Source organism: Panthera leo, chromosome B3 (assembly GCF_018350215.1).
Source record: "Panthera leo isolate Ple1 chromosome B3, P.leo_Ple1_pat1.1, whole genome shotgun sequence".
NCBI classification, from domain to species: Eukaryota; Metazoa; Chordata; class Mammalia; order Carnivora; family Felidae; genus Panthera; species Panthera leo.
The window spans coordinates 77,531,469-77,675,647 of NC_056684.1; positions in this window are offsets into that span (position 1 = coordinate 77,531,469).

A 144,179-nucleotide genomic window follows, 5' to 3' on the forward strand; every position below is an offset into this window, starting at 1 on the left:
TTTCCTTGCCTTATTTTTTGTTTTTTCTTTAGAGTACCCATAAGTACAGTCTTCTTCTAAGTGGTGAGAATACAGTAGAGAACAAACAAAAGCAAACTCCTGCGCAAATGAGCTTTCATTCAAAGGAATGGAGTCAAGTTCAAAGAGACCATTGCCAACTCTTTCAAAGCCACTTTGGAGACTGCCAGGCAGGGTGTTACAAATAGGTGAAACTCAACCCAGTTTGAAAATGAGGGAATAATGACAGGTGAAGATAAACTGTCTGAACCCTGAACATTCTTTTCTAAGCCTTGAACCACACACACTGAGAGTGAGGCTGGTGATTACAACAGAGGGAGACAACTCTGGGAAAAAAAGCAGTGCCTAGGATGCAAACAAATATCAAATTTCAGAATGGAATTGTTATGGGGAAAGAAAGCAAAGTAGAATCCAGCTAGTTTCCTAAAGTGTCTCTCATTCTAAACTCACTATGAAGGAGCCAAGCTTGGTCCTGCTTTGGTTCCCTCTGCCATGTTGCCGTTGCTATCTCAGCCTAATAAAGCTCACAAAAAAGAGAGACCTCATAAGATTTCAAAGACATTAAAAGAAAGTGTATAACAAAGACAGCCAGATAAATGTAGCCAAGATGACAGCAAATGAAATATGTATATCAAATATTCTCAAAGACATAAAGGAGGATACAGGCATACCTTGGACATATTGTGGGTTCAGTTCCAGACCACTGCGGTAAAGTGAATATTGCAATAGAAGAAGTCAAATGAGTTTGGTTTTTTTTGATTCCCAGTGCATATAAAACTTATGTTTACATTGTACTGGAGTCTATTAAGTGTGCAACAGCATTGTGTCTAAAAAAACAATGTACATGCCTTAATTAAACAGTACTTTAGTGTGGATGGCTCAGTCAGTTAAGCATCTGACTCTTGATTTCGACAAATCCAATAATAATAAAGTTTGAAATAGTGCAAGAGTTATCAAAATGTGATGCAAAGACACTTAGTGAGCAAATGCTGTTAGAAAAATGGTGCCAATAGACTTGAGCACTGCAGGGTTGCCACAAACCTTCAATTTGTATGTAGTCCTCACAAAGTACAGTAAAGTGAAGTGCAATAATACGAGGTATGCCTGTATTTGAAATCTGAAAAAGAAATAAACAGTCATAAGATGCATATCAAATATGTAAACCCTATCTGTTACAATGAAGGATGAAATGTATGGTGGAAATAGCAGAAGAGATCAATTTGAGGGGCACATTATAAGACAAAAGGTGAAATTCAGATAGTAGCTAATATGAAAGACAATGTCAGGAAACTGGAATGCGTGTATACTGCTGATGGGAGCAGACTGGCACAGATATCCTGGAAAGCAATCTGGAAGTACTTAGTGAAATAAAACCTAAAACTATGAAATAGCAATCCTACTGATCTACATGCCAATGAAACTCCCACCTAAATCTTTAAAATGACATGGTGGTGTGCATTAAAGATTTATGTGTTGTGAAGGGTGCAAGGGACCAGAGAATTCAACACTATGAGAACTTTATATATATGGAATACTGTGTAGCCTAAAAAACTGATGGAGATTTACACAAAAACAAGGATAGATCTCAATAATATAGTATTGAATGAAAAAAAGTAAAAAAACAATCCTCCAAACTTTGCAAAATACGTACATACATCTTGAAGGGCCTGAGTGTAACTGGAGAGGGAGGGAGAGGTGGAGGGAGACCAGAATAGAGATGAGATATTAGGGCAAGAAGACCAATGAGAAGAAACGAATACAGAAATATACATGTTACACACCAGAATAAGACTGTACTTTAAGAAATGTATGACTAAGTCAACTCTTGAATGAATAATTGAATGAATGAATTAATGAAGATCAATAAAACTTCATTTGTTACTTCCATGATATATTTCAGGCTTTGTCCAACCACCTTAATCTCCCAATTAATCCATTTCCTTTATACTTCCTTTATGGCACATGCACTCATTTCTGTTTCAAGTCCATTATAACCATTGGTGGAGAGTTCCCTCATATACCCATAGTTCTCCCCATTTCACATTTCCCAATATTTGGTTCTCATCCATCATTGAATTTTCAAGAGCCCCATTATCTAAACTAAACTTTCTACCAGAACTTTATTTTTTTTTTAATTTTTTTTTAACGTTTATTTTTTTTTGAGACAGAGAGAGACAGAGCATGAACGGGGGAGGGTCAGAGAGAGGGACACACAGAATCTGAAACAGGCTCTAGGCTCTGAGCCGTCAGCACAGAGCCCCACGCGGGGCTCGAACTCACGGACCGCGAGATGGTGACCTGAGCTGAAGTCGGACGCTTAACCGACTGAGCCACCCAGGCGCCCCTCTACCAGAACTTTAAATCCAATCTCCTTCTTTCATATCTAGAATCACATCTTTGTTTAGAAACTTTAAGCTGTTAAAAATCATTGCAGAAGGTAGGAAAAAGTGAGTGAAGTGTTATTTTCTGGCCCTAAGTAGTGTGGCTTATTTTAAAGTAGCACACAGAGTGTTATACAAGTAAACCTCGCCACCAAGTAAAAATTATATACAGGAAAATCCTCATATTGAAGTTGGAGAATTTTCCAATTCCTTACTGGCATGTGCATAAAGCAATGCTGTTCACTGATGTGTTTCAGTAACTAGCCTATTATTTTCATTAACATGTATGTATATTACCATGCAAACTTTTCACTTTCTACTTTTTTTAAGTTTCTGTCTTTTTATCTTATGTCAGTTTAATTTTGATATTTTACTCAACTGTCTAATACTCCTGTCATTCATCATATTTATTCTCCCACCCTTGCACTTGACTATAGTACCCTCAAAAAGAGTGAGTTATCAGAAAAGCAAGAGGTAAAGTTTATTCTAAGAAAGTACATATATACTATATATTATATATAAGAAGTTGTATGTAATAAATTATATATATTAAATTGTGTGTGTGTGTGTGTGTGTGTGTGTGTGTATATCTAGAGAGAGAGAGAGAGAGAAAGGGAGAGAGAGAGAAACCATGAACAATGAACTTAGGGGAAAGTATAACTATATTTAGTATACAAGGTAAATACATATGTTAATACTTTAAATATTTCTATAATAGTACTTCTGTGTGTGTGTATATATATATATATATATACACACATATGTATATATATACATATACATACATATACATATATATATGTAAAATTTATAAATTCAAATTGCAAAGTCACAGTAAAGTTGAACACATAGTCATTTGTAAAATTGTACAGGATATTGTTAAAAATAGTCCATTTAGAGTAGCTTATTTTAATCCCCTCAAAATCAAGGAAACAAAATATATAAAGTACCAGCCTTACAGGCTATCTTCTTTAATGTTTTTTAAAAAATAATATGTGTAACTTAACATCGTTGGGTAATGAAGCCCATGGTAGAGAATATTTAAGACTCAGTAATAACCTTGGGGCACCTGGGTGGCTCAATTGGTTAAGCATCCCACTTTGGCTCAGGTCATGGTCTCATAGTTTGTGGGTCAAGCCCTGCAATGGGCCCTGTGCTGACAGCTCAGACCCTGGAGCCTGCTTCAGATTCTGTTTCTCCCTCTCTCTCTCCGCCCCTCCTCCACTTGTGCTCTCTCTCTCTCTCTCTCTCTCAAAAATAAACATTCAATGAATGAATGAATAAATAAATAAATAAATAAATAAATAAATAAATAAATAAATACAAATTCTAAAAGGCATTCAATGAATGTGTTTGTTTGCTTTAAAAAAAAATCTGTAATAACCTGCAGTGACATTATGATTATTGTTATTTTTATTTCAGCATACCCATTGTATGCTGAAATAAAAATAACAATAATCATTAGCAATTATTTAAATAGTTAAATATGGTGTATTCAATAGACACTCAATAGCTGTGAAGGTGTAAAGCACCTTTTTAAAGTGTTTTAGGAAAAGCAGTCAAAAATCACTATAAGATCAGTAAGATAATTCTTTTTCTCTTTTTTAATATATGAAATTTATTGTCAAATTGGTTTCCATACAACACCCAGTGCTCATCCCAAAAGGTGCCCTCCTCAATACCCATCACCCACCCTCCCCTCCCTCCCACCCCCCATCAACCCTCAGTTTGTTCTCAGTTTTTAACAGTCTCTTAAGCTTTGGTTCTCTCCCACTCTAACCTCTTTTTTTTTTCCTTCCCCTCCCCCATGGGTTTCTGTTAAGTTTCTCAGGATCCACATATGAGTGAAACCATATGGTATCTGTCTTTCTCTGTATGGCTTATTTCACTTAGCATCACACTCTCCAGTTCCATCCACGTTGCTACAAAAGGCCATATTTCATTCTTTCTCATTGCCACGTAGTATTCCATTGTGTATATAAACCACAATTTCTTTATCCATTCATCAGTTGATGGAAGAGAATTCTTTTATCTCCATTGAAGAATTGGCATCATCAGTATCAGAAATATATGATTTAGCCTATATTATTTGGACAAGAAAAGTTTTACTTGCAGACTTCTGATCATTGTGGTATTGCTACCCCAGTAACATATTTAGAATCCTTTCACATGAGAGGGACCTGGGTGGCTAAGTCATTTAAGCATCTGACTCTTGATTTTGGCTCAGGTCATGATCTGACAGTTTGTGAGTTCAACACCCGTGTAGGGCTATGCACTGGCAGCATAGGGAGACATACAGTGATATACTTTTTGTGTATGAACATGACCAAACACTGCAAATTAGTTAACAATTTGTTTTCTATAGTGAGGGGCCAACACCACAAGATTTATGTTAGCTTCAATATCTTTGAACTGTAAATTTGAGTGATTTTCTGGGAACATTTCAAAGTCTGACCATTTTGGAATTTAGTTGGGAATAAAACATTGCAAATTGGGCACAAAGTCTCTTTTTTTAATTTTTTAATTTTATTTATTTATTTATTTATTTTTATTTTTTATTTTTTTAATATGAAATTTATTGTCAAGTTGGTTTCCATACAACACCCAGTGCTCATCCCAAAAGGTGCCCTCCTCAATACCCATCACCCACCCTCCCCTCCCTCCCACCCCCCATCAACCCTCAGTTTGTTCTCAGTTTTTAAGAGTCTCTTATGCTTTGGATAAAGAAATTGTGGTTTATATACACAATGGAATACTACGTGACAATGAGAAAGAATGAAATATGGCCCTTTGTAGCAATGTGGATGGAACTGGAGAGTGTTATGTTAAGTGAAATAAGTCATACAGAGAAAGACAGATACCATATGTTTTCATTCTTATGTGGATCCTGAGAAACTTAACAGAAGTCTATGGAGGAGGGGAAGAAAAAACAGAGGTTAGAGAGACAAAGCACAAAGTCTCTTTAGAAGGGACATACAAATCATGAAAATATTTTATTAAAAAGAAGGATTCCATTGGAACTGAAATATAGATGAAAAGATTCAAAGCAAATTCTGCAGCTGTACTGAACAATTCTACAGATATAATAAAAGCAATTTTCTAAATTTTTCCACATTCTTGGAGTAGCAGATAGTGTGGTAACATTATCTAATAAGTGTTAGCTAATGAGCAGTAGCTAAAATAAATATTCTTTATTACAAGTGAATACATTTCTTACCTTTTCATTAAAGAGAATAACCATCTCCTTGTGAGAAGAACAGCAGAAATGGATCCATTTTTACTTGAAACTTTTATGTAAATAAAGATTCTAAAAAATAATTTTGTACCTATAATGGGTCTAGTATTTTTACTTAGGTTCATAAAGACATTTACTGAGAAGAAAGAGCAATCAGTATTAGAGAGGAGTAAGAAATTCATGGCAGAGTTGCAGTTGAAGTGTATCTAGCTAAAACTCACTCTGTGAGAGCTTTAAAAGTTTGATATTACTCTTTCTACTTTTCCCACATTTTGTTTCTTTTCATCTCTACTTTTTTCCTGTAGCTGATGATAATCAATTATAGTCTTAATGTTTGAATGGGTTAGGATGAAAGAACATTCATTTATATTCCAGAAAGAGGGTAATTTCCTAGATTGAGAACTCTCGGGTTACTTGGAGTCATGAATGTAAAACTTTTCAGAGATGACTGTCTTTCTAAAATATCTAACATAAACTATATTACTTCCCATGATCTTTCAGCATTGTACTTAGTCAGTTACAAACCTGAATTCTTTCATGGATACCTCACTTATTTTATAAGCACAATATCTTATTTTTTGTATCATTCTATCTTCCATATGTAACTATTTGTTTACTGATCATATTTCTATTAAACTTTTTGTTAACTGTCAATACTGAAATATAGATTTACAGAAAGTTGCGCTATTGTACAGAGGCCCCTCATACCCTTCATCCAGTTTCCCCAATAGTTACAGTTTTAGTAATTATAGAATAAGGTAAAAAACAGGAAATCGACATTAATAAATGTGTGCATATAGCTCTATGTCATTTTGTCACATGTGTAGGTTCCTATAGCAACTGCTGCTATCAAAATACTGAATACTAGTGAAGTATTTCAAAGTCTCTTTATGCACCCCTGTTTATAATTTTTAAAAATATTTCCTTTAGATAGAGAACCACATCAGACAATATTACTTTTTTTTTGCTTCAAGTCAAACAAAAAACTTAGAAAATGTATAAAAAGAGGAAAAATCTATTGTATTTACTCATATTTTTGCTCTTCTGGTGCATTCTTTCTTCCTGAGGATTTAAGATACCTTCTTTTATCATTGTACTTCTGTTTCAAGAACTTCCTTTAGCCATTCTTTTGGTGACAGGCCAGATGATGACAAATTCTGTTTTCCCTCTTCTGAGAATGTCTTTCCTTTTCCTTATTCCCAAAGGACAGTTTTGCTCAATATAGAATTTGGGGTTGACTGTTTCTGCCTTTCAACACTTGAAAAATTGGTCACTTACTTCTGGCCTTCATGGTTTCTGATGAGAAATCCAGTCATTCAAATAGATTTTCCCCTATAGAGGAAGTGTTGTTTTACTTTCACTGCTTTCAAGAATTTTTTTTCTGCTATATTTTCTACAGTTGTATGTTTGTATTCTATTTTGGTGTGGATGTCTTTTGTTGTGTCCTTTTGGAGTTTGCTCAGTTCTTGAATCTATAGGCTGATGTCTTTAGCCAAACTTGAAAATTTTCCAGTTATTTGTTTAAATATGTTTCCAGCCTCAACCTCTTTCTCCTTTCTTTCTCAGACTCTGAGGACACAAATAATAGACTTTTTTGTTATCGTCCCACAGGTCCTTGGAGTTCTGTTTTTGTTATTGCTTCTTGGTAGTCTGTCTCTCTTCTGTTCTTCAGATTAGGTAATATATCTTGTTCCATTTTCAAGTTCACTTATTCTTTTCTCTTCTATCTTCATTCTGTTGTTGAGCCTACCAAGATTTTTAAAATTTTAGTTATTGTCATTTTCAATTCCAACATTTCTTTTTCCTTTGTATCTTCTGTAACTTTGTAAAGCTTTCCATTTGTTCAAGCATGCTCATAATTGCTCATTAAAACATTTTATGCTGGTGACTTTATGTGTCACCTGCATGCTCCATGTTGCCATTTGTTATCTTCTCATTGAAGATGTGAATTTTCTACTTCGAGATATGCCACATAATTTTCAACGTAGCCAGGACGTTTTGAATATTATGAGACTGTGTCTTATTTAAAATTTAGTTAGTAAATCTCTTCTGACATGATACAGGGTGAAAGTGGGGGCTGCCTTGTTGTTGCCAGATAGTGTTGAAATTCCTGGGTCCCCTCCTTTGGAGAGTGGGCTTCTGAATTTTGCTCCTATATGGCCTTCACTGAAGGGAGGGCAAGTATCAGGAAGCTTTGGACCTTGTTCCCACTGGATGGTGGTGAAAGTTCAGTTTCTCACTTGGTCTCCTATGGCATTACCCTGGTGAGAAAGGAGAGGGCACGTCATTACCATTCAGTGGGAAGGAAAGTCCTGTATTCCCACTAGGTCTTCTCTGATACCACCAAGGCAGAGGTATACTAATTGTGTGTATGTGTGTGTTGGGGGAGGGGGAGTTTGTTTTTTAAGTGTGCATTACCAGATAGAATAGCATTGCATAATTATATGCTAAACTAAAAAGACCCCACTGAAGTTATGTAATTAAAGTTATGGTGGATATTTATATGTCATTTTTACAGATGCATTGTGTGTGGTTAAAAAAAGAAAGTAAAAGTTTAGTTTTAGCCATCATTCTAGAAGAATTTAAAATGCATAAAATGGTATCATCAAAAACTAGGAAGTTCTGTTTAAGATCTCAAGTATTTTTCATTGTATAACATGAATTTTAGTCATCTGTTGCTTTTCAGTAAATAGTCTTTTTCCAAGTGTGAATATATATTGCAGTTACCATTTTCATTAATTCCAGTAGCATTGGTACTTTTGATATTGCATTTACATTATGAGAACATAAATGTCAAACAATCATTTATTTTTCATTTCTTCAAAATCTGTCAAAACAGTGTATTGTGTAAAGGAAAGTTATTCTACTGTGTTAAAGCAGCATATAAAATGCAATGTCCAAATTGGACAAAATACATACAAAAACAGGAGAAAATCTTTCTCGGCAAGTCTACTGATAAAGAGGAGATACAATCTCTCCTCTTGATTGAGTGGATTCACTAAGGGTCAGTGCATGTACTGGTCAATGGAATAAAAACCAATAAAAATACGATAAATGAATAGAATGAAAAGTATCCAAGGGTCAAGTGGCAGATCTTTTCTTCTTATTCTGGTGGGTATGTATTTTTTAACACATAGGAAGACATTCTGCTAAAGACTCACACATATATCAGACATGATAGCTTTCATTTGAAATTTTCATTTTATTTGTACTTTTAGTTTTTCCATTCCTGTCCAGCTTTTTTCTTGTTGGTCGTCTAACCATTTTTTGCTATGTGCTGAATTCTGCCTTCACCAGTGTTTAACATATATACATATATACACTTAAAAATATATTAATGTGATTACTTGTCCTCCTTGAAAACCATATAACATATAAAAGGTAAATTAAGTATTTTGTGTCACGTTTATTCGTAGCTTTGTCCACGGCTTATTTTAACCTTTAAGTTTATTACAGAAAACTAGTATCAAATAGTGCCATGCATTTACCTGTTTATTGTGGCATGAGCACAAGAGAGCCAGTGAAACTTTGTGAAGCCTATACTCCATCCAAGGTATCTATGCGGATCATTACATATTCCTCACGAGAGGCCAGTTGCTTAGTGACCAGAGAAGCAGAGAACTACTAATTGAAAGTATTCAGTATTGCTGGCAATGCTTGATGCAGGACATTGAACTTAGAAATAGCAGAGACTTTGTTAGATAAAAATGTAGCAGGGGATGAAAGAAGACCAGTTGCAATATTTATTCTCTGTTTAGAAGTAGATCATTTGCTTATATATATAATTAATTTTGTCTGAAAAATGTTTTTCTCTGTTTCCTGCTCATGAAAAGTATCATTAAAATAGATTTTTATCCTTGTGTCATCTACACAATAAGAGTAAAAATCAGAGTTGTAGCATTTACTAAAAAAAACCAAAAACCAGAAGACAAAAGAGAAATAGAAAAAGAAGAAAAAGGAGAAGAAGCAGAAATAGCACTGAGTTAGACTCAGCTTCCTTGAGATAAGTAACAATATCTGTATGGACTTTTCTGTTTGTATATTGTATTTTATAATGGAAAACAGAGGAGTAAGAAAAGGAAGAAGAACAATGAACAAAGAAGAAGAAAAGAAATAATGCCAAATATGTAGGGGAAATAAAACGGAAAGGAAAAAAATGAATGCAAAAGTAACAACACTATATATGCATTTTTTCAAACATTACATAATCACAGAAAATAGATGAGTAGTCATTGTGTGTCCACTTTCATTTAATAGAAAAGATTAGGACAGAGGACCAAGACTAAGTGACCAAGTTAGCTCAGTTCTCTTGTTAGCTTATTTGCTACAAGATTTCTTATGTAATTCTGTATTTATGGGCTCTATCTCAGTGTCCACAGTCATACATGGATAAGCATGTGTGTGTGTGTGTGTGATTTGAATAATTTTCACAAGAATTCGCTTGTTGCAATAATCAGTTGTCAACTGCATCTTTAAATGGATTATATCTAATATGGTTGAAAACAGGACACATGAATTCTATATCTGATCACCTGCTGGTTAACTATACATCACACGTGGCTTGCAAATATTAAAAGAGAAAAAAACAAACCCAGCACGTAGCTAAATGTTTAAAACCACAACTGATCAGAATGTAATTTTTAATATCCAGATGCCATTTCAACTTCTGCAGGGTTATTATGAATAGAAGTTGTCTCCAGTGATTGAAGATAAAGGTGGTAACATAAAAGATGGTCTTAGTCTATGCTGTACCTATGATACAAACTTTTAAAATAAATCCTGGAGATTAGTCATTTGTTCATTTCACATAAAAGGTGAGTATAGAACATACTAAAAATCCAGTTCAGCTTTTTGTATTCTGACTATGCTTATGCATAATTTATTTATTTATTTATTTTTTAATGTTTTTTTAACATTTATTTATTTTTGAGACAGAGAGAGACAGAGCATGAACGGGGGAGGGTCAGAGAGAGAGGGAGACACAGAATCTGAAACAGGCTCCAGGCTCTGAGCAGTCAGCACAGAGCCCGACGCAGGGCTCGAACTCACATACTGTGAGATCGTGACCTGAGCCGAAGTCGGTCGCTTAACCGACTGAGCCACCCAGGCGCCCCCATAATTTAAATATAACTCATGATTTGGGTGTTCATGAACAGTAGTTTCTTTTTACATACAGATGGCTTGAAGTTTTTTCTCAAAATTTCAAAGTTAATGAAAGACAGGAAAGTTGATCGAAATCCTGAATAGTTGAACAGAAGAAGTTCAATATACCTTTGCTATAGCAGAGCAAATGACATTTTATTCATAATCTGTTTTGTTTACCCTTTTTTTAAAAAAATAAATACTAAAAAATAGTACTAGATGATTACAGTTTTCTATTGCTACATAACCAACCACTCCAAAACAAAAAAGCTGAAAACAACTAAGCCACAAGCATTTAGCTGCTCACAGTTCTACAATCTGAGTTGAACTCATCTGTATGGCTTGCTTTTCCTCCAGATGGTATGAGTGAGGTTCTCCCACGTGTGTGTATTTAGCAAGCACCTTCACTGGAACTGTGGATCCAAGATGGCCCCATTCATATGCTGGGATGGAATGACTGGGTGCGGATCAGGCTTTCCTCTCTGCCATCTTGGTCTTTAATTCTCCTGGGCCTTTTCCACCTTGGGGCCTCTCATTCTCAAGGAAGCTAACCTGGATATCTTTGTACAGTGGCTCAGGGCTAAGAGGGAATACATGGAAGCTACAGAGCCTTCTTTAGACCTAGGACAGGAACTTGTACGGTGTCACTTCTGTTGCTTTCTCTTGGATCAAGTAACTCATTAGGCTAACCTATGTTTGGATTGGGATGTCACTGCAAGGACGTGAATTCAAGAGACATCATGATCCAATGGGTACAATTTGGTAATCTGTGTTCAGGTAGAAGTTTGTTGAACTGTAACCTGCATATAAAACCAGTATAGCCTCATATTTGGTTCCTACTGTTGTCATAACAACACAAACTCAGTGGCTTGAAATAATAGAAATTCATTCTCTTGAAGTTCTAGGAAGCAGAGATCTGAAGTCTACGTGTTTGTGATATTAATTCTTTACAGGAGGCTCTGAGAGAGAACCCATTCCATGCTGTCAGCAATTCTTGGTGGTGTTTGGTTTATAGACATAGCATTTCAGTCCTTGCCTCTGTTGTCACCTGACCTTCTCCTTCTGTCTCTGTCTTTCTATGTCTTATAAGAACATTCATTATTGGATTTAGGTCTCATTGTAATTCAGATTAACTTAGATCCTTACCTCAGTAGGAGGTAAGATCAAGATCCTTATTCCAAATAAGGTCACATTGTGAAGTTCCAGTTGGGCATACCTTTTGGGAGAATACCATTCAACCTACTACAATTCTCTGTCAGACTTTATAATGCCCACCCTCACACTTTTTTTGGAAATTTCTACAAAGAACTTGAATTGGGAAAATCTCATACCCACACATATTTAGAGCAGCATTTCTCAAAACAAATTCCTCAGGAAGCTACTGCCGAAAGTTGTATGTGTAAAGGGTTTCATGGTCATAGATTTTAGAAAGCACTGCTGGCTATTAACACTTCCTAGAGATTCATATTGTACCTTAATTGATTAAAGAGAAACCATGCAGGAAAAAATTAAAATTTTTATGAAGCATATGTTTTTTGTAAACACATACAGACCTTGAACACCTCCATTTCTGTTCAAGTAATGCCTATAAACCTCATACAACCCGGGTTATATGTGTCAAAGATTCTGATATGAACTGTGGTGTACACTACATGATATTAGCTTCAAAATGTAAAACAAAATCAACCTGTATGTTATTGAACATTTTAATAATCTGCTTCCTGGCCCCTCAACAACATCTTGTGATTGCTAGAATATTTTCTCCTTTTTCTGGTTAACGCCTACTTGTCCTTTAGAACTCTGATTAGAGTTTATTTTTGAAAGACAACTTTTTTTTCTTTAATTTTTTTAATATATGAAATTTATTGTCAAATTGGTTTCCATACAACACCCAGTGCTCATCCCAAAAGATGCCCTCTTCAATACCCATCACCTACCCTCCCGTCCCTCCCACCCCCCATCAACCCTCAGTTTGTTCTCAGTTTTTAAGAGTCTCTTATGCTTTGGCTGTCTCCCACTCTAACCCCCTTTTTTTTCCTTCCCCTCCCCCATGGGTTTCTGTTAAGTTTCTCAGGATCCACATAAGAGTGAACACATATGGTATCTGTCTTTCTCTGTATGGCTTATTTCACTTAGCATCACACTCTCCAGTTCCATCCATGTTGCTACACAGGGCCATATTTCACTCTTTCTCATTGCCACGTAGTACTCCATTGTGTATATAAACCACAATTTCTTTATCCATTCATCAGTTGATGGACATTTAGGCTCTTTCCATAATTTGGCTATTGTTGAGAGTGTTGCTGTAAACATTGGGGTACAAGTGCCCCTATGCATCAGTACTCCTGTATCCCTTGGATAAATTCCTAGCAGTGCTACTGCTGGGTCATAGGATAGGTCTATTTTTAATTTTTTGAGGAACCTCCACACTGTTTTCCAGAGTGGCTGCACCAGTTCGCGTTCCCACCAACAGTGCAAGAGGGTTCCCGTTTCTCCACATCCTCACCAGCATCTAAGGTCTCCTGATTTGTTCATTTTGGCCACTCTGACTGGTGTGAGGTGATATCTGAGTGTGGTTTTGATTTGTATTTCCCTGATGAGGAGCGATGTTGAGCATCTTTTCATGTGCCTGTTGGCCATCTGGATGTCTTCTTTAGAGAAGTGTCTATTCATGTTTTCTGCCCATTTCTTCACTGGATTATTTGTTTTTTGGGTGTGGAGTTTGGTGAGCTCTTTATAGATTTTGCATACTAGCTGTTTGTTGAAGGACAACTTTTATTAACTCCCCAAAGATTTAGTTAGAGGTTCTTCCAGTGTTGTTGTTTTTTTTTTCCCTCCCTGTTCCTAACACTAACATATCACTGAAACATTTTACTGTATTTGCCTTGGTTTGTGTTCTTTATTTAGACTCCAGCAATATGCCTGTTGAGGGTAAGAATCTTATCTGTCATTGATTCCTCAGACAAAACATGTATTCAGTGTTAGTTGGATGGACAAGAAAATTTGACATTGGGTAGAAATAGATCAGCATAGCTCAGTGGTATACATAATCCTAAAAAAGCATTCGGTTATAGAATATTTTGTATGGATTATCACTTTATGCTTTCAAAATAATGTCATCTAAAGTCTTTTTTCCCGTAGTTTGCAACAGTTATCCTCAGAACTTAATTCTTTGTGTTGTGAATGCCCCACAGTAAACAGTGGGCCAGTGGAGTTGTTATAAAAAGACATCAAGTAGATCACATAAGCTACTGGGTAGAATAATTAAAAAAAAATTAAATTCCTTTCATTGAATTAATCAAGACTAAATCTATTAATGTTACAAGATATTTAGGGTTCTCCATGAAATAGTGCTAAATTTGAATGGTCAAGCTATGCATTAAAATTAAACAAATATTTCTCTTTTGGGGCACCTGGGTGACCTACTTGGTTAAGTGTCTGACTCTTGATCTTGGCTCAGGTCATGATCTCACAGTTGTGAGTTTGAGCCCTGCATCAGGCTGTGCACTGATAGCATGCAGCCTGCTTGGGATGCTATCTCTCCTTCTCTCTGTGCCTTCCCCACTTGTGGTCTCTCTCTCTCTCTCTCTCTCTCTCTCAAAATAAATAAATAAACATTAAAAAAAACAAAAAAAACAAGTGTTTCTCTTTTAAAAAAGCCTCTTTACAAATAAGTTTATACCCTTTATATAGACTTCTTTAGAAACAAAACTGCTGTTTTCTATACTCATTCAGAATTACCCAAACATGTAAACCATTAAGCAACAAAGTTATGGCAGCCCAATTTATTGAATCAACAAGAGAAGTAAATTTTACACGGTGAGTATATCATCCTACTAGTGAGATATTTGCTTCCAGCCTTTCTGTCCCTACATATCATTAGAGAAAACTTATTTAATTATGTATAACTAATTGAGAACTTTATGTTCAAAGGTTTCCAGAATTTAATATCTAAATACTTCTGTCAATATAAGATTTCACAGCATGAGGACAAGTTGGCACAGGGCTCATTCTCTTTTACATGGCTTGAAAATAAGTCTTAATGACAGTAATTTCTAGTAAATAATACTGAACCATAGAATAAAAATCATTTTTTATACCATCTTCTTGATGTAAATATTTCATCCAAATGAGTATATTACCCCTGAAATCTACGTTTCAATTACAGATTTATCAGTTCACTGAATATTACTTCACGAAAAAAGAGAATTATTTATATTTCAAAAAAGTAATTGATTTACCTGGTTTATCCCAAGATTTATACTACCAATTTTCTTTTTTAAAAAAAGTTTATGTATTTATTTTGAGAGAGAGAGAGAGAGAGAGAGGAGGGAGAATCCCAAGCAGGCTCTGCGTTGAGCCCTACACTTTTAATTTTCTTGATTATAAGTTAAGGACTGGAATATATAGTAAGTTCCTAAAATTGTGCCAAATGTTATTTGTACTGAGTAGAATTAAAGTAAATCATTGTGTTAACTTTTTAAATTCCTATTTAAAGTCTTTTTTTCCATTTATTCTTCTCCTAGTTTGGATATAATAGCAAAACTAAATGTATATCCCTAGTTGCCCTCTTGTCAATTACAGTTAGGTTGCGCTTTCCTAAATAGTATTTTATAATAAATGCAAGGTAAGAAAATTAGTGTTTAACTCTCGGCCCTACACAGAATAGAATTTTGGAGCACTTATCCCTCAGAAGGAAAATATTTTTAGCATTTTGTTTATGCTATTGTTCTTCAGACGTACAACTGTGAAAGCCTACCTAAATGGAATCACAGGCCATATTTCAGTATAGATTTCTTCAGTTCATGGGAACATTTTCTTTTTTTAATTTGCCAGAAGAGACCTGACCTCTGAAACGCCAGGTACTGTTTTATGAGGTGAGGAAACATGTTCATGAGACTCTTCATATCTCCTTGTCATAATTACTTACATGCCATCCCAATAGAATGCTATAAAATCAATCATATGAAAAATAAATGGTTAACATCATACCCATAATGGAAAACCTCACAACTTGTAGCTGTATTGTGGCCCTGGAACTCATCACTTGGTAGCTTGTACAACCTAAAATAATCTATTGCATCTAGCAAATTTGCAATTTTTAGAATATACTTAATTTGCTTAAGCCTCTTCTGATAGTGTTCATATCTACCCTACACTGTAAAACAGTTAGTACACCCAGCAGGAAGGACTTCAAAATATTTTTGTTTCCTGTGGAAGTTTGGAAATCTATTGACTCCCTAGATGTTCTGTTTGTAAGTCTTTCATGCATTGTTTTCCCCTACTTATTCCTCCTTATATGCATGCAAGCTATTTGCTTGCCTATTGTGTATACTTGGCAGATTTTCTGGGCACAGTGCCCAGTTGGTTTAATGTGTGCTTATTATTATCTATAGCGTCCTTGATTTTGTTTTGGAGATGGGCATTCTATAAATTATTAATGATTATTATTGTACTTTAGATTTCACTTTCCTTTTGGAATTTAGAAACAAAGAATGAGCATTAAACCCAATGGGCAACAACCAAGAATATCAAAGCTATACCCAATGCTCAACTGTAAGAGAGGAGAATAAAGAATGGTTTGGAGAGATTAAAACAGGATTATTCCTTTAAACAGTTAAAATAACCAGATGTCAACATAAAGGACTAAATTTATTTACCGACAAAGTCCTCATAATATTATCTATTCACATTTCACCATCCAAACATCACCAATAAGTTTATGATCATTGTTTCCATGGGTACACACATTCTTTAAATATATAAAGTTGAGGAGGTCCTAACTTTCTTCTCCAATTCACAAGAATTTGTACACTTGATGTAATAAGTATGACATACTATCAAACACTTAATAAGACATTGCTAAATTCTGAATTTTGTCAGATAATAAAAGCAATTTGAATTTAGTTATTTTAAAGAAAAATTGTCACATTTATAAATAATTTATACACACACACATTTTTAAAGGAGTGAATACCAAAGGAAAAAAAAACAGAAAAATATGTGTGGAAAAAGTCTCTGGAGGTACAAAATAAGAAAATGAAAGCTTTGATTGGCGGTGAAATATAACTACTAATCTGCAAAAGAAGTGAACTTTGGGTCTTTATCTTGTAGCTGTAACGATTCACATTTTGAAATTAGAGTTTAATTAAAGGACAATACAGCCCTAATAAAGTGGAGTTGAGATGTCACTTAAGAATTGTGAAATAAGTACTATCTTATTATTTTTATAGTGGAAGTGTACTGATTCTCAATTATTTTTATCCTAATGTCAAAAATACTGAAATAACATTTTATTTTCTAGAATCATCCTTCTCTCAGTCATATAACTTTTTTTTTCTTTTTTCTTTCTTTTCTCTCTCTCCCTCTCTCTCTCAAGCCTTGTAAATATTTTTTAATCCATTTCCCTGAAATTGGATCTGGATCTAGTGTTTTGGTATACTTTGCTATAAATCTTTGTTTCCCTAGATTATTTTTTTTTCTACATTTTCATTATTCTTATATTGATTCAGCTTTAGGGTTAATTTATATGCAAAGCAAATAATTTACCCAAACTTGTAAGGGATATGCATTATCAGAACACAACACCTGCAGGACAAAAGAGAGGTTAATTTCATTGTTGCTCCGAAGCAAAAGGAGATCATTATAGAGCCTGCAGTAACCAAGCTCTGTGAAATAGCTGCATTAGTCATTAACTTTCCAGCACTAAATTTCATATCAAACTCAATTAACTACTACATAGCTTTTAATGACAATATTTTTTCAGATGCAGCTCTTGTTTACTAATAAGATTTCACATCACGACTATCTGTTCCATTACTTTCTCCATGTTAATATTCAAGTCTTGATTTTCTCCAAAGAAAATGGGGCAATGAAAATTGCATTTGCTAGTAGTTCTCTTTGAATTATGTTTCAACATTTCAAGTGTGTTAATGTAATGCTTTAGAAGCTAAAGGGAACGATTATATAGGAAGCCAAAGTCCTCTATGTCTATCCCCAGGATTGATTAAGTTTGCTGTTTATGCATATTTCCCCACAACATTGCTTCCGTGTTGGAATTTATCAGGATCAGAACCATCTAAATTGGAAATGTCCCTTAGTATATTTTTATCACAGTGAAAGTCAAAGCCCCGAATAACAAAAAGGCACAAAATTAATGTCATCAGGAAACAATTTACGCAGCTAATTAGCATAGCATTCTCATATAAAAAGACAGATGGATTAAGGGATCAGGTCATTCATAGCCTGCAGTAAACTGCTTCAGTCTTTAATCCCCTGCTGTTACCTATCAACGGGTGCTCTTTTTATGGACTTAGATGGATCCTTGGAAAGATTTAGATTCTCCCATTAGATTGATTCACCTTGTTCCTTTAAATTTTATTGATGATATATTTCATTATTTTCTTACGAAAATAACAATAATAACTCGAATTTAGTTAACAGTTGGAGAATTGAAATAAAAAATGTATCTGAACATTTCTCATTTCTCCAACAGACACGCACGCGCACACACACACACACACACACACACACACACATTTTGCTGTGTCCTGCTAAGAAACAGACCTTGGTTTGAAGGCAATCATAAAAGAGTTATTTCCTGTGTCAAAAGATTTGGGATTATTTTGCAAGTGATACACTTAACATCTAAGACAATAAGCAGCCACTAATGGTCAATTGTGAAAAATGTCAAATTCTTTAAAGAGAACTAGTCGAACGGAATAGATTGATTTTCATGAGTCTTCTTGAAAATGTTTACAAAACTAATATCGAAGAAAAGTATCACTGAAGGTATATGATCTAGTGTATATAAAACCCAAAACAACAAATGAAAAAATATTATCTTTTTTTTTCTGCTGCAGAACATAGGGAGAGAAATTACTTCCTTTGACTATATTGCATTAATTTCCTAAGGCTAACATGACAAAGTGCCATAATGTGGGTGGCTTAAAACAATAAAAAATTATCCTCATACAGTTATAGAGAGAAGTTTGACATCAAGTGTTGACAAGGCTGATTCATTCTGGAAAACTCTGAGGGACTGCCCATTCCATCCCTCTATCCTAGTGTCTGGTGGGTGCCAGTAATCCTTGATTTTTTTATTTGTAGGTGCAGTCTGCCCCTGTAATCACGTTGGATTTTTTTTTCCTGTATGTCTGTGTCTCTTTGTATGTAAATTTCCTCTTTTTAAAAGGACTCTAGTCATTAAATTGAGGACCACACTAATCCAATATGACCTCATTTTAATTTGATTACATCTGTTAAGACCCTATTTCCAAATAAGGTCACATTCACAAGTACGGGGTTAGGATTTCAACATATCCTTTTGGAGATATAATTCAACCCAAATGTTAATTAGTTTAAAACAAGAACTACGTTATATGAATAAAATTCTTACTTCGGCATGACTGGTACATGTTTTCCCCAAAGGCACACCTGTATGGGAAAACAAAATATAGTCACATGAGAGCTGGGTATGTATTGTATCAAAAAAAAAATTAGACAACTAGAAGATTTTATGACATCAAGCTGAAATAAATGGACACATTCATTTGCATGATAGGAAGTCTTGCCAAAGGAATTGACAATTCCCCTAGCCCAGACTTTCTCCCTATTTCAGGATTTGGAATTGCACTTGAAGAGAATTCAGATTTATACCTTAGGGACTCAGCACCTCAGTTTCCAGAGGTGACTAATTCTCCTCTGATTGATAGACTTTATTTAGGTATGTTAATGAATTCAGTCGCAACAGTATACAACTTTGGGCTTTAGACTCCTTAGTTTACTTTAAAAAGCTTAAGACTCAGATGGTACTCTTCCTTCTCTTAGTTTTTGGGATTATATTTTTACAGCTCTTCTCCTTATTATCCCCATGTGCTAGGAACTTGAGGAACTTACTGCTTTCTCTACGCGCGCGCGCGCGCATGCACACACACACACACACACACACACACACACACATTCAAATTGTTACATTTGGAGAATCATGAAAGTATTCCTTTTTTCCCCCATTTCCTCTCCAACAATGAGACACAATTCTGTACTTGATTATATATTTTTGTATCTGTATATATAATATACAAGAAATATAATATATTATATATATTTAGTCACAGTTATAATTTATTGAGAACATATTACTTGCCAAAATATATATGATATACATTGCATTTATTGTCCTGTTTAATTCTTAATATCTCAGTGGGACAATTATTATCTTTTCTCTTTCAAAGATATGAAAACCAGGGCTCATATTGCTGCTCTACATTGCTCATGTTCTTCAGAGCATATATAATAGAAATTAAAATTCTATGTTTTTTCACAGTTTCAGAGGTTTTGCATCCTGCTACTTTCCCTTCAGCAACCTTTATTATTCCTAACTTTATTTACCTCATGACCTGGGAGTTTTGTATCTAAATTTCCTGTATGTAAAATATCTCATTTAAACTTATCTAACTCCTGGTTATTTTTTTATTTTTATTTTTTTAGGTAAAATGAAAATATCAACTTTTCCAGGAAGGTTTTAGAAACAAGTTAAAATTAATAACCCCCTGTTATATACTCACTTAGCCCTTTGTTTATAATAATATTTAGCATTCTCTTATCCCATGCCATTAACAGTCATTTGTGTATGTATTTATCGCTTCAATAGACTCTGAAGTCCATTAGAGACTTGCTCACTTATTTATTAATTAAATCAACAAATTTTGGAGGCAGTATCTAGAATAACTAGTATATAATTAAACACTGGATATACTACTATGAACAAAAGAGATGAAATCCCTTCCTTCATGAAATGTAAATCTTAAGGAATATGACATTTGTCAAATAAGTATACAGATAAATCAATACACTTAAAATAGAGAAGCTGGAAATACACTATATGTTTAATAGGTTTTTTATTAAGTACTTAGTTTAAAATTAAATATTATTATTAGGTAGTTGTTACTTTGGTTTTAAAATGAATATGTCTTTATATTCATTCAAAAATAAGAACTTGGGCACCCCGGTGGCTCAGTTGGTTAAGGCCCCGACTTCGGCTCAGGTCATGATCTCACAGTTTGTGAGTTCGAGCCCTAAATCAGGCTCTGTTCTGACACAGCTCAGAGCCTGGAACATGCTTTGGATTCTGTGTCTCCCTCTTTCTCTGCCCTCTCCCCACTCATACTCTGTCTGTCTGTCTCTCCCTCTCTCAAAAATAAACATTAATTTTTTTAAAAAATAAGGATTCATATTTATGTACAACTTTAAAATAATGGATATAAAATAAAATAAAATAAAATAAAATAAAATAAAATAAAATAAAATAAAATAATGGATAAGTCACTTTCTTCCAACAGTACAATATGTTTGTTATTGTTAGTACCACTTTGCCATCATCAGGCTAAAGAAAAAGAAAGCATTTTATATTGTCTTGCCATAGAAGAAAGAATTACATAAGAATCATATAAAAGAACTTCATTCTTCATGTTTTTATATCTGTGGATATAATTAAGAACAGAGTCACGTGGTATACCTTTATAATAATAATGCTTTTGTGTAATTCTTGTTTTCTACACATCGTTGAATTAAATACACATCCAAATACATTAAATACACAACCATTGTTGTGGTTCTTTAACTGGTAAATATAATAGATAACTGAAAATTATTGTCAGTGCCTAGCAATAAATATGAAATGTGCAATTTTTGGTGAATACACAACAATGATTTGATGGACAGAGCTCATCTTTTATTTTCCTTCCCATAAAGTAAATTGGAGATGAAGTTTTGGGGATTTTATAGCTGGGAAGGAACTTAGAGATCATTCAGTCTAGAGATTTTATTTTATAGATGAAACAAATGGGGCTTGTAGAAAGTTACTTAAGCAAACTTGCAGCTCCAGTAAGGGACATAGCAGTAGCTCAAACCCATATATTTTCACTTAAGTCAACAAGTAGAAAAATCAGCTCATGACTGTTCAATGAGTATAAAAATTATAGAAAGTTATGTAGATAATTATTTGCACTTTTAAAAATAACCCACTGGGGCACCTGAGTGGCTCAGTTGGTTAAGCATCTGACTTTGTCTCATGATCTGGTTCTGGAGTTTGAGCCCTGCAGCGGGTTCTGTGCTGACAGCTCAGAGCCTGGAGCCTGCTTCAGATTCTGTGTCTCCCTATCTCTCTGCCCCTTCCCCTCTCACGCTGTGTCTCTCTGTCGCGCTCTCTCTCTCTCTCTCTCTCTCTGTCTGTATCTCAAAAATAAATAAACATTAAAAAATTTTAAAAATAACTCATTAAAAGACTGTAATTCATCAGTTTTTGTTCTAAACATCCTACCAGCTTTTTGAGAAAGCACATTTTCTAAATATTATTTTCCATTTTCACTAGCAGTGATGCATTTGAAAGATATCTTGGAAGGCTAGAGTACTATTATGTTTTACATTAAACCTATGATTCTATTTGTCCTATTCCTGATCCCCTTTATATTCAATTTACTAAAAACAAAAATCTATATCTTATGTTAACCTAGGAAGATAATGTAATTTCAGAAAGAAATGTATAATTGATTTCTAGCATACATTCCAGAGATAACATTTAGCCTTATACAAAACTATTGTGTTTTTTTTTTTTAAGGCAGGTAAGATCACCCTTTGTCACAGAACAATGCAAATATTACAGACTCCTTGTGTAATGCGACCTGTCAGGTGGCTGTCTCAGTGGTGTTTCAGGCTTGTACCATGACCACATCATCAGTACCTGCTGAAACATACAACTGTACATTATGAAAAGTAGTCTGAGGCCCCCTCTTTAGACTTCACGTCCCAGCAAGCGTATCAGCTGTGTTGAGTTAGAGGACCAATAATAAAGCTAGTAAATGATTCCCCATTGACTTCCTTTGTCTCCTTTCTACAGGTGAAAATCAGAAGAGGAAAAGGGTAAATAAATCTATGTGAAGATCTACCACACGTCATATTGGCTGGGAACTGATGGACATGTATGCGTTGAGGTAGCATGGAGGCATAACATACAACATGTGAAGACTATCGGTGAACTTCCTGTGACTTTGTCCTGTGTGGGGTGGAGTTGCTTGGAGCCACAGCAATACAGAAGTAAGTAGCTTTTTTTGAGGAAAATCTTGAAGTTCAATTCTTCTGTATACCAGACTGCTATATCCCAGATTTTCAGCCTATGTTGGTATGGCAGTTTGTGCTACATTAGATTTCTTTTGGCCTTTATTGTATTTTTTTAACCAGAATTGAAAACCAAATGATAAGTTTTTTTTTTTAAGATTTTAAAATTTATTTATTTATTTATTTATTTATTTTTTAATATATGAGATTTATTGTCAAATTGGTTTCCATACAACACCCAGTGATCATCCCAAAAGATGCCCTCTTCAATGCCCATCACCTTCCCTCCCCTCCCTCCCACCCCCCATCAACCTTTAGTTTGTTCTCAGCTTTTAAGAGTCTCTTATGCTAAGTTTTAAACCAAACTGAGTATAACAGGTTTTGACCTTTGCTTGTTAGGTCTGGGCACTGTTATTTAGGCATTAAATTAGCAACCTCAAATTTAGATTCTATTTATTTTGTTTGGAATTACATTTCAGGCCAAAGAAGGAAATACATAGGTATTAGATATATTGATCATCTCCCCAGATTCCCAATAGTATCCCCTCCCTTTCTTTTTAAGTAAAAGCAGGGTATCTAGTTTGTTTATTTAATAAACTGACAATATTGTGTCTTCAAAAACCTGTACTATTATAGAAATATTGTGAAGTGGCATGTTTTATTTATGAACAGGTAAAGATAAATTTGAATTTTTCTGAAGGGGCATAAATGTATATTTTCTGGGATTGGAGTAGAGAAATAAAACTCTGAATATTTACAAATCAAGTAATAAGAAATTTATAATGTTTAGAACTCACTGTCTGTGTGGAAGGAGACACACAGGAGATTGAAAAGATACTTTATGGTCTTTACATATGGTGATCAAGCTTGAAGAACAACCTGTCTTTAAGAGACAGTTTGAGTTTGAGTCTTAACATATATGAACATGAGGAGAAGTACCTATAGCTCAGGGAATTGGGGAATTTAGGGAAAACATAGGCCCCAAACACATAGAGAAAAAGAGAGAGAGAGAAAGAGATGGAAGCATTTTGAACCAATAAGTAACATTAGACCCACAAGTGTGATAGAAAGACTTAGGAAAGATTTGGAAGGCTTAGGGAACAACAGAGAAACACCGTCTACTGCTGCAGGAAAAGACAATCAGATAGGAGCATCTCTGCTGTCATGAGAGGACATGAGTTATTCAAGATCTAAGAAGTCCAAAATCTGAGGGCAGGAAAGATTTTCAGGATCATTGGAAGTACTGATCTTCCCTGGGCATCTGTGGACACGAGTTGCCAAACTATCAATAACCTCTTTCAGTTAAAAATTTTGCAGGTGATTCTCTGTGATATATATGACAAAGACAAAGGGATTTCCTTTGAGATATGAGGGCCTTGGAATACAAAAACAGAAAGGCAAGAATTGGAATATGGGCAAAGTTAGAAGACATGGTTATAAATGTTAGTCACCCACAAGAGACAAGGGTGGTATGGCAGTAGGGACATATACCATGCTAACTAAATTCAGGACCCAAGTAAACATGGAAGACTTAATAGACACAAGGGAACTATTTGTGTCCTAAGAGGCAGTGTGGCCTTGACGTGGATCTAGCTGTTTTAAGAATCTCCAATGGCAACTTTAAGCTCATAGGAATTAGGACAATACGTCAACGAAGAGGCCTTACGAAAGTGGGTATGGATTTGCCTATGTCAATCTCCTTTACCCCAAAACAGATAGCCACACATTGGTTGACCATGGCCTTTACTATTTAGTTCAATATACTGAAAGACAGGAATTTATTTCTCCATGTTATTTCCTGATTGGAGAGGGACTTATACCTCACACTCCAGATGAAGGGTTTTTGCAATGTCCTCAATATCCTTTTTCCGCTTCATCTATGAGAAAGGAATTACTAACTTTTGGCAACCAGATTTATAAAAAACCTCTTACGTTTTGTTGAATATTTAACTGATTTAATATATTTGCATATGGAATGGCTACCTGTGTCCTGTTCCCTTGACAAGCTAGGTTTCAGGTTGTGGGCTTGACTTGTGTTTATATTTTGTATGCAGTGAACAGACCAAAGGTAGACCTTCCTCTGCAGTGCCTACCTCTGTCTTATGCTCTCCATCCCAGTTAATCAGTCTCTTAATTGGGTAGCCGAGTTGGAGACACTAGCTCTATCAATTTATGATAGGGATTTAGAGCCTGACCCTGTTGTACAGACCTTTTAAATTTATATTAGTAAGGAGTTTTTCAATAGAGCCATTAAAAAATACCTTGCACATTTGGGGTAATAGGATTGTTTTCCTTGGCCTAAGAGAGCTTACTTTTTAGTTGTCTATGGCCATTAATTCTTGATTGATTTGTGTACTGGTTTGACAAAAACCTAGATCTTGAAAGGGATTTGTTTCAGTTCTCTCTCTGCCTCCACATTTTACGTATTCTTCCTTATGCCTCTATGCTTTACAAAACTTTTCCATTTGACTTCAGGTATTTTGGGAAGAACCAGAATCTACCTAGAACTCAACCATCAGATACAAAGAGTTCCCCAGCTTGGAGAAATCATTTCTCCTTAAAAATCCTGCCAAATTTATGGAGGGATTGTAATTTTGAACATAGTCTACTGAATAAATGAGATTTTCAAAGATTTTCAGAGAAAATCTTCATTTAGTTATTTCTTAGGTTGAGTGTACTTAATAAGATATTTGCATGTATTTTCATTTGAACAAAACTTGGGGCACTTGGGTGGTTCAGTTTGTTATGCATCCAACTCTTAATTTTGGCTCAGGTCATGATCTCATGGCACATGGTTTCAAGCCCCGCGTTGGGCTCTGCACTGACAGCAAGGATCCTGCTTAGGGTTCTCTCTCTCCCTTTCTTTCTGCCCCTCATCCACTCATTCTCATTCTCTCTCTCAAAAGATAAATAAATAAACTTAGAAAAATTATTTCACTAAAAATAAAAGTCCTTAGTGTCACAATATGGTATTTATCCTTTCTTTAATAGTTCATGGTGACAACCTGACATGCATGAGAATATGGAAATATTTCTGTAGATTGATAATTTTTGGAATCATTCTTGAAAAGTGATCTTTTAATCCTTGAAACATATACTTTAACAAACATAATTAAATTGGTAAGAACCTTGGCAATTCAAAATATAGCATTGTTATTTTGCCAGTTATATAAAAAGTAACTATTATAGGTGGATAGAAATCAACATTTTAACTAATGAATACAATTCCTTTTATTGGAGAATCGTATTAGAAACCAAGGTATAGATACTAGGTTTGCTCATTGTTACTAGGTAGTTGCTGTTTCTACGCATTCTCAGTTAACAGAGAAAGGAAAGATAGCCTGTGTACACACACATAATTATAAATATTTCTATATATAACCATGGATATACCTATGAAGCCAAACATGTGTTCATACTGATATCTTCAACTTAAATACATTACTAAGTGGCTCATTCTAGCCTTCTCATCTTGTCTATAAATTCTCACACAAACAGTGAAAAATCTGGCTTCCACTATCCACCATCAATTAATTGTTCATTTGCAATGTACATATGTTGTGTTATCACAATGATTAGTCTGTTCTCCTGGGTGGGGGAATGTCATTAACTAAAATACTGTGCTTGTATACAATTCCTTTCACCTGTAAACTTATAGTCTCCTCTCATTTCCACAGTTGCTTAATTAAGCACATTTCTCCTCACTCACTTCAGTGAGCTTGTTTCATACATTTTAGTAGTTATTTTTGTGTCACATTCTGCATTCCAACATTTTGTAATGTCTCTGCTTCCTAATTGATAATTTTTAAAAGCTACAGAAATTAAGGTTTACTCTTCATGCTCAAAAATTCTCCAAATAGAGTATCTTTTGTTTCCTTCTCTTCAGTGAGACAAGATTAGACAAAGGATGCCCTCCCCCAAATGTGGTAAGGCTCTGGTAACGTCTTTTACCCTGGACTGTAAACCTTTCTTATGAAGAAGACATTTATAATTTTATAATCACTCTTTCTTTGCCCTGACACGACGGTGAAGAATCTTTCTCAGTCTTTACCATAAGAACTCAGTACTAGGGTCCTTGGAGATAAAACACATGAAAGTTTGGGGGTGTCCATAAAATTGCCTCACAGCAGCTTCTCTCACACGAATCCATCCTTAGTCTCTAGTAATTAGACAAAATTACCATATAAGTGTTTCTCCTAAGTTTGGTTCCAACACCTGCCCCAATATGTAGATCTTGGCTAATTTGTTTATCTCTCTCAATTTTGCAGTGGTATTTTCTCTTTAATCTCAGTTCTCTGGTACGTCCAAGAAAAGTCATTACTTTTTCAATTTGTTTAGCTTTTTCTCACGGTAAGGACAGGAGTGACAACTTCTAAGCACTTCGCACGTTGTAAGTAAATTCAAATGTTCTTCTGTAATATATTTCTCCTCTCATTTAAAACCTTTTTAATGTTTTAGTTTATTTTTTTTTTGAAAGAGAGAGAGAGAATGAGTGGTGGGGGGCAGAGAGAGAGGGAGACACAGAATCCGAAGCAGACTCCAGGCTCTGAGCTGTCACAACAGAGCCTGATGCAGGGCTTAAACTCATGAACCGCGAGATCATGACCTGAGCCAAAGTCAGACTCTCAACCGACTGAGCCACCCAACTGCCCCTCTTCTCTCCTTTTTAAGGCAGATGTTTGAGGCTGTGTTTTTAGGGCCTTTTTTCCCTATAGAAATGCATTAAACATGATTTTCTACCCTCATGAGAAAGACAAGTTATTCTGTACATTCAAAAGTAGCATAAATATCATTGCTTTGGGTATAGTAGGTAATGAGAGATCTTACTGCTAGTCAAAATCCAAGTATAAATTTAGAGCATAATTTTAAGTTGGTTATTCTTCAAAGCTGACATAGTTTTAATTTACAATGTAGACTCAGGTGTGAAAGAGCATTAAATAACTCATTGATCCATAAAGATAATTTCAAATTCTATAGTAGATAGTGATACTAAAATTTTCCATATTTGGATGTTTAGTTCATCAGTGTTTAAAAATATTCGCATCAATTAAGAAGTAGAGTTAGACTATTTATTTAAAAAGGGGCTTATGTGTTTTTCTCACAAGTAGGGTTTATTGTAGGCAGTGGACCCAGTGTGCTGGCTGTGAGATTGCAGCATCACCCCTGGCCATCCCATTTTTCTGCTTGGTCATGTCCAATTTTTGTTTACTTCATGATCACAAAATGGGTGATCTTCCTCAACCATTATATGTATATTCTAGGCATGAAGGAAGAGAAAGACAAAGGTTTTGGTTGTTGTCCTTCAAAGTACAGAAAGTTTATTTGATGTGAAATTCAACTACTAAAAAATACCTCGTAAAAACAGCAAATACAGGCTATATAAAAAAGAAACACAGACATCGTAAAACTCTGAAATCTATTAAGGATTTTGTGAATGTTTTGGTTTTGATTTTCTTTGCTCCCATTTTCAACCAGTCAAAATTTTGTTCAAAAGTGCATGGCTGTCTGAACGTGTAAATGCCCTAGAAGAGTGCAACTTATAAGTAAAATAATTCTCAATATTTACCTGAAATAGTTTACAAACTTCTGAAAAATTAATGCCATTAGTGTTTGTCTAATTAACACATTTCTCAATGGGAGAATTCACCATTTGGTATAAAAAAGTATTATCTGAAATTTCTCCTGGAACCTTCACAGAGGAAAATGTGTAGACATTCTAAAAAGAAGCAAAGTTTGGTAATCAGAAGTGTTAATATTTAATACCATCAAATGATTTTTGAAGGACCAAAAGACATTTTTATTTCATCAATAAATTCCAGATTATATACCTATTATATATTTATTAAGATATAAATTTGGAGCATCTGGGTGGCTCTGTCGGTTGAGCATCCAACTCTTGGTTTCCGCTCAGGTCATGATCTCATGGTTCAGTGAGATTGAGTCCCATGTGGGGCTCTGCACTGACAGCATGGAGCCTGCTTGGGATTCTCTCTCTCTGTCCTTTCTCTCTGCCCCTTCCCCACTCATGTGTGCATTTTTTTTCTCTCTCTCTCTCTCAAAATAAATAAATAAAACCTTAAAAAAAGATACAAATTATACCACATATGTATTAGAAAGCTGGTATAAAAGGACAATTCAATATTGAAAATTATAATGTGGAAAGATGGATAAAGAATTAAAAACAGCTTTTCTAAATGAGAAATTTGGTTGGCACATTTGAAATTATAGGAAAGCAAAAGTAAACAAATGCACTGCAGATTTGCTCTAGGATAAAGTGCATATGTGTGTATGTGTGGGTTTCTGTTAGGTGCAGAAGAAGGTAGCACAGAAAAATGGATTAGCTTTCACTTCCACTTGAGAATGGGAAAAGGAAGAGAAGATCAAGACAAATCTGCATAATGTTGAAGTCCTATCAGTCTATGTGACTATTTATGAGCAGCAGATACACTAAATCCTTGATACACTGGTAACCAGCAAGCAGAGCCCTTCTTAGGTTAAGGGCAAGCCATGGTAGTTTCCGGTTGCAAAAGCTGGTAGAAATGAAGGTATTCCAGGGATGAATGACCTACAGGGTAGAGAAGACATCAATGAAGCTACTGATAATGACTGGTGCCAGAGGGATTATTATATTTGGGAAACTCAAATGCAATAACAATTAGCTCAAAATAGAAATCCTCCACATCTACTCCTCCCCTAGATTTTGCTGAAAAATGGCAAGTGAAGACAGGACTGAATGGAGACAGGAAGTACAGTCTTGTCCCTTCTCATGGTTCTCGGAATCACCGAATCCAAACACAGCATTACTGCTCACCTCCTTGTTGGGTCCAGGCTTAAACACTAGCCAAAGAAGCTCGCCGCTAGACAGCTAATAGCAACAGCAGAGGCCGAGATATCACCCGGAGCAGGAGGTGTGGCATCCTTGTACAGGAGCTGGGCTAACCAAGAGTGAGCTCAGTCTTGAAGTTGTGTCTCTGTAGCATCCCTGCTCATAACGTGGTGATGTTTGAATGGTTACTTTCTCACTTTAATATCAGTGCACAGAACAGGGCTCCTTCTACTGGAAGAAAAATAGCAAAAACAAAGCAATAAAACATCCATCTATTGTTCCTGTCATTCTGTATCCACTGTGCATGTATCCACTGTGCATGATATAATAAAGATATGTGAAGAAGCAGAAAGCCAAAACCTACATTCAAGAAAAAAATGAACAGAAACCAACCCATAGAAACTTGAAATATTGGAACCATAAGATTAGGAATTTATACAGTCATTGTAAATGTATGTGGAATTATATATGAAAATGTTAAGAATTGGTAAACAAATAGTGAATCTTAGCAGCAGACTGAAACTGTAAACAGAGCATCAGAAATCCTGCATATATGTAACCACCATAGGGCTATTTAATATAACCATTTATTTTTCTCTTATTGGATCTAAGTTAGTTTTTCAAGAACTTTCTACATTTCAACTACATTATTTAATTTGTTAGAATGAATTTATTCACAGTATTTCGTTTTTAGACATTTAGTGTGCAAAGGATCAGGGGTATCATCCCTCTTTCATTCTTAATATTGGCAGTTTGTGTTTTCCTCTTTTGTTTTTTACCAGTCTTTTAAGGGGTTATCAATTTCCTTAATTTTTTAAAGGACCAACTTTTGCATATAGTGATTTTTTTCTATTGTTCTTTTCCTATTTCACTGATTTTTGCTGTTTCTTATTTCCATCTTTCTTTGGGCTAATTTGCTCTTTTTTTCATTGCTTTTTAAATAGAATGTTTTGTCTTTTGTTTTATCTTCTAATTTAAGCTGTACAATTTCTTCTTATCAGTACTCGAACTATATTCCATTTTTGTTGATCTGTTGTGTGTTTTTATCATCCAATTCAAACTTTCCTCAATTTTCTTTGCGATTCATTCTTTGATCCATTCATGAAGCATTTTATAGTTTGTAAAGTGCTTTCAATTTCAGATATTTTATTAGGTTATTTTCATTCTACTGTGGAACATAGGGAATATCTTCTTTTCTAGTTTTGTGTTTTCATCGTTTTGGAAAACATTTATAAAAACAATACATGAGGCTAAGATATCTTCACTAAAAAATTATTTGAAATGTTTAGTAAATAAATGAATGTTATTTATTTTGGAAAATTGAGGAGGGACCATTTACCAATTTACTGTGAGTCATCATAAGACTAATACCAGATATTTCCAAGAACTTATAAGAGAAGAAAATAATAAATAATCTTCACGAACGTAGATACAATTATCCCTAAGAACATATTAACATATGAAATCCAGAAAGATATAAAAATGTAAAATAATTTTGACTAAATGAAGTTATTGAAGGAATACAAGACTTAGTTTGTATTCAAAAATCAATCATTGTAATTGGACACATTGATAGAATAAAGGCAAAAAAATAATGCTCATCTCAGTAGACATACAAAAAAATTGACAATAATCAACCCTTCTTCATGTTAAAGACTCTCAGAATACTGGGGATAGAGGGAACTTACCTCGATTTGATAGAAGACATGTAAAATTCTACAGCAAACATCATACTTGATAGTAAAATATTGTGCATGTCCCACTTAAGATTATCTAATTTCAATAATAAAAGGCACATCACCCAATTTTAAAAAGAGAAAAATTATTTGGACACTTCACACACACAAATGATATACAAATAGTCAATGAGCTCATGAAAAGATGATCAATACAATGAGGTATTAGAAAAATATGGATTAGAATTAGAATGGGATTCCACTGCACTTTCAGCAGGATATCTAAAGTAAAGACAATACCAAATGATGGCTGAGATAAGAAACAATGAAATCTCTCATACATGACTGGTTGAAATGTCAATCCCACAGTTACTGTGGAAATTGTTTGGAAAACAGTTAAACATATACACGTCTCAATTCTAGTAACTGTAATTTTACACAACAAAATTAAAATATGTTTGCTAAAAGACTTGTACAAGAATGTTTATGGTAGCTTTATTCATAATGGCCTATATCTGGAAACAACCCAAATGTCCATCAACCAGAGAAGGAATAAACAAATTGTGGTTTATTTATGCAAGGAATACTTCTCTGCAATAGAAAGTAAAAGTTGTGTAGTGACGTACAAAAATGCATGGAAACATTTCGAAAACATGTTGAAGAAAAGAAATCAGACCCCAAAGAGTGCATAGTTTATACCTCCATTTATAGGAAGTTTAGGGACAGGCAAAACTACACCCTAAGAATTATAAGGTGGGTGCCTATAGTTGGGGAGGGAATGGACTAGGAAATGATGCAAGAAAACCATTTATGGTGCTGTTAATACTCTATAACTCTATTGGGTGTTGGGTATGTTGAAGAAGAAAAATAATTTCCACTCTACCTTTCTAGGTTTTTGGCTATATGCTTGTTGTATACATGCGAAAGAACTAAGAAAACCAAGTAACTCTCCAAAATGGCAGAAACTACCACCTTAGATACTATCTCCAGCTAGCAATAGAAAGATGTTGGTGTCAGGAGGGCAGAGGGAGTAGTTGTAGAAGGTTGTCAGGCAGAACACAGTAAAAGAGGGTGTAGTTATACAGATTTAAGTCCCTGCCTTCTTCATTGATAACAGTCTCTAGAGATTTAGAATCATCTTTCTCCTGCTGGTATAGAGAGGAAGACACCATTACATATGGAGATTTTCCTTGTAAGTGTAAATATCTTTTATAAAAGTGTAGCTTCTCAGTTTTCAGAGCTTTTCCTATGTCTTCCATTTGTTAAAACTAACCAGCTCAGGAGGCTCCTGGGTGGCTTACTCAGTTGAGCATCCAACTTGACTTTCGTTCAGGTCATGATCCCAGAGTCGTGGGATCAAGCCCCACATCATGCTCTGCATTGAGCTTGGAGCCTGCTTAGAATTCTCTCTCTCTCTCTCTCTCTCTCTCTCTCTCTCTCCCTCTCTCCATCTCTCTTTCTCCCCCCTTTCTGCCCCTCTCCCCAGCTCATGCTCTCTCTCTCTCTCTCTCAAAAAAAAAAAAAAAAACCTCAAAATAATCCTTATGCCGACAAGGCATATTTTTGGGTGTATATTCTGCTCTCCTTCAAGTATATAGGAATATATTTTTTAAACTTAATATTTGTGCCCTTTAATGTAGGATATTATGTCTAAATTTTTAAAATGCTCTTTCTTTTAAAATCTGTTTAAAATCAAGTGTCTTGAATTTTCTATATTTTAGTTTAGAGAGATTACTTTTATTTGTTCAATGACATTTTAATTTCTTTTTTTGCAAATTGCTCATGTCACATATTTATTATTAATTTTCCCTCCCAACTTTCTTCTAATTAGATATTCTAATATATGTAGATTTTCACAAGTTTAGAATACATAAAATGAGGGTAAAGTGTTGGTTTATTTTAAAGGCAGGTTTAGTGTTCGGTTGGTTATTTTCAAATCTGGCTCTGCTATGTGTTCTCTTCATTTTTAAAATGGAGATGATAATAAATCGGGATAAAATTGGGATAATAGTACATACTGCTATAAAGTTTTACCATTAATTTTGTACATTTATATGCACAAACATTATATATATATATGTATATATATATATATACATATATATATGTATATATATATAGATATATATATATATTTGTACTTCCTTTCCCCATAATTGGAATAGAAACATAAATAACAATTAAAAACATGCATATTCCGGGGGGCCTGGGTATCTCAGTCAGTTAAGTGTCTGACTCTTGATTTTGGCTCAGGTCACGATCTTGTGGTTTATGAGTTCAAGCCCCGCATCGGGCTCTGTGCTGACAGTGCGGAGCCTGCTCAGGATTCTCTCTGCCCCTCACCCACTGTCTCTCTCTTGCTCAAAATAAATTAATAAACTTAAAAAAAGAAACATGTATATTTCTAGGTGGAACTATTAATCATTTTACCTTGATTTCTAAAACACAGCTTTTCCTGTGCTCATTAGGGAACACCATTTCTACCATTAGGGTTTTAAGTCATTACTATGTTTGAAAAATGCAAATAATCCTGTGGCCAAATAATTTGGGGATGTGTGGGTGAAACACTGTTCAAAAGGCTTTTTTAATGAGGATATGACTGAAGCCCTAATATGATGAGGTGCATTGTACATATGCACATGGAGTATTTGGACTATACAACATTTCTGAACATTGGTTTAAAGGGGATTTGAAGTGAAATATCTTAAATATTTGAGGTTCTGAGAAGGGAACTCTAGAAAATCATGTCCCAGGTGCACAATTAGCAGAGTGGCACATAGAAATGTGTAAATCAGAGCACAGGCAATGGTGTCAAAAATAGCTCCCTCCAAAATTATCCCCGTGCAACTGTGTGCACTGGGGTAAGATACTCAGCATCTCTAACCACCGATCACACAGCAGAGTAATTAGAGCAGAGCAGTTGACTATAGTAAGCTCATGGTAAAAGCTGTCTTTATCACCAATATCATCATCAATCATCATCATCATTATTGTCTAAAAGTAATATTTGTTGAGTTTGGATTAGATATTTGTTCTGGTTCCCATTTACATTTAAGGAGGTCATTATGGAAAGCCGTTAATTAAAATAGTTGATTTGTAGTTTTCTGCAGATTCTCAGTAAACTGGAAAGTTACATCCATTACACGAATTATCAAGATTGCGCAACAAGTCACAGAATTATCTAGACTAGTTTGAGTGTAGGGAGAAACAATCTGGCGGAAATGCACATTTAAAAATGTTATCTAGTTTTGAGCATTGATAAATTGAAAGTGATGTTAAGTATGTTCACATAGATGTTAAAAAGTTACATAGACTGACATTGCATTCACTATTCTTCTTCATATCCATATTTATATAGTAATTTTATTAAAATTCCTTCTAACAGCATGATTTCTCAAAACTCTCTGCAATTCTTTAACCCCTGAATGCTTTAATTTCTGATTACTTCTTTTGAAAATGTGGAGAAGAAAGCTGCTTTCTCTCTCAAATCTCCTCGGACTGCTTGAGGGGCCGGTAGCATTATTCTGTGCTTAAATGTATATTTTATCATGTACATATTAGATTTAATAACAATAGAAACACCATATTGTAATTGCTTGCTTAAGTATCAGTTTTCCTAGTCAATAAGTTTCTTGAAGTCACAAGCATTTTTGAGTGTTTATGTTCCTAATGCATACTATACATTATAGGTACTATTCGTCTTTCCAGAAATTCGTTGTTTTTCTTCCTTGCTTTACTTAAGTATACTAATTTGATTAGTTCATAACTTTTTTACACCATATTGTTTCCCAGGTATATAAGCTTATTTGTTAGTAAAGATCAGTATATATACTTCTATCATCTTCATTTCTTTTTTTAAAGTTTATTTTATTGATTTTGAGAGAGAGAGAGAGAGAGAGAGTGCAGGGGAGGGAAAGAGAGTGAGGGAGAGAGAGAAATCCAAGTAGGTTCAGCGGATGCTGTTAGTGCAGAACTCAATAGGAGGGCTGGTCCCATGAACCGCGAGATCATGACCTGAGCCAATATCAAGAGTTAGCTGCTCAACCGACTGAGCCACCCATGCACACCATCTCCATTTCTAATTCAAGAAAGAATAGCTAAGTCAAATTTACTTGTAATTCTGAATTGTACTGTGATTGTGTTAATATTTTTATTGAAGATACACACATGCACATACACACAGATCATAAGGGTAAAACTCAATGAAGTAGAAAGAGTGAATACCTCCATGAAACCTCTCAGATCAAGAAATGGAAAATTACCAGTTATTCCCTTGGTAAATTGTCTTCTTCCAATCACAAATTCCTCTACCCTTAAGCCTTTAGTTTCACTTCAAAATGAGATAGATTGATGGATTCATTTCACCTGTCATTACATTGCATGTAGATGGAATCACATGCTACGGACTCTTTAATGACTGTCATCTGTTACTCAACATTATGTTTGTGAGATTTATTCATGATATTTGAGCAGTGATATTCTAGTCATTCTTTTATTTACAATGTTCCATAGTCATTGCATTTAGGAATACATCACCATTTATTTATCTATTAACTGTTGATTTTTTGGAGAGGCTTCTATTTTGATAGTATTAAAAGGAGTACTGCACACTTGTGCATGTCTTATGGTGCATATATGCAATCATACCTGAGAATGGAATTGCTCTGTCCGTTCAGATTTATGCTAAAGATACCACTACATGGTTTTCTCATATGGTGCACCAAGTTACATTTTCACCAGCAGCATAAAAGACCTACTTCAGACTTGGTATTATCCATCTTTATTTCCAATTTTACATGTAGATATATTATATATTTATATGTTATACCTTTTTTTAAATATGTAGATACATATTTTGTATCTCTATATACATATTTTGGACCTATATATAAAACTACAACTTCTAGGAGCATAGATCCATGCATTTTGACAAAGCTAACACATTCATATAAATAGAACTCAGCTCAAGAAGCAGAATGCTACCATTACCCCAGAAGCTCATTTGTCCCCTTCTTCACAAAATAATCAGTATTCTGAAGTCAGTATAGCTATACCAACTTTTCGTTTGGTTAATGTTCACATGGAATATTTATTCTATCTCTTAACTTCAAACTTTCTGTAACTTTATTTTTAAAATGTTTTCTATAACTGTCTACTTTTTTTTTGTCAAGAAGGGATCAGCATACCAATTTATGTTAGATTTAATATGGCAAGGTTGTATAGTAATATAAATACTGAAAGAATAGTAAAAGCATGTAGTACTACCATGTGTAGAAGTGAAAGTGAGATGAAGTAATAAAAAATAATTGACTCATTCAAAGAGATACGAAAGAGGAGAGGAAAAAAAATAGACCAATTGGGAAAAATAAGAACCACGTAATAAAATATTAAAAAATATAAAAAATATATAAAAAAATAAAAATAAAAACTCCAGATCAAAATTCTAATATTTTAATAATTACACTGAATATAAATGAACAAAACACACCAACTGGAAGACAAAAACCATTTATTCTCTAGGTTGCTGTGTTTGACTTTGTTATTTTTCATCTGGAACTTTGGTTTCTTTAAGTTGTTCTTTTCTTCAATTCTTAAAGTTCTTTCTTTTCTAGAGATGCCTTTCCTGTAACTGTAGACTCTGCATAGAATGTTCTGTTGGTTGTCACTGGTTACCTATGATTTCTACCCCCTAAAATGTCACACAACTGTTACTTCTTTTAGTAGTATGCACATTTCCGGGGCGCCTGGGTGGCTCACTCAGTTAAGCGTCCGACTTCGGCTCAGGTCATGATCTCACGGTCCATGGGTTCAAGCCCCGCGTCGGGCTCTGTGCTGACAGCTCAGAGCCTGGAGCCTATTTCAGATTCTGAGTCTCCCTCTTTCTCTGACCCTCCCTGTTCATGCTCTGTCTCTGTCTCAAAAATAAATAAATGTTAAAAAAAATTAAAAAAAAATAGTAGTATGCACATTTCCAAGAACTTCAACATATTGAAAGATTGTTCGGAGAATATTATTGTGTATTGATTAAATTTAACATTAATATAAATAATATTTTTGTAATAGATTTCATGGTTCTTACTAAGAAAACATAGCTTGCACCTTCAAGTAGAAGGCATCTCACTGTAAAAAGAAGGGTCTATGGATTTTTAATATAATATATACTTTGTATCTCCCTCTCTCATCTGTCTATCTGTCTATCCATCTACCTGTCTATATCTAACTATCCTGTGTTTTTAATAGTGGTAGATCCCATTGTGGTATTCTCTTAGAGAGGCTTTGATTACTAACCAGCAAATAAATTTAAATACACTTTGGTTCAGTAATAGAGACTGGCCAAATTCTATATTAATCATTAGCTATTTCCTAATCAACAATCCCTCTCAGCTTAAACTCTATATATATGTTATAAGAATTTTAAGGACTTTCACACATACATAACTGAATAATATATTCAGTTTTTAAATAACCATAAATCTCATCTAGACAATACATTGACAGAAATAAAAGTAATTTTAATTTTTAAATAATGCAACTTGTTCTAAAAAATGAAAATGTGATTACGCATTGATATGGCAATTCTGAATCCTGCCCTCAGGCAGCAGCTGAACATTGTGCTTTATTAGCCAGCCACAATTTGCTGTACTGTTGATGATTTAAGGACAGCAGTGTTAATGCTAATGTTCAAAGTGTCAGTCTGGAGGGAAGGCATTAATTGACCTCATGAGATTAAACTGTAAAAATGGTATCTTTTATTTTGGGTATTAAAATATTTCAGACAGATCTTCAAGTGCTCCTAGTAAAATGATTAGTAACACAATACAAAACTGTTTTCACTCAAAGTTTACCTTAGAGAAATTGTTTTCAATTAGACTTTAAAAGTGAGAAGAGAGCCGCAGGAGTAAATACAGAACGTCTTTCTCTCTCACCTTTCTCCTTCACAGGGTTTGCCCATGGACATGTACCTTGCTACATCCCCATGTATCCCTGGTGTATATCTCCTTACAGATCATTTATCTCATTTTATTAAATTTTACCTTCCATTTATAATATGAGAAGAAATACTTAAATCATCGAAAATGCATATGGACTACAATCCATGATGAACTACAATCAATCATTGATTCTACTTTTTTTTTTCTTTTTACATTTCTGAATAAGCTCTGGACAGTTTACTCCATAACTTGGTTATTCGAAAAATTCATTTTTAAAAATAGATTCCATTTCTCCTCCCTCCTTTCTAAAACAGTGGACAGTGCAGGTGGTTGTACTATGTCCGTATGCCTCTTTGGTTCCACAAAGGATATGAGAAAACATCTGTCTGTGGTTTTAAAATTTCTAAAAGTAGCCGATATAAATTATCTCATTAATTACCATAATAATTTGTGAAATAAATATTTTCATCCTAAAGTAATAGCTAAGAAATCTTATTTGCCTATAATACCTGAATCTGAAAACCTGGAAAGCTCAAGTTTAGGTAGCTAGTAGATACTAAGATGGGAGCCTCAGTCTGGTCCATCTGATTCTGTAAAGAGTTTTGCTATGAAAGTGCTACAGGCAGTAAAACATTTAATTCTGTACCTTTATATAAAAACATATTTATATCATTGAACCTCAAGCCATGCTGTTTAGCTTTCATGCTCTGTATTTCATTTCTCTTGTTATTCCTTATAATTTAGATAATAACAGATACCCAGACATACCTTAAAAGCCATTTGTTGAAGCTGAACCTAATTACACACCAAGATCTATAGAACTATTCTAGTATTAGAGAACTAATTGCTTCAGATGGTATTTTGGGGGCACATATACTGATAGTAAATAAAAAATAAATCACGCTGTAATAGAAGGGAATATCTCCCAACACAAAAGGGAAAACCCAATTTCTGAAACAGTATAAGATGGACTTTGACAAATTAAGCTTATTAAATGCAATTGATAATTGGGGAAATATTTAGAAACCCTGAAAAATGGGCTACAATGGAGTATATATATTTTTTAATATGAAATTTGTTGTCAAATTGGTTTCCATACAATACCCAGTGCTCATCCCAACAGGTGCCCTCCTCAATACCCATCACCCACCCTCCCACCTCCCACCTCCCATCAGCCCTCAGTTTGTTCTCAGTTTTTAAGAGTCTCTTATGGTTTGCCTCCCTCCCTCTCTAACCTCTTTTTTTTTCCCCGCCCCTCCATGGACTTCTGTTAAGTTTCTCAGGATCCATATAAGAGTGAAAACACATAGTATCTGTCTTTCTCTGTATGACTTATTTCACTTAACATAACACTCTCCAGTTCCCTCCACGTTGCTACAAAGGGCCATATTTCATTCTTTCTCATTACCAGGTAGTATTCCATTGTGTATATAAACCACAATTTCTTTATCCATTCATCAGTTTATGGACTTTTAGGCTCTTTCCATAATTTGGTTATTGTTGAGAGTGCTGCTATAAACATTGGGGTACATGTGCCTCTATGCATCAGTGTTCCTGTATCCCTTGGGTAAATTCCTAGCAGTGCTATTGCTGGGTCATAGGGTACATCTATTTTTAATTTTTTGAGGAACCTCCACACTGTTTTTCAGAGCAGCTGCACCGGGTTGCATTCCCACCAACAGTGCAAGAGGGTTCCCATTTCTCCACATCCTCTCCAGCATCTATGGTCTCCTGATTTGTTCATTTTAACCACTCTGACTGGTGTGAGGTAATATCTCATTTTGGTTTCAATTTGTATTTCCCTGATGAGGAATGATGTTGAGCATCTTTTCATATGCCTGTTGGCCATCTGGATGTCTTCTTTAGAGAAGTGTCTATTTCTATTCATGTTTTCTGTCCATTTCTTCACTGGATTATTTGTTTTTTTGGGTGTGGAGTTTGGTGAGCTCTTTATAGATTTTGGATACTAGCCCTTTATCCGATATGTCATTTGCAAATATCTTTTCCCATTCCGTTGGTTGCCTTTTAGTTTTGTTGATTGTTTCCTTTGCGGTGCAGAAGCTTTTTATCTTCATGATGTCCCAATAGTTCATTTTTGTTTTTAATTCCCTTGCCTTTGGGGATATTTCAAGTAAGAAATTGCTGCGGCTGAGGTCAGAGAGGTTTTTTCCTGCTTTCTCCTCAAGGGTTTTGATGGTTTCCTGTCTCACATTCAGGTCCTTTATCCATTTTGAGTTTGTTTTTGTGAATGGTGTAAGAAAGTGGTCTAGTTTCATCCTTCTGCATGTTGCCGTCCAGTTCTCCCAGCACCATTTATTAAAGAGACTGTCTTTTTTTCCATTGGATATTCTTTCCTGCTTTGTCAAAGATTAGTTGGCCATACTTTTGTGGCTCTAGTTCTGGGGTTTCTATTCTATTCTATTGGTCTCTGTGTCTGTTTTCGTGCCAATACCATGCTGTCTTGATGATGACAGCTTTGTAGTAGAGGCGAAAGTCTGGGATTGTGATGCCTCCTGCTTTGGTCTTCTTCTTCAAAATTACTTTAGCTATTCGGGGCCTTTTGTGGTTCCATATGAATTTTAGGATTGCTTGTTCTAGTTTCAAGAAGAATGCTGGTGCAATTTTCATTGGGATTGCATTGAATGTGTAGAGAGCTTTGGGTCGTACTGACATTCTGACAATATTACTCTTCCAATCCATGAGCAGGGAATGTCTTTCCATTTCTTTATATCTTCTTCAATTACCTTCATAAGCTTTCTATAGTTTTCAGCATACAGATCTTTTACATCTTTGGTTAGATTTATTCCTAGGTATTTTATGTTTCTTGGTGCAGTTGTGAATGGGATCAGTTTCTTTATTTGTCTTTCTCTTGCTTCATTGTTAGTGTATAAGAATGCAACTGATTTCTGTACATTGATTTTGTATTCTGCGACTTTGCTGAATTCAAGTTATCAGTTCTAACAGTCTTTTGGTGGAGTCTGTCGGGTTTTCCATGTATAGTATCATGTCATCTGCAAAAAGTGAAAGCTTAACTTCATCTTTGCCAATTTTGATGCCTTTGATTTCCTTTTGTTGTCTGATTGTTGATGCTAGAACTTCCAACACTATGTTAAACAACAGTGGTGAGAGTGGTCATCCCTGTAGTGTTCCTGATCTCAGGGAGAAAGCTGTTTTTCCCCATGCAATGGAGTATATTAAAGATTGTCTGCTTTGAAAAGAGAGGCACAGCAACATGATATTAGTTGCATGGCATTAGAAAGCATGTTATGTGTTGGAGCAATTGGATATTGAGATTGGCTGCTAAGATCTATGCATAAGTGTTCAGATCTTGGTTCCATTTAAAATCCAAACTTTCTATCAATTGTAGCTCTTAAAGATCATATACACTACCTCCTAAATGAAAAATGTTTTCCAACACGGAAATGTTAGGTCAAAGTCACAATTCAGGTATTGTAAACATAGTTTTAATCAATTTTCCAAGGTGCTTTTCCAACTCAAAGTGTTGTGCAAGTAACAACAACAACAACAGAAATTCTCCATTTGAATTAATTTTAACCATTTTTACTATTTTTGAGGGTTTCTTTTCATGTTTCCATTTTTGTTTTTATCTCATGGAGGGTTATTTTACCTTTTAGAGTAAAATATAAAAACAAGCTTACATTAAGACGTAATGTGGCAAATCTTCCCCCGGAAACTTCGGTAATGTTGATGTCGACGGTATTGGGAAAGACGGGTATGCAACCACAGCACGGCCTGTGTACAATATGCGTTCAGACTCTCCTATGTGTTCCGCTCCACATATTTTAAGAGAGCTTAATGTGGGTTTTCCAATTCAATCTCAGTAGAGTTCGATGTATATTATTGTTACTAAATCTCGTCTTCCTAATAGTTCCTGCGTTACGTGGTCTGTTGGAAAGCACACATTTATATCTTTAGGAGGATAAATGGTAAGTCACGGATCTAGAACAATAATCAACTTGAGCTCACGCTGCTAGCGCAGGTATGGATTTTTAATATCATCTCAGGCAGGGAAATGCTTCAGGCATGTTTTCTCAGTCGGGAGTTGAGGAGAGCATATGCACAATGGCAGACATAAGCGACTAGCCTTTGGCTGGTGAGAGAGAAACTTACTGTAAACCTGGGTTTTAAACCAAATGTTGTGCTGGATGCCATCTGGACTTACGCTTAGAATACACACTATGTTTTAGAAGGAAGGTTGACAGTTATAGAAATAAATGAGTTAGCTATCATTTTATATTATGTGTTCTTTATAATGACTGAAATTTGATATTCCAAGGACATCAGTTTACTGACCTTGAGTTGAAATTACATTTGTTTTGAGCAATTGATGAACTTACCTATGGATGTGTTTTTTAAAGATTAATAAATAAAAGAATGGAAATTATATAATAAAACTTTAGTTACTTGCTACTGATTGCTCTTTTAGTATGAAGACTAGGGGTAGAATCTTTTCCTATTTTACCTAAGAAATATGGTTGTTGTCAGCAGTGATCTATCTATCGATCTATCTACATATGTATAACCATGTAACTCTGAAAAATGTCTACATTTCTTAGATATCAGTGCTCAGACCCATGCAATTTACCCAAGAAAATAGGATTGTCTAAAAATGTGTTAAATGATCATTTAAGAGGAAAATGCCAGTTAAAAATGTTTTGTCCATCAAATAAGCATCAGTGGTAAGTTTACCTACAACATAAGCTATATATTAGTAAGCGCTTATTTTTTAAATTAGTAAAGTTATATATATATACTCTAAAATTACATATATATATGTGTACTCTTGTACTCTAAGTTTAGATGTATAAAGAGAAAGCCATTCACACTTGGCAAAGGTCAAGGTGTGAAAGATTTTCTCATAAAGTTAGACTCTATACTCATTTTCAAGGACAAGGTATGAAAACTTTGATTAAGAGCTGAACTAAAATTTTATTAGTATATTCTCATCAATATCCTTTATGTTTCTTATTTAAATTGTCCATATGCTAATTGTTATTGAAAACTGAATAATCTTTTATTTATATTAAAATTTTGTTCTAGATGTAATTTTATTCTATGAATATTTAAGTACTCACAATGTGAAAAAAAAATCAATGACAAAGACAAAATTGAGACTAATTTTATAAAATTAAGTCCCTTGAACACATCATAGAATTAACATGAGAAAATAGTTTAATCATGCCATTAATAATGTTAGAAATTTATATGTGGGAATTGGTATAAACAACATCCTGAAACACAGATTTCCTATAGTTAAATACTTTCTTCAGCGTCTATTCTAATTAGGCACAAAATGAACATACCCAGATCTGATGATGTGGGATAAGATGACAATCATAGGTCCCAGCTAATGAATGTATAAATGTAATTATCAACGTTTTTTCATATCAGTTATCTAACACTCACTGTAGTCCTAAAACGAATTTAAGGCAATGCCTAGTAAACGATAGAGCCACATAAATGTTAATGACTCAATATTGTAAGTTATAAAGTCACCATTTTCAGATAAAATAACTATGGCTGAAAGTTTTATCTGATGTAATACAGTGAGTTTGGACTCATGGTGTAGAACTGAGATGGCCCAACTTCACTTTTTTTTTTTTTTTCACTCAATCATGCATCCCTAATAATTTAGGATAATGGCTACTATTGAAAGCCCGCTTTAGTCTCCTCATACTTTAAACCTAGTTGAAGGCCAGAAGATGAGATAGAAGTAGCATACAGAACATAATGTTTCTTGTGCTTCATATTAAATTTTGTTTACAGCGCAAAGTGATAACTTTGTTTTGTGATAACTTCATGTACATAAGCCCATTGCTTGTAGCTTTGCTATGAACCTAAGGGAAGATTTTCCTGTCTGGAGCATGTATGTTTTTGACTCACATTTAGATAACTTTGGGTCAAAATGATGCTTTGGAGAAATAATATGAAATATAGGAGCTTACCTTTATCAATGTTACCTTTTTATTTTTCTAAGGAGATTAGAATTTATTTTATATGGTTGTTAAATTCCGTGTACAGTATAAAATTCTGCTTTAAAGAAATGCATTCTTAATTTTAAGATATAGGATGGTTCTCTTTTTCCTGCCTTTAACTTTTCCACAATTACAGTGACCTGTCAGAAGCAAATACACTCAAGACCACTGAAGCTTTATGAAACATTCCACAGTGATGTGATACTATAACTTACTTTGTCTGTCAGCATTATCCTTTTATTTCTCATAGACCCTTGCTCTTGGGAGAAATAAAATGGTCTGCATCATTAATTTCTATGCCCAAATAAAGAGTTTCTCAGCAGGTTGCACATGAGCTATTTAAACTGGAGTGGCGGTAAGACAGTCATTAATTATCCAGAAATGAATCTTAAGAATGTGAAAATTGCATTCGTGAGAGTACATATCCTCTGAGAGGGGCTGGCTAAAAGCTGGACAATGATGTACAGGCACCAGCCAGCAAAAAATAGAGTGTTATTTCACACAGCTAGGGAGTTTTAGGCCATAGGTTCGCCATTTAAGATGATCTTAGAGCAAGGGGTGGGAGTGGCCCATGTGTAATGCATTTTATCTCTGTCTAACCAAAAGCCATGAGTGTGTGTGTGTGTGTGTGTGTGTGTGTGTGTATATATATGTGTGTGTGTGTGTGTGTGTGTGTGTGTGTGTATGTGTATACACATACACACACACACACACACATGAGATTAAGTAATAAGATTCAAAATATACAAAACGAAAGCAAAACAAGAATACTGGTTAATTCATCTGGAATTCCTGGATTATGTATCTTTTTATCCCTTGGAATAACCAATATTTGTAGTACTTAATGTCTGGCCTTTCATTAGCACTTAGCATATATTAATTCATTTAATACTCAAAACAATGACACGAGCCAGGCATCTAAAAACATTCCCATTTAACAAGTGAGAAATTAAAGCAGAAAAAAGTTAAATTACTCATGAGAACTGAAATTTGGACCCAGGTAGTCAGGCTCCCAGAAGCTATATTCTTAATACTATGCATGGATATATCATTTGAGCTTGCTCTGTAGGCATGACTTGAGGGTCTTTTGGATCTCTGCCCCACCTTTACTCATCTTTTGTGTTCAGCAAATCATTAGTTCTAAGCAGTGAACATTATGAATCCTCTGGTAAAAATGATCATGTCAGAGACAGAGTAGTAGAAGATAATTTACCTCTAAAAAAAAGACAATTTAGCAATTTCTGGGGCTCCTTTGCTTTTTGATTCCATTTTTTCCCCTCTTCTTGTCTAATAAAAGGGGGCAGAATTTCTTTTGAAAACTTTTCTAGTTACAAGTCAAAACTCCTCTAGGTTTATAAAGTACCTTGTCAACTTGCTGCTAAATGTTTTTTTAATCATTCTTTATTTTAATTTCTCTGACAGAAGCCTTGTAAAGAATATACAGATGTAATGAATATTTCATAAAGATATGATTTATTAGGACTTCTCTGCCTTTGCTTCAAAAACTATCCATCCTTCAGAAAGCGAATATACAAAAACTACCTGCTGGTAGAGTAACTAAACCAAATCCCCTGAAGGCAAACCCAGATTTCATAATAACTTCTGGGCCTTATAGACCATGGAAAAGATAGTTAGTCAATGTTCTATTAATATTTTAGCTGGCAAAGGAATATAGTCTAAGCTACCACATGTGGCTGTCAGAACTGTCAGGTCTGACTGTAAAATTATTAATGGTTTAATTTTTTATGAGCTGCATATCTTTCTATATGAAAATAAAATTGATTTAAGGTCTTGAGGTAAAAAAAAAAAAATGCTTATAACAGTTCCTTAGGGTACCTTACCAATACCGCCAATTCCTTTCCAAATGTTCCCTTGTAACTGGTTCCTTCTCCACCCTTGGAAATTACACATATATGTATCTATCCTATTCATTTATGAATAGAGTTGCCTTCAAATGAACACATTTTACTTTTGCTACATTGTTAATATTATTTATTGCGTGCCCTCAGTTATATACAGTGAATTCGGGCATAATTTGTCACCATTATTAATTATTATTTATAGAATATCTGCTAGATAAATGCCTTAAAGGGCAACTGAAATACCTAAGGCACAAATGAAGACAAATAACTGTAATCTATCTCATTCTTCTTTTGTGTGACTCTGATTTAATATCTGATTCAATCTCAGGTTGTGGTGCACATCACTTTTAACAAAAATACACTATCGAAGACCAAATTTCAAAGTGCCTCATTGGTGCATGTAATAATTCTCTTTTCTCTTTTTCTCCATATGCAGTTGGATGTATTTATTTGTTACAAATACTTTTTTAAAAAAGTTTATTTATTTTGAGAGAGAGAGGGGGGAGAGAGAATCTCAAGCAGACTCCACGCTGTCAGCGCACAGCCCAATGTGGGGCTCCATCCCATGAACCAAACCCTAAGATCATGGCCTGAGCCGAAATCAAGAGTCAGACACACAACAGACTGACCCACCCAGCTGCTCCTGTTATAAATACTTCTTAAGGTAGTCATTTAGTTAATGCGTTGGAATACACAATTAGTGATTTTGTTCTGATAAAGGAAGAGACCTACATTTGTCACTCTTTGGACACCCAAAAATAGTTTAGAATCATCTTGATGTTGAACATTAATGATTCAAATACTGCTTATGCTTGCTATTTGAAGAATTCTACTTTGGCCTTTTAATTCATAATAATTAATTGCTATTAAGTAATAATAGTAATTTAATATTTAATTAATAATAATTACTAGTAAGTAATAATATTACTGAAAGCACATAAAGCGACATTCCTTAAAAGCACCAAAAAAGAGAAAAAAATTAGATGTAAAGCATTTGCTACATTTTGCTGAAACAAAATATGCTAAAATTATATTCCCCTTAGGCAATGGTTCTCACACTTTAGTGTGCCTGAGGATATTTTAAAATACAGACTTCTGGGCTTCACCCCCAGATGTTTAATTTCTTTCAGTCTGAGCTGTGGCCCAAGAACTTGCATCCCTAGAAATTTCCAGGTGATATTGGTACTGCTGGTCCTTGGAATATATTTCGAGCACTGGTGTCTTAAGAGACTGGATGTAAATGCCAATTGTTCTTCTATGAAGAGATAAATGTTTCCATCACAACCACAGATACTGACATTACATAAGTACCTTGACACCATAGGACAAGAAAAAAATGAAATTAGAGACTCAAATAATATTGTTCATGTCTTGAACGTCACTGGATAAGAAAAGAAATCAAGTTAAATAGGGAAAATACACACAGAGACTTAATGCATGCCATATGACTAGCATAAAATAAGGAAATTAAATGAATATGTACTAGGAAATACATTTTTTTTAAAGATACAGGCTTCACATTTAGATATTGACACTGAAGTGAGATATGCAATTACGGTTATTTTATGTTTCTTGACAGGCTTTTTTAATAAAATCAATTTGAACATAAAGGCATGAGAACAGCACTGAAACAAGGAAGATCATTTGGTACATAAGATGAGTACTGTGAAAGAAATGCCAATCTAACAATTAAACCTGCATCGTAGAGATTGGCTCCACACGTGGTAGGATTTTTCACTTAGCAAATGTGCTCCATCCATGACCTCGCTGCAAAATCTACCACCATAGGGTGTAGCTAATATAAGTACAATGTAGTTGTGAGAAAGACCACTAGTAACCACTCATGGGTGGCCAACTCATTCTCAGCCACAGCGGGTTTCTAAAAAGCTATTACTATTTCTACTGACCAAGGGATCACTTAAATTTCTAAGAAAGAGCTCTTTAATGTGTCACTTCTCCAGTTTTGTATAACACCATTTCCACTCCGACCCAATTATTCAGCATTTTTTTTTAAACTATCAAATTGGTAAGCTCTGACTTTCCTGTTACTGAGCAACACAACTTTCTATTACACCGGTCAGGGAAATTTTAATATATTAATTTTATCATTCATATATCACTCAAAGACCTGGGGAAGACAATGGCAGTTTGCCTCTAATCTGGGTCTAACCTGACTTACTCTTGTACTTATTCATACATTTATTCAATCAAGCTAAATGTGAAAAATACCTATTTCATGCCAGTCTCCAATATAAGCAGTGTGTATGCGTGGATAAATAAAGCAGGAGGACAATGTGCTTAAACCTCAATTAACAAATGGTTTCACGGGGCCACAAGGAAGATACAGTTTTACAGCCCGCTGTATTGTTAGACAGGGACATGTGACTAATTCTCACTAACAGGTAATGCTCGAAACCGAATTGGTTCATTTGAATTCAAATGTTTGCAAGACCCTTCAAAGTCCTTTCTGCATCATTAAAACAAATACTTGTATTACATTTTTGAAATAGTCAAATCAGTTCTTCTTTGATCTTTTCGCTTGAAAATTACGATTCCGAGGTCATTTTAACTTTGCAGAGTGTACTGTGAAATAGAAATCCTTGATGGCCAGTCTGTCCCACCGTAGCTGAGCCATCAAGATCTGGTTTAATACAATCATTGTGTTCTGCAAACATTAATTCAGCCCAGAACCCAACTTCTCCTAAATTTCAGACCTTGAAGTGGAAAGGGAAACCTTGGTGGGTAGAAGCTGCCTTTGCATTTAACTCTTGGACAGTCTGAAAAGCATGCCTGTGCTGGTCTTGTTGGTTCCTGTTACTGTTTTCCTTCCCTGTTCTTGTGTACAGAAAAGGTGCTTGGAGGGGTGTCCCTGCCCCCTCCCTGAAAGAAGCAGGAGCCAAATCAATTTGTAATGCTTTTCTCAGAGTCCATCGTGATATTTCTAAGAACAAGATAAAAGGAAAAATATGTCCAATAGTATATAATCCTAGCTTTCCAGAAAGAATACATTTTTCAGTAAACAAATCAAAATTTTATAATATATCATATAATTATATGATATAATTATGACTGTCATTATTTTAAAAGCAACACACAAAATATAAAGTAATAAAAATTGCTTTAAGAATGGTTAATATAGGGCCACCTGGGTGGCTCAGTTGGTTAAGTGTCTGGCTCTTGGTTTTGACTCAAGTCATGATCTCGTGGTTCATGGGATCGAGCCCCGTGTCAGGCTCTGCACTGACAGCACAGAGTCTGTGTGGGATTCTCTCTTCTCTCTCTGCCTCTCCCACACTTAAAATAAATAAATATATAAAAATGATTAATATAATGAACAAACTGGAAATGTGGCAGAAACATGAAGCTCAATTGAAGTTAGATCGTTGAACTAAAAGCACCTGTCATATCAAGTTTGTAGAAACACAAATATTGCTATCACTATTTTATTGAAAATCCTTTTATGACTTCCCATTTTGTACAATATAAGAACCAAAAGTCTGAACGTGGCTTCAGAGCACTGAATGATGCAGAAATTGCTGATATTTTCTGCCTTATCTCACAGAATTTTCCTTCCCCCTGCCTCTCTAGATATGCTGCCCTTACTTCACATTCAGAATTACTCTGCGGTTCTTCCTTTGCTGGGAATTTGCTCTTGTTACTATCTTTTTACTGGAATTCTCTTACTTTAATACTCACCATCCAATCCTTGCCTGGAGAATACAACGTAATTAAACATGTCTAATACCTACTATAATGCATGGTAACTTCTCATTAGGTATGAATTAATGAGTGTGTGTATGCATATTATATATTGATCTGGGGATATGTGCACTTATGCATAAATATATATACATACGTATGCATGTGCATGTACAATTTCAATAATCAAAAGTAACAATTAATCCTTAGGATCTTAACTTTTATATTCAAATTTCATGGGTTCGAATCAAGGTTCCATCACTTTCTAGCTATGAGGGTTTAAGCTGTTATTTATTGTATTTTTATCCCAGTTTTCTTATTGGAAAAATGAAACCAATAATATACCAATCTCATAGGTTTTAAAAACCAGGTAGTTTAATTCATACTTAGAATGATATCGAGTTCAATATTGAGAGTTCAATAAATAATAGCTATTGTATGAGGATAAAACACAATATTTATTATTCTATTACAGTGTCCTCAGAATAGCCTTCCTCATCTATACCCAGGCTTTTCTTCTTATATCATATCCAAAAATCTTATGGTTTTCCTTGAAGCATTATCAATATTTAAATAATATATTTGTGTGTCACCTGCTTACCTCACCAAACACAGCAAAAGACCCATATAAGCATTAACCTTATTTGGTTTGTTCAAAAATATATCTCTAATGCTTTATGCGGTGCCTAGTAAGTCCTCAATAGATATGTGTTATATAGCTATATTTGTTAAACTTCAAATAGCCATAAAAACTCCAAGGAGTTCATAAATCTACCTTGAGAAATTTTATCACATGTTGAAATTGCATATCTTATAATAAAGTGGATGAAAGGTACATAAGCACCTAAAAGTAATCAATTTGATGATTAATTCGGCAAAGAAAAAAGGTTGTCATACCCTGTAATTTCTTGCTTAATTCATTCTTTTCTGTTCCTGGGGTTCTATAAATGTGTGTCATAAGTAATTCTCCATTTGTTTCCTTCTGGATTGGATTATAATTTCTGGATAAAAAAAACATCCCAAAATTTATCAGCTTAAAATTACAATTATTTATTACTACTAACTAACCAGCAGGTTGGCTGGGGACAGCTTATCTTTGCTTCCTTAGCTGTAGCTGCCCTACTTTGCCCTACTCCATACATCTCTCTATACTTGGACCAACTTACTAGCCTGGTATGTATGTGTGTGTATATATGTGTATGTTAAAAACATATAAATTTGCCATTTTAGTCATTTTTAAGTACATAGTTCAGTGTTGGTAAGTATATTCACATTATTATGAAACAGATCTCCAGAGTTTTTTCATCTTGCAAATCTGAAATTCTAATACCCATTAAACAATTCACCTTTTCTCCTTTCCTCCATTGCCTGATAACCACCACTCTGTATTCCATTTCTATGGATTTGACTGTTTTGGATACCTCATAAAAGTGCAATCAGACAGTATTCGTCTTTTTGTGACTGGTTTATTATACTCAGTATAACGTCCTCAGGGATCATCCATGTGTTAGAATATGTCAACATTTCCTTCCTTTTTGAGGCTGAACAATATTTTACTTCATGAATATTTTGTTTATCCACTCGTCCATTGATGGATATATGTGTTTTTTATGTATATACCACATTTTGTTTATCCACTCATCCATTGATGGATATATGGGTTGCTTATATCCCTTTGCTATTGTGAATAGTGCTGCTATGACACAGATGTGCAAATATCTCTCTGTGACCCTACCTTCAATTATTTTGGATGTAAACCTAGAAATGAGATTGCTATAATACAAGGTAGTTCTATTCTTATTTTACAATTCCACCAACATACAAAAGTTCCAATTTCTCCACATTCTTGCCAATGGCTATTTTGTTGTTGTTGTTGTTGTTGTTGTTGTTGTTGTTGTTGTTGTTATAGGAGTCATCCTAATGGGTGTTAGGTGATATTTCATAGTGGTTTTGATTTGCGCTTTTCTAATGATTGTAATGTTGAGCATCTTTTCATATACATTTTAGTCATTTGTATATGATCTTTGGAGAAATGTCTATTTAAATCCTTTACACATTTTTAATCAGTTTATTTCATTTTTGGTTGTTGAGCTATAGGACTTCTTTATATATTCTGGATTTGAACCTCTTATCAGATACGTGATTTGCAAATATGTTCTCCAAATATGCAGGTTTCCTTTTCATTCTGTTCATGGTGCCTTTTGATGCATCAAAGATTTTAAGTTTGATGTAGCTTAGTTAGCTTATTTTTACTTTTGATGTCTGATTTTTGTGTCATGTCCAAAAAGTCATTGCTAAATTCTATGTCATGAAGATTTCTTCTATCTTTTCCTTTAGGAGTTTTATAGTTGTAGTTCTTGTGTTTAGATCATAAATCCATTTGGGGTTAATTTTTGCATATGAAGTAAGATAAAGGTCCAACTTTATTATTTTTAATTTGAATAATCAATTTATCCACCAACACCATTTGTTGAGGAAACTGTTCTTTTCTTCCATTGACTACACTTTACAACCTTGTAGAAGATCATTTGACTGTATATAAAAAAGATTCATCTCTTGGCTTTCTGTGGTGTTCTGTTGGTCTAGAGGTCTGTTTTTATGCCAGTTACACAGTGTTTTGATATTGTATATTTTTGATATGTTTTGAAATCAAGAGGTATGATTCTTCCACCTTTGTTCTTCTTTGTCAAAATTTTTTGGGGGTCCATAGATGTGAATTTACATCTAATCCAAGTCTACTCTCAAATAACACTATACTAATTATAGTTTAGTTATTCCTATCTTGGCATTGAATCCTGTGGCTGTTTTTGGTTTCCACCTATGAGTCTCTGCTCCAGTAAGCAATGACTCTTTATATTTGCCTGTCTATCTCTCTAATCTTTTGGGTGGTGGTTTGTCCTCTGTTCTCCCTTGTGGTATGGATCCAAGAAAAGTTATTGATTTTTCAGTCTGTTCAGCTTTTTCCTTGCTGTTACAATAGAGTGGTAACTTTCAAGTCCTTATATGAGGAAACAAAACAAACTCAACAGTTTTATTTTCTTTCTAAATTGTGCTTGTAAATTAGCCCATTTTTGTTGTTGTTGTTTGAGTGTACCTCCATCTTGTAGAACCTAATCATATGTGTGTAAAAGAAGCTAATTCATGGGGTACCTGGGTGACTCAGTTGGTTAAGTGTCCTACTTCGGCTCAGGTCATGATCTCACAGTTTATGCGTTTGAGCCCCGCATCGGGCTCTGTGCTGACAGCTCACATTCTGGAGCCTGCTTCAGACTCTGTGTGTCTCTTTCTCTGTATCGCAAAAATAAGTAAACATTAAAAAAATTTATAAAAAAAAAGAAGTTAATTCACGCTTTCAACATTCTGCCTGGCAACCATGTGGCTCAGTTCTTTAAGTACAATTTTAGTTTCTGTGAGTGACATAAGACAGATTTTATTTTTCAACCCTCCAGTAAGTTTTACTATGTTTTTTCCTATCTTCACTTGGTCTCACTTCTAAAGCCAATGCTACATATTTTAGGATTTTATTATGACAGCTGTCCATTTCTAGTTGCCAATTTTAGTAACGGTTGGCTGTTGATACATAACAAAACACTCCCAAATTCAACTGGAGGTTAGTTGATCCAAGATAGACTCATTCGAGATATATTGGATCCATATTTTTCTTATACTTCTTACACTAACAAGCTAGACCATGCATGATTTTTCTCAGGGTGATGGCAGAGATTCAAGAGAGAAATATCAGTAGTACATGTATTTTTAAGGCTTTGTCACTTTATATCTGCTGTATTCCACTGCCAATTGCAAACAACATGACTGATCCTAAAGATCAAGTTTTGGGATGGATCTTCTACCCAGAGATCGAGGATAGTTGAAGTAAATATTTGTGAATAGTTATCAAATCTGCAACAACTTTTTTCCATATTGGCACATATGCTTTTAAATACAATATTCATTTACTTGTCTGTCTCTATACTTTTTATTAAAATTTTTTAAGTTTATTTATTTATTTTGAGAGAGAGACAGAGAGAGTGAGCAGAGAGAGGCAGAGAGAGAGAGAGAGAGAGAGGGAGAGAGAGAATCATAAGTAGCCTCTGTGCTGTCAGTGTGGAGCCCAATGTGGGGCTCAAACTCACGAAATGTGAGATTATTACCTGAACCAAAACCAAGAGTTAGACACTTAACCAACTGAGCTACCCAGGCACCTCTGTGTCCCTCATTCAATAAACACACATACAGGCAAGCACATACACACAGAGCTATTACTAGCCCATGTGCAAATTAGAATACAGGGGTTCTTTCTTGTGAGTGGACACATTTCTAATGTGCAAGTTTTGGGGAGTGAAGTGAGTGCTAATTTTAGGTCGCTCTTACCTTCTTACTGATATGTCCTCATGGACTGAATAAGTTGCACTGCCAAATATAGATATCTTATGTGAACACAAATCTAACGACAGAAATTACAAGTGTATTCTTAACGATTCATAGCCTCCTAGACTTGTGGCATGTAAATTCCTGTGCCAGCTTCTCTAAACTACATTTTTTTTTTCATGTGAATCACCAGTAACACATTCAAAATAGGATCTTTTACATTGAGAGAACATTATGTTTTGTTACTATGGAAACTATCTGCTCTTCCTGAAAAGCTTTCATAGTTCCTCCCTCCCCAACCCCATTCTCTGCATGTTTTACCCCTCATTCTCTAGCTGTCACTTTGTGTCCGTCTTTGCTCTGACTTTGATTGAGTGGAGTTTTATGACCTTTATATTCCTAGTATAATCGTTTCTTTGATCTGAAATTGTGCTTTCTTTACCAAGAAAGGAAAAGTATAAGTAGTTATTTGTCATTTACTTCTACTTTAATTTTCAGGTAGAAAATTTTACACACGTAATCTAAATAAATCTTTTGTAGGAATAAATATTTAAGTAAATAAAATAATTGCTAGTCATTGGGCTCAGGTCATATTTTCACTTTTCATCTTTCTTTAGAATAATAAAGCATTAATCAGAGACTTTAACACAGCCAAGAAAGCTCCTGCAATCCATGATTTTCCCTACGGCATTTTTGAGTGATATAAATACTGTTAGAAATTATACCAATGGATTGCTTCAAAGATTTGAGACACTCCAAGCATTAAAACCTAAGAATACTTCAGTAGAGTGTTTTGTCTATAAAAACAGCTTACTTGGGAATAAGATGAGAGCAATATGTGCATCAACATTTTTGGAAAGAGAAAGGATCTTCCACTTTCTTGCCTTATATAATGTTTACTTGTGAAATTTTTTGTGAAATATTAGATCATACCCTGAAGTTGAATTCCATTTTCAGTTAAGAATTAGTAAAGTATGAATAATGTAATGTTGATGGGGAAAAGGTAAAGAATGTCAATTCCATATTGAAATAGAGTTGCAATATGCTTTTTAATTTTTCATACACTTTTTTTGGCCATGGTGACTTTCTGTTTGGAACACAACAGCTTGTAATGGTAAATTTCCCATGTCAACTTGGCTAGCTTATGGTGTCTAGTTGTTTAGTTAAACAGTAGTCTAGATATTTCTGTGAAGGTATTTGTACTTGTGATTAACATTTTCTTAAAAAAATTTTTTTAATGTGTATTTGTTTTTGGGAGTGAGAGAGAGACAGAGTGCAAGTGGGAGAGGGGCAGAGAGAGAGGGAGAGAGGGAGACACAGAATCCAAGGCAGGCTCCAGGCTCCTAGCTGTCAGCACAGAGCTGGATGCGGGGCTTGAACTCAAGGAGTGCGAGATCATGACCTGAGCCGAAGTCAGACACTTAAAGACTGAGCCACCCAGATGTCCCAGATGTGACTAACATTTATAATCCGTTGACTTTAAATAAAGGAGATTATCTTTAATAATGTGAGTAGGCTTCATCTAATCAGTTGAAGGCCTTCTAAGCAATAATTAAGGTTTCCAGGAGAAAAAGGAATTTTGTCTTAAAACTATAATGTAGAAAACCTGCCTAAATTTGCATTTTGTCAATCTGCCTTATAGTATTTGTATTCAACACTGCAATGTCAACCTTTGCCTGAATTTCCAGCTTGCAAGCCTGACCTTCAGATTTTTGACTTGTTAACCTTCAGAATCTTATCAGCCAATTCCTTAAAGTCTCTTTCTCTCTGTATGGTTACATATCATTGCTTCTGGGTTTGTTTTTTGTGTTTAGGGTTTTGGTTTGTTTTTTTGAGAAGTCTTAACGGAAAAAATATTCTGACACTCTTTAAAATGGAACACTTTATTTAAGACTAGTGCAATAGGGGAGAGAGCTCAGGCTCAACTCCAAATACAACCAGGACAAGTGGGAATTTATAGTCAAAGAACAGGATGAGAGGGTGAGGGACTCAATGGATGGAAAGTTATTAAGAAGAGACACATGGGCAGGTGGGTGGGTTTTTTGCTAAAGCAACTTAACAGGATCTTTCCTGAAAGCATGCTAGATGATTAGATGTGAAGCATGGTGGGGACTTTTGCTAAACTGACTTAATAAAATTCCTGCTAACACTGGATTTGTTTAAGACATAGAAGCCCAATGTTGAGGCCTAGTAGAGAAGAGGGCTAGAGGACCCTAACTAAACTGAACGATACTGATACAGTGAGTGTTTTTCTCCCCAAACATCTTTTATTATGTAACTAAAAAGCATATACACTTTTTAGCCACACTCTCTGGAAGAATATGAAGTATGACATACAATTTAAATCTTATTCAAAGAGTTTGTGTGTAGGCACTAAGGTTTGAGAATTCCAGCTGTAAATAATTGGCTAAACATAGAAATATTTGGGCATCCACGAAGATATCTACTTTCCCACAATGAGTAGAAATTTAGTATCTATGAGAGTAAATGCAGGATAATTTTACTCGTTTTTTAAGCCCTGCGTATTTTAAATATATGGACCAAGTTTTAATCTTATTGTGTAGAATGGTAAACTGTTCTCTTTCTTATTATGCCAAATAATAGCATTTATATTATTAAATATTTCTTTAAGTGGCAGCAGCTGGTTTACTGCTGGGTAAAGTGCAATCTCAGCTACATCCATTATTTTGAAATTGCTGGAATTGGAACTGAAAGTAAGAGCAGATAAAACTTTATTAGCAAATACACAAAAATGTACTCACTTAAATATAGGCACATAATTCTAAGGAATGGTTTAATGGTGTATATGAAGACCAACTCAGTAAGTGCTGAAGCTGTAAATACTCATCTCTGCACCACTATCTATAACAATGAACCATTTCTATTATCAAGATGAAGAGGTAATAATGGTGTCAAGGGATTCTATGTAAATGAATCTCATAGGCATTGTAACAGCACATAATAGAAATGACTTTCTCACCTGGTAAATGACTTTCTAAAAGGCCAGTAGTGGCACAGATTCAATTACTGCAAATCTGTGTTTCTTTCCTCTCTCCTAGTTAGTATGTCTTTTTTGTTTCCTTAATAATAGGAGAGTGTTTGTAAAGTAGTAATGGAGAAAAAATTATGGTTGGCTGATATAAGGAAGTGAGAAATGGAATATATCTCATTATATAGCAAGTTTGCCTCTCTCCTTTGAAGTGATGGAGGTTATTTCTAAGACAACAAATAACCAAGAGCCTTTGTGTGTGTTTATCATATTATGTTTAAAGAGAGTACATGAATAGATGACTTTTCTGTCAGCCTGGTACTTTCCTGTGCAGTATTTCAGATCCCAAATATTTGCTAAAAAATGACAGGACTTTGCAAGTGATATGAGATAAAGTCACCATCCACAAGTCTTAATGTATAAAGCAGATCACTGTGAAACACTCCATGGAAACAATAAACCATCTACTTTTACACTATAAATAAATGAACATTTAATATATTGATATACATTATGATTTCCAAATAAATATAACTTGAAAAATTTCAGAGGCTTTATTCTTTAACCAGAACTTCTCCTGATACAAATATCTAAAAATTTTTTTTTTGACATTTATTCATTTTTGAGAGACAGAGACAGATCGTGAGTCGGGAGAGGCAGACAGAGAAGGAGACGCAGAATCTGGAGCAGGCTCCAGGCTCTGAGCTGTTAGAGCCCACTGCGGGGCTTGAACTCACAGACCTCAAGATCATGACCCAAGCTGAAGTCAAATGCTTAACCCACTGAGCCACCCAAGTGCCGCTCATGATACAAATATGAAATAATTAAATGTTACATACTGCATTATTATAACTAATTATTGGCTTCCTTGCCTGTAAGAAGATGACTCATTCCTATTAGGAGCTATGTAAGTGGAAGAACCTACTAGTGAAAAGAAGGTATATTCTTGCCCTGCTGAATTGATCCTTAGTGATATGACTTGTTTTGTCCAGTGAAGTTTGGGTAGAAGTGATATAGGCTTAGCTGGAGGAGAAGTTTTAAGAGCCATCTAATGGTCTATGTCCCCATTTCTCTGCCAAGAGGTCATGATTGTTTGAAGTTATTCTTGTAGCCTGGATCATAGAATAACGAGGAATCTGGAACACAGCAGCAGGCAGTCCTCAAAGGGTGTGTATTATTAGAAAAATAAACTCTTGTAGATTGCTAAAATTACTAGGTTATTTGTTAACACAACATAAAATATGTTGGCTGCATGTACTTTGGGAAAAATTTATCCTAAGCCAATGTTTGTTACTACAGAGCATCGAAATTTACAAGTCTAATATTAAAAGTCTAATAATGGCATCACTATTACTACTATCATCCAAATGTATATTGACCTTATAAGTTTATCTTAATGTTTTAGGCTCTAGTTATCATACAGTGTCAAAAAGACACAATCTGGCTTTAAGTAGATTCAAAACAAATAGAGAATATAATTTTTGAACAATTGGCATAAATAAGCTCAAACTTGTATACACAATATTTTTCATATAGTATAAATATGTATAAAGTGATATCTATTAATAATAAAGATTTTGTATCAGTAGCGGAGATGGTATTATTTAACATAATTATATAGCAATAAAATTAGAAACAAATCTTCTAAAATAAATATTAATAATTAACATACCTATCATATATACAGGTACCTAAAACTTCAGTCAAGAAAGTATTACTAGGGGCACCTGGGTGGCTCATTTGGTTAAGTGTCCAACTTGGACTCAAGTCAGGATCTCAAGGTTCGTGAGTTTGAGCCCCTGCATCAGGCTCTGTGCTGACAGCTCAGAGCCTGGAGCCTGCTTCGGATTCTGTCTCCCTCTCTTTCTGCTCCTCCCCTGCTTGCACTCTGTCTCTCTCTCTGTCTGTCTCTCTCTCAAAAATAAATAAACACTAAATTTTTTTAAAGAAAGTATTACTAAATAGCTGGTCTGATGGCAACTCCATTCTCAATCTGATCCAAATATTTTTAATGCTTTCTCTTCTCTTATATTAAATCGTAGAGTCATTGGCCAGACACCTTAAGCATTAGTTTTGAACTGTTTTTCTGAATCTAATGGAAAACATTTTCTCTTGTATTACTTTTTATGACTCACATTTTTGGTCAAACTAGAGATTTTCTTGCCGATTTAAGGCTTTCTGATAAAATTCAAAATCCAATTCTTGATATCATTTTTTTAATACTTTTCCATTCTCAGGATGTCCAACACTTAATAGGATGCTTGCCATCCATTTCTCTTTGTCTCATTTTATTTTATTCTTCATGTCTCAGTAGCAATATGACCCACCCAATGAAAATTTATTTGATTCCATCAGCTAGAAGCACCAACTGCATGTGGAAAATTTTTTTTCTTAAGGACTAATAACTTTTCCCTTGTATTATAATCTTACCTACTTGCCATCTATTCTGTTATGCTACAATTTCCTTCAGGATAACAGTTACACTTTACATTGCATTCAGATACTGGGCTATAATTTATAGGATGAGTTCTATTTTCTTCATACCCTGTCTTATAATTCATGTTATGCATGACATACATATTGAATAAATGAATGAATTAGAAGTCTGCGTGCCTTGTGCAAAAATATTAATTTTATCCTTTTGTATATTGTACCACTGAAAAAGGTCTAATTTGAGAATTCACCTTACTGGAACATAGCATCTCATACTGATTCTACAATTTTATAAGTTAAAAAATGAATTTTATACATATGATGTTATAAATTATTTATTCAACGATTAGATCTTAATAGGCTTTTTATGATCTTACTATGCCTTTCCATATACTTGATGAAAACTACCAGATATAGAAAACTTCCTTTTACATAATAACTAATCATCAGCTGTGAAGGAGGAAAAATTTCCGGAGCTTTGTTTTATTCCCTTGAATGAACATAGGGAAGGTTATATATTTATCTCTGAAACATTTTTCTTTGGCTAGTAATAGTGTATAAAACATATCATTCACTTATGTGAATATGATAATTTTAGTATTTCTCTACACTTGTTTTTTTGTTCTGAAACAGAAAACCTGAACTTGCTAAATTCTGGAAAAAACATTTTTCTTGTTCAAGTACTCAAAATATCCTCAAGGGATGGCCAACAGGCACATGAAAAGATGTTCAACGTCGCTCCTTATCAGGGAAATACAAATCAAAACCACACTCAGATACCACCTCACGCCAGTCAGAGTGGCCAAAATGAAGAAATCAGGAGACTATAGATGCTGGAGAGGATGTGGAGAAACAGGAACCCTCTTGCACTGTTGGTGGGAATGCAAATTGGTGCAGCCGCTCTGGAAAGCAGTGTGGAGGTTCCTCAGAAAATTAAAAATAGACCTACCCTATGACCCAGCAATAGCACTGCTAGGAATTTATCCAAGGGATACAGGAGTACTGATGCATAGGGGCACCTGTACCCCAATGTTTATAGCGGCACTCTCAACAATAGCCAAATTATGGAAAGAGCCTAAATGTCCATCAACTGATGAATGGATAAAGAAATTGTGGTTTATATACACAATGGAATACTACGTGGCAATGAGAAAAAATGAAATATGGCCTTTTGTAGCAACATGGATGGAACTGGAGAGTGTGATGCTAAGTGAAATAAGCCATACAGAGAAAGACAGATACCATATGGTTTCACTCTTATGTGGATCCTGAGAAACATAACAGAAACCCATGGGGGAGGGGAAGGAAAAAAAAAAAAAGAGGTTAGAGTGGGAGAGAGCCAAAGCATTAGAGACTGTTAAAAACTGAGAACAAACTGAGGGTTGATGGGGGGTGGGAGGGAGGGCAGGGTGGGTGATGGGTATTGAGGAGGGCACCTTTTGGGATGAGCACTGGGTGTTGTATGGAAACCAATTTGACAGTAAATTTCATATATTAAAAAATAAAATAAAAAAAAAATAAATAAAACATATAATCAGTGAAAAAAAAAAAAAAACAAAAAAAAAACAAAATATCCTCAAGGGGAATCATTTATTTAACAATCATATAAGGCAATGAACAACAGCTTGAGTTTTATATTCCATACTTTCATTTCAATTTTCCTGTCAGGGACATCAACTCAATTTAAATGTAAGAGCACATATTGGTAATGTTCTGCCTGAGAGATACTGAATGAAAATCTAGCCATATAAAAATTAAATAAATATAGTCAAATAATATTGGTTCTCTATATTTGATAATACTATAAGAACTTATTCTGGTTATATTCCTAATATTATCAGATATAGGCACAAGAGATAAAGTGTTTTAATTTAGAGTTTATTTCTAACACATATATATTGTATCAGCCAATTGACGAGCCCACCATTAGAGTGTAAATGAACAAATTAAAAAATCTTAGCAGTGCAAACTGAAAAATGATTAAACAGTAGAGAACGGAGCAGGAGAGAAAACAAAAATCCAAATGAGTTTGACATGTTGACAGGAAGGTAGTGAGCAATACGACCAGTTAAACTATTAGTCCTTCAGAAGGGGATTTTGGAAGGATATAGGAATTTTAATAGTGAACTTATTTTGTCCATTTCTTTAAAAGCAGAAAGACAATTAGAAATACTGGAAAAATCTTCTTAGGGCTTCTTTGGAATTTGCCTATATTAGTTTTCTGTCACTGCCATACAAATTGTATGAACTTGGCAGCTAAACAACACCCACCTATTATATCACAATTCCGTAGCTTTGAAATCTGACGTGGGTCTCACCCAGCTAGAATCAAGATACTGTAGGCTTGCCTCTGTACTGAAGGTTCTGAGGAAAAACAAAATCTTTTAGGTTTTTTGCACTTATAGGGCCGATGTCCTTGTTTCCTTGCTGGCTGTCAGTCAGAGACCTTGCTTAGCTACAAGAAGCTTCTCTCCAGTCTTTGCACCTGGGTCCCTACGACTCAGACTCAGCAATGGCAGTTGGAATTCTCCTTATGCAAGGAATCATCTTGACTTTTCTTTTTGCTGTAAAGGTTTCCAAAGACTTTCATTAATTTGGAGACCAAGGAAATAACGTACCATGAATTTAATCTGAAGGGTAGTGGAAAATTCTAGTGTTCATGAGAATAAGCCCACTCTTATCTGGTTATTTAACTATGGGACACAAGTATTGCTGCAACAGCTATTTAAAAAAATCATTCCATATTCTGAACTTGGTCTCAATATTTCATTTAATAGATAAAGGAAGAGAGATTAATAAGTGCACATATGAGCAGAATAATTGATAAGCTTAATTAAGCCACATGCAGAATCTGCACCTAAGAAAAAGAAAATGCCCAGAATTGTATAAACAGAAGTATTCAACTGCTAGAATTCTTTGAAGAAAAGTAGATATTCTTCTATTTTGTGTCATTTTGTTTTGGGGGTATCTCTGTTTTGATAGTATTTTCAGAAAATTATCAACACTGACAGATTTGGATTTTTAATAAATATCAATATCTCTATTTTTTTAGTTTACTTTCATCAGTGTTTCCATCACATATCAGGGAAAAAGCAAATGTACTACTGCATCCCTAATTCTTTACCATCGAACACCAGAATCTACTATATTCCTTTACTTTAAATTAAACTTTGACCAGATAACTAATAGAAGATGAGTAAAGGAGAGAAATATTTTATGTCAGAAATGGCCATTTATAGTAAGAGTGTGACAAGAGCTTTAGAGAATATGGAGAGGACTTTTTATTTGGGGCTTTGTCTTTTGTTTTAATCACATCAGTTTTATAAGGCAGCTTTCCCCAGGAGGTAATAAATGATCTTGTTGTTTACTCCTTAGAAAAATGTACATGGTATTACAGAAGCTAAAAATGTTTATAGGGTACTCAAAGTTACTGATACTTAAAAGAAAGTTTTATTATATACATTAACCTGTGTGATCCAGATAAGTTTAAAGCACATATCAATGTGATAAAATTACAAGGTCTGAACAAGTGATAATTACAAATTTGCTAAGAATCAATGCTCCCCAAACCCACAATTCTGATGTGATTTTAATGAGGCAAGTTTCACTTTGCTTTTATTCCCTTGATTAACTATCTATAATGGATTAAAATGAAATTAAGCAAAATCATCTGTACTATTTATCATCATGGTAAAATATTTCATGAATACCCTCAAACCAAACATGCAATCATATAGAACAAATGTAGACAATTGGCTTTCACTTCAAATCTGGATTAGTTTCTCCATCTAACAAAATGGAATTAACATGGAAGTTACAAAGTACCTTTTAAAAAATTTTATAATATGATTATCACCATGAATCCTAGAATAAATCTTACTATCTAATGAGGATTAATCACTTGAAAGTTAGAAGAGTTGATTTCAGGCAGAAATGGGACAAAATTATAATCAGTATGTTATTTTAAAATATTATTTAGTAAATAATTCCTATATACTTCTTAGAAATAGTGTTATTTTTCTTGGAAAATGGTAGGAAGAAGAGAAAAAATTGAATATAGGCAGAAGTTTAGAACATGTGTATACATGGCGTGACTCATCTTCCTTTAAAATTCTCCCCTTAAGCACAACCACATATATACACAAACACACACATATATAGAAGTTATGAAACACTATATTTGTTGTTAGAATCTATTATGGGGGGTCAGATATGGCTAGCCACATTCTTCTTTTTTTAAGTTTAAAATTTTTTTTTTCTTTTTCTTTTTGAGAGAGTGCAAGTGGGGGAGGGGCAGAGAGAGAGGGGGATAGTAGATCTGAAGCAGGCTCTGCACTGACAGCGGTGAGCCCAATGTGCGGCTCGAACTCACAACAGACTGATCCACCCAGGTGCCCCTCTCCACATTCTTCATGAACACAAAACCAAGTATAAAGGAGAGAAGGAGTGAATCTAGGACATCTATATCTGACCTAGTATTTCCGGATCCATATTATTTGCCTGAAGCCCTCACGTCCACAAGTTAAAATGAAAAATCTTTCTGGAAAGAAGCTTGTCAGCTTTAGGGAATGGTAATACCACTTGCAACGGTTAGCCCAAAATGTTGGTAATCATGTGGGACTGTATTGAATTTGAAACAGGAAGTTATCTTCCTTTCATTAAAAAGGAAAACCATATCATCTTTGAAGGGGGTTTGGTTTCCAAGTACATTATGACTTTTCATGAATACATGCATACAGGGTGGTGTGTACCATAAGTGGATTTTCTAGTCTAAACCTCGTATTCAATACGTTCAATACGTTTAATTAGTTTTGTTATTATCAAGCATAATGATAAAAAAAAAATACTAGATTTCTAAGAAATCTACAGGGTTCAAATCTGAAAGACACTACACAAGAAGGCAACATTTTCAGGGCTCCCAGACTTGTGCCAATATTAACGTTAAGGGGACTAGAAGTGTCATAGACTCTAAGTCTAAAGTTCTCTCTTGTCTAGCAAAAGAGCAGACACAGGATTGAAGCGAGACATAGCTAATGTCCGGAAAAAGACAAAAGCCCCGAATGAGGGTCTTTGCTCATTTTTATTAGGATCAGAAGGCTTACAAACATGGCGATGGACATGCAAAAAGAGACAATGAATCTGTGAACATTAACTTGTGGACGTGAGGGAAAGGGGGTCTTGAAGATATTCGTGGTTAGGGGTTTGGGTTAATACAAAACAAAATCTGGGCACTAGGTAGTCAGGAGGAAGGTTGTTTACAGGGAACATGAGGTAGCACCTCTGTTTATCTTAGCCTAGGGGCTGAGACAGATAGGGGGAGTAACCTCAGGATTGATAAGACACCTTTTCTTTTGTTAATCATCTCCACTCCAGGCTGCTTTGCCTGCAGCAGTCCATAGTCCAATTCACCAATTTACCTAACCTGGCCCTATTCTCCTATGAAAGCAGCTTTCCGCTATAGTACTAAATTTGGGGTGCTCTCACCCTGAATATCTAATCTTGTTATTCCTATGTATTGGGCACTTTTGCACTGTTTCTATTTCAGGCCTTTGCCTCTCCCTCTCTATTTTGGGGGCTCTGCACCCCCTGTCTATTTTGGGGTGCCTTTGCACCTTCCTATTCCTGGCACCTTTGTGCCTCCCTAATCTCGGGGTGTCTTTGCACCCCCCCATTCTTGGGGCACCAATCTGATTTATCCAAACTCGTGTGTGAGCATTTTATGACTGTATTTCTTTATGCCTTGTCAACCCATTGGTGTAAGCCCGGGGGATTCCTAAGCTTATCCCCCACATAGAATATCACATGCAATCAGATCCTACACACACAGATTATAATAAAAAAAAAAGGAATTGTGATATCAGTTATTATTTAGAAATGGGGTATTTGTACAATGTAATTGAAAAATATAGAGCAACCCATGTGACACTTTAACCTAAGAAAATTCCTTACAGTATCATCTACATACAAAAATCATTATCAAAATATGAAATATATTGCTCATTCTTGGAGGAAAAATGAATTTTGGTGACAATTAGTAATGTTAAATAACATGCATTTAATTTGATCAAGTAGTACATTGGTTTCTTAAATAGATAATCCTCAACTATGAGTAGATTGCTCTTAAGAAAAGATTCCTCACTGGAAACAACAACAACAACAACAACAACAAAAAGAGTTCTCACTTAGGATGTAATAAACCTCCTTGGATTCACATAATACTAATATAAAATGTAAGAAACCTGAGTCCAGTAGCAAACTGAAGATTATTTGCCCTGTGTATTAAATTTATCTAATAAGGGATATGAAAGCGCAAGCAAACAAACAAAAGACATAAGAAAACTTAAATCTGAGAATGAATTTGGCCCTTACTCATTTTATCCAACCCTCTCCCAATGGGAGAATTTTCTTTACAACATCCTTAATTTTTTCCATTTGCCTTCTCTCTCCCTGATTTCTGTTCCTTAAGAGATACAGGCTTCCAGTTAGGGAATGAATAAGTCACAGGAATAAAAGATACAGCATAGAGAATATAGTCAATGGTATTATAGTAATGTTGTACAGTGCCAGATGGGAGCTACACTTGCAGTGAGCACAGCATAAGGTATAACCTTGTTGAAACACTATATTGTGCACCTGAAACAAATGTAACACTGTGTGACAAATATACTAAAAAACAAAAACAAAAACAAAAAGACCCAGCTTATACAAAACCATTTTCACAATCTTTATTTTGGTAATGCTTCTCTGTCAGTGTTTTTTAAAAATATTTAAGAAATGTAAGATATTACAAAAGGAATGAGGTGTAATCATACAGACATTTTCTGAAGGGTACAGATTTCAGTAAAGTATCACTTCATATGACACACAATACTGTTCCATTAATTGGAATAGAAAACATGCCATTTACAGCCACAACTTCCTTTTAAGCTAAATTGGTCCTGTTAAATAAAAGCCTCTTTCATTTTTCTGACACATTGAAGAGTGTGGGTATTGCAGTTTGGGGAAGAGATCTAAGCCAGAATTTCAAATTGTGAATAATAGAGGAAAAATAAGTGAAGACTCTCAAGGCATTTGGGGAAAGGGGTGTCATGGAAAAAAAAACAGGGAGGGGCGCCTGGGTGGCTCAGTCGGTTGAGCGTCCGACTTCAGCTCAGGTCATGATCTCGCGGTCCGTGAGTTCGAGCCCCGCGTTGGGCTCTGTGCTGACCGCTCAGAGCCTGGAGCCTGTTTTGGATTCTGTGTCTCCCTCTCTCTCTGACCCTCCCCCGTTCATGCTCTGTCTCTCTCTGTGTCAAAAATAAATAAATGTTAAAAAAAAAACAAAAACAGGGGAACAATTAAAAAATGACTGGTAATTTGGTGCTATATTGGGTGCAAGAAAAAGAGTAATATTTCTATTAATACTTCTAGTTTTATTTTTATAGAGAAAAGTTACTAATATATATAATAAAAGTATATGTATTTCCATCCAGCCAAATGATCAAATGACACATAATATTTAGAATTTCCATTTGTAATGACATACACACCTAGAAATAAATCTGAAAATGTTGTAAAAAATCTCTATACTGAAAACAAAATATGACTGAGAGATATTATATAACTCCCAAATAAATAGTTCATTTCACATTTGTGCATTAGAAGACTCAACATTTTGAGGTGTCACTTCTTCCTAAAGAGATGTAGAGATTTAAAGCAATACCATTCAAAATCTCAGAAGAGTCTCTCTACTTTTTATGTTTTCTTTTTTTAGTTTTTCTTTTTCTCTTTCTTCCTTTCTTTCTCTCTTTCTTCCTGTAAAAATACAAGAGACTTACAGAAATAATATTGTAAGAGAAAAATGAGGGAGGAACCACACTATCAAAAGTTAAGGTTTAATACAAAACTACAGTAATTTAAACAGGGTGTTATTGACAGAATGATGCACAAGAGACAACACAAATAAATAGAGTATGGAAATTGACATATATACACAATTACTTGACATGATAAAATGCCACTGTAGATCACTAGGGAAATGAATTTCTTTTCAATACCTTGTGATGAATAAATAAGATATCTGTATAGAAAATATGAACCTTCACACTTTGATCACTAGGTCAAAAATTAACTTGTGAGAGACAAAGGTTTTAGAATAAAAACAGTAGATGTCTTCGTGAGCTTGGGATAAACATTAATTTGATAAATAGGAAAAGAAATCCTATAAAAGAAAAGGTTAACTGGACTTCATTAAAATTTAGAACTTCTGTTTGATGAAGTACAACATTCATAAAACAAAATGTCAAACCAGTTTTTGTGACTAGATATTTGCTAGACATTCATCTCCTAAAAGCCTTGTAGATAGGAGAAACAAAGAACAGACTCAGCTCAATAACTTCACAATATAGTATATCCACATGATCAAGAAAAATATTAAAAGGTGTTTAATATCATTAGCGTAAAGAGAAATTCAAATTAAACCCACAAGGAGTTTAACCCCCATCCTAATGATTGATAAACAACAGCTACTGCTATACCTACTACTAACTTCTACTACTAGATATATTAGTTGTTGGTGAGATTATAGAGCAACTGGAAATCTCATAGATAATTGCCCAAACTATAATTCCTGTGTTCACTTCAAAGAACTATCCTATAATATCTACAAGTAATATATAGCAAATGTAGTTTTAGATATACACTCAAGAGAAAGCAAAGCATATTTGCACAAATGATACATAAAAATGTGCATAGCGGTTTTATTCAAAAGAGCCAAAGACTAGAAACAATCCAAATACTCCTATAGTGGAAAACCAGTAAATAAATTGTGGTGTATTCATGATACATAAAAATGTGCATAGCGGTTTTATTCAAAAGAGCCAAAGACTAGAAACAATCCAAATACTCCTATAGTGGAAAACCAGTAAATAAATTGTGGTGTATTCATGAAATGGGACACAGAACAGTAATCAAAAGTGTACTAGGGGTACACACAAATGAACAGTTTTTTGTTTTTGTATTTTTTTTACTATATTTTGAGTAAAAGATGCTAGACACACGAGATATGTTTCCACTTACAAGAAGTGCAAGAAAAGACAAAATTAATCTATGAATATAGAGGTCAGAGTAGTGGTTACTGACCAGGGGCCCAAGGGAACCTTCTGGAAGGGATGGCAATGCTCAGTGTGTTACTGTCTAAGGTGGTTATATGTGTATATGCCTGTGTAACACACATGTAGCTATGTATTGAATTTGGTGCATCTTACTGTACGTAAATATTATATCATTTAACAAAGAAATACAGTTAACTCTTGCACAGTGCATGAGTTTAGGGGCATTCAACCCCCACACAGTTGAAAACCCATGTATATCTTGGCCCCAAAACTTAACTACTAATATCCTATTGCTGGCCAGGGCCCCTACTGGTAATATAGTCAATCAGCACATATTTTGAATGTTACATGTATTATACATAATATGTGCACAATACAGTAAGCTACAGAAAATAAAATGTTATTAAGAAAAAAAAAAAAGAGGTTAGAGTGGGAGAGAGCCAAAGCATAAGAGACTCTTAAAAACTGAGAAGAAACTGAGGGTTGATGGGGGGTGGGAGGGAGGGGAGGGTGGGTGATGGGTATTGAGGAGGGCACCTTTTGGGATGAGCACTGGGTGTTGTATGGAAACCAATTTGACAATAAATTTCATATATTGAAAAAAATAATTATAAATTAAACTTATAACTTACACATAAAAAAGAAAATCATAAGAGAAAATACATTTACAGTATGTACTGTATCTATTTTTTTTTTAAATCTGTGTATAAATGGACCCTGTAGTTCAAATCCCTGTTGTTCAAGGTTCAACTGTACTCTAAAATGTAGAGATTATAAATACGTTTGTGAAAGCACATTTTCTAATTAAGCTGAATCATCATATTAGAAAAATATAATATTTTGAAATATATACTTAAAGAAGTAGGAAATTTAATTCTATAACTATTAAGTAATTGAAATATTAATTTCAAACATCCCCCCCAGTGAAATTTTGGTGATCATGTGGTGTCACCAGTGAATTATACTATAATTTAAAAAAAAATTGATAGAAACAAAAGGGAAATAATCTAAATCATTTTATGAGATTCATATTACCTTGATATAAAAACCTTAAAAGGAGCGCCTGGGTGACTCAGTTAGTTAAGCATACAACTCTTGATTTTGGCTAACGTCTTGATCTCACAGGCAAGATGGAGCCCTGCATCAGGCTCTGTGCTGGGTGTGGAGCCTGCTTAAGATTTTCTCTCTCCCTCTCCCTCTGCCCCTCCCCTGGTTGCTCTCTCTCTCTCAAAAACAAAACAAAACACAACAAAACAAAACCAAAAACTTAAGAGGAAATCACAACATGGGATACATTCAAAGTAGAGATCCCTGGGTCACCGAGGTGGCTCAGTCGGTTAAGTGTCCGACTTCGGCTCAGGTCACCATCTCATGGTTGGTGGGTTCGAGCCCTGTGTTGGGCTCTGTGCTGAACAGCTGGAAGCCTGGAGTCTGCTTTGGATTCTGTGTCTCCCTCGCTCTCTGTCCCTCCCCCACTTGTGTTCTCAAAAAAACAAAAACAAAAACAAACAACAAACAAAATTAAAAAAAAAAACAAAACAAAGTAGAGCTCTCTTAGGATTATATACAAAAAGGCAAGAAATCAGAGCAAAGATGTTTGAAACATGTAATGTGAAGATTGGGAGGGTGAGGAGGAGACAAACAATCCAGGTGCAACTCAGCTATGCCACACAGCTATTCTCGTCAAAGTCTGGACCTTAATCCCCAGCCTTTATACATACAACAAGGGGCATGGTGGTGAGGTCACAGGGTAGTTATCTGAAGTGGATCCATCTGTGCACCAGAGGATCTATACTAGGATCTCAATTTATATCAAGTGGAGCCTTCTGTGTGCCGCTTTAGGGAAGATCTTAACAAGCCCTCACGCATTGCAGTCAGGGCATGCATTAACTCTCAAGGGGCCTAGAACACATAGCCCCAAGGGAGATCATTACGTGTGCATGAACAAGGTGGAGGGCCAAAGATGGAGTCAGTGTGGTTAGTGCTCCTACAAGGTTCTAGGTCAGTTAATATATTTAAAAATGACTTGGAAGTTGGGTGTTGGTTTATGAATTGCTGCTGAGAGAAAAAGAGATGGAGGCAGGGACAGAGACTTTGGATTTGTCATTTTCTTCATTCAGTGGTTTAATCATGAAACTATTATCCTTGTCATGTCTTTATATTTTGACTACACACCCACATGCATACACACGTGCATACATATGCACATATATATATATATATATATATATATATATACACATGCATATGATATTTAGTAGGTGTTTTTTAAATTTTTATCAATTTCTGTAGATAAAATGAGTTATGATATTTGACTTTTTCATTCAACATTAAATTTCCTAGATAACCTATGGGGATACATATAAATTTGCCTTATGGATTATAACTGCTAAATATAAATATAGAAATATACCAAAATATATTTGTTCATTCTTCTAATTATTGGCAGCTCACTTATATCCAGTATTTCTCCATTACAAATAATGCTGCTACAAACTTCTTTGCACATGGCTCTTTATATGTTCTCTGGGGCATAAAATTAGATATGGAGTTTCTTGGCTATAGCATAGGTCTACTGAAAACTTGATTAGATATCGCAAAATTTGTCTCCAAAAGGATTTTATCAGTTGCCTCCATAACTAATAATGATTGAAAGTTCTTATTCTCCTATATGCAAGCAAGAGGTATTTTAATGGATTGGAGGGGCAAATTGCAGATTGGAGTTTGAAAAAGATAAAGTGGGAAATGAAATGTAGAAACATGGGACACAAATATTTACTTTGTGATAAATGCCATATGAGAGAGGAGAAAGTTATTTATATTATTAGTTATTCTCTAGGTATTGAGATAATAGCAGTGTTTCTGCTTTTTGGGGGCTTACTTTGTTGTCAAGGACACACAACATAATCAAATAAATATATGTATCTTAATATCACTAAGATGTTATAAGGAAGAATAAAATATATAAGATGGAGATAAGGGATATAGATTATTTACATATGAGGCATAGATATGGGTGATAGAATGGCCTAGTAGGGCCTCAGTGAGGAGGTGATATGTGAGGGAATATACCTAAATGTTGTGACTATACCAGACTATACCAAGTGACAATACAGAGGACATTCTAGGGAAAAGTAATGGTACATGCAAAGGCTTTAAGGCATAAACATGTTTGATGTGTTCAAAGGTATATGACAAAAACACCAGTGTGGCTGGATTGATGACCAGGGTAGAGGGCCTTATAAATGAAGCTAAAGACTTTGTTTGTAAGTCCTTTGGATATATTACTTCATTTGGAAGTCCTTTGGATATGTAATATATCCCTTTATATACTTTATATATCCAAATATATACTTTATATACTTTATATATCCAAATATAGCCCTTTGGATATATTGCAGACTTCAAATGTTATTCCAAGTGTGAACTAACATCAGGAAAGAGTTGAAAGCAACTCATGATCTCTTTTCCTTTTAATCACCTTGCATTCAAGGTAGTAGAGAATAAATTATAGGGACACCAGAGTAGAAACGAGAAGAAGCTACGGTAGATTCTGTTACTATAGCTGAGGGGGAAAATCTATATGGCTTAGAAAACAATCAGAAATGGAAGATGTAAACTTGACAGAATTAACAGCACAGTTTCATAGTTTTTGCTGAAGGATTGGTTGAAAAGTTAGGACACTAAGAGAGGAATAGCTTTTTGTCATGAGAGTCTGGGACAAAGGCAATGACAGTGCCTTTGGTGGGAAGGACTGGTTCAGGGGATTTGAGGAGACAAAGAAAGAAGGAAGAATTGTAATTTACATGTTGAATCTGAGATGTTTCTTAAGCATCAAAGGGAGGATGTCAAGTAGAAATTTAGATTTTAGTCTGGAACTTGCAGGGGAATGGGGATAATAATCTGGAATAATGGGATTATTTAAACCCATTGGGAAGTAGAGATCCTCAAGGAGTGGGTGTAGATAGAGATGGGAAAAGGCTCATGATGGATCCCTAGACTCTCCAAATTGCTGGAAGACAAGAAGGGATAGCACAGGCTCTGAGAAACTGTTACTAGGAAAATAGCAGTAAAACCAAGAGGGCATGGCGCCTTGTGGGCTAAGGAAAAATATGGTGTTTGTTTTACTCTTGGATATCTCCTGTTTCTTTCTTGTCTTTGTTTCTACCTAGCCAACAGCCTATGAGTTCTTTAAAGGAGGTTTGGGTCCTTTAACTTGGCATCAGTGACTTGTACCCAGTGTCTACTCAATTTATGTTGAATAAATGAAAAAGCAGATGTCAAGTTATAAATAATTCTGGAAGGTGTAGCACATAATTTTGAATGAAGAATGGAAATAGTAGGCAAAGTGTCTTAAGAACTTAGCCTAGGAAACATGATAGAGCTGAATGAAGATGTGTTGCTGTGGGAGAAGAGTATAAAAAAGGGAGCCTGAAAATTGTAAAGGCAAATTTCACACCCCTCACAGCTTTGCCTTTGGCTAAACCTGGGGCTGAGACTGTTCGATTTAGCAAAAAAAAAAAAAAAAAAAAAAAAAGGTAGCAAGTATTGGAAGTTTGGAATATAAATTACGAGAAGCCGAGGTAGTTATAGATTACTGTAGTTGTTTTTTTTTTTTAATGTATAATATATCTTCCATGTTAGTTACCTGGCAATTTCTTAGAAAGATAATAAAAGCCTTGATTTTCTACTTTGACACTTTGAAAATGTATCATAGATTCATAAAGGTTAGTAGGTGATGCTTTCCAATAATATATGCATAATAGATAACCCCAAATCTTATAAGTAAGATTTTTTTCCAGGCAAAAATATGATTAAACTAGATTCAGCCTAAAGCAAAATTTCACTTATGATTTATTGATATTTTTGGTTGGTTAAATCACTGCAGGGGAATTATGTTAGAAAAGCAGTTTGTGTCATATCCTAGTGAAACTTAACCCTCTATCCAATAAATGACAACCAGCACTTACATTTCACTTTGCTATGTACCAGAAAGCTGGGATCTATAAACTGTCCTGAATATAAATGCTTCTTTTACCTTGGAGCAATACTGAAGAACATAAAGGCTTCAACATACCAAATACAATAAAATATGAGGTTCTATTTTAATTAGTGATCTGGAATCATCTAAAATGTTTTTATGTCAAGGAATAACTCCGTATAACAAGGTAAATAATGAAATGTTTTCTTTTGGAATGTCTTCAGAAGGGTTAAAATCACAAGGCAATTTCATTCTTTAGTGCTCTTCCTGCATAATAAAATCGAGTGAATCATTATCAGTGAACTATAAAGTATGTATAGAATTTTTCTGAACTTACTAACAAAAAAATTTTTGTGTTATGTTAATCAGTAGATTTTAGTTTTAGAAACTTAATATTTCGAAATGCAGCCCTGAATGTATAAAAGTAAATGGTGAATATTTACAACATTTGGATAAAGGTAGGTAGCCATAGGCAAACACTTAAAAACATAAAAAGTATGAAGGGAGGAATATAGGATATAAAGTAAAACAGATCAGCATTTAATTGTACTATCACTAACTAAAGTCTTGAGAAATTATTTGAGTTTCAGTTTCCTCATCGCTATTTAATGGGGGGGGAAATTACATATATCTTTCAGTTAAATGAAGATAAAGTAAAATTGTGAGGTTAAATTAACTAGAATTGACTAAAATATAGAATTAACTAAGAAAATATGTCTTGTAAAGTGCCAAATTTCATTTGGTATTGCAAAGCATTAAATGATCTTTGGATTGAAATTGATTTTATAGTTTCTCTTATAGAATATTTTCCCAAGTGGAACTTTGCAGATAAAATCTTGGCCTGTAGGAGTTCGCAAACTTTGTTATGTGTCTTCAAATCAATAAATGGAGGTCAGTGTGTGTTATTAAGGAGCAATCTTGAATTACTGAGTTTTTAAAAACCTGTCCAATTATTGATCAAGTCTATGTTAGAGCATAGTTTTGACACAGACTGTATATAGGATTGTCTGCTAATATTCAGAATGATCACTTATATTTGGATTTCAGATATATAATACATAATTTTTTAGTATAACTGTGTCCCATGAAGTAAGGACACAGTTATACTAGAAAATTATTCCTCATTTATCTGAAATTCAAACTTAACGGGGTCTCATATATGTATATTTGCTAATTCTGGCAGCCCTAACTGGAAAGTTTCCAGATTTTAGAGACCTTTTTTTGTTTGTTAATTTAGTTACGAAAGAGAGAGAGAGAGAGTGAGAGAGAGCTATAGAAGGGGAGGAGCAGGGGAGAGGCAGAGAGAAAGGGAGACAGAGGATCCAAAACAGGCTCCATGCTGTTAGTGAAGAGCCCAATGCAGGGCTCAAACCCACAAGCATGAGATCATGACTTGAGCTGAAGTCAGACGATTAACCAACTGAGTCACCCAGGCACCCCATACAGTTTTCAGAATTTAGAAATAATAAATGAAGATAGTATTGTAGAATAGTTATAATAATGCAGAGAATAAATTCTCTTCTTTCTTCCTACTCTTAGTGGACTGATCTAAATTGTCTGAGTCATGTTCACCCTATTTACTGAAAAATAGTATAGTGATTAAAAAATTGCAAATGAGTATGTCCTTTTTTTTTTTTTTTAGATGCTTATGTCTTGATTGATTTTGGGGATCTAGAATTCTGTAAAATGTAATTAAAACAATCATTCAGGGGCGCCTGGGTGGCTCAGTCGGTTAAGCGGCCGACTTCAGCTCAGGTCATGATCTCACGGTCTGTGAGTTCGAGCCCCGCGTCAGGCTCTGTGCTGACAGCTCAGAGCCTGGATCCCGTTTCAGATTCTGTGTCTACCTCTCTCTCTGACCCTCCCCTGCTCATGCTCTGTCTCTCTCTGTCTCAAAAATAAATAAACGTTAAAAAAAAATTAAAAAACAAAACAAACAAACAAAAAAAAACAATCATTCAAACATGTGATTTCATGCCATATAATTCTCTTTTTAAAAGCGCCATAAGGTGCGCCTGGGTGGCTCAGTCAGTTAAGTGTCTGACTTCAGCTTAGGTCATGATCTCACACTCTGTGAGTTCAAGCCCCGTGTCGGGCTCTGTGCTGACAGCTCCCTGGAGCCTGCTTCAGATTCTGTGTCTCCCTCTCTCTCTCTCCCCCTCCCCTGCTCATGCTCTGTCTCTCTCATTCTCAAAAATGAATAAATGTTAAAAAAAAATTTTTAAAGCACCATAAAATTAATCTTAAATATTATTTATAATAGTTTTTCAAGGCTAATATATTGGTTTGGAGGTTTCTTCACCAAGAGTTCTGAACCAAGAACATTGAACCATGAAAAAAATTGAATTTTATATATTTCTTTATTATTAATAAAGAGAAATAGAATTAACATTATTTTAAAATGGCCTTCCAAATTAGATTCTCAAATATTTTCTAAACAAACATAATGTTCTAAGAGGTATTAACTCATGAGAAAGATCAGTAGAATGATTACCAAAGCCTTTAAGTAGAATTTTACATTATGTAAGTCAATACAGAAAGAAGTATTTGAATTTTGACAATTTTTATCAATGTAGAAAGAAATTAAAGAAGATCTAAAAGTGGAAAGGTTTCTATTTTTCTTTCATAGACTAGAACTCTTGACATTATTAAGATGGCAGTTTACCCCAAATTAGTCCTCATAGTCAACACAAATCCTTATCAAAATCCCACTTGTGTTTTTTAAGTTTATTAAAAAGTTTTCTAGAGTTCATACAAAAATTCAAGGAACTCAAAATAGTGAAAATTATTTTGAAAAAGAAAAATGAAGTTGAGCATTCACCCTTTGTGATTTCAGACTTTCTACTCAACTACAGTAGTCAAGGCAGTCAAATACTTGCCAAAGGATAGATACATAGAGTAATAAAAAAAGGATGGAAATTTCAGAAATAAACCTTTATATCCATGGTCAATTGATTTTAGAAAGGGAGTCAAAACAATCCAATGAGGGAAAGAAAAGTATTCTCAACAAATGTTGCTGGGACAACTGGATGTCTACATGCAAAAGAATGAAACCAGATTCCCAGTTCACATATGCAAAATATAACTCAAAATGAATCATAGACCCATATTTAATATATAAAACTATCTTAAAAGAAACTATGGAAGTAAGTCTTTGCAACTTTAGATTATGCAATGGTTCCGTAGATATAATGCCAAAAGCAAAAGCAGCAGAAGAAAAAAAGAAGAAAAAAAATAGATAAATCGAATGTCATCAATGTTAAAACTCTTTGTGCTTTGCAAGATACTACCAATAAAGTGAAAAGACAATCCGCTGATTTGGAGACAATACTTGTAAATCATATATATGACAAGTGACTCGTTTCTAGAATATATAAAAAGTTTTACAGCTGAACATTAAAAATTGGGCTAAGATTTGAACAGACATTTTCCAAGGAAGATATACAAGTGGCCAATGAGCACATGAACAGATGCTCAACATCATTAGTCATTCATGCGGGACATGCAAAACAAAACCATAAGGAGACATAGTTTGAACCTACTAGGATTGCTATAATAAAAAAACAAGTTGACAATAACAAGTGTTAACAGGGACATGGAGAAGTTTTTACCTTAATAAATGACTGGTGAGAATGTAAAATGATGCATCCACTTTGGAAAACAGTTTGTCAGTTCCTCAAAAAGCAATACAACAGTGGCACTCCTAGGATTATATACAAGAGATCTAAAGACACAAACATACCAAATCGGGTACACAGATGTTCATTATTAACAGTAGCCACAAAGTGTAAAAATCCCGAATCTCTGTGAACTGATGAATAGATTTAAAAATGCAATGTATCCATACAATGGAATATTATTCAGCAACAAAGGGAATATAGTAACAAAATGTGCTACAACATAAATGAACCTTGAAAACATTACGTTAAGTGAACAAAGCCCAATACGAAAAACACATGTTGTATGATTCCATTGATACCAAATCTACAATAGGCAAATCAATAAAGACAAAAATAGATTGTTAATAGAGAAATAAAGGAAGAGTCGAGTTCTGGGAGAGGGGATAATGGAAAGTGATTGCTAATGAATACGAGGTTCCGTTTTGGGGTGCTGTAAATGTTCTAAAAGTAGTGCTGATGGTTGGACATCTGTGATATATTACAAACCACTGAATTATAAACCACTTTAAAACGGTATATTTTATGGGTTAGTATTTTATCTCAATAAAACTGTTATAAAAAATAGAAAAGAATGATTTTCGAATGGAAGTTGTTCACTTAGTGATTTACTGTACACTTCGCATAGGTGTGTAGAATTCCACTTGAGAATTTGGAAATCAATACATCTATGAAATTCTTGTGCAACAGGAGACATGTTAAACTTAACCATGCTGCATAAACACGCTCTTGGGAGGGAGCAAAATACTTTGCATTTGTACTTTAACTACCAGTGAACCTCATGGATGTTTGCACCTTAGAGGAGCAAAATATATCACAAAATAGAAAGATAAAGTTAGACAACCTATTTGTGTATGTTTAATCAAAATAAAAATTATGCTTTACTAATATTTAATATGTAGGTTGTATGGACTGAATATTTGTGTCATTCGTATGTTGAAGATCTAATCCCCAATGCAATGTTATTTGGAAGTGAGACCTTTGGGAGATAATTAGATCACGGGATTGGATTCCCCATAAGTGGATTACTGCCCTTATGAGAAGAGACATGAGAGTGGATGATCTCCCAGCACTATGTAAGGGTAGGAATCTATCTCCACTAGAAAGGTCCCACTGGGACCTACATTGGCCAGTACCTTGATCTTGGGACTTCCAAGTCTCCAGAACTGTAAGAAATAAGCATCTGTTGTTTAAGCCACCCAGTCTATGATAGCTTGTTATAGCAGCCTGAGCTAGGACAGAGCGCAACACCTGCACCTTTCTTGTACTATATCTGAGAAACCTTCAGATACGTAAATATATAAATGAAATTTCTGCAAACATACTCTCTATATATCTTATGTAGATCTATAGGTCATAAATCTTATATACATGATATATATGATATAAAATATCTACTTAAGATATAAAATATATTGTATATACTCTATATAGAGTCATAAATTATATTATCTAGTTTTTAGCTAAACATTACCAAATAGAAAAGTGGTATAAAAATATCTCTGTAAAAAAGCTTGAATTATGGAAAATATTAGTAATGTAATCAAAAGGAAACAGTGACAAAAAGTAAGCTTAACTCTACTATTCCTAGAAAGAACTCTTGGTTAGCCAAGATTATAAAATATAAGCAGTAAGAATGCAGCATAGCATTAAAAATATAAAACTTACAACTACTCTATAGTACAAATGTGATAACAAAAGAGATTATAAGGGTTTTTTCCCCAAAGAATAACCCTTATATTACAGAGAAGATATTTTAGAAATAGTTCCATTATATGTTAATATAGCCCAAGGAAATATAAGGATGTCACCATTTTATGAAATCTAAAATTGAACATTAGAAAGATATAGAAAATATTTTTAATCTTTTAAAAAATCTTCTAACCAATGGGATTCTGCCAGGTTTTTTTTAATATAAAAGCCAACACTGTCCAATCAGTTTTTAAAAACCACTGATTTACATTTGTTAATTGATACTCACTAGTCAACTTTCAACAATAACAAAAATCAGTAATTGGTTGGCATGATTGGAAAAGTGATTATCATAAGAAGTCACAGAAAACTCTCCCTTTACAATTTGACACATCTTTGAAAGAGCATTGTTTTCATTAATGGTAAACTTAAAACAGGTCTAAAAAGAAACAAGTTTTAAAAAGAAAAAAAAAACACACCTAAAACAATGAATTTAGACTTAGACCCTTAATAACTTTTGAATGAAGAGTTAAGAAAAGAAACAAAATCAGTGATTTATTGTCATCATAAGAATTCATAAGGATGAATATTACCTTCATTTGATAGAAGGAAATCTAAGCTTCAGATACTTTGAATAACTTTCCCAAGTTAACACAATGATTGATCTGGGATTCAAACACATGCCTGACTCCCAGCCAGCCTCGCTGAACTTCCCTTGGGAATTATTGTTCCCTTTGAATAGAAAATATTTCACTTTGTTATGTAGCAGTTATGTAGAAGTATGTTTTCCCTCCTGCTTATAATTCATCTTCTAGGTTTGTGAGTTCCTATCTCATTGACTTTAGGCTTGGCCACACAACATGCTTTGGCCAATGAGACGGTTGCAGAACAGCACTGCACCATCATAGTGAATGCTTTAAATGTGATTGTGTGATCCCATCTGGCTCTATTGTGCTCCTTCCCTTACCACAAGGCTAGTATGCCTAAAGAGTCATTGCTGTTTCAGGCTGGGTCCTGCATGAGAAGACACATAGATATTGGTAGGGTCCAGGGGAACCACAGCCAATATCTATTTCTGCTTAGACAGAACTGATTCTGCCTTTACAGGTAAAGAATATTATCTTGCAATTATACTATTTATGATAGAAGAATTTAGAAAATAGATGGCTAAGGAGTGCCTCGGAGGCACAGTCAGTTGAGCATCCAGCTCTTGATTTCAGCTCAGGTCATGATCCCAGGGTCATGGGATCGAGCCCTGCGTGGGGCTTCATGCAGAGCATAAAGCCTGCTTAACATTCTCTTTCTCTCTCTTTCTCTCTTTCTCCCTCTGCCTCTCACCCCTGGTCGTACATGCTCTCTTTCTCTCTCTAAAATAAAAATTAAAAAAAAAAGAAAAGAAAATAGATGGTTAAATATTTGTTGAAATTTTTGTGTTTAGATCCCTATAGAGAATAAGCATCTTAGGCTTCTATCACCTCTTTTTAGTGTGTGTAGCAAGATTTGTTGTTAGGAATATCTGCCCTTCCCTGCAACCCTCAAGACTGAGTGAACACGTACGCAAACAAAACTTTTATGTGCACCTGTTGTGTGTGAGAGGACAAAAACAATAGATATATTCAACAATATTTAGAGAAAGTAATTTCCATAAAACATTCTGTAGCTGAAATTTACTTACTCATTGGTTGCAGTCAGATCAGCAAAAGCTGGTTATTCAGATCTCACTGGCCTACTAACAGAACTGTTTATCCAAAGGGTAATTCTACATGATATTGCCAATTGATATTAAGTGCCATTATAAGAAAAAAAATACAGTCTCATGAAACTCATTCTACCTGTGTCTCTTTTAAGAATAATTTGAAGATGCTGTTTATTGTACAGCAGAGAAATTTCTGTCTGCAATTTGTACAAAGAATAATATAATTCTCATTAGTAAATGGTTTGTTTTGATCTTATCTTTGCAGTAAACTTGTCTCTCTAACCATGTTCCTTTTGTTTCTTTGAAACTAAAAATCTTTAAGCCTAAATTTGGCACTGATTTTTCTCAGCTACATTCTTCCTATACTTCTATCGCATGACATTTTTTGTTGTTTCTTTTCTTTTAATTTTATATATCACGTTATTTTAAATATCATTGTAAATTTGTTGAAATCTTTCTGGAACAAATTATAGCATCAATGTAGAAATACATATTTTTGCAATTCTGACATGAATCCATATACATTTTTAGCTGCTTTCTCAAAATACCGATAACAATACCAGTCAGTGACAAAGCCATGTATCTTTAGTTTTTTCGTGTAAAAATAGAAGTATATAATATCTAAGGTATTTTTTAAGATCAAATAATATAAGACTCTGTGCACTCTTCCTCTTAGGCAAAAGCAACCGTTACCCAGTCTTTTCCATCCACACCTAATACCAGTAAGAACTAATATAGGAACAAATCAACCGTTCTTGTATAATATCTTCTCCATCACCTTGTTCTCAATAAGATTATGTTTCTCTCACTTTCATGTGCATGTTAGTTACCCTAGGATCTTCAGTTTCTGATTCTGTCGTTATGGGGCGGGGGATCTGCGATTCTGCATTTCTTATGCTGACACTGCTTGTCAGCAAACCACACATGAAAGGGATTATACTCAACTAAATGTTGTGGGAAATAATACGATGTTAGCAACTCAAGCAGGAAAGATTTTACAGGTGATCTCAAAATTGAAAAATATATCAGGGACATGTCGTCACATTTTCTGTCCACAAAAGGGTAAAAATGCTACATTTAACTGCCGATTGGCTAGTAATTACCCTGTTTTCAATGAAGTAGATGTTTGCACTGTGTAATTTATAAAACCAAAACAATATGTAGAACGGGAGACTAAAGAATAACAAATGAGTAAATGTTCTTCACCTTGAGAAAAAAAGGAACAAGAAAAGAAGTTGCTAGGACCAGAATCAGAATTTTAATTAGTAAATTTCAGCATATTATAAAAATAAGTTCTGGAATTTAGGTTGTATGCTTAGCTTAAAGAAGACATGATTGTGTATGCATTTTGTTTTGGTTGAAACAAATCTGTTGGCATTCTGCAAAGAGAAACAGAGACAAATGGTTTAAACAGAGCGCCGCTCTGTGTTTCAGCACACTGCCATAAAACAAGTTAGATGAAATTAAGCATGCAGTAAGATGGAAAAATTTTGCTGGCGTTATCACAAGTGCTTACCATAAATATATTATAGTACATGCAAAAAGACTGCAGGGAAAGCTAGTGCTATCAAACTGTGAATTGATTTCATCCATACTTTTTATACTGGCTGCTTTTGTTTGTTTATTTTTGGTTTGCTTTGTTTTGTGTGATTATCATTCACAATTGAAATATGCAGAAAAACACACCATTAATTCTCTCCATTATTTGTGAAGTATTAATGAGGAATTATGTAAACATTGATATTTTTAATGAAGACAGCTTTCCTTTTAGTGAATTTATTGGGGCTAGGGGGATAAGAGTGTTTCATGTTATTAAAAATAAATCTGCAGAAAAAATATGCCTGCTTTGACACTAGACTGTGATCTTCTTAGGGGATTTTCATTTTATTCATCTTTGGACCCTCAGAGCCTAGCATAACTGTTGGTAAGTAATTATTTGCTACATCATTGCTTCTTCATGCTGTATCATATGATAATAAGAAAAATCTTATTAGGTCAAATTAATGCTATATTAAACTCAGTTTTCTGTTGTTTAGAGTATTATCTAAGCTGAATTATAGAAGAATAGAATGGCAATGAAGGAGGTTAGGACAGAAACATGTTGCCACATGATTTATTTTTTATTATAGAAATGAATTCTATAATCAGTGGAAAAATCAAACCCTTTACTTCTCTTTTTAATTTCACAAACTATATAGGACCATCTTGGCTTACAACAAATATATTATGATATTATTCTCACGATGATTGGGGTTCTGATTCTGTCCTTTTATTTGATAACCATAATGCTTATAGTTCAGGGAATGGAGACCTTTCTTATAGTCATACACTCAAAAGTTTTGTCTCTTTCTTTTCAATTTTATCAACCAGTTTTCTTCCTCTCTTAATGATTAATGTTGGTCATGTAGACACAGCATCTGCATCTATTGTACAGCTGATTTTTTAAAAAAAATATTAAATGTCTATTTGGGCCAACTACTCTACCAGTGAAGGAGACCCAAAATTCCCTTTAATAGTAAACATAATCAATCGAGTGGGGGTACTATCAGAGATTTCATTGTTTGCTGAACTTGTGGTGCACTATCTTGCTAAAAGCAAAATTCTAACTTCATAATTCCACCCATTTTCATTTATTTATTAAAATTTTATACTTCTTCGTATTAGCACTTGTAACAATCTCACTAATTTTACACTTTAACTCACATTGGACTTTAATATTTACTATATACCTCGACATTAACCACAATTATTAAGCAAAACTCTGTTGACTGGTGAGTTGGTCTGTATTTGAGCTATAAAATTAGATTCACTCAGAGAGCACTTAAAAATATTTATGCATGACAGACTTAACAAGAATGTCTAAAATATATATGAGGAAAAACTATAAAACCCTCCCGAAAGATAAAAAACTGGAAGTGAAAGTTGGAAAAGCCTATGCTGTGCTTGAATAACGACAGATATAACAGATGTGAAAATATTTTATGATATCCCCTTAATCAAAATTAATTCATTAATAGATCAAATGGGCAAGAATAGAATATTGAAAAATAGATTGAAGTAAACATTTTACATATGAAAAGTTAGCAAATAGATCAGTGGGAAAGGAAGGATGTTTTAAGAGATTTTAGATAATTAAGTATTCATATGGAAAAATTAAAATGTGATCTGTTTCAGATGCTACATAAGAAAATAGATAATTAATCATAAACTAATTTATTTTAATATCAAATATTTATAAATAAAATATTTTAATTTATAAAATATCATAATTTATTTATTAACCATAACTTAATTAGTAACTTAATTAATACATTTAATAAGTGGATTAGAGATTTACAATAAAAAAATGATTTATGATTACTAGAAAAATTTAAGTGATTTTTTTTTTTACACAAAATGGCTGTGGGGTAATGTCTTCAAATAAGGCTCAAAGTCAGGAGTAATAATACAAAAGAATTAGTTACATGACTAAATAGGAATAAAAATTACATGGAAATATACCAAGATAAGTGTAAAAAAAACCACAAATGGAATACGAAGGGAAAATTGCAATGACATTACAGAGGTAATATGATGAATATATTTTAAAACTTTGAAAAATGATATAAAGGGGCACCTGCCTGGCTCAGTCTGTTGGACATTTGACTCTGGATTTCGGCTGAGATCATGATCTCACAGTCATGAGTTGGAACCCTGTGTCTGGCTTTGTGCTAACAGCGTGGAGCCTGCTTGGGATTCACTCTCCCTCTCCCTCTGCCCCTGCCTGCTTGTCCTCACTCTCACATACTCTCTCTCTCTCTAACTCAAAACAATCAAATAAATAAATAAATAAATAAATAAATAAATAAATACCATCATTTATAGAAAATGGATAAGATATAGAAACAGAAACTGTTCTCATATATAATTTAAGAAATGAAATACTACATCTCACCCATTGAGACATTGTCATTAACAACATTGTCATTAACAATGTTGATGAGCTAATGGGAAAACCAGTATGCTTCTATGGTATTGGTGGCAATATGAAATGTTATAAACTCCTGTGGGAGGTGAATTTGGCGATATCCAACAAAATCACATCTGTATTCACCTTTTAATCCTACGTCTAGGAATTCATTCCAAAGACACATTGCAAAAATTCAAAATGACTATAGGCTAAAGGCTATTCATTACAGTGCTATTTAAAATAGCAAAAGACTGGAAAGAACCCAAATGTTTATCAATACTGGAATGCATAAGAAATTGTTATACACAGACATCATGGTACCAGCTTTAAAAGGGATAATCTCTAGGTAATATTTTGGGTTGATCTCCAGGATACATTGTTCCAAAAAATATAGTTTAATGTCTTTTAATAAGACATTAGTGGAATGAAAAAATATATATGTATTTGTTTATAAATTCAAATAACTCATTGAAAGATGAACAACATTAATAAAAGTAGTTAATTAAGGGAGTGGAGGAAATAGGCTGGAGGGGATATTTTGGAAGTTAGACTCTCTGAATGTATCTTGCATAATACTGACATTAAGATTATGTAAAAGCTTTACATATTAAAACTACTGTAACAGATGAAAAAGAAAATAACTCTGTATATTGAGATAGTAGCTTAACTGCATAAAGAATTATTTTCTGTTTCTTTAAAATGCAGAATTTGATTGAACATGCTGGTAAGATATATCCTAGAGATAATTAACAACTGTAAATAATCTTAGTCTGTATTCAGAATTCGTTTTTTAATAATACTATTGATATGTTTAATCTTCATTAAGGTATGTGTGTGTATAACATATAGTAGATATCCACTGCCTGTGTTATATATACAAAGGTTATTTTTATGTGTCAACTTGACTAGGCTAAGGGATTAAGATAGCTGTCCAAACGTTATTTCTAGGTGTTTCTGGAAAAGATTAGGATTTGAATACGTGACCTGAGTCAAACTGATAGTCCTCCCTAACGTGGTGGGCATCAGCCAATATGTTGAGGCTGAATAGAACAAAAAGGCAGAGGAAGAGCAAACTTACCATCTGTGCTTGAGCTGAGACATCCATTTCTGCCCTCTGACATCAGTACTTCTGGTGCCTGGGCTCTTGGACTCAGATGGGGACTTAAACCATCAGGCCCATAAATCTCAGGCATTTGGACTAGTCCTGAATCATACCACTGGCTTTCCTGGTTCTTCAGCTTACGGATGGCAGATCATGGGACTTCTCAGTCTCCGTTACTATATAAGCCAATTCCTATCATAAATCTCCATATATATATATATATATATATATATATATATATATATATATATATACACACATATATATATACACACACATACATATCCTGTTGGTTCTGTTTCTTTGGAAAACCCTGACAATATATATACAAGGTAAACACACACACACCCACACACACACATTGCTTGTACGTAAAATGAATGATTATACTGACATTGTCAAAGATTTTTAAGCATAACACTGTAATCTTAACTTTGCTTTGGATATATTAATATGAATTCATGCAGTATTTTTCTATTTTAAAAAATTTGTAATTCTAATCTCTATTTCCTTTAAAGATGTAGATGCAGTGACTAACCTTTTAGCAATGAACACCTTTAGTGCTTATCTTATGATCTCTAATTACTATTTCCTTATCCAAAAAAAGAAACAAGGCTCCTTAGAGAAATAGTAGGACATACACAACATGAAACTGGAACTTCTTGTTCTAGAAACTAGAAACAAAGGAAGTTATTAAACATTGCTAGTATTGTGCCCTGAGGAGACAGCTGCCAATGTAAAGAGGCTTCCACTAGCTATACTATTGTAAAATGAAGCCCATAAAAACATCTATGGAGTGTTTTTGCCAAAAAAAAATAAACTATGATCTAGTTTCTAGATAAATAGTTTACAAAAACCAGATAGAAGAAAATGTTAAGTGATGCCACAGGTATACAATCAGGAACATTAATGTCCTGATTCTATAAAGTATTCTATAAGACAAAAGGATAAAAAAGAAGCAAATCTGTTATGGAAGAGATTTAAAATGCATGCAACATTTGAGATATGTTTGATCTATGAGTTTAAAAAACTTTTATATTGCATTCCTAAGAAAATCAAGGCTATGTGAACTTGACAGGATATTTGATGCTGTTAAAAACATTATTGTTAAAAATTTAGGTGTGATACTGTTATCGTGGTACTGTTTTTAAAAGTGTCTTAAATTAGCAACAGGTATCAAATTATTTATGAATGATGTCATTTCTAAGATTTGCTTTAAAATTACTCAGCAAGTGTGTGTGTGCAGGGGTTGGAGAGGAAGAAAGATATAAAGATGAAATAACTATGACCATATAATAATGGCTGTTGGAGAAGAGTACTGGGGTTTATTGTACTGTCCTTTTGATTATAGCATTATTTAAAATAGCCAAGATAGGGGCGCCTGGGTGGCTCAGTCGGTTAGGCGGCCGACTTCGGCTCAGGTCATGATCTCGCGGTCCGTGAGTTTGAGCCCCGCGTCGGGCTCTGTGCTGACAGCTCAGAGCCTGGAGCCTGTTTCAGATTCTGTGTCTCCCTCTCTCTGACCCTCCCCCGTTCATGCTCTGTTTCTCTCTGTCTCAAAATTAAATAAATGTTAAAAAAAATTAAAATAAAATAAAATAAAATAGCCAAGATATGGAAGCAACCAAGTGTCCATTGATATCTGAATGGATAAAGAAGAGGTGAGATACATATATATATATATATATGTATATATATATATATATATATATATATATGTATATATATATATATATATATATATATATATATCTCAAATATATATGGAATATTCCATATATGGAATATATGTGGAATATTCCATATATGGAATATATGTGGAATATTCCATATATGGAATATATGGGGAATATTCCATATATGGAATATATGGGGAATATTCCATATATGGAATATATGGGGAATATTCCATATATGGAATATATGGGGAATATTCCATATATGGAATATATGGGGAATATTCCATATATGGAATATATGTGGAATATATATGGAATATTCCATATATATGGAATATATATGGAATATTCCATATATGTGGAATATATATGGAATATTCCATATATGTGGAATATATATGGAATATTCCATATATGTGGAATATATATGGAATATTCCATATATGTGGAATATATATGGAATATTCCATATATGTGGAATATATATGGAATATTCCATATATGTGGAATATACATGGAATATTCCATATATATTCCATATATGTGGAATATATATGGAATATTCCACATATGGAATATATATGGAATATTCCACATATGGAATATATATGGAATATATATGGAATATTCCATATATATGGAATATATATGGAATATATATGGAATATTCCATATATATGGAATATATATGGAATATTATTCAGCCATATAAAAGAATGAAATCTTACCATTTGTGACAACATGGATGGAGCTAGAGGATGTTATGCTAAATGAAATGAGTGAGGCAAAGAAAGACAAATCCTGTATGATTTTACTTATATGTAGAATCTGAAAAAACAAACACACAAAGTTCAGAAACAGAACCACAAAGACAATAAACAGACTGGTGGTTGTCAGAGGCGAGGGGATGGGGGTGGGCAAAATGGATGAAGGGGAGTAGGAGGTTCAGGTTTCCAGTTATGGAATGAGAAAGTCACAGAGATCAAAGGTACTGTATAGGGACTATAGACAGTGGTATTATAATAGTGTTGTATGGTGACAGATGGTAGCTACACTTGAGGTAAGCACAGCATAATGTATAGAGCTGTTGAATAGTGTGTATCTAAAACTAACATATAATTGTATTGTGTTCACCATTTAGCAGAGCTCATCGAACACTTTTTATAATAAGTTATAAAAATGTAAGTAAAAGAGATATCACACTTGCTTATTTGCCTAATATCTGTTTATGTGATATCTAAAAGAACTAGAAAGAATGAGAAATATTCAGTTTTAATACTATTTTTATGAACTAAAGTAAAAATTAAATATCCATTAAATGTCTAAGAATTCTTAACATAAGAACATTATATACACCCCCTATTCTATTATATTAGGCTGTGTGGGTGAGAGAGAGAGGGTGGAGGGAGAAAGAGAGAGAGAGAGAGAGACTGAGACTTCATTCAGACATTGAAGGAGAAAATGTGGGAGGGTATAAAGCACACCTGGGTCTGGATCTCATGGAGTTACATAGAGTGTGCTTCGGGCCTCTCATCGTAAAAATTCACAAAGGGTTGATGGTGGGTCTGATCTCATATACATGAATCTCTGAACTACTGTTCCACAAAGACACAGAAAAGGATCAACCAAAGAACAGCAGAGGACCCATGCTGGCATTCAATGAATGCACTAACTGCTTTTTTGCAGTGTTCTTCAATGTGTTACTTCTATCATGCTGAGACCGGCATAAAAATGAAATGTCATACTTCACTACCCTTCCAGCCAGTGGTACAGTTTATTTTCTTGTCTTCTGATAGAGTTCACAAATTTAATAACTGCCTTTTATCCTGGTCTCTATACTCCCTTTCAGCTTCCTATTCAGGCTTCTCTCTCTGCAGGCTTGCAGGAAATGCCTCATTTTAGGTTTTCTGTAAAGGACATAATAGACAAGAAAAGCAAAAAAGGAGAGGATATTATCTATCATTTAGAAATGGACAAGGGGCAATCAGACCATTTTAATAGAGACAGAGTAGGGGGAAAAACTACTTGCTATTGTAGCACTTGCCGTGTTCTTTTGGATGAGACAATTCGGACTGGAACGAATTGAGTAGTTTGTGTTGAAAAGTATATTATGATTCTTCTGATCAGTGTCCATTTTGAAAAAAAAAGTAATTGATCCTTAATCAAAAAAATAATAGGGTTATTTTCAGGAAAATCTGACAAAATGGGACTGATTTTTCAGCTAATTAAGAAATACAGTGATGAATTTGAGTGTTTCTGCTTTGATTCATGTGACTATAATTAATAATGACTTTGCAGGTCTCCACATGTTTCCTAAATGACGATGACAATATCATTACTGATGTGCATTATTGTACAGATTTTTTTGGAAGTCGGGGAATAATAGAGTAAGGTTCAGGCAATATTTCTAAAGAAACATCATTTGCTGGTGAAACCAATAATCCTTCCTTTACATTCTCATTAAGGTCTGAATAGGCAGCACACCACATTTGAGTTCCTTTTAAACATGCAGGCAAGCACATTACTAGCAAATTGCAAGAGTGAGTTTGTAACTAGACATCTTTGTTCCTGTCCCATGCTCTATACCTTTCACCTCTTTGATTAAAAACACAGCATGTAGGAATGAATCATTGTTAATCTCAGAGAAAATGGTTTCTAACATTGAATTATTTAAATGCTAATTGCAGTGCATTGCCTACAAATAATCAACCGGAACTTTTAACTAGATGATGTTTAATTCTCTTTTGAAATACCAAGTGGCTCTCAATGCTTCCATAGTTCTTCTTGCATCCCAATAAGTAAACATCAAAGTGTGTCCTTTAGAAAAAGTATGAGATTGACAATTGCTGGAATTAATTTTCTACTATATCCTATTCTTACTCTGTGGCATTAGAATTCAGGAACATAATGTTGTCCTATGTACTCATAAAAATTCCAATACTGGATACATTTGATATTAATGTACTCTTATTCTAATCTTCAGAATTTCATCAGAATGCATTTCATACCATTTTATATTTTCTCTTGCAATGCTAAAGACATAATGGGCTTTGTAAGAAAATTAGGAGGGGGCTCACAGTTAAACCATTGTCTCAGTGAAAATTTTCAAAGAGTTGGTAAAAGGAGATATTTTTATGTTAGAATGCTTAGAAGCTGTTCTTAAATTTTGGTGTGCATAAGGATCATCTGAGGTGTCTGTTAAAAATATATATTCCTGGGCTGCATCTGTAGAGATTTGGAATAAATACTTTGTCAGGAAGCCCCAGACTTTGCATTTTAGTTGTCAACATCTTATGTGATTCTGTTAGGTTTACAAAAACACATTTTGAGAATTTGTTTTTTCATTACAATAGCAACACTTATAAATGTCTTTATTATCTTTAATACCGTCATCCCATTTCCAATTCTGAGTTTGCTAAATGGTTTACTTCATTTTATTCTTCCTTCCTCTAGTTTTAAAAGTGCTTCTTCTCTCATTAAATTAACTTTTGTTTAATTTATGATGTATTTTTTGCGCTTATATAACTACAACGCCTACCTGGTTGACTTTCCTTTGCCATCTTGCTCTATGTCAATACATCATAAATATTGCCATTAAAATAGTTCTTAAATTGATTTAATATCTGTTGAACCACATTACTGTCAAAGCAATTATACATAGATTAACACAAATGCTTTCAAATTTTGAGACTATGACTCACAATAAGAATGCCATTTATAATGTGATGCTGTGTGTGTGTGTGTGTGCACGCGTGTGTGTGTATCTGCAATACACATACACAAATACGAAATTTGTTTCACAAAGCAGTATTTACCCTAATTATATGTGATTCAGTTCTTTTATTCTGTTTTATTCCATCCTCTCATCCTATGAGTTTTTAAATTATTGATAAAAATTTACTAAATTGGCCCACAAATACCTTTTGACTTGCATCTTGACAATTGGCCATAGACATAGTGACCACCTTCAAGAGTCATTTTCTATGTGGAGACCTTTATTTGCTATTTATTGGTCAGAAAGACTTTGTAGGGAAATATAAATTTATTTGATGGTGAAACGGTAGGCTTGGTTTCGTCCTGGTTTTCTAAGTACTAGAACACTGCAAGTATATTATTAGTTTCTACTCCCTGAGATTTATTCTGTAAATATTGTAGCATATTATTCACAGATAATCAGATTTCTATTCAAAGGGAACATGATTTTATCACTCACCAAGAACCTCATTCCTTTGGTTACATGCTATTCTCAGCCCTTTAATTTACCTAAAGTAAATACTTACATCTATTTTTACTAATAAACACTTCTCCCCAGGAAAGCAATATTGTAGACATATATAATCTGTATTTCATAGAATTTCAGAGTTTGGGGCACCTGAGAAGCCAACTATTCCTGTGATTCATGAGTTTCCTCAGAGATGTCTCCAACAGACATTGCTTGTAGTTGAAACAACTCCAGAGACAGAAGAAGGATTGAACAGACAGAAAAAATGAAAGTTACCTGAAAGAGACTAGAAAGACAAAATAGAGTCAAACTTGTCTGAAAAAAAAATCAATTCTATATTTAAAAGTAGGGGTTTAAAAAATGGAAACATTGGATTTAGAAAAATAACATATAAACAGATAAAATTAAGTGGATTTGGAATCAACATTCTCTTTTCTGTCTTGTCCTGTTGTAGGGGATCCTTGGATCCATCACTGAGTGGCTGACATTTTTCATCCTTCCACCAACCTTAGATTTTTCATATTCAGATACGAACCTACCTCTGAAGTAAATTCCAGGAATAAATGCACAGACTTACTCTTAATTAAAATAGTATCTCTCATATAATGATTAGTGTGTTTCAGCAGATTAACTAAACTGGCAATAGACTTTTCATTTCCAATTCTTTGAACTTGATAGCCTTGGTTTGCCTCATCACCAGCCCTGCCTTTGACTTTCAGTGCTTTTAGATTTGTGTCAGGGGCTTGTGAAAGTTGTTTCTTGTGGTTCATTCTTCAGGGCTCTTGGGTGTAAATGTTTCTCTGTCCTCCACCTGAAATTTCTGGGCTGATATTTTTTTACCTACTTAATTTCAAGATCGGAATTAGATATCAACATTCTTTAATCTTTTCTGTGAATTCAACTGGGGAACTTTTATCTGATGGAGATATTCAGTTTATTTGCAGTATAATTGTATCTTTCAGCATCTGAAAATGAATTATAGTGCATGATAATCCTGGCATTTCCACTGGTAGGAAATATATTCTTTCCATCTTAATTATTTTAAGTAATACATTGTTGACATTTACTGCAGTGAACAAAACAAACAATTAAAAAGGCAAAAAATAAAAAGACAACATTAGAGGTACAGAGTGAAGTAATATAAAATCATTTGAAACCATCATCATAATATTTACAAATAAATTATTCATTTACCTTAACTATTGCCCTCATGAAGCAAATATAATGATTCCTCAATTGAATTAAACATGAAAATTCTTATTTTAAAATGTTGCTAAGAAAAAAATGACTTATTATGAAATTGTCTAATGAATTGATTACCCTTATACTTCAATAATATTGCAGTTTACTATATTCCTTGGCAGCAAAATAGTATTTTTCAAAGGTGAAGCCTGAGTAGTTTTTGAATCAGTTACATAAATTCCTTATGGGTTTACATATTGACCTCATATAAAATGCATTTTACATTAGGCAAAGTATCAACAAGATTACAAATAACCTAACAGTTGATATTAATGATGTATACATAGAATTTAATATTTTAAAATATTTATTAACAACTGAGTCTTATTGCTAAATACATTTCTAATAGATGACTAAACTTCTTTGCAATATCAAGCCTCCAAGTCATCTCTTTCAGCATACAACACACACAACACACACACACACACAATTTGCAATTTGTGCATTCAAAGTTTTAGCAGTTTTCATTATTAAAGTTTCAGAAGACTGAGTAAGATTATGAATTTGTCAGATTAATGCATATGCATATATGATTGATGAATTATATTTTCTTGACTCTTTCAAGTTTAATTTTTCCTTCTAATGGGGTGGATGGACTTTAAGCTCAAAAATATTTTAAACATAAATGAATATAAATTCATTTTAAACCACCATGTGTTCAGCAGTCATTCTCATGACATCTCATACAGTTAAAAATGTTTCCAGTGAAGAGTAAACAAGCAGGCTAACAAACCACTATGAAATAATTCTAAATTGAATTTTTAGTTACTCAGCTGTTGCACTCATGGATTTTGATGATTGAAGTTGGAAAGTCTGTATATTTATGATGCATATGATTTTGGTTAAAGAAAAATAATCAATTTAGAGTTACAGTAGGCTGTTCAAAGGAATCATTTCATTCTTGCATATGAATAAAACAAATAACTTATTTTAGATCTGATAGTTTAACTCATGTGGACTTATCATATATTCATTATCCCAATCTTCCATGCAAAATGAGTTGGACTCAGCAGTGGCTCCCAAGAGAAGGGTGGTGTAAGTGGTCTGGTACCATGTAGGGGAGTGGTGTTCTATCAATGACATTGTTTAAAACTGCCAAGCAGAGGCTGTCTTTTAGTTGATTTTAAAATTGTTTTAAATTTTTCAACATAAAACACTCCTTTTTACGTGTACTCTTGATACTTCCCTCATGTATATTTCATCGTTGTTAAAATTAAAGATATTCTGATGTTGTTGTAGGTGTTTTTCTTGTTTCAAAAATACTAAGAAATCCTAGACATAAGTACAGTTTTAATATTTGTAATATCTTTTCTTTTGTAATGCGAATATGTTTTTAAGTAAAAACCCAAGATTGCCTCCTTTTGTTCAATTTTAATTGTAAGATTGCTCATGATTCAAAATATGTTCCAAAGATACCTGAAAACAAAACAATGTTTGCCAATTCATCCTAATGAAAATAGTTTTGTCCTAAACTTTTCAGATAGTCGGCTCCTAACCAATATATGTGCTATCACTTTAAGAGTTAGGCCATAATTTTAGAGGAATAATTCATTCCTGCTTCAAATAGTTGTAAGAATTTAAGTATATAATCACAAAATTTTAAAATGTGTAAGTTATAATATATTTAAAGAGATAGAAATAAAATTTATTAGTTTATTTTAGATACTTTTATTCTTATTGAATTTTTAAATTTTATATCGTGCTTTACAAATTAACCGATTAGGGGTGCCTGATTGGCTCAGTGAGTTAAGTGTCCAACTCTTGATTTTGGCTCGGATCATGATGTCACAGTAGTGGAAACGAGCCCTGCATTGGGCTCCATGCTGGGTATGGAGCCTGTTTGGGATTCTCTCTCTCCCTTTCTCGCTGCCCCTTTCCCACTTGCTCTTGCATGCGCATGCGCTCTCTCTCTTTCTCTCAAAAAAATGAAAAGATTATGTAACTAAGTAGTATGTAAATAACACGTACATTTAAAATAAGCATCTCTATGTCTACTGATGACTGATGATATTGAATACCATTTCATATGCCTATTGTTAATTCAGATAGCCTCCTTTGCTAAGTGCCTCTGGAAGCCTTTGGTCCATTTAAAAAACTAGGCTGTTGATGTTTTATTGGTTGACAGGAGTTTATATATATTAGGATATGTGGATGGGTATGAGTCCTTTCTCTCACAAACGATTGGAAAATATATTCCTCCATTTGTTGCCTTGCATTCTCAGTTTCTTAATAGTGTCTTTGAGGAACAGAAATTTCATTTTAACCAAGTACAATTTATTGGCCAAATTCTTTACGATTAATGTTTTTTTATGTTTTTCTAGCCTATTTATAAAACCTTTACCTAGCCCAGTGTTAGGGAAAAATTCCATCTATCTTCTACACACATAATTGTCTTACTCCAAATTAATTTTATAACCCATATAAATTTATTTTTTTGGTATGGTATTAGATGAAGTCAGGGTTTTTTTTTGTATGAAGAAACAACTGTTGTGGTTAGCTTATTAAAAAATCATCCTTTCCTTCTTGTGCTGTAGTAATGTCTTTATTATAATTCTGGTGATCTGATATGCATGGGTCTGTTTCTGGGCTCTATTTCTTGTATTGGTCTATTTGCCTCACTCTAAACCAATATCTTGCTGTTTAATTTGCCTTAAAATAAGTCTTGATATTTGGTGCTGTATATCATTCAGCTTTGTTCTTCATCAAATGTGTCTTTGATGCTTTCTCAGCTTTCCATTGCCATATATATTTTAGCATCAGCTGGTGAATTAAAAAGTTGCTGGGATTTTGTTTGGAATTGATTAAGTCTGTAGATCAATTTGGGAGAAATTTTCATCTTAGTAATATCAAGACTTCTAATTGATGAACATAGTGTGCTTCCCAATGGATTTATGTCTTTAACTGATAAAGTCTTTTTTTAAAAAAAGCCTTTTAATGGTTACTCTAGAATTTACAACTTGCATTAAGGGTCTACCTTAAATTATAACAGTTACCAATGCCAGACATGGCAAAAACCTTAAAACAGTATAAAAGTTCTTCCCTCCTTTTCTCTTTTGTACTATTACTGTCATAAAATGTATTTTTACATATATCCTAAACCCAAGAAACAGTATTATCAAACTAAATGTATTTATTGAATTCCTAATTCTAGCCAGGGTCGTAAGATCTAATATACGTGTAAATATTCAATTCCATCACTTGCAAGTTCTACTTTTTACAAAAGACTTGATTACAAACACAATTCAGCCAAGTTTTTGCCACTTTATAACAACAATTGCCTTTTCTCCTTTGTCCAAGAACTTGTACTTCACTCCATCTGAGACCTCATCAAAATGGCTTTTACTATGCTTATCCCTACCCTGTTTATACATGATTATGTATTGTCTGAGAAGCTGGAAGCTTTCTCCATAGCTTTCCTCTTTCCCTTCAGAGTTCTCACCACAATCACTGTGTAACGTCCTGTCACAACAGTCTGTACCCATTATTGAATTCCAAAGTCACTTCCACACTTTTAGGTTCTTATAGCAGCAGCCAACTCGTCAGTACCAATTTCCTAGTCAGCTTGGCCTGCTGTAACAAGTTACCATAGATTGGGTGACATAAACAGCAAGCATTTATTTCTCACACTTCTGGAGGCCGTAGATTGAAGATCAGAGTACCAGCACACTTGGGTTCTTGGTAAGCGCCTCTTTCTAGTTGACAGACGACTATATTCTTGCTGTATCCTCGCATAATGGAAAAAGAGCTAGTGAACTTTTCTTACCAAATATCTAATACCATTCATGAAATCTCTATCCTCATGACCTAATTACCTCCTGAAGGTCCCACTTCCAAATACCATCACGTTGGGATTAAGGTTTCAGCAAATGAATTTTGGAAGAAAGCAAACACATAGCCCACTGGCACATGTTTTCAAAATTGTGTATAAGTCTAAATAATATGCCATTGTATGAAAATACTACATTTTGTTTATCCATTCATCTGTTGATGGATGGTTGGGTTGCTTCCATTAGGTATTGTGAATAATGCTACCATGGACATGAGCGTACAAATGGATCTTTGAGACTCTGCTCTCAGTTAGTTGGCGTGTATACCCAGAAGTGGAACAGCTGCACCATCTTGTATTCCTATTTTTAGAAATAGAGCCATCATATTGTTTTCCATAGCAGATGAATTATGTTACATTGCCACCAACAGGCAACAAGGGCTCTAATTTCTCAGCAACACACTATTTTCTGTTTTTTGCTTTGTTTGTTTTTGATGGCAGCCATCCCAATGGGTGAAAGTGGTAGGTCATTCTAGTTTCTAATCGCATTTACTTATAATTAGTGATGTTGAGCATTTTTTATGTGTTTATTGTCTTTGTACAACGTCTTTGTAGCAATATCTCTGTAAGTCTTTTGGCTATCTTTGAACTAAGTTGTTTGTTTTATTGTTGTTGAGTTTTAGGAGTTCACTGAATATCCTGGTTATTAATAATCCCTTATCAGGTATATCATTTGTAAATATTTTTTCCCATTCTGTGGGTTAGCTTTTTACTCTATTCCTATTGTCTTTTGATATTCAATTAAAAATTTTTTTCATGGAGTTCAATTTGCTGAAATTTTTATTTTTCCTGTAACCTGTATCTGTTTCCTATATCTTTTGTGTCATATCCTAGAAATCATTGCCAAATCCGATGTCATAAGGGTTTTGTTCCATGTTTTCTTCTAAGAGTTTTATAGTTTTAGGTCTTACATTTAGGTCTTTAATCCCTTTGAGTTAATTTTTATATTTGGTGTGAGGTTAGTGTTCAAGTTCATTTTTGTACATGTCTGTATCTAGTTTTACCAGTATCATTTCCGGACACAACTGTACTTTCCCCATTGAATGATCTTGACCCTTGCCAAAAATAATTTTGGTGTTAGGTTTTGAAATAAAATAATATGGTTTATAGGGGCAACATAGTATACATGGTAGCAATTAGAGCTGTTCATAAATTCCGGTTGTCTTTCGTATGAGAACCTAGTAAGTTTGCATATTCTACTATATGTCTGTGTTTTGTCAGGGAATCAGAATCTTTCTAAGAATTCTTTTTCTTTTAAATATGCTCTTCTTTTTTAAAAATTTTATTTAATTTTTAGCATTTTTAAACAATTATTTTTGGATTAAGTATCATTGACATAGAGTATTATATTTTTTTCAGGTGTACAACATAGTGATTTGATATTTATTTATGTTAGAAAATAATCACCATGATAAGTCGAGTTACCATCTATCATACAAAGTTTTTATAATAGTATTGCCTATATTTTCTATGTGGTACATTACAAATCTGTGTCTTATTTCTTTTAATGCACTCCCCTTTCCTCTAGCACTCATCAGTTTGTTCTTTATATCTATGAGTCTGTTTCAGTTTTGTTTTGTTTGTTTTGCTTTTTAGACTCCACATATAAATAAAATTGTATGGGAGTTGTGTTTTTCTATTTGACTTAGTTTGCTTAGTATAATACCCTCTCTGTCTATCCATATTATTGTCACAAATGGCAACATTTCATTCTTTTTTATTGCTGAGCAATATATATCTATATCATCTATATCTATATCTGTATCTATATCTATATCTATATCTATATCTATATCTATATCTATATCTATATCTATCTATATAAAACAAATGCACACTTACATTGCTTCCATATCTTGGCTGTGATAATGCTATGACAAACAGGGGTGAATATATCTTTTTGAGTTGTTTTCTTTCCTTTTTTTTTTGGATAAACACTCAGAAGTGGTATTGCTGAATCATATGGTCATTCTATTTTTAATGTTTTAAGGGAACTCCATACTATTTTCCAAAGCAGTTGTATACTTATTTACAATCCCACCAACCGTGCACGAGAGAGGTAAACTCAGTGTCCGTGCATGCTGCCATCTGGAGCCCTTTCTACCTTCTAACTATTTTGAATATAAATTAATATAGAAATTAAAGTTTATTTTGAATGGAGGAAATAAGGAAGCAAAACACAGGGAAGTTTTTGTGAAAAGGCAGAGAAGCTGCCACATAAGGTTAGAGAAGCAGAGCTGAACCCCTGACACGACATGTTGAAGAAGGTATTTGTCAAAAGCTAGCTGAAAATTGTAGCCTTTTTAAAAGAAAAGGAAATTTTCTAGGAAATCTCCCACCACTTGCGTCAGTTGGCAGAAGTCGAGTGGTTGTTCTTAATTCTCACCGAAAAGCAGCTATGAATCTCATATATGCTCACTTGTGTGCTTCCGCTTCCAGGGAATAATGTCCTCTGCTTCTCCCTTTCTTTCTAAAGGAGGATTCCAGGAAATATAGTTCTAAACTTCTCTACTGTTAAGTAGAGGAGGTTCTAAAAGAACTTGGTTGTCATACTGAATTGCTAACAGATAATTGAAACACACCCCACCAATTTGAAGTTAGATGTAGGTGTATGATATCTTTTTGGCCAATGAAATATGAAAAGTATTTGTATCATTTATGGGCAACGAATTATGCTAAGAGTCTAACAGTAGGAGAGGCTTCCCTCACACTCACTTTCCCCTCCATGAGATGATAGAAGCATGTGTGAAGATAGGCCACCATCAGTCTGGTCTCTGAAAAGAGCTGCCCTGAAAACCCACATTGGACATGTTGTAAGAGCAATAAATTAAATTTTGTTACATCAAAGCCACTGACATTTTGTTAGGAAACCTGACTATCCTGACATAACAACAACAAAAACACACCATATACACTCTTTCTTACACACAGACGCACAGCCACAAACACACACACACACACACACTCACTCACACTCACATAATCTCTGTGACTTAAAGCAAGAAGGAATTATTTATTGTTATTTCACATTACGTTAATCTAAGGTTTAGGAGGAGTCTGTTTTGTGTCATTCCCGCTCCCAGGTTGATGGAATAGCCATCATATTTAATGTTGCTAATCACAGTGACAGAAAAATAAGTGTTTCTTGTTTTTTTGTTTTTTGTTTTTTTCAGAAGTAACACAGAACACGTTGACTACATTCTACGGGACAAGGCAAATCATAGAAATGCACTTATCTTCCAGAATGCAGAGAGAGTAATCCTAGCGTAAGCCTGGAAGAAAAGTGAACTATAGTATTTATTAATATTCACAATTATTGTCATAGTGCTATGAAACTTGAAGAGATAATACATTACAATTAGAGATTTTGAAAGTATTTTCAGGAGCTAGAAAGATAGGTTGGTTACAGGGTATAAAATTCAAGAGGGATACAAAAAAAGTTTCATATTCAGTTCCCTCAAAATAAACTCTTCAAGTTTTCAACAAACTGTAGAGGTAATCAACTAACAAACCAAACACACAAAGCAGTTTTAGTTAAAGATAAACAAATGAAAACCCAAAATACTTGTGCTACCTTTTTAAAAAAGTTTTAATTCCTAGTAGTACAAGAAAAGTTATTCCTTATTCTTATACATTTCTGAGATAGCCCTGCCATTTCCAAGTACCGCACTATAAGGAATATATAACAATATCTCAGACTGATACTGAACAAAAGTATTCTAACATACTTTGGGAGGAGTGAGGGAATGAATTGTTGAAAAAGCTGGAAATGATTCTTCTCTAGGATAAGTATTTCATAATTTAATAATAGCTATTTGGAGGTACTTTGAAGAGAATTAAATTTGCTCTTTATTCAGTATAAAGAAAAAGAAGGAATAGAAATAATGAGAGTGATTTTAGTGTAGTATAAGAAAGAATTTTAAGATACCTATCAAACCAAACCACAAACAACAAGAATAGCAATAACAATAAAAGAGAAAACAGGTGCTGGTGAAAACCCCATCTGTAAGTAATTTAAAAAAAAGTATTTAGTATCAAGCACTGTCACACTGATGTTATTAGAATATTCCTGTCATATGAGAGGCTTGTTATATCTGAGATTGTTAGGTATCGTGTTACATCAGGTATTCAAGAAGCAAATCAGAGGTCAAGCAGAAATAAATACCAAGAGAAAATGGAGATATTTTTGAATTTCAGAAATTTCAATTTCTTGATTGTCATGCACAGTAGTTTCATATGCATTATTATGTCATCTGGGCAAAGAAGTGTGATTCTCATATTTTAAAATCTTAAGAATCAAGCTAAAACAAAAATCAAGTATATTTTAGGCAAGAAAAAGTGCTGGCAATGTTTAATGTTCATTTTGGTATGAGCATACATATAAAAATTAGAGGCCAATATTTTGAAACTTATAAATATGTTTTAAAATTGATACAGCAAAATATCTGTCCTCAAGTATATTTTAATATATTTATCATTTCTTAAACTATGAAATATCTATGAAGCAGTCATGCAGTTTGCATAGAATATGCTTTAAACAATGAAACATAATCAAAGTATTAGACACACTAGTGCCTTATCAAAAATGATATTCAGCTTTATAAAAGTAAGAACACGAATTTTAGTAGATTCACACTTTCACTTATGTGTTCTCATAATTGCATAATATAGTTAACTTTACACTCATTTTCCTTACAAGGGTGAGTGACAGCTTCTGGAGACACATCATAGAGGAGTTCCTTAAAAAGGATTTGCACCTTTGTGATATAAAAGATCTTTACACTATAGGTCAAGGTTAAGAATAATATATTCCTTTTTGGAATCATAAAATGATTGTGCAATCAGTTTAAACAGCCTCATACTCGTGCAGGTAAATAAACTGTGTCTATCTAGTTTATACAGTATTAACAAAAAGGTCATTTCTGTTCAGTGTTATTACAGGCATAGTAATGCAAAACAGTTGAGGTTCATGTAATGGTTTTGAAGAGTATACTGATGGTAAGAGGGCTGTGGTTAGTATTTGGGCTACTATAACAAAATACCAGACATGATAACTTAAAAACGGAGATACACTGCTTACAGTTCTGAAGGCTGGAAGGTCCAAGATCGGGCACCAACATGGTGACCTTCAGGTGAGGATCCTTTTTTTGGTGTGGTGCCAGCATCTTTTCCTGTGTCCTTACATGGTGGAAGAGATGAGAGATCTCTCTGGTGCATCTTTGATAAGAGTATAACCCCATTCATGAGGGCCTACTGTCGTGGTTGAAGCACCTCCCAAATTTCCTACCTCCTAAACCTCCTAAAACCGTTAGGATTTCAACATAAGAAATGGAGGGACACATTCAGACCATAGAATGCATTTTTTTTTAATTTTTTTTTTAACGTTTATTTATTTTTGAGACAGAGAGAGACAGGGCATAAATGGGGGAGGGGCAGAGAGAGAGGGAGACACAGAATCGGTAGCAGGCTCCAGGCTCTGAGCCATCAGCCCAGAGCCCGACGCGGGGCTCGAACTCACGGACCGTGAGATCGTGACCTGAGCTGAAGTCGGACGCTTAACCGACTGCGCCACCCAGGCGCCCCAGAATGCATTTTTTTTAAGTTAAAAGCCTAAAATTCTAACACATTTTTGTTCCTGAATACATTTTTGTTTTCCACTACAATGTTAATGAAAACTTAAATTTTTTACTAATTAGGAAATAGACCATATAAAACCATATAACAGGTCACTGATTTGATATTATATCTAGTATCAATGTAAATTCCAAGTGCGAAATATGAAAGTGGAAAATATTTGGATATGTATTAATGATATTAACCTAAAGAAAACTTTGAAAGAAATGTCTTCAAGGAAATGAATTATTATTTTAAAATAAATGAAATTCAAGAAGCTAATAACATATGCACGGCATTACAACAATACAATGAATGCTTAAATTTTTCCAACTTTGAGAAATCACAGATGACATGATGGTGAAATTTAAATTGGGCATGTGCTAACTGAGATAATTATATTCCATAACCTGGAAACTGAATACCTTTAATAAATCAGCTGTAGGCCCTCTGTGCCATGCTTGCAGTATGTTGTCCACTTTTGAATGTGTAGAATCATTTATAAAAAAAGGGAAAAAGAGTTGCATATTATAGCCAATGAAGAATTGAAAGTGTTTGGATGCTTGTAATCACAGGAAAATTCTTCAGATCACAATAATTTTTCCTAATTTTCTACCTTTGTAACTGCTGCTCCATTGCTAATTTAGACTGAAATAATTAGATGCTTTTACAAAATCATCATACAATATATATTTTAAAGTGAAAACCTTTTATTTCCCCATTATAATAGAGAACTAGAAAGCTCTAATTTGAATAATTAATCATAAACTCAGTACTGTTATAATTATTGCTAGAGTGAAAATGTGGCATTTGGTTTCACCCCAAAAGGATTCTACAATGTTGTTTGGAAATTGGGACTTATGCAAAAAACCAACTGACATTTTATCAAAGAATGTTAAAGTTCCAAGGTTCCTTAAACACCATATAACTTGGCTTTCTTATTTTGCACAATGAATAAGAGCCAAAAAAAAAAAAAAAAAAAAAAACAAATGTTTAGGAATTTTCTCAAAGTCATTCAGAAATTAATGACCAAAACAAGAATAAGACTCAGGTGGAAAGCAGAATGTGGTAGGCAGTGATATCGACTTCATAAGGAGAACATTTCTAAAATGACCACTTCATTTCATGGGTATGACTCACCCTTAAACACACTGAGCCTCAGCTATGTCCTATACATTCTTCTGTTGCTATCTGAATTGTGTCCCCTCCAAAATTCATGTGTTAACATCCTAACCTCAAGGACATCAGAATGTGTCTGTACTTGGAGATAGGGCTTTTCAAGAGGTAATTAAGGTAAAATGAGGATCTTAAAAAAAGGCTTTTATTAGCTTATATGAGTTGGGCCATAACCCAATATGACTTGTGTCCTTATAAGAAGAGGTTAAGAGGCAGACACAGAAGACCAAGTGAAGACACAGGAAGAAGACAGCCATCTACAAAATAAGGAGAGAGGCCCTTAGAAGAAACCAACCCTGCCAGCACCTTGATCTTAGACTTCTAGTCTCCAGAACTGTAAGGAAATAAACTTCTGTTGTTTAAGCCACCTAGTCTGTGGTACTTTGTTATGGCGGGCCTTGCAAACTAATAAACCATTAGAAGCATAGAGCTGATGTGATGATGAAATAGGATTATATGTAAACAATTAGCATATAAAATGTGATTATCTGTTTTAGCTATTTTTCCCTCTCTAATCCTCCCTTCTTCTTCTTCTACCCCATCTTTCCCCTCCTGCCTTCCTCCTTCTCCACTCTTCTTCTTCTTCTCCTCTTCCTTCTAAAAAAAAAAAAAAACAAAAAAAACAAAACAAAAAACAGGGGCTCCTGGGTGGCTCAGTCAGTTAAGCATCCGACTTCGGCTCAGGTCATGATCTCACAGTCCGTGAGTTCAAGCCCCATGTCAGACTGTGTGCTGACAGCTCAGAGCCAAAAACTCAATAGGCAGAAGATTTATAGGTGAAGATGTTCAATTGTGCCAAACCTTCAGAGAAGGAAAATATGAAAAGAACCAAATAGAGAATTATATTTATCATTTCAAGACCAAGTAGTGACCTTTCCAAAAGGAGGTGAAATTACATTTCTGAGTTGATCAGGAAATTACAGAAGTGAATTCGGTGGTGAATTCCTAAACATGAATTCAAATGGGCACTGGAGAGTTAAATAAGGGTCAACAGAGCTATTTCCTGTTGTCTTCTACAAACTACCTACTAGGAAATATTTTATCACGTATCAAAACATCATATCTGAAAACATTGCTAAGCATCCCAAAAGCTTATGAGCTGAAAACAAGTAGTAGGAAATCATGTAATATTAATGCCTGAAGTTTCAAAAAAAGTTCAAGACATGATTTTTCCTTCGTCCAATCAATCTTCTCATTGACTAATTATTATTGACTAGACATAATTACTTTTTAAAAATCCTTTATTTCTTTTATGCTTATCCAAGGGCCCTCCAGGGAGTCTTGTGTATTAACTAGGCAAACAACCTGAGACATTGCCTCAAGATAGATTTATTTAAAGTAAACAGATACCATTAATCTGACCATTAATCTGACCAGACAGATATTTCTGCTTAAGTGTGCAATTGCGTACCGCTGAGCCGTCGTGCTGGGATGCAGAATAGAGCTCTGACATTTGAATTTAGTAAAGTGTATCGTCTTAGGTCTCTAAGAGATGAGAAGGTAAATTTGGCATATAGAATACTGTCTTCACTGCCCATCAGCACCTTCAACAACACAGTGCTATGTTCAGGTGACTATGAAATATGCCCATGAAAGATGTCCTGTATATAATAACATGACTTTTTCTTGCACAAAGAAAAAGGAAAGTATAGTAAGCTATAACAGTTTTCAAAATACTCATATTGCCTTTATTTTTTTAAAAAAGAAGCATAAAGAATAATTATTTAGTATATATTGTACAAATAGACTGGGTTAAGTTGGCTGTGCTTTTCTCTGAAAAGGAAAGATCAAAGACAAACCAAAGCCAAAAAAAAAAAAAAAAAATTAAATAAGATCAAACGCATCACGATATGATGCTAATTTAAAATTAGCTAATTTAAAATTCGATCAATCTCTGTTCACTGATTATTATATGATCAGTTGTGATCTTCAGGAAGGATAAGACATTTGAGAGCCCTGCAGTGTGAACCACTGGGCATCAGTTGGTCTTTCTAAGAGTTATCTGGACCTAGGTCTCTGGGACAGAGATGATCCGTTACAGCTTCAGGCAATGTGTTTTTAAATCTAGGGCTACAACACTAGAGAGATTAACCTCTTTTGGCTCTTGTTAGTGTAGTTGGAAAGAGGAGTGTAGAGACATCCAAGAAAGATGACTTATCTAAGGAGGAATTTGGGTGTCTATTTCTCAAATCATATGTGGATTTTGAACATAAAGGGAGAATGTAGCACTCCTCCAATACATTGGTATGCTTGTCATATATTGCCACTAATGTATATGTTAAATTGCTTTCCTTTGAAGTTGTAGTAATTCTGATATAATTATAAAAGAGAATCAGGAGCAAGAAAAGTAATACAATAGGTTATCTGACAACTCACTGGATGAAATGTCTAACAGAACACTTTTTATTATGATTTTGTCGACTTACGCAAAATAATCACATGTTCATAATAAGATAGGAATAATTGATCAATGAAAGTATCATTTCCTGAGCTTTATCATGTGCAAGACATTGTATCTAATACTGTTAAAGCTGATAATTTTTTGCCAATATTCTATAGATAGGAAAACTGAGCTTTAGTAGGGCAAATAATTTCCCCAAGGACATATGTGTTAGGAACTAGATTTCAGGACCTGGATTGAAACCTGGGTTTGTTAGGTTACAGAGCTAATGTTCTTAACCAGGATTGTTTGGGTCTAAATCTCCAAAAAATATACAAAAATAAAATTAGCAGGGCACCTGGGTGGCTCAGTTGGTTCAGTGTCCATCACTTGGTTTCGGCTCAGGTCATGATCTCATGGGTTGTGGGTTCCACTGTCAGTGCAGAGCCCACTTAGGATTCTTTCTCTCTCTCTGCCCCTTTCTCTCTTTTTCAAAATAAGTAAAAAGACTTTAAAAAATTTAAAAAAATGTAAAGTAAAATTAGCCAACATATCAGGGGCAAAATGGAAGTTTATTCATACTCAGGTAAAGGCAGTTTACCTGAGTGTCCTCAAACTTCTCTTTTCAGTTGTACTAAGGCCAAAAAATATTAATCTCTCTAAATAATGGTGCACAGGTACGATGATTCTTCTTAACACACATCCACATATATATGTGTTTATATAGATGAAGGGGAGGGAGATTATTAGGGTTCTCCAGGGAAGCAGAATCAGAACCAATAGGCAATTTTTTATATACAAAATAAGGAATTGTCTCATGCAATAATGGAGGCTGACAAGCCCCAAATCTACAGACCGTAAGCTAGAGAACCAAAAGCGTTGGTGGTGTAGTTCCAGCCCAAAGGCCAGCAAGCTTGAGATCCAGGAAGACTTAATATTTCAGTTTGAGTCTAAATGCAGGAAGAAAACCTATGGCCCTCCTGGAAGACAGGTATGCATAAAAAAATTCCCTACATTCACTGGGGGATCAGACTTCTGTTCTATTCAGGCCTTCAAATGATTGTGTAAGGCCCACACACATTAGGAAGGGCAATCTACTCTACTCAGTCATTTACTCACAAGTCGATTTACTTATTTCAACATTGAACTCATTCAAAAACACCCTTATAGAAACACCCAGGATAAGATTTAACTGCATATCTGAGCACCTTGAGGCCCAGTCAAGTTAACGCATAGAATTGACTCTGGCAGACAGCTAACTATATAGATAGATACAGGTAGGAAGAAGTGAAGAAAGGAAGGGAAGAGGGGAGGAAGGGAGGAAGGGAGAGAAGGGAGCTTTACAAACCTAAAGTTGGCGTCAACATACAGAGAAAACACAGATGTGGCAAACAGAAACTATAGTACTACTAACAGTGCTCGTTCCCTAGAGAAATTATCAAAAGTTTAAACCATGCATAAATGAGAGGTTAGTATAATAAATAACATCTCTGATGTAGCTTCATTTGTAAGTCTCTCATTTTCAGTCTGATTTTAATATTTTTATTTTATTTAATGGAGGATTATCTGGCATTGCAAATATTTTTCATTAAAGAATTTTTGTGTCGTTAAGTAGACATCATTAGGACCAATTCTATTGGAAAGATAAAAGGTCTCATGCGTTGAAATTTCATTCCCTTGACATTAGATCCATTGATTTTTCTTAAAAGATGTTTATACACATCAATTTTACAGCTTTTTAGAGGAGAGAATATAATTAAGTATTGACATTCTGAAATGCATGTATTAAAATAGAAGATTTAGAATTAAAAAAATTTAATGGTCAAAAATAAAAGGATTTGGGATATTTCTTGCTGTTCATGATGATGTTCATTTGCTCCTACGTTCTGCTTCAAAGCAGATCATGATTAATTCATTGCAAAAATCCATAGAGGATTTCTTGCTATTATAATTAAACATTTTTGTCTTTATCAGATTCTTAGAAAAAAAAAGATGATTGATTTTGAACCTAGGGAATTGCCTTATGTGTCAAACATCAAGACACATTTCTTTATTGAGAAAGACACTATCCAATATATATTGGGATAAAAGATCATGGATATCCTATTACATTTTTATGATTTTTTCTCCTCCTGGTCTTTCTCCATGAATTTTAGTCTTATATTTTTATATATGCAAAACTTAATTATTTGATATAAGATAGAGGAACCAATTTACCTGCCAGTGAAAAAGCTTTAATTACTTCCATCTTTGTCTTGTTTCTCCACCTGACAGCATACAGAATTTGATGTAAGCATTTATCATTTAATCCCATGGAATCAAAAATTAATTAATATTTCACTGTCCCCCATCTCTACATGTATTTCCCCAGGAATTTCAACTGTGAAATGGGCTCTTCTGATATCAATCCCAGGAGAAATAGGAAGGAATTGTGCACTATTAAGAGAAATTTATTTCTTGATAACATAATTTATCTTATCATTTGAGAAGCTAGGAAAATGTGCATAACCACTGTATACTATAGTGGTACAGTCAGAGGTAAATTGCCTAGGTTTTAATTTAGTTTCTGTCACTTGTCAATTTCTAGTTGTGTGATCTTTCTGTGTCTTCATTTTGTCATCCTTAAATATGGATAAAAATAGGGGCACCTGAGTAGCTCAGTCAGTTGAGCATCCAACTCTTGATTTGGACTAAGGTCACAGTCCTAGGGTCATGGGATCGAGCCCCACACTGAGCTCTGTGCTAAGCATGGAACCTGATTGGGATTCTCTCTCTGTGTCCCTCAGCCCCTCTCCTCTGCTAAATGAAATGAAATGAAATGAAATGAAATGAAATGAAATGATATGAAATGAAAAGTATTAACTGTGGTGTTAATTTTAGTATTACAGTATTAATGAAAGGCTGAAATGAGTTCATAAAAATAGGCACCTGGTAGACTACCTGACCTATAGAAAGTACTTTTTCCATTTTTGTTATTATATTATTAATTATTTGAACAATGCTCTTTTATAAAATGTTTATCTGCATAGGAACAATGCATCTCTGTTAAGAAGAGACTTTGTTAAGGTTATTTGCACTTGAAACACTCCAGAAAGACATTTTCATGCATTATCACATTTAAAAAATTAAGAAGAACTGGCAACCCTAAGCAATAAAATTCTTGGATCACGGTGTTTGATTTAACCCATTATTTAACTCTAAGGACATAGATAAAAGTGAAAGTACATTTCCTCTGGCTACATCTTTTGTTATACCAAGATAAATAATAATTTTATTGAATTTTGGGGGACACAAGAACTCATTACAGCTGGGCTGCATTTAGTGCAAAGTGCATTCTTATACTCTGTGCTTTTTTTATTCGTTGGGTTTTATATTTATGTTTAAATATATGTGCATGACAGGGGCACCTGGGTGGCTCAGTTCGTTGAGCGACCGACTTTGGCTCAGGTCATGACTTCGGCTCAGGTCATAATCTCCCAGTTCATGAGTTCTATCCCCGCGTCAGGCTCTGTGCTGGCAGCTCAGAGCCTGGAGCCTGCTTCGGATTCTGTGTCTCCCTCTCTCTGCCTCTTCCCCGCTCATACTTTGTCTCTCTCTGTCTCTCAAAAATTAATAAACGTTGAATAAAAAAAATTAATATATGTGTATGACACACAACAAATGAAAAGACTTTGGGTGGATAATTAATACAAAATTAGAAAATTTTTAGTTTGATCATGTCAGCAATTTTTTATGTACTTCTAAAATGTTAAGACATTTTGCAAAAGCCATATCAGCATAATATTTTCATATATAATTATTGGTAGGTGGAGAAATAGGCTTTTTTTTGTATCTTGTTATATGTATTTAGTTTACATTTTAAATTATTAGTTAATACTCCTAATTCAAAGCCATCCAAATGTGGCTTTTCTCTTCTGCATAAATTTGATCAGTTGCTGATGAATCATGAAGAGTTTAGATTAAGTGAACTGAACTAGTTTTTTCTTCTTAATCATGGAAACTAAAAACAGCTTTACAAAAATAAGCTGCAAAACAAAATCTTCTAATTTTTATTTAAACTCCTGACCATTTAGGCAAAATTTTGAACTTATCCTTGGTCTACAGGCATTTTATTATAACTTGCTCATACTAAATGATGTGTAAAGTAGTTTAATTAAAATAAAGTTTAATTTTGATTTCTGAAACTCACTATCTTTACATCTCTGTTGCATTTTTTAAAATACAAATGATGACTAAGAATAATATACCATAAATAAAAAAATGTTATGTATATAGGAAAATGCTAAAAATCTACCATCAAACATTAAAAAGTAGCACTGAATTTCAGATCACATACAACAGAAATTACTTCTTAAGTTGTGTTTGAATCTGCAAATAGGATCAGATAACCTGTACTCTGACCTGGGAAAATTCATGTTTATCTGGGTGTTGAATGGAGTTTCTTATCAATAGAGTAAATAGAAATTATTTTGATGGCATCTCAAAACTAAGAAGGAAGATGAAGGGCTATACTTCATAATTTTCTTCTGTTTTTACCCTGAAATATAGCACTGCTGTATTGCACACTAAATAAATAATTGAACTCCCAATTCTACTGGGATAGCCCAAATTTAGGCACAAGAGCTTTATACTCAATAAAAGATTTGTGGGATAACAATGCTGCAACTATTCTATAACATTAAGTTTTGTTGGGTGGAGATAAACTTTGAAAATAGAGGAATGGATTTATAGATGTACTTCTGACCCACTTTCTTGTCAGCTCCCTATGTTACTTATGGAACTTTCTTAATACAAAAGAAGAGAAAATACTTCACAGTGATGTTTTAATTCAGCTAAAAATATGATCTATAAAAGCGTCACACTGTTCTTAAAATTATTATTAGAACACTTATTTTTTGCTATCTCTTCAATTGTTTGGGCTGCTTTAAAAATATGAGAGAGGTAGAACAGTCTATGCGGTGATGTGAGGAGGTTGGCAAATCCTCTTTCCAAAAACTCACTCTAACTGCTGGACAGAACTGCTAACCTCAAACATTTAAGGGCTCCAGAAATTGACCAAATAGAAATAAATGCATTCTTGAAAAGTTATTGAACTTTGAGTAAGATCAATAGGCGTCTGGGGCATACTTGACAGAGGCTATTTCCATCCATCCTGCCCAGTAGGGCTGTAGTTCTACTGGATCGGAGAAAGACACAAAAACCCTAAGCTCTAGCATCAGAGGCGACTCAATTAATTTAGAATGGAAAGCAGAAAACACCATGCTCGGGTTGTAGGTAAAAGTAGCAGTCTCAGTGGCAAGCGAATGGCGGAGATGAGCATCGCTGATGGGCTGAGGTTGCGGTTCTAACCAGAGCAAGCAAGGGATCAGTGCACTAGCAAGAATTTTAACAGAGAAGTCTTGAAAAAGAAATAGCCTTATATAAGCTCTCCACACATCCCTGGTCACCTGCATGCATAAGACTAGAGGGTGTCCAAGATAAACACACCCCTGGGTGACCAGCAGACTGCTTGCATATGTAGAGAAGCAAAAGGGCACAGAGAAAAGCCTGACAGGTCCGAAAACTGCCAGAGGTTTGGAAGGCATGCTCTGGATAGCTTGAGCACAGCTTCTGACAAGTCCTTGCCCTGACCACTAAGCAATGCAGACTAAAGAGTGACCCTAAAATGCCAGGCTCAGAAAGAATTAAAAGAATAAATATATAAAACAGAGCAGAGACATTCATAGCCACACACTGCTGTGGAGACAGATTTTACAGATTCATTGTAGGAAAATTACTACATAATAAACAAACAATAGCAATAGCAAATCTCAAGGGGGAAGTTAGAATCCAAAGTTGCTAAAATATAATATCTAAGTATACTTTTAGGTGTCCACATTTCAACCAAAAGAATCACAAGATACACAAAGAAACAGGAAAGTGTAACATATACTCAGGAAAAGGCAATAAAAACTGTTTTTTAATGGTTCCACACAGGAATTAGCAGATATGACTATATATATATATATATATATATATATATATATATATATATATATATATATATATATATCTCAAAAAAGAAAGAATTTTAATAGACAAATAGAAACATAAAATCATAGATATTTTGGAGTTAAAAGGTACAATTTAGGAAACACATGTTGCCAGGCATAAATTTTCTCATCTCAGGACTTTCTATAATGGCACAGGAATGAACATAATATTGCATTAGGCATATAGATAAATGGAACAAAATAGAATCTAAAAATATATGCACACATATGATCAGTTAATTTTCATCAAAAGCACTATTCAGTAAGTAATTTGCTAAGGAAGTTTCAACAAATGCTGCTGGAAAAACTAGATGAACTTACTGAGGAAAAAAAAAAGGAACTTTGATCTCTAATTTCACCATCCACAACAAATTAATGTGAAATGTGTCATAGACCAGTGTAAAAACCACAACTATTATTTCTTGGAAGATTATAGGATAATATTTTGGACACTTTGGGTAAACAAAATGTTTCTTTTGTTCGTTTGTTTGTTTTTTTAAATACGAAATTTATTGTCAAACTGATTTCCATACAACACCCAGTGCTCATCCCAACAGGAGCCCTCCTCAATGCCCATGACCTACTTTCCCCTCACCCCCACCCCCCATCAACCCTCAGTTTGTTCTCAGTTTTTAAGAGTCTCTTATGGTTTGCCTCCCTCCCTCTCTAACCTCTTTTTTTTTCCTTCCCCTACCCTATGGTCTTCTGTTAAGTTTCTCAGGATCCACATAATAGTGAAACATAAGGTATCTGTCTTCCTCTGTATGACTTATTTCACTTAGTATAACACTCTCCAGTACCATCCACGTTGCTACAGAAGGCCATATTTCATTCTTACTCATTGTCACGTAGTATTCCATAGTGTATATAAACAACAATTTCTTTATCCATTCATCAGTTGATGGGCATTTAGGCTCTTTCCAAAATGTGGCTATTGTTGAAAGCACTGCTATAAACATTGGGGTACAAGTGCCCCTATGTATCAGCACTCCTGTATCCCTTGGGTAACTCCTAGCAGTGCTATTGCTGGGTCATAGGGTAAATCTATTTTTAATTGTTTTCAGGAACCTCCACACGGTTTTCCAGAGCGGCTGCACCAGGTTGCATTCCCACCAACAGTGCAAGAGGGTTCCCATTTCTCTATATTCTTTCCAGCATCTATAGTCTCCTGATTTGTTCATTTGAGCCACTCTGACTGGCGTGAGGTGATATCTGAGTGTGGTTTTGATTTGTATTTCCCTGATGAGGAGCGACGAGCATCTTTTCATGTGCCTGTTGGCCATCCGGATGTCTTCTTTAGAGAAGTGTCTATTCATGTTTTCTGCCCATTTCTTCACTGGATTATTTGTTTTTTGGGTGTGGAGTTTGGTGAGTTCATTATAGATTTTGGATACTAGCCCTTTGTCCGATAAGTCATTTGCAAATATCTTTTCCCATTCCGTTGGTTGCCTTTTAGTTTTGTTGGTTGTTTCCTTTGCTGTGCAGAAGCTTTTTATCTTCATGAGGTCCCAATAGTTCATTTTTGCTTTTAATTCCCTTGCCTTTGGGGATGTGTCAAGTAAGAAATTGCTGCGGCTGAGGTCAGGGAGGGTTTTTTCCTGCTTTCTCCTCAAGGGTTTTGATGGTTTCCTGTCTCACATTCAGGTCCTTTATCCATTTTGAGTTTGTTTTTGTGAATGGTGTGAGAAAGTGGTCTAGTTTCAAGCTTCTGCATGTTGCTGTCCAGTTCTCCCAGCACCATTTGTTAAGGAGACTGTCTTTTTTCCATTGGATGTTCTTTCCTGCTTTGTCAAAGATTAGTTGGCCATACGTTTGTGGGTCTAGTTCTGGGGTTTCTACTCTATTCCATTGGTCTATGTGTCTGTTTTTGTGTCAATACCATGCTGTCTTGATGATTACAGCTTTGTAGTAGAGGCTAAAGTCTGGGATTGTGATGCCTCCTGCTTTGGTCTTCTTCAAAATTACTTTGGCTATTTGGGGCCTTTTGTGGTTCCATATGAATTTTAGGATTGCTTGTTCTAGTTTCAAGAAGAATGCTGGTGCAATTTTGATTGGGATTGCATTGAATGTGTAGATAGCTTTGGGTAGTATTGACATTTGGACAATATTTATTCTTCCAATCCATGAGCAGGGAATGTCTTTCCATTTCTTTGTATCTTCTTCAATTTCCTTCATAAGATTTCTATAGTTTTCAGCATACAGATCTTTTACATCTTTGGTTAGATTTATTCCTAGGTATTTTATGCTTCTTGGTGCAATTGTGAATGGGATCAGTTTCTTTATTTGTCTTTCTCTTGCTTCATTGTTAGTGTATAAGAATGCAACTGACTTCTGTACATTGATTTTGTATCCTGCAACTTTGTTGAATTCATGTATCAGTTCTAGCAGACTTTTGGTAGAGTCTATCGGGTTTTCCATGAATAATATCATGTCATCTGAAAAAAGTGAAAACTTGACTTCATCTTTGCCAATTTTGATGCCTTTGATTTCCTTTTGTTGTCTGATTGCTGATGCCAGCACTTTCAACACTATATTAAACAACAGCGGTGAGAGTGGGCATCCCTGTTGTGTTCCTGATCTCAGGGAAAAAGCTCTCAGTTTTTCCCCATTGAGTATGATATTAGCTGTGGGATTTTCATAAATGGTTTTTATCATGTTTGAGTATGTTCTTTCTATCCCAGCTTTCTCGAGTGTTTTTATTAAGAACGGATGCTGAATTTTGTCAAATGCTTTTTCTACATCGATTGACAGGATCATATGGTTCTTATCTTTTCTTTTATTAATGTGATGTATCACATTGATTGATTTGTGAATGTTGAACCAGCCCTGAAGCCCAGGAATGAATCCCACTTGATCATAGTGAATAATTCTTTTTATATGCTGTTGAATTCAATTTGCTACTATCTTATTGAGAATTTTTGCATCCATATTCACCAGGGAATAGTAGTTCTCTTTTTTTTGTCTGTAGTTCTCTTTTTTTGCTGGGTCTCTGTCTTGTTTAGGAATCAAAGTAATGCTGGCTTCATAGAATGAGACTGGAAGTTTTCCTCCCTTTCTATTTTTGGAACAGCTTGAAAAGGATAGGAATTATCTCTGCTTTAAATGTCTGATAGAATTCCCCAGGGAAGCCATCTGGTCCTGGACTCTTACTTGTTGGGAGATTTTTGATAACTGATTCAATTTCTTCGCTGGTTATGGGTCTATTCAAGTTTTCTGTTTCTTCCTGTTTCAGTTTTGGAAATGTGTGGGTGCTTAGGAATTTGTCCATTTCTTCCAGGTTGTCCAGTTTGTTGGCATATAATTTTTCATAGTATTCCCTGGTAATTGCTTGTATTTCTGAGGGATTGGTTGTAATAATTCCATTTTCACTCATGATTTTATCTATTTGGGTCATTTCCCTTTTCTTTTTGAGAAGCCTGGCTAGAGGTTTATCAATTTTGTTTATTTTTTCAAAAAACCAACTCTTGGTTTCATTGATCTGCTCTACAGTTTTTTTAGATTCTATATTGTTTATTTCTGCTCTGATCTCTATTATTTCTCTTCTGCTGGGTTTGGGGTGTCTTTGCTGTTCTGCTTCTATTCCCTTTAGGTGTGCTGTTAGATTCTGTATTTGAGATTTTTCTTATTTCTTGAGACAGGCCTGAATTGCAATGTATTTTCCTCTCAGGACTGCCTTTGCTGCATCCCAAAGCATTTGGATGGTTGTATTTTCATTTTCATTTGTTTCCATGTGTTTTTAATTTCTTGTCTAATTGCCTGGTTGACCCATTCATTCTTTAGCAGGGTGTTCTTTAACCTCCATGCTTTTAGAGGTTTTCCAGACTTTTTCCTGTGGTTGATTTCAAGCTTCATAGCATTGTGCTCTGACAGTATGCATAGTATGATCTCAATTCTTGTATATTTATGAAGGGCTGTTTTGTGACCCAGTATGTGATCTATCTTGGAGAATGTTCCATGTGCACTCGAGAAGAACGTATATTCTGTTGCTTTGGGATGTGGAGTTCTGGATATATCTGTCAGTTCCATCTGATCCAATGTATCATTCAGGGCCCTTGTTTCTTTATTGATCCTACGTCTAGATGATCTATCCATTGTTGTAAGTGGAGTATTAAAGTCCCCTGCAATTACCACATTCTTATCAATAAGGTTGCTTATATTTGTGGTTAATTTTTTTATATATTTGGGGGCTCCCATATTCGGCGCATAGACATTTGTAATTGTTAGCTCTCCCTGATGGATAGACCCTGTAATTATCATATAATGCCCTTCTTCATCTCTTGTTATAGCCTTTAAATGAAATTCTAGTTTGTCTGATATAAGTATGGCTACTCCAGCTTTCTTTTGACTTCCAGTAGCCATGATAGATAGTTCTCCATCCCCTCACTTTGAATCTGAAGGTGTCCTCAGGTCTAAAATGAGTCTCTTGTAGACAGCAAATAGACAGGTCTTGTGTTTTTTTTTTTTTTTTTTAATCCATTCTGATACCCTATGTCTTTTGGTTGGAGCACTTAGTCCAGTTACATTCAGTGTTATTATTGACAGATATGGGTTTAGAGTCATTGTGATGTCTATAGGTTTCATGCTTGTAGTGATGTCTCTGGTACTTTGTGGTCCTTGCAACATTTCACTCACAGAATACCCCTTAGGATCTCTTGTACTGCTGGTTTAGTGGTAATGAATTCCTTCAGTTTTTGTTTGTTTAGGAAGACCTCTATCTCTCCTTCTCTTCTGAATAACAGACTTGCTGGATAAAGGATTCTTGGCTGCAGATTTTTTCTGTTCATCACATTGCAGGCCATTCCTTTCTGGCCTGCCAAGTTTCAGTAGATAGATATGCCACTAGTCTTATTGGTCTCCCTTTATATGTTAGAGCATGTTTATCCCTAGCTGCTTTCAGAATTTTCTCTTTATCCTTGTATTTTGCCAGTTTCACTATGATATGTCGTGCAGAAGATCAAGTTATGTCTGAAGGGAGTTCTTTGTGCCTCTTGGATTTCAATGCCTTTTTCCTTCCCCAGCTCAGGGAAGTTCTCAGCTATGATTTGTTCAAGTACACCTTCAGCCCCTTTCTCTCTCTCTTCTTCTTCTGGAATTCCTATGATATGGATATTGTTCCATTTGATTGCTTCACCTAGTTCTCTAATTCTCCCCTCATACTCCTGGATTTTTTTATCTCTCTTTTTCTCAGCTTCCTCTTTTTCCATAATTTTATCTTCTAATTCACTTATTGTGTCCTCTGCCTCTTCAATACGAGCTGTGGTCGCCTCCCTTTTATTTTGCACCTCATTTATAGAATTTTTTAACTCCTCATGACTATTTCTTAGTCCCTTGATCTCTGTAGCAATAGATTCTCTGCTGTCCTCTATACTCTTTTAAAACCCAGCGATTAATTTTATGACTATTATTCTAAATTCTTGTTCAGTTATATTGTTTAAATCATTTTTGATCAATTCATTAGCTGTCGGTACTTCCTGGAGTTTCTTTTGAGGAGAATTCTTCTGTTTCGTCATTTTGGATAGTTCCTGGGGTGGCGTGGAACTTCAGGGCACTTCCCCTGTGCTGTCTGGAGTAACTTGTGTTCATGGGCGGGGCTGCAGTCAGACCCGGTGTCTCCCCAGTCCACTGCTGGGGCCATAGTCAGAATGGTGTGTACCTTATCTTCCCCTCTCCCAGGGGCAGGACTCACTGTGGAGTGTTGTGGCCCCTGTCTGGGCTACTTGCACACTGCCAGGCTTCTGGTGCTGCTTCTACGGGATCTGGCATATTAGCTGGGATGGATCCGCAAGGTGCACAGGGCTGGAGGGGCAGGCTTAGCTCCCTTTGCCCATTGGTGTTCCCCTGTGGGAGGGGCTATGCAGCACCGGGAGGGAGGCAGGCAGACCTGTCGGAGGGATGGATCCACAGAAGCACAGCGTTGGGTGTTTGTGCAGTGCAAGCAAGTTCGGTGCTGGGAACTGGTTCCCTTTGGGATTTTGTCTGGAGATGGGCGAGGGAGATGGTGCTTGTCAGTGCCTTTGTTCCCCATCTAGCTGAGCTCTGTCTTCCAGGGCTCAACACCTCTCCCTCACGGTGTCCTCTCACCTTCCCGCTCTCCGAGCAGAGCCGTTGACTTATAACATTGCAGATGTCAAGTCCCGCTGGCTGTCAGAACTCACTCCCACTGGCCCCTCTGCTTTTGCAAATCAGATTCAGGGGCTCTGCCCTGCCCGGTAGGCCGCCACTCCACTGCCCTGGATCCCTCCCACCAGTCCGTGTAGCATGCACCACCTCTCCGCCCTTCCTACCCTCTTCCATGGGTCTCTTGTCTATGCTTGGCTCTGGAGAGTCCGTTCTGCTTGTCTTCTGGTGGTTTTCTGTGTTATTTAGGCTGATGTGGGTGGAACCTAAGTGATCAGCAGGACGCGGTAAGCCCAGCATCCTCCTATGTTGCCACCTTCTCTCCGGAAGCTGCAAAAACGTTTCAAACAGGTCATACATACACTAGAAATACAAGAAAAATGTAAAAATAAACCTATTCGCCATAAATATACACAATGAAATATGTACACATTTGTACTGTTATTTACTTCCCCATCATAATCTTTTAATAAATGTTTCTATCTGGTAAGGAGACTTCTGCTTGGAATTATCATTAAAAATGATCTTGATCATTCTTACCCTTTCCTTTACATAAGAGTTAGGATTAGTTAATCAAATTTCATGGAATTACAAGATTTTTTTTAAATGTTTATGTATTTTTAGAGAGAGAGAAAAAGCGAGGGGGTGGGGGGGAGGGACAGAGAGGGGAGGACAGAGACTCTCAAGCAGGCTCTGTGCTGCTGCCAGTGCAGAGCCTGACATGGGGCTTGAACCCATGAACCATAAGATCATGACCTGAACTGGAACCAAGAGTTGGATGCTTAATTGCCTGAGCCACCCAGGCACTACTGTAAAGTATTTATACATTAATTTGGGGAGAATTTCCATCTTTATTGTGTTGAAGAGTGTATTATTTCAATTGGTTTAGATTTCCTTATGTGTATTATATTGTTTTATTCAATGTTAAAATTTTCTTTATATAATTTATTCACATATTTAAAGGTTTATCCTATGTAGCTTACAATTGTTGCTATTGTTTATGGCATATTTTAAAATTTACATTTTATGATGTGCCTCAGGGGCTCAGTGGTTAAGCGTCTGTCTCTTGATTTTGGCTTGAGTCATGATCTCATGGTTGTGAGATCAAGTTTTGCATAGGGCTCTGAGCTGAGCATGGAGCCTGCTTGGGATTCTGTCTCTCCCTCTTTCTCTGCCCCTCCCCCACTCACATGCACTCTCTCTCTCTCAAAAAAATAAACAAACACTTAAAAGAACTGGAGCACTTGGGTAGCTCAGTTGGTTAAGTGACTTCAGCTCAGGTCATGATCTCACAGTTGGTGAGTTTGAGGCCCATGTCGGGTTCTGTGCTGACAGCTCAGAGCCTGGAGCCTGCTTTGGATTCTGTGTCTCCCTCTCTCTCTGCCCCTCCCTTGTTCATGCTCTGTCTCTCTCTCTCAAAAATAAACATTTAACAAAAATTGAAAAGAATAAACAGGGTGCCCGAGTGGCTCAGTCGGTTGAGTGTTCGACTTCAGCTCAGGTCATGATCTTATGGCCCATGAGTTTTAGCCCCACATTTGGCTCTGTGCTGAGAGCTCAGAGCCTGGAGCCTGCTTCAAATTCTGTGTCTTCCTCTCTCTCTGACCCTCCCTTGCTCATGCTCTGTCTCTGTCTCTCAAATATAAATAAACACTAAAAATTTTTTAAAAAGAAAAGAAACGAATAAAAGTAAATAACATTTACATTTTATAATTTTCTTAGAGCTGCTGTGTATCTAGAAAACTTGCTAATAACCACATATAAATATATATACATAAACATATATATGCATAGATAAATTTTATTTTCCTTTATTTAATTAGGATTTTATATTCACATTTTTAAGTGATATTTTTCTTTCTCATACAGTCCTTTTATGAATTGTTATACAAACTTCGTAAGATGAGATTCTTTATCTATATTCTTATTATGTATAGGTTATTTTCCTTGCAAGTTTGGTAGAAATAACTTGTAAAAGCACATGGGAATGATGATGGAAGGCGGATTCCAGGTTTTGTTGAGGATTTTTGACTAGTGGTCTCCTTTCATTATTGATCACAGGTCTTTTCTGGGTTTCTATTTCTTGTCAAACATATTTTTAAAATTATTTTTCCGGGACATTATCTTCTTAGATAAAATAGATAATGTTGTTTTTATTTTATTGTTTTTAGAGTGTGTGTGTGTGTGTGTGTGTGTATGTTGAGAGAGAGTGGAGGAGGGTCAGAGGGAGAGAGAGAAAATCTTTTTTCTTAATGTTTATTTATTTATTTTGTGAGAGAGAAAATGTACAAGCAGGGGGAAGGTGGAGAGAGAGAGAGAGAGAGACAGAGAGAGAGAGAGAGAGAGAGAGAGAATCCCAAGCAGGCTCTATGCTGTCAGTGCAGAGGCCAATGTAGGGCTTGATCCCATGAACTGCAAGATCGTGACCTGAGCTAAAATCAAGAGTTGGACGCTGAACTGACTGAGCCACCCAAGTGGCCCAAGAGAGAATGTTAACCACCCAGAGCCAGATGCGGGGCTCCATCTCATGACTATGAGATCATGACCTGAGTTGAAATCAAGAGTTGGATGCTTTACTGAGTCATCCAGGTGCCCCAATAATATTCATTTTCAATATTCACTTGTGACTTACTTTTAATGATACTCAAGATTTGCTTTGATCAGGTATAGTAAGACATGGAGTTGTGGAAATGCTTCTTATGTGGAAACATTTTCATTATACTTACAGTCCCCTAGAGACAGAAGACATGGTACAATTACGCAGGGTCACGTGAGGAAGCACAGAGGTGTGATGAACAGGCAGAGAAAGAGAAAAGAACTGCTGGCTGGTGCTTTTATTGTGGATTTCATGGGAAAGAATGGGGGAGGCATTAAGTATAGTTAAGTAGATGCAGGATCAGACAATTTTAATAATTTTGTTGACTTCTGTGTTATAGGAGTGATCCCTAAATATCAAGCAGCTGACCATGGAGTTATTAGGGCAGGGGAATAGTGGTCCCTGAGTGTGAGAGCCCCCTACAAGGAGTGGTCGAGGGTAAGGCTCTGGATTGATTGGCTTACATATTAAAGGCATGCTCCTAAACAACCCGTTTACCAAGGCCCCAAGCACACCAGGAAGATGTTAGAGCATCAAGAATAGAAAAAAAGAAAAAGAAAAGAAAAGAAAAGAAAAGAAGAGAAAAGAAAAGAAAAGAAAAGAAGAGAAAAGAAAAGAAAAGAAAAGAGAAGAAAATATAGTTAGTACAGGTAAAATATTTTTTTCTTGTGATTGTTATTTTTAATTTATTTTCATGTTTATCTCTCTGCTTTCTCTCACAACACTATAATTTCCCTGAAGGCGAGAATTACAACTGGTTTTTATATCTATCACCTCACAATGCTTAATGAACAGTAACACCAAACTAACATTTGTTGAGTGAGAGAACAAATAGAGTTTTCCTTTAGACTCTATTGTATCGTGTATTGTTCTGCTTTTGGTCTGCTGCTTAACTTAATTAACTTTATTTTTCCAATAAAAATTGTAGTATTCTTTTCAATTTTCTGGAAAATAGAAAAAAGCTGGATTTAAGAATGTAACTTACACTTTTCGACTAGAAGAGACTGATTTCCATCTCGTGGAACTGACATTGGATAGATTTGCAGAGCCAACTCTACCTTTAAAACCTACATTTGATGACAGAGATGGAAAAACATATTAAACCTACCTCCAAAATGTCTCTTTCCTTTGGAGGAACTAGTATGGAAAGGAAAAAAGAAAAACACTGTGGGGAAAGAGGACATAATATATTCTTTGGTTTACACATATCCTGAAGGACAGATCTCAAGCTCTTTGGCCTGTTAGATAACTACCTCAGAAACACAACGTATATGGTGTTAAAGGGATGTGCAACGCAGCCTTAAATGGAAATTAAATGCTTAACTGTGATTTTTATGAAACCCACAATTCTTTAGGAGAAAAAAGACAATGTAAGAAGAAATTATAGAAACATCAATATTGTGAAATATCCTGGCTTGTAATACACTACAGAAGCGTAGAGATTTTTGTTTAAAACTAAAGCAAACCATCTAGTTGGCAATAAATTATTCTTACAAAGTCATGGCAAGAGCAAATATCTGTACAGGGGCCAATATATCTAACATCGTACAATGCTGAGTAGCAGCTGGTAAACTAGAGAATCGTGATGGCAAATGAGTGTGATTTTTTTTTCCTAAACTACAAAATCATAAATAATGTTTTTAAGAAGAGAAGCACAGCTCTCGTGCATGTGGAAAGTGTGAAACTTGGTATGCCTGAATAAAGAATAGTTTCCCATGTCACATGCGCCTTATTGCCCATAAGTTTATTGATGGTATTTTTTATTAGTTCCCAATTCAATTCTACTTGTAAGAGGAAAAAATAATTTATTTCATCGTTTCAGCTCTTAACATATCATGACTTTCATCTTTCACTACAAATGCATTTATCCTACCTTGCAAAGCTGTAAGTCCAATGTTAAAAAGACCAATCTATTCTTCTTTAAAATGAGGAAGAGACTGAGGTCCTTCCTAGACATATTACCTTTTTATGCTATTATCTTTCCTTTCATACACCATATGTGATGATGCCAAGAAGGGATTTCACTCAGAGTAATAATTGTCAGCAAACATATACTTCCTTTTTGTTAACTATCTTAGCATTGACACTGGACTTCAAGATTTCAGAATGTTTGCAGTTCAGCAAGTTAACACATATGATTAGTTTGTATCCATTTTTTAGAGTAAATTTCCTTAAGACACTCTCCCATTTTATTCACTTATTTTCTGCGTTCTATGTACAGCAGAGTAAATATGGTTTTGGAGGAATAGAAAGGCAAGGGGTTAGCCAGATTTAAGTCATGACTTGATGGCTGAATGGTTTAAGTATTTCTAATTTACAGCACCTGCAATGAGTTTTTCACCATGGAAACTTAGAATCAAAGGAATAAGGAAGCAAATGGAACCAACACATAAGTCTGGAGGACTTCGGATTTAATTACTTTGAACATAAATACAGGCATAATGCTTGTTTGGCTGCCACATTTTCATGGTAGGGGTTGGTGAAAATGTGTAACCAATGAAGGTTAGGGACATATCTATTTTCTTTATGGGCATCTTCTTTTAATTGATGTTTGAACACCAAGATGAATACACAAGATGGCCAATTTCTTTGACTATATCTCTAAAAATTTTCAGAGTACAGAGACCCTTGGAACTTCTCCCGTACTTGTATATATCACCCTCTTCACTAATGTTGGCTTCCAGACCTCTTGCTTCCCCATTTTTTCATCACTAGCCCTGCTGCCACTGTCTTAGTTTAGTCACCAATCATTCCTTTTGTGGGTCACTCTAATAGTTTCCTCCACCCACTCCTACCCATATCTTCTACACACCTTAATAACTTCATCATTTCATGAGTATTTAGTATCAGATTTACCTTGTTCTTAAAATATGTCAATTCCTCCTTGTCTCTATTTTCTCAAAATGGGGTCCTCTATACCCTAAAATGGGCTAAGAGACACTTGAGGTGAAAGGATCCACATGGCACACAGCTATTGAGCGTCAGGGCTTTTGTTGTTGGTGTTTGCTTGCTATTCAGTATTTGTGGAAGAAAATACCATTACATGAAAATTATACCTACATATGAAATAAAATGTAAAATGGGCATTTATTTAAAGGTGACTATAAATTGCAGATTGAAACTGGGCTATAAATACCCATGTAGATGATGGGTTTTACATACTCCTATTATTCATTTAAAAGCTTTATGTGTTAGTTACTACTGTTTTGCTCATGTCATAGAGATCAGCAGAGGCAGGAGCAGAGAACCACAGAGGACGGGGAGGAGAGTAGGAGGGGGTAAGGAGATGGAGTTGCTATTTGCCGGGAGAGAGGAGCTACAGGAGGGGCTGCTGAAGAGGAGAGTTTGTGTCTTTTTTGTTTATAATCATTTAATGAATGTTCCACATAAACCCTTCGCTGAGCTGCAGGTAAAGATCATGATGAAGAAAGAAAATTCCACAAAGATACACTCAGAGCAAACTAGTGACTCAGGAGCCTAGCTCTTAACCAATGACATACTGCCTCGTGAAAATTTTGCTCTTGGAGAGATTTGAGAGTTCGCCTCCCTTTACCCGCTTTGAATTTACTTTCCTCTACCTTCACTTTATATAGGGTTATGCTCTCACTCTCCCCTGCCCTTACAGTATTTGTATAATGGACATTTAAAAAGGACTCTCTAGGGGTGCCTGGGTGGCTCAGTCTGTTAAGCATCCAACTCTAGATCTCGGCTCAGATTTGTGAGATGGGGCCCCGCGTCAGGCTCCAGGCTGACAGTGCAGACCCTGTTTGGGATTCTGTCTCTCCCCTTCTCTCTGCCCCTCCCCTGCTTGCATGCTCTTTCTCTATCTATAAAAATAAATAAACTTTTAAAAAAGCACTATTTCATTTCATGCCACACAAAGGCCTTTGTTAAATGGACCATGCACACAAGTGCAATGTCATCTTCAGCCTCCCATGTCTGCACACTCTAACTCTACTGACACTTCTTGCCTCATGTTCTCATACTTTTGTGTCATTGACAATGCCACTCCTTCTGCTTAAAATCTTCTCTCCCATTTCCATCTAATTAATTGTTATTTATTGGTCAACTCTTATTTCAAAAGATACCTCTTCTACAAATCCTCATTCTTGAAAAACAACTCTATTTCATCATTAATTCCATGGAATCTTGTAGTAAAGAAAGGAGTCCAGCATTGGACGGAATCAAAATAAAGATAAAAACAAAAAAGGAGTGAGATGCTGGTAGAATGGAAAAGAGATTTGAGAAAAGAACCAGGATGGTTCAAAATAACAAAATTAACTATCACGCACCCCCTGATGATGGAATATAATATCGTACATAAGTTTGCCAAAGTAATTAAACCTGAGTATGATCAAAGCTCTGAATCTAGCTGATTATTTGCAGGTGATAGAACAGAAAAACATGTTAAATTGCACTGTGAGAATGAAACCTGCAAAATTAAGACTGGAAAAGTCTATAGGTCAAATGGCCTGGTTTTTTAACACATGAATTGTAAGGAAAGGGAATGAAGGAACCTATAAATAATTAGAAACATGAAATAATAATGAGTTTAAGATTGGGCAAGGCTAAACTATAATGTCAAAGAATGCACATGTGTAGTAAAATCTGAGAAATATAAGGAAGTAATTACTAAAATAGCCAAGAGAGTGGATACTTTGGGGGAAAATAAATTGGCTGTGAATGACAATAGACATACAAAGGATGTTCATATATAACAATTAATTAACACATTTTTGTATTGCGGGTTTTTCTGACTAGAACATGGTCAATTCTCCTTTTTGAGCAGCTGATTAATTCCACACCCCGGCCACTTCCTTTATCTGTATCTGGGGCCACAATACATCTATACCAATTGCCCCAGGGCTAGATACCAGACTATTAGCTGTAGTCCTATTTCCCAGAGCCTGAGAAATTATTCAAATTAGCAATCTACAAGAAGCCTGTAAATTTTAGTTACCCATCCCCCCCCCAAACTTGTCATATATAAACTGCCTCCCTACACCTCCAGATTGATGTTATTCTTTCACCAGATGCAACCCTTTGGGTGAGGTCCTACATGGCAGCCTTCTCTTGGGGTTATAATTAAAAGAGAATTTGTCTTTTCTACACTCAGGTGTCATTATGTTGTATTACCCTACTATCAAAAGGTCTTTGAATGTTTGAAAACAATATGAAATCTCATGAATTATACTTGTGTGCATTCTACTATAGACATTGAGTAGAAGATATATGTCATATAATGAGTAAGACCCATATTGAAAGACAGAAGGTCCTGGAAAAGTAAGGTCTAATCCGAGAGACTGATGAAGAGAAACATAAGGTGACATCTATACAATAAGACTAGAGAGCAACTTGTCAGGATGGGAGAAGGACCATGAGCTCCGGGAGGGCAGTTCTTGGAACATGGGAGGGGGGGCAGGGCGCGAGGGGTAACGATGTGATACAGTATTTGGAAAATATATTGCTAGGTTACTCACAAGTCTGTTAGGGCAGGGAGAAAAAGAGGTTAGAAATATTAAGAAAAAATTTTAAAATAATTAAGAAAAAATTATAAGAACAAAATCAAATTATAATTTTGATTCTGTTGCAATCATATTTATATATAAGTATTACTATAACATTGGTTATTTAACCACTGAGCAATCAATAGACATACGCTAGGAAGATGGAAGGAGGAGAAGGAAGGCTGTAGAATAGAAACCTCAAACAGTAAAAGGAATTCAGTAGAAAATTTGATAAACCAAGATACAACGTTTTATAGTATTATATAGAAATACGGTGGCAAATATCAGAATACACAAATAAAATAATTGAGAATGTTTGGCTCCAAGAGTGGGAGTATGAACTCAAAATCACAAACATTTCCACTTTCAGTAAAATGGCAACATACTTCAGAAGCAATAGCCAAATAATTATTTAAAGTTATTAGGGGGTGCCTGGGTGGCTCAGTCTGTTAAGCATCTGACTTCGGCTCAGGTCATGATCTCACGGTTTGTGGGTTTGAGCCCCACTTCAGGCTCTGTGCTGACAGCTCAGAGCCTGGAGCCTGCTTCAGATTCTGTGTCTCCCTCTCTCTCTGGCCCTCCCCCACTCACGCTGTGTCTCTTTGTCTCTGAAAAATGAATAAACATTAAATTTTTTTAAATAAGGTTATTTGAATATTTTCCAATATTCTCTTAAACTTTCTAAGCAATAAGTCGCTTGTATTTTTCCTTTTTTTTTATATTTGGTTTTATTTTACTTTTTTTTTTTTTTTTTTTGCTATAGATACTATAGTCATGCCTGGACTTCCCACTGAAAACATTATGATATAAGTTTATATATGACCTAATAAATGTATATATATAATGTAACTGGGGTATCTAAAGGAGATATGCAATTTTGAATTAGTATAAGTGTTTCATATTTCTATTTTCTGAATAAAGAGAAAATATACTTTCTTGTTATAAAGCAAGATAAATCCTAAATGCTGCTTTCCCATATCAGTTTCAGTAATAGAAGTAGATTTGGTCCATGCAGCAAAACCATCTGCATTTAGGCTTAAGAATCACAACAAATGATAGGATTACAAACTAACATACATTTTATTTATTTATTTTTTATTATTATTTTTTTTTGACGTTTATTTATTTTTGAGACAGAGAGAGATAGAGCATGAACGGGGGAGGGTCAGAGAGAGAGGGAGACACAGAATCCGAAACAGGCTCCAGGCTCTGAGCTGTCAGCACAGAGCCCGACGCGGGGCTCGAACCCACGAACTGTGAGATCGTGACCTGAGCTGAAGTCAGACACTTAGCCTACTGAGCCACCCAGGCGCCCCATATACATTTTAGAAATGCCCACCTTTTTGTTGTACCCTTCTGTAGAGAGTCTGAGGATGACTTTTTCCATTACAAAGAAATAATTTGCTGGGTAGTTAAAATAGTGAATTTTGTTTTGTATTTTGTGCATGAACCCAGGGACCCAGTGATGAGTATATTTCAAGAAAGTCAAATGAAATAAGTAGAACTATGTTATTTCATAATTGGAAATATCCCCCTGCCATTTGCAAAAAAAAAAAAAAATTATAGACAATGAGAGAGGAAAGGAAAGAGGCTAAAAACATGGACTGTAATCATTCCTAATATATGGTTCATTTTGTTTTTAGTCAGTACTCCAAAACAGATCATGCGTGAGATGCTGATTTCATAGTATGTACATAGCACAAAAGCTGATGTGTATGTGTGTGTGTGTATCACACATATGTGTGTGTGTGTTTACATATATATTCACATATTTGAATAAGCTGAAAGCTTAAATATCTATAAGGTGGTGTTTTGGAACACAATTGAACCATTTAGTTTCAAATGTTTTATGCAGCAATATCTAAAGTTACAGGCAATATCTCAATTTCTAAATCCTCTAGGAGACTGTGTGTGTGTGTGAATCTTATTTGAGCTTAGAGAAAGTTGGGAAAATACCATTGCTAAATGGTTGTCCAATAACAGTTATAACTAAGCAGGAAGATAGAAAACAGAAGTCTTAGCGGTGACAGGAAAAAAGATTCTCTGACCCCATAGTATGAGGTCTTAGGATCCACATAGCAGTTGTAGGAGCCTGGAACCCATGTATGTACTGCAAGTAGAAGGTAAAGAAGTAGGTAAAAAAAAAATCATCTACAAAGTTGTTGAAATAGGCCAGATAGACGAACAGGTAGATGGATGGATGGATGGATATAGATAGATAGATAGATAGATAGATAGATAGATAGATAGATGATAGATAGATAGACAGCAGATAGATAGATAGATTGATAGAGATAGATGGACAGGTAGATAGATAAATAGACCGGTAGATGATAGATAGACAGGTAGATAGATAGATGGATAGATAGGTAGATAGGCAGGTAGATAGATGATAGATTGATAGATAAATAGAGAAAGAAAGAAAGAAAGAAAGAAAGAAAGAAAGAAAGAAAGAACGAACAGAAGAATGAAAGGCAGGTTTGGAGGCAAAGCCTAATGCTGTAGTTGTCAAACTTCAATGTGCATGAGAATCATGTGGATGGCTTGTTAAACCTGAGATGCTTCAACACAATTCCAGAGTTTTTGATTCAGTAGGTCTAGGGTAAAGTCTGAAAATACTGAACATTAGGTGAGCACTGTGCTCCCAGAAAGCAGTAATGGGTAAGAAATACTCCCAAACTTTAGTTTCTCAAATTCCTCCCTTCCCTTTTGTATTCCAAGAAATGGTCTCTGGCAAAGAACCATTTGTTTCAATATGACTCAAAAGACTCACTAACCACAATTTCTTGTAACTCACTTAGACTTGCAAATGATTCTTGTTTACCTGTGTCAAGGCCAAACACAGGTCCTCCGACTTTGTGTTCTTTGTCCCATGAATGATTAGCTAATGGTAGAACTGATTGTCCCCTGAAAACTAGCTACATGCAGAGATAAGCTCCTGTTCAGCAACTGACACATCCCCTGACTGCAAAACAATCACAAATGTAAATCATTCTTTCTGTACCTTGTTTCCCTCTCTCCCTACACAAGTCTAAGAAAAAAACCACTGTGCTGTGACATTGTGATCTTTGGTTTTCAGTGTTTGCACTATTACAGTAGTCTGAATAAAATCAGTCTCCTTTACTTAGGTTTTCATCTTTTTTTTTAATTTTTTTTATTTCTTTAATATATGAAATTTATTGTCAAATTGGTTTCCATACAACACCCAGTGCTCATCCCAAAAGGTGCCCTCCTCAATACCCATCACCCACCCTCCCCACCCCCCATCAACCCTCAGTTTGTTCTCAGTTTTTAACAGTCTCTTATGCTTTGGCTCTCTCCCACTCTAACCTCTTTTTTTTTTTTTTTTTCCTTCCCCTCCCCCATGGGTTTCTGTTAAGTTTCTCAGGATCCACATAAGAGTGAAACCATATGGTATCTGTCTTTCTCTGTATGGCTTATTTCACTTAGCATCATACTCTCCAGTTCCATCCACGTTGCTACAAAACGCCATATTTCATTTTTTCTCGTTGCCACGTAGTATTCCATTGTGTATATAAACCACCCTATGACCCAGCAATAGCACTGCTAGGTTTTCATCTTTAACAAGCCCCAGGTTTTACACTTAAAACAAGTACCCAGATGATGCACAGGTTGCTGCCCTGGGGACCACACTTTGGAAACTGCCACCTGAAGGCAATTGTAAGTAATTGCAAGACTCTCTGATTCACACTATTTACCACAAGGACACTAAGTATGTGAAGCTGGTAAGTAGTTGAGCCAAGTGGCAATGTTTCTCAGGTGAAAATTAGGCCCCGATATAAAAATGGAGGAGAGCCGTCTCCTAGATTTTCTTGGTGAAAGGGTGAGGTTACTTTTGAGACCGACTTTGTGACCTATGGGTTGGTAAGGAGTCATCCCAACAAGTACTGTGACTCCTGCACACGAAGAAGGGAAAGAGGCCTTCAAAATTTGGTAAGTAGTGCCAGAACTAGAGAATTCGACTTTATGCCTCCTGTATTATTGTATTGCTACCAGAGTAGTGAAGTAACTGCTATTTTCTTTGTGCATGAAGGCATTATTATTTCGGATTTGAACTCCATGTCCACATCCTCTCTGATAAAAACAAGAAAACAGAACAAAAAGAGCCCCAAACTCTATTTTAACTTGAGGACACAAAGATGAAAACGCCTAACAGAATTCACGCTTAACTAAACACTCCGCAATGTTGTAAATGTTGCCTCTGCATTCATCTTTCATGTCAGCAAAGTTAACAGTTTGGGTGCTGTGTCTTAGACCAGCAGTGGAGGCCTTCTCTTGCTTTGCAGACATCCTGGCATGACATTTCTATCTTTGGCCCAGTGTTAATGATGTTCCATGCTGACCCTCTTGTGTGAAGGCAGAGCCAGAGAGCATAGCTTTGATAGCAGTGTTTACATGAATGTTTGATAAGCATCTGTCAGCTCCTAGCACTCTACAAGCCTGGGAACACAAAAGAAGCCAGGGAACCCTGGAGCTTTTGCCACCTGAAAGCATAATCTGGTGTGTTTGCTGAATTTCAAATCAGCGCTGAGATTGTTCTCTTTGTAGCTCGGATTGTAATTTATGTATTATTTACTCAAAAAGAGAACCAACGATAAAAGACAATTACTTCTTCTAAAAAGGGTTTTGAGCATGGAGGTCAGAATTCTTTTAATGTATACGTACTGTACTACATTTGGATTGGTCCCACTGGACACAAAACATGCAGAGTGAAGTATATTTGACAGACGAAACAGACGAATATTGACTGTGTTGCTCTCCTCCCACCCCACGTCCAAATCATAATGTATTTCTCCCTTAGAAGAAAAGGTGGTGTTTAGGAAAGACAATATATGCCCAAAGCAATCTGTATTTTATGTGTCTTAATGTGGGCAGTAGAGAAAAAATGCACATATTAATTGGCTTTTAAATTTTTGAGACCCCCTCCTCCCACAGGTTTATTTTGGCTATGCTTTTGTTCAGTAATTCAGGACTCTTGGTAGGACTGGAGACAACTTTTTGGTTTTGACTGTTCAGTGTGAAAAGTTAAAAATTTTGTGGTGCCAGAAATATCAACTTCATTCTCTTAAAATGATTCCTCTGCAAATTTGGTGGCATTTCAGCCACAGAAAAATAGATAAAATAGCTCACTGGTGTCTGGTATTTTACAAATGGCAGGTAAAATTATTACAGAAATACTACAAATAGTATTGCAGTCATCTGTATATTATGTTGTCCTCATAAAGTTGTGTTTATAAATAATCTGTCATTAATGGGAGATTGCTCAAAAATAAAAGAGGGAAATAGTAAAAAGAGAGGACAAGGCATGCTATCTAATGATCTGGAGATGTTTCTCAACTTTCTTGCTGACTAGTTGTGTGAAATTGATTGAATTGTGTGATCCCTGTCAGCTTGATATAACTGCCTGAGTTTCTGGATCAAGCTATTGTTGCAGGATTTTTTAGAAACTCAATACCCAGGATTTGTTGTCTCACCACTTGGAAGAATGAAGAGGTGGACACAATACGCAGCAGGCAACAGTTTATTAGAGGATAAGATTAGAAAGTAAGAATAGTAGGAAAGCTGTCTTGACAGAGAGAGGACATTCGAAGGTGAATACCTATGACCATAGGCAAAGGTCCTTATTTATAAGCTTCAGGTCAGTACCCATCCACCCCTTCCCCCTCATTCCTTCTTAGGTTCTACCCTTACTGACTGGACTACTCTTGGTGCTGGGTTGTCATTCCTGATTGGTTCAACTCCATTGTCCCACATACAACATAAGTTTTATGGTTTTGCTAGGTATTTTTATTGTCACATTCCTGAGGGGAACCTGAGGGGGAGCAGTGGTGTCTGTTAGATTCTTAACAGGGATTTCACACCCTGAGGGGGTTTGCTGTAGTCAAATGGTCCAGGCATTGGTCCAAGATAGGTTTTTTTCTCTACTCAGGGACCTCAGGTTCTAACCTTTCTCTCTCTGTCTGATCCTATCTTTCCCTAGTATACTATGCTTGAAGACTATGCCTTTTCTTAGTTTACTTAAGCCAGTACATGTTTTAAAATAAAACAACACTTAAGCTAGATTGAGACTTTTAAATTGCAACAGAAAGACTTAAGAATAATATACAATATCCATTTTAGGGTGAGTTAGTCAACATAATTTTATTAGATACTCAACTTCATCTTTAAAACATTTTTACCGATCCATTTCCTCTTTCTATTAGGATTTGGATTTCCTTATAGACCTGGGTTAGGATTGGCCATTTATACTCTTTACAACTATTTTCAGTGGTATCTGTCTTTTTAAATTATTAAACTAGCATTCTACTTCCGTACTGACTTTCTGAATGGGTCTAAGACCGGGGATATGCTGACTATGAAATCACATATACCTACATTCTGGAATGTAAGAGCTATTATAGAAAGTTACTTGTAATTAATAAATCGGAATTCTGTTGATATAAATGACTCCAAGCAAGATTTTGGTTTATATACTGTTGAAAGATAACTTCCTACCAGATTAACAGGACAATAACTGGCTTCTGATCAGTATTTTAAGGACCAGCTCTATAACATGGCAGATTAACTATACAGTGACTACCTTCACACTTCCCATCCTTACTGTGGCTCCTGTTTGGATATTTTACCAGCCTTAATTCAGAAAAGTAAGCATGCCTCAGCTATCAGAGCATGATTTTTTAATAAGATATTTCTTTTACAATTTCTTTTACAATCTACATTTTTACAATGTAGATAAGGGAAAGTAAGGAACGATGCATGTGGTTTTTCAAACTTTGTTTCTTAGATATCACATCAAAAAAGGTCAAATGAAAAAGACTGAGAAATTCTAAGCTCTAGTCTATTAAACAGTTTTTTAATTAAATTTAAGGTAGTAAGGAGGGCACTTGTTTTGATGACAAAGGGCTGTTGTTTACAAGTGATAAATAGATCCAAGGGGACCTGTTGGCTCAGTCAGTTAAGTGTCTGATTCTCGAGAGCCCCACATTGGACTCTTGGCTGACAGTGCAGAGCCTGCTTGCGATTCTCTCTCTCTCCTTCTCTCTCTGCCCCACCTCTGCTCTCCCTCTGTCACTCATGTTCTCAGTATAAATAAATAAAACTTAAAAAAACAGATTTAAAAATTACTAAGACTTGATGACTATCTAAGAACCTAATTTCACCACAGCAATCTTTTTTTTTTTTTTTTTTTATGGAATGTCTCAAGGAGTGTATTTGGGAAAGATTTGATGAGTGTAAGGGTTGCATGGAAAACTATAGTGGTCATGAGGATTAAAAGAATACTTTGCAGCCAACTCATTCATAGCCTTGAGTTGAGGCCAAATACTTGATGTTTTATTTCTTTGTAGAGTAATTAAGATTATCAAAAGCTTTAGGATTGGGTGGGACACTTGCAGGTTTGTACCTAAGGGTGACTCGTCTAAGAAGGCTTGTAGAATTAAATACACATAATGGTATAGTCACTTGAAAGTCAGATTATTTTTCTCTAGGGGATGATGAAAGTATACACAATAATTTTCTTGAGTCTATTTTTCCATACTTTTCAAATTTCATATAATAAGAAACTTTGCTATTTAAGTTTAAAAATTGGAAACTCTTCATTTAAGAAGCATCAAAGGCCTTAGTTTTAGAGTAGTAAACTAAATATGGAGAAAAGTGGTGCCTGGGTGCCTCAGTCAGTTGAGCTTCCAACTTCAGATCAGGTCATGATCTTGTGATTGGTGAGTTTGAGCCCCATGTGGGGCCCTGTGCTGACAGCTCAGAGCCTGGAGCCTGCTTTGGATTCTGTGTCTCCCTCTCTGCCCTTCCCCCACTCATGCTGTGTCTCTTTTTGTCACTCAAAAATGAAAAAAAAAAAACATGAAAAATAAATATGGAGGGAAGATGGGAGAATGGGTGCAAAGTAAAATAGGAAAACTGATAGATTTGGCAAATGATGGCCTGACTAGGTTTCTTGGATTGTGTAGAGATGGAGATAAATCACTGCCATCAAAGAACTTTTTTGGAGAAAGAAAGCTAATATGCATGAATCCATGTAAAATTGTGTAGAATTGACTAGAAGAAGAAGTAGAGTTTATAGAAGTGGAGATCAATGTTAGAAAAGCCTACAGAGATAGGGTGCCTACAGAGATGTCAGTTGAGAGTTTGACTCTTGATTTTGGTTCAGATGATAATCTCCCAGTTCACGATATCAAGCCCCACCATATGGGGCTTTACACTGGTAGCACAGAGCCTGCTTGGGATTCATTCTCTCTCCCTCTCTCCCTCTCTCCCTCTCTCCCTCTCTCCCTCTCTCCCTCTCTCCCTCTCTCCCTCTCTCCCTCTCTCCCTCTCTCCCTCTCTCCCTCTCTCCCTCTCTCCCTCTCTCCCTCTCTCCCTCTCTCCCTCTCTCTCTCTCTCTCTCTCTCCTTAATCTATATACTGAATATCAAATTGAATAAAAAGGTGTAAATGGGGTCGGCTTTAAGACCAGTACTAAGTTCTGAAAAAAGATGGAAATGGGCTGGTTGAGAGCCCTCACATGTAATAAAGAGGGTGGATAGACTGGTGATAGATGTTTTGATAAATCACCAAAGCTCAATGATTTGAATGTAGGGAGAAGGTGAAGAAATCATCAGGAATAATTTCAGATTTGGGCACCTGGGTGGCTCAGTTGGTTAAGCGACCAAATCTTGATCTTGGCTCAAGTAATGATCTCACGGTTCTAGAAATTGAGCCCCGTGTCAGGCTCTGTGCTAATAGCATGGAGACTGCTTGGGATTCTCCCTCTCTCTCTTTGCCCATGCCCCCAAATAAATAAACTTGAAAAAAAAATATGTTGAAAGGAGTACAGATTCAGAAAAACTTAAAGGAATATTTTTACAGCAAAAGCATTTAGGTATATGGACCTGGATCAAGACTGTGGATAGAAGTGGGGATTTTGTAGGAAAAAGGGGCTCTTGGAAGAACATCTTAAGAAGTTCCAGGAAAAGTTACTGGTAATATCTCCCTTATCATTTACTCAGAGGATTAATGATTTATCTACAGTCATTGTGCAAGTTTAACCTTTGGAAAGTCTTTCCCCTTCAGCTGTTTCCTTAATCTTAAGAGAGGATAAATAAGATATACCTCATCAACCACGAGGCAGATTTAGTTTCTGAACCAAATGATAAATTTAGTCTTTCCTTATAAGTGGAAAGAAATCCCATGCCTTGAACAAGTCTCTAAAATATGCAGGATTAACAGCTGATATTTCCTCTCTAATATTAGAGTGGGGATTTCTGTAGATGATTTCTGAAGGCAGTTGATACAATAAATGGTCAAATAACACTTGAGTGAGTTTTAGGAGAATTTTTTCTAAGATACTGAAATTGTTGCTAAAAGCAAAGTGAGTACTTCTGCAACATGATTATATATATTAAACATTTACTATTACTGTAAATTAATGTGACTGAACTCAGAGAAGACAGATCTGAATTTAGAGCCTACAAAAAATAGTTTTTATGGTGAAGTTATATTACTTTGGTGTGCATATAAATAAATATTCAAAATAATAACTTGCTATACACTGTACCCTAAATGTTTAATAAGTTGAGAAGGATAGCATATGTATGTATGTATGCATATGTGTATGTATGTGTGTATATATATAGATACATGTATGTATATATATTTTACTACTGGCAAACATTTTTTAACACATCGAAGTTACTTCCAAGTTATGAGAAAAGCACTTTGCATATAAAAATTCAGCCCCAAACAAGTACAAAAATCAACAATGAGCTTGTTTACTATAAGAATAAGTACATACTATTTTCCCAGCACTGTATGAATTAAAACCAATTTCAAGTCACTGAAATTTGTATTCACCACCTATTACATGATCATATAATATTGTATTAAATGTGCATAATTTGAAAAGTAGATAGTTTTAGTAAAGACTTTCTATTCAGATATATTAGAGCTTAAAATGTAAATCAGTTTTAAAATGGGGATGAAAATAAAGTGTTAAAATCAGAAACTATGTAGATCTCTTATTTGACATACTTCTTTAATACTTTCTAAGAATATCTTTATTTTACCCCCATGGGTGATTTATATGGTGTGTATTTTTCTAGTATCAGTTAAAAAAATTTTTTTTTGTGCCAGATCATTAGAATGCACACAGACAAACCCAGGAGGAAATTTAAATAGTCTATATTACTTTTCCTTGAAAAATAAAGAGTAAAATGCTAATTGATATTTGTTCTGTTGTTCTACAAGCTGTGAAGTAAATTGTGCATTGTATACTATACAACTAGCTTGGAGTAACAAAATCCAGAAGGGGTAAACACTAAACTATAAATAGATACAATTTTTCTATATAGATGTGTACATAATATAGGTAGGCATATTTGCCAGCATGTATTCATGTTACTATTCATAAGAATCTTAGAAATTGTCTTTCTCCAAACATCTATTTTTTCTATTAGAAACTTTACGAAAACTCAGGCCATTTAAAGTATTTACAACACTACTTTAAACTGCTAAAAAGCAAAAGCAATTAAGAAATGGATTAAATAAAACCCAGAGCGATGATCTTCAAGATATTTCTTTCCTTATATGTGAAAATGCAAATCTGTAAAAACCCCTTACCGCATCTGTGTCTTAAACATAGGTTTGCTTTGAAAAAAAAAAAAATATTAACCCAGGAAATGTCCAGGAATTCTGGTAGCGAGAGACCGTGTGACTTGAACAACTTCCAAATAACATTATACTTCCCTGAACAAAGTCAGACATTGCCTCTGTTATCTATAGGAGGCCCAGCCTCCTCTACAAGAAAGGCTCTAAGGAAAGTGGTCTTTGCCAGCACCTCCGACGTCATTTCCCCACCACTCTGTATCATACCACACTGCCAGAAGATGAGACCTTGAGATGATCTCATGTTTCTATCTTTGCTTATACTATTCTCTTTACCTGGAATTTCCTCCCCATAGATAAGCTTATTTCATTGTTGATAAATTCAGATACCATCTCCTCAGGAAACATTTGCTAATATGTTTGCCTTACCATATACTTGGGCTTACTTTTTCCTTCTGTTCTCATAAAGTCCTGTATATGTTGTTGGCATTTTACTACCCAGAGCATAGTACATCTGTCTTTTTAAAATTAATATATTCTACTTATTAAGCAGTTTGAAGTTGACAAAAAGAACTGAATGGAAGGCAAAGAGAGCTCTAATATACACTCTCACCCTACCCTCCTCTTCCCTTACCTTTCATTAGGGTACTAACTCTATTACAGTGGTGAGCCAATGTTGATGTATTACCAACATTGTCCATGGTTACATTAGGTTCACGTATTGTGTTGTACATCTACGGGTTTTGACAAATGTGTAGTGATAGGTATCCACTGGATAATACCGAATAATTTCATTGCCCTAAGAATCTCCTGTGCTCTACCTATGAGTCCCTCCTCCCTCTACATGTACCCTTGAAAACCAGTGAGCTGTTTAACTTGTGAATCATACAGCATATTGCATTTTCATACTGGCTTCTTTGACTTAGCAACATGCATTTAGGTTTCCTCCATGTCTTTTCATGGATTAATAGCTCATTTCTTTTTATTGGTGAATAACATCTCAATTTTACGGATGTACTAAAATTTGCTTATCCATTCATCTATTGAAAGACATTTTGATTACTTTCAAATTTTGATAATTATGAAGAAAGTACCTGTAAACATTCATGTATAGGTTTTTGTGCAGACATAAATTTTGAACTTCTTTGAGGAAATACCAGGGAGTGTAATTGCTGGATTATATGGTAAGAGTATAAGTTTTGTAAGAAATTACCAAACTTCTCCAAAGTGGATGTATGATTTTGCATTCCCATTAGCGATTAGAATCCCTCTTGTTCCACACCTTTACCAGCATTTGGTGTTGTCATTGTTTCTTTATTCTAGCTGTTCTAATAGGTGTATAATGGTATCTCATTATAGTTTCAATTTGCAGTTCCTAAATGACCTATGATAAGGAGCATGTATCCGTACTTAATTGTCATGTATGCATTTTCTTTGGTGAGATGTCTGTCCAGACCTATTGCTTATTTAATTAGGTTGGTTGTTTTCTTAGTGCTGAGCTTTAAGAATTCTTCATATATTTCTGAGACCAATTCTTTATCATATATGTTTTGCAAAGATTGTCTCCCAGTCTTTGGCCTGTCATCTTATTCCCTTAACAGTATCTTTAACAGAGGTGAACTTTTTATTTTTTTTTTTTTTTTAATGTTTGTTTATTTTGAGAGAGAGAGAGAGCGTGCGCGAGGGTGTGAGAGTGCACTAGCAGAGAGGGAGGGAGGGACAGAATCCTAAGCAGGCTCTGCACTCTGCAAGCAGTGCTTAGCCTGGCGTGGGACTCAATCCCACGAACCATGAGATTATCATCCGAGGGAAATCAAGAGTCAGGGGTTTAACGACTGAGCCACCCTGGTATCCCTGAACTGTTTTTTGTTTGTTTGTTTGTTTGTTTGTTTTAATAAAATCCACTTAATTTTTTTCAGGTACTGTGCTTTAGATGTTGTACTCTGGAAGTCATCAACCATATGCAAAGCCACCTAGATCTTTCCCAGTTCTCTTCTGGAAGTTTGATAGTTGTGCCTTTTCTATAAAGATCTAGGATCCATTTTGGGTTAATGTTAAAGTGTAAGGTGTCTGTCTAGATTAATATTTTTGTATGTGGATGTCCAATTCCAGCATTATTTGTTGGAAAGAATTTTCTTAATGGAATTGCCATTACTGCTTTCTTAAGACCACTTGACTATATTTTTCTCGGTTTATTTCTGAGTCCATTCTATTTTTGATTAATCTATTTGTTCTTTCACCAATATCACATTGTCTTAATTAACATAGTTTAAAACTTTAAGTCTTGAAGTTGAGTAGTGTTAGTATTACAACTTTGTTTTTTTTTCCTTCAGTAGGACTTTTCTGGGTCTTTTGCCTTTACATAAGACTTTAGACTCAATTTGTCAATACCCACATAATTCTTTGCTGAAATTTGGGTTGGGATTGCATTGTGTCTTTTGATCAGTTTGGGAAGAGCTCATATCTTGGTAATAATGAATCTGCCTATTCATAAACATGAAATATTCTCCATTTTTTAAGACCTTCCTTGTTTGCTTTCAACAGCTTTTTTTTTCTTTTTGTAAATTTTGTCAGATTTTGTACATAGTTTAAGTGTATACCTAAGGATTTCATTTTTTGTTTGTGCTAATGTAGATGCTATTGTGTTTGTAATTTCAAATTCCAAGAGTTCATTGCTAGTATGTAAGAAAGCAGTTAATTGTGTATATTAAACTTCTGTTCTTCAACCTTGCTATATTGCTAATTAGTTCAAATAGATTTTGTTGTTGAATCTTTGGGATTTCTACACAATCATGTCCTCTCCAAACAAAACAGTTTTATTTCTTCTTTACCTTTATTTTCTTACTTAAATGCATTTTCCAGGACTTCCAGTTCAATGTTCAGAAGGAGTGGTAAGAAGTGCATATCTTCACATTGGTCCTGGTATTAGCAGGAAAACCTCTAGTTTTTCACTGGCAGGTTTGTTATTTGCTTTACAATATTTCTAGATGTTATTTAATCAATTGAGGAAACCTCTTCCTATTCTTAGTTTGCAGAGTTATTATGAATGGACAGTGGGTTCTTTTGTTTTTTGGTTTTTTTTGTTTGTTTGTTTGTTTTTTGGCTCTATTGATATGATCATAGGGTTTTTCTTTAGCCTGTTGATGTGATGTATTACATTAATAGATTTTTTAATGTGGCACCAGACTTGCATACCTGGAATAAACACCACTTGTTTTGGTATATAATTCTTTTTACACATTGTTGGATTACATTTGCTAATAATTTGTTGAAGATTTTTGCATCTGTGTTCATAAGATTATGTTTTCTAGTCATTGCCCTTGTTCCTTTTTTTTGTGTGTGTTGAAATCTTCCATTTTTTTTTTTTTTGCTTTGTCTGATGTTAAGCATTTTAAATGATTCCATTTTTTCCCTCCCCTCTTAGCATACTGGTTTTGCTTCTTTCACCTTTTAGTGGCTGCCTTTGCATTTGCAGTATACATTTACAAATAATCCAAACTCCCTTAAATTATGCCAAATCATTTTATATGTAGTGCAAGTAAATTACAACAGAATATTCCCAATTCCTTCCTTTTCATCCTTTGTATCACTGCTTCCTTAATTTCTCAGATCCGTAAGCTATAATCACCTTATACATTAGCTATTACTATTCTGAGAAGCTGTTAGGTTAGTTAATTAAGAATAAGAAATATAAAATAATTTCTTTTACCTTTATTTATATCTTCTCTCCAACTCTTCCTTTCCTCCAGTAGACCTAAATTTCTGACCTATCTAATTTTCCTTATTTCTGAATCATTTCTTTATTTTTTTTAATATGAAATTTATTGTCAAAATGGTTTCCATACAACACCCAGTGTTCATCACAACAGGTGCCCTCCTCAATGCCTACCATCCACTTTCCCCTCCCTCCCACCCCCCATCAACCCTCAGTTTGTTCTCAGTTTTTAAGAGTCTCTTATGGTTTGCCTCCCTCCTTCTCTAACCTCTTTTTTTCCCCTTCTCCTCCCCCATGGTCTTCTGTTAAGTTTCTCAGGATCCACATATGAGTGAAAACATATGGTATCTGTCTTTCTCTGTATGATTTATTTCACTTAGTATAACACTCTCCAGTTCCATCCACGTTGCTACAAAAGGCCATATTTCATTCTTTATCATTGCCAAATAGTATTCCATTGTATATATAAACCACAACTTCTTTATCCATTCATCAGTTGATGGACATTTAGGCTTTTTCTACAATTTGGCTATTGTTGAAAGTGCTGCTATAAACCTTGGGGTACAAGTGCCCCTCTGCATCAGCACGCCTCTATCCCTTGGATACATTCCTAGCAGTGCTATTGCTGGGTCATAGGGTAGATCTATTTCAACATTTATTGAAAAACAGGTCTATGGGTGACACATTTACTCAATTTTTTATTGTCTGAGAAAGTTTTTACTTCTGTTAAAGAATAATTCAGCTAGATACAGAATTCTAGGCTGGTAGTGTTTTCTTCTTTGAACACTTAAAATATTTTACTTTACTCACTTCTTGTTGATAGAGTTTCTGAAAAAAAGTCCAGTGTATTTTTTACCCTTTGTCCTTCATAAGCAAGGTCCATCCCAATCTCCCCATCCTTAGCTTCTTAAAAATTTTCTCTTTGTCTTTGTGATTTCGCAATTTGAATATGATATGTCTATATGTAGATTGCTTACAATGTTTTTTCTGCTTGTTCTCTGAGATTTCTTGTTCTGTGGTTTGATGTCTCTCAATTTTGGAACACTCTGAGTCATTAATTCTTCAAGTATTGTGTTCCGTTCTCTCTTTTCTTTCTGATAATCCCATTATGTATATGTTACAACTCTGTAATTATCTCTGTTGGGAGTATTCTGTTCTATATTTTTGATTTTATTTTTCTCTTTGCATTTATATTTCTATTGACATTTCTTCAAGCTCCCTGGTTCTTTCTTTTGGTACGCCCGGTATATTCATGAGCCCATCAAAGGCATTCTTCCTTTTTGTTAGTGTTTTTAATTTCTAGCATTTCCTTTTGATTCTAAGAGTTTCCACCTCTCTGTTGGCATTACCAATATATTCTCACTTGCTATCCACTTTTTCCATTAGAGCCCTTAGCCTATTAATCATAGGTTTTTTTAAGTTTATTTATAATCTCTACACCCAACAAGAGGCTCGTACTCACTACCCTGAGATCAAGGGTTGCATGCTCTACTGACTGAGTCAGCCAGGTACCCCTTAATCATAGTTGTTTTAACTTGCTATAATAATAATTACATCATGTCTTTAATATGTCTCATTCTGATACTTGTTATGTCTCCCCAAGCTGTGTTTTTTTTGTTTATGTTTTAGTATGCCTTGTGATTTTTGAACATGGGGCATGTACTAGGTAAAAGGAACTGATGTAAATATGACTTGAGCATGAGGTTTCATGTCTAGGGTTCACTGTAGCTGTGGGTGACTGAGGCTAAACTTCCCTCTAATGTTCTGGTTTTTGTCTCCCTTGTTGTGTGTGGGTTTCCTTGGAGTGTTCTAGGGGAAAGGTCTAAGATAGGCAGTTCCTTGTTATTTTATACAGGAGCTCCACTGATGTCACATTAGGGTGTGGGAGGAGAAGAAGCATTTCATAGTCCACTGATCAGATCTCAGCCTTTTAGTGAGCCTGTGTCCCTGGGCTGTGACCTTCACAAGTGCTTCTAAGTCTGACCCTTCACCTCTGACATATTTAGGTGAGACAGGAAGGATAGAGGGGATTGGAGTTGAGTTATTTCCTCCCCCTTCCCACCTTAGAAGCAAGAGGTAGCTGGAGTGGATTTTTCTTTCCCAGGTTCAGTTAAGTTTTGATAAAATCATTCATCTTGAGGAGGTCCCTTGTTAAGAAGAATAAAATGCTCTGGAAGTATTTCAAAATGACTACTTTTTTCTTCCCTTGCTGGAAGCATAGCGGATTTTACTGTTATTTAGTGTGAAAACGTGAGTACTATTGAAGGTAGAAGTCATTCAGGTGCAGGACCTCCTTAAGACTGCCCCCTCCATCTGTCCCAGAATTTTTAACTCTAGACATGCCAGCACTGAACTTCCAGTCATCTGTCAATCACAGTTGAGATTTATCTAGCCCAGTGCAGGTCCCTGTGGAAATTTCTCCTCCTGGCTTTCTGCTGTGCTGTTTTGAGTCTCTTTACATGCCTGTCTCTCCAACTTTTGGAGCAGTGGTTCGCTTTGTGACCTTAATTAACCAGTGGATCTAAGAAGAGGTGTTGATTTTTAAGTTTGACCCATTTCCTATGAAAATCAGAGTGATGATTTCCAAGCCCCTTATGTGCCAGACTGGAAACCAAACATCTTGTATGTATCTTTTCATGTTCTTTATATGCCTGGTACCTCTGAAGGACCAGAAGGCCATAAAATAAGATGTGTGTAAAGAGCAAAAATTGGTTCTCTGTGACGACTAATCACTGATGTCAGATGACCAATGCCCCAAGATGTGCTCCAACTTGTGCAAAAGGGTAAAAGGACTAAGATAAACCACCTCTGTTGAACTTCGTATCATACCTAATAGAAAGATAGGTACCAGAGAGTAATTAATGACCACTAAAAAAGGTGAGGCATTAAAGAATATCCTGATAAGCAGATAACTTTTTCCATTTTGAGGTGTCTCTACTTAACATTTTGTACACAGCTCGGGAGGAAATAATTAAAAATTAAATTCATGAATACAGATGAAAATAGGTGGAGATAAAGCATTATAATCTATCAAGAAATAGTTAGGTGGTTCTAGTTAGTTTACAATCTTTCTTTTGCTGCCTAGTCTCAATCTATAAAGACTGGATTCCTGGGGTACAAAATGTCTGTCTTTATGCTTCCTTACCATTTAGCATCCTTATGAGGGGATTCACCACAGAGTTCTTCAAAGGGAAGCGATTCAGCACCCCAGGGCCAGGCCAACAGCAGCGCTTCCCAAACCATCATCAGGCACTTTTAAGGATGAACAACAGCTCCCCAGGAGGTGTAGTGCAAATCCAGCCCTTTAAACTCATTTACTTTAATTGCGCAACATTTTAAATACTGCACGCCAGCGAGAGGCAGGTGGATCAGCAGGTGCAATGTGGCGATCTGCCAATAATGGCATCAGAAAAACAGTCCCTCACAGAGGCAAGAAGCAAAAGAGACTGAGTGAAGAACTCCTCTGAGCTTAATGTCTATTTCATCCGGTAATTGCAGCAGAGGGGAGGATTTCCAAGCAATCTAAACCAAAGCTGTTTTATTCATTTTTAGCTATGCCTTTTTTTTTTTTTAACAGGGGAGGTCTCAGAAATAGAA